At 38.2% G+C, this 144,179-nt stretch overlaps 4 protein-coding genes and 2 pseudogenes across 4 annotated transcripts; 3 read left to right on the top strand and 3 right to left on the bottom strand.

Annotated features, from left to right (window-relative positions):
• Window positions 1–6,906: 6,906 nt before the first annotated feature.
• Window positions 6,907–9,664, bottom strand: LOC122330447. Its single transcript, XM_043227466.1, has 4 exons — window positions 9,534–9,664; window positions 9,284–9,439; window positions 8,519–8,611; window positions 6,907–7,998 (listed from the first exon to the last, which is right to left on the bottom strand). Exons 1-4 carry the CDS (start codon window positions 9,633–9,635, stop codon window positions 7,702–7,704), a joined length of 648 nt encoding a protein of 215 aa, XP_043083401.1. The 5' UTR covers window positions 9,636–9,664; the 3' UTR covers window positions 6,907–7,701.
• On the bottom strand, window positions 9,652–14,839 carry LOC122331303. Its single transcript, XM_043228868.1, has 3 exons — window positions 14,442–14,839; window positions 13,538–13,584; window positions 9,652–10,577 (listed from the first exon to the last, which is right to left on the bottom strand). The coding sequence occupies exons 2-3, from the start codon at window positions 13,551–13,553 to the stop codon at window positions 9,652–9,654; spliced, it is 942 nt and encodes a 313-aa protein (XP_043084803.1). The 5' UTR covers window positions 13,554–13,584; window positions 14,442–14,839.
• A 1,726-nt stretch (window positions 14,840–16,565) lies between these two features.
• LOC122331302 (harmonin-like) lies at window positions 16,566–30,808 on the top strand. Its single transcript, XM_043228867.1, is given in 22 exon segments — window positions 16,566–16,569; window positions 17,855–17,864; window positions 20,574–20,595; window positions 22,986–23,053; window positions 24,683–24,826; window positions 25,218–25,356; window positions 25,761–25,869; window positions 26,377–26,401; window positions 26,493–26,550; window positions 26,640–26,743; window positions 26,870–26,954; window positions 27,057–27,116; window positions 27,210–27,266; window positions 27,614–27,750; window positions 28,025–28,090; window positions 28,805–28,880; window positions 28,882–28,948; window positions 29,449–29,498; window positions 29,613–29,777; window positions 29,977–30,093; window positions 30,186–30,543; window positions 30,546–30,808. Coding segments are annotated over 22 exon segments (2,184 nt in total).
• A 6,454-nt stretch (window positions 30,809–37,262) lies between these two features.
• Window positions 37,263–40,162, bottom strand: LOC122330445 (annotated as a pseudogene).
• Window positions 40,163–55,620: 15,458 nt separating this feature from the next.
• LOC122330446 lies at window positions 55,621–56,637 on the top strand. Its single transcript, XM_043227465.1, has 3 exons — window positions 55,621–55,942; window positions 56,025–56,227; window positions 56,305–56,637. Exons 1-3 carry the CDS (start codon window positions 55,669–55,671, stop codon window positions 56,479–56,481), a joined length of 654 nt encoding a protein of 217 aa, XP_043083400.1. The 5' UTR covers window positions 55,621–55,668; the 3' UTR covers window positions 56,482–56,637.
• A 12,804-nt stretch (window positions 56,638–69,441) lies between these two features.
• On the top strand, window positions 69,442–96,784 carry LOC122331301 (annotated as a pseudogene).
• Window positions 96,785–144,179: the final 47,395 nt, after the last annotated feature.

Genomic DNA, 144,179 nt, shown 5'->3' with positions numbered 1-144,179 from the left:
AGGAATTATAATACTATTGTTTCATTTTTATTTTCTTATATAAATATTTATAACTACCATTAAACTTAGTAACTATATGACTTGCTCAGTATGCTTCCAGCTTTTTTGAGGGAATGCAGCATCATTATTTTTATTGTGTAAAAATTGAATGAAATTTAAGTTATATACTAATTGGTCGTTTAATTTAATAACATCTCCCCCTCATAAAGCTATCACATGGCTTCTGAATTCTCAAAACAGAACCCCACTTTGTATGATATGCAAGATCTTCTTTTAAATGAGGAAGATCTGGACAGAAGAGGTTGGATGAGTTTGGATGAGTACTTTGAAGTACCGCCTTTCAACGGTGGCATCAAGCATGGCATGGGGCTCAACATTTTCTCTGCTTCTATCATAGACGCGAATCATTTTAACACAGAGAATATATTGATTTCCACAGGAAGACGTTAAACCCCTTTGAAAATTGTGTAGGTAACTCGAGCCCTTGCAGCAGAGCGGAGGGATTTCTGCAGCACTGAAAGACTTTTGTGTGCACATGTTGCTCCTTCGCACATGAAATCTGCGTGCCGTGGCAATCGTGTGGTCCTTTACCAGTTACTCTCTCTCCACTGATGTCGAGCCATGAGTTAGCGTGATGAATGCTGCCTGGTTCTTTAGCGACAGCTGCAGCAGGTGAATGCCAAAGTTGATTCCACCTTGCCTCCGATGCTCCGTTTCAGATTGACTCTATGAGACACCAGTGTTTCTAATCAGGCTGACAAAGTCGACATGTTGCAGAATGAATGCACTCAAAAATGAAACGGTTCTCATGTTGTAGTGATTTATTCATTCTCATGTTAGTTTAATCAGAATTGGTTTCTCCCGTAGAACACAAGAGAAGATCATGTGCATATTTACATACAGTAATTATATACTATATGTTAGATGTTAACACCATTTACAAAAACAGTTTTTAGAGCCCGGTAGACCTCGGAAGTAACTGAGGACTTTCCTTACGGTAATACACCTAGAACAGGGATTGCTGTAAAAACTCATCTTTGACAGGGAACCTAATTGACATTAAAAATGTCATGGGTCTGAACTTCCCTATGATCAAGAGGAAGAGAATTCCATTGGCCAGGACAATAGGAAGAGAAAGTCTTGTCAGCCATACAGTCTTAAAGGGGTCGTGAACTGATTTAGTTTGTTTTTATACTTTGTACCAGGAGCCAATGCAAAGATTCTAAACGTAGAGTAATATGGTTGCATACCCTGGACCCAGTTAAGATTATGTATAAAAGTTTTTAAATATGTTCTCACCACAGTTGAGATTTTGAGCTCATGCGCTCAACGCTCTTCAACAGTACTCTAAACAATAGAATTAAATGACAGATTAGCATTAAAAATAACTCCAATATTACTTACTCTATTCTGGATTTCCAAAACAGAGCCATTAAGAATCAAAGACAGAGAAGCAGAAATATGAAGATACTGTTCAGGCACAGGAAATTATTACTTGTCTATGTCTTTATGTTAGTAGTAAAGTCAGAAAGAAAAGCATTGTCAGGGTGCTTATCGCGTTTTGAATGTATATAAATCTCAAGAGATGACCAACTGACAGATAAATATTAAAATGTAAAGAGCCCAAGACTGACCCCTGAGCTACAACATTACTAGCTAATGTTGTTGTTTTGACCTAGCTGAGCTTGTTGATCCCATGAAGAACCATCCAGTCAAAGGTTCTTGAAAGAAGAATCTCTTTCTTAACTTTTTATAATTTGTGAAACAGAGAGGATCTTCAGATGTTAAAGGTTCTTTATAGAACCATTTAGACAAAAATGTTCTTCTAAGGCATTGTGAAGCACCTTTATCTTTAAGAGTGCGGGCAGCATTTATTTTTTAGGTTTAACAGAAGCAATCTTTAATGCTGCTGGAACAACCCCAGTCTGCGAAGAGTCATTTATAATAATGAGAATTTTTAGGTAACAACCCAGTATTGTGCAAGAAACTGCATGACAATAAATCTATTATTCGACAATCTCCAGTTTGATCATGATTTGCTTCCTTGTTTCAACAGGAATTAAAGTAGTAGGTGTTTTTACTGCCTCTAATGTTCATTTCAGCTGAAAACTGCAGTAAATTCTATGTTAAATACATTTTGGGGTTTTGCAAAAAAATATCAGGTAAATATCAATACAATAAATATCAGGTCACATTTATTGTTGCTCTGGGAATTTTCATGGGCAAAATCCAGCCATTTCAACAGAACCACCTTTTTAAAACTAAAGGTTCCAAAAGAAGGTGATGCCACAGATAAACAGTTATTAGTTCCCCAAAGAACCTTTCAGTGAACAGTTTATAAAAGAACCATTTTTTTCGTAGTGCAAATCACATTTTAATGATCTAAAGAACATTTTCCACTATAAAGTTATGTGGATTGGAAAGTTGATGATTCTTCATTAAACCACTGATGCCACTAAAGAACCCTTATTCGTAAAATATTTCATGCAATCTGTTTCTTAACTTAAGGAAAGGTTTCACCACATGTTGTGAAATGTTTCGAGTTGGTCTCATAGACCTTCTTTTGCTTGTTGTATATGTATATATATATATAAGAAAGACAGCCTTACCAAACCAGATTTCATCATCCAGCACTCAGTCAACAGGAACCCCAGGACACCATGTCATTGCTTCTGTACGCTCATTTGGCTTACATTTCTAGATATTGCTAAGACCGTAAGAATTCGGTTTCTACCTATTGTAAAAGCACAAAGGTCAGTTTGTCAGAAAGCAGGAGTGAACAGATTGACTCCATGTGTTCTGCGGTCTGTTCTTACCTCAGATTTGACCATGAAATCCCATGTGGCCTGATGAGTAAGACGTACTTTCAGTTGTAGTTATAAATCCAAGGCCACAAGGACTTTGTTTACAACGTTTGAGCAATTATTTTGAAAGTAAAAAAAATCTGTTTTCAAAGATTCTATTTTTTTATGGGATTGTTAAGACTTTGTAGTGATCTTATGAAATTAATTCCCCTGCTTTGGCAACGTTTGTGCTGGATTCTGCTGCATTAGCATTAGCATTTACAAGAGACTACAGCTTGAACAGTGTGAAACTGTACACCAGAGCCCTTATATTTAAAGGTAAATGAAACTTGTGTATATCTTCACACTGCGTTGTACAAGTGTAGGCTATATACGCGTGTGTTAAACCTGAATCACCTCAATGAGTAGAAAACCATCTGGGAGAAGCTGCTGTTGTCTCTTTGTAGGTCCAAGTTGAGGCTAACGGTCGACTTTACTAGATGTTTTATTGTCGCGGTAAGTGACAGTGTCCTGACTGACACGTGGGAGGCTTTATTAGTGGCCACACATGTAGGCCGCTCAACAAAGCTTATTTGACATCCAACATTATTATTTTGGGCAGCTTACTAGCTAATGTTGTTGTTTTGACATAGCTAAGCTTGCTAAATGTGCTAATCTGGTTTCATGTGCTGGCTACAGAACTACAAGAGAACTATAAATCTCAAGAGATGACCAACTGGTGACAGATAAATATTAAAATAGTTAAATAGTTTGAAGTTAATTTCTGTCAAAGGTGTTCGACCGACAAAAGCATCACTTCGTCTTTCAAGGTTTCAGAAATAAGTAAAAATATTTCTATTTTGCGACCTGCCCCGTTTAAAGACGTCGCTGACGGGTCTGCAGAGATCAGATGGAGACACAGAAGTGCAGCGAAAGCAAACATTTCCTAGCAAAGGATTTCCACAAGGGAATTCAGGCCCAGCGGCAGCTGCAGAAACAAGAGCCCCGTACCTGCGGATGTACTGGAGTCCAGTCCAAGAGAGAGTGAGCCTTTAATCCACAAATGTTCTTCAGAAAGCGCTGCAGCCGTTCATACTGCTTGTGGAAGCCAAAATGTCTGTGAATGAGCATGGAAGTCTGAGTAATATTTTACACTGTAGTATCTGTATTGTATGTAAACGCACATACAGCCGGATAGCGGAAGTACACGGAATATTATCAACCAAACAACTGCGTATCAAGCATATATTTCTTTTTAATGATCAATTAAAATGACTGAAAGTACACTGTCGAGTTTTGAAGTAGAAAAATTTAAATGGTATTTTTTTTTAAAATAGACCAATAATCTTTCAAATGTAAAGCTATTTTTTACAGTGTATAAACATGAAGGAAAATATAATTACTGAATGACATATTCTGTATGAAATATATGTGAGGCAAAACAGTTCAGAGTAATATTTTATATTGTGTGTATTACCTACACATATGTTAATTATTATTAATGATACATTTATTATAAATAAACGAACACAAGACAAATGTGCCATTTGAAAGATTCACGAAGATTGTATGTTTTTAAAGAAATGCTCATCAAGGCTGTATTTTTTTGGATGAAAATATTCGGTAAAATATTACTAATAATTAAATAATTTAACAATAAAAATGTTTTGATCAGAAGAAAGTTTAAAACAGCAGTTTTAACTTTAGAACAGCATTTATTTGTGATAATAGAATTTTTTTTACCATAAAAAATTTCACTTTTGAATGCATTCCCAGAGAATATCTTTTTAATATAAATTCATAAGGAGAATTGAGAGTCATATATCAACTAAAAACTGAATAAATGAGTGGAATCCATTGATATATGGGAGAAAATAGCCTTTAAAGTTATTTTTATGCATATTACTAATCAAAATTAAAGTTTTGATATATTTACAGTAGCGCATTTACAAAGTATCTTAATGGAATATGATATTTACTTAATACCATAATGATTTTGTCTACCATTTTGACGTATTGAATGTATCTTTGGCTATCGCTAAAAAATATACCCCAGTGACTTAAGACTGGTCTTTGTGCTCCAGGGTCACATGTTATATTATATGTTTAAAGTACGCGTTAAAGCAAGAGAAAAAAAAGTTTTCATTTAAATAAAGTGAATACATTTTTCTGTTTTGGACAAGTGGCTTGTCATTCCTGCTTTCGGGGCAGCTCGTGTAAGTATCTGTGAATGTTTGACCTTCTGTCACAGCGGGTTCGGGCTCTTCAGATAGGGGCCCTACAAAGAGGCCCATCGGTGGAGGAGGGGTGGAGCGTGCCAGCGAGAGGGCCGCGGTAGCCGTGGGGACGGCAGAAGTGACAGCTGCAGGTGTCGACACGGGCCGGGGGGGAGCAGCAACTGTTAGCCTAATGCCGGGAGGATAAATAATAAAACAACTGTTAGATAAGAACTCCCATTCAAGAAAAAAAGAGAAAGAGGAGGGGGACGTAAATGCATAACTTGTGGCGGAGCTCTAAATCTACAAACTTTGGCACGGGAGATTATGTCCAGGGCTTTAATTAAACAGATGTTGCGATGAATATTTCAACTTTTGAGAAACGGGATAGTGCCGTGTGCTGATGTAATGCGTGGAGGGATCAGTAAATAAGGCACGGAGCAAATGTGTTTGGCGTAATGGAGCTGTATTGGTGGCACACTCCTCAAATACGTGTGTGTGTGTGTGTGTGTGTGTGTAGTCCATTCAGAGTCAATCAAGGTATGCACACACTTTTATTAACACATTATACACTGGTAACTAGCCAAACTGTAACTAGCAACTTGTTCTCTTTATTCCATTAAGTACAAAAATAATTAAGTTGCTAACGTACACCTTTTTAATATAGTCTATATTATAAAGTGTGTTTGTGTATTAAAGTATATATTAAAAAAGTATATAATAGAAATGTATTATTGTATAATGTAAGTGATTGATTGGTTGATTGGATTGTAATATATCACTAATAAAATAATATTACAATTTTTAAACTTGAATATATTGTAAACTGTCATTTACGTCAGTGATAAAAAGCTGAATTTTCAGCTTCATTAGTCCAGATATCAGTGTCACGTGATCCTTTAGAAATAATTCTAATATGATATTTCTTATTATCAATGCTGAAAACTGTGGATGGAAACTTTTTCAGTATTTGTTGATCAGTAGGAAGTTTAAAAGAACAGTAAAAAAATCGCTTTGAATGCATTCGTACAGAATAATTATTAAAATATATAAATGTGACCCTGGACCAGGGTAAGGGTCAGGTTTTCAAAACTGAGAGTTATACATCATTTAAAATCTGAATAAATGGGTGGGATCCATTGACGTATGGTTTGTTGTGACGGGACAATGTTTGGCTGAGATATAACTATTTGAAAATCTGGAGTCTGAGGTAATGTAACTAGCAACTTGTTCTCATTATTACAATAAATACAATAACAATAGAGTTGCTAATATATACTTGTTTGCGAATCTTCCATCAAATCATATCCCAGTATTGTTTACTTTTGTGCGTTTTTACATTGGATTCATTGTAATGTTTCAGATTGTTTTGCTATTGTTTTTAATTTGCATTATTCTCATTGAACAGTCATACTGACATTTGTTGAATGTTTTTATCATAATGAAATTATATGCATATTATATGCATTTTTTATACGTATTAATCCATTAATTCACATGTATATATATATCTTTTTTTATAAATATCTTTCCGTTCAATTTTTCTTGAGGTTCTGCACTGAAAAAATAACTTGTAAAATTTACTTAATAAAATCCTCGTAACAATTTGCACTAACACCGTTTAAGTAAAATTTACTGCTATAATTTTAAATAAAACACATTTACCAGAATCAAGTAAAATCTATGTATTACTATGACATAAAATAGGTTAAAATATTAAGTAAATATTACTTAATATTTTTAATGTAGGAACTATATTTATTCTAAGCATTTAGATAAAGTCTATATATTCTTTTTAATATAAACCCACAGCTGTCCTTAAAATATTAAGTAGATTTTATTTACTGATATAAGGTAAGTTTTATTTAATATTTCAATTAATTTATTAAATATATCTAATTAAATATTTCAAAAAAATATAGTAATTTTGTCTTCATTTAAATAAACCCACACACGGCTTAGACAATTAACATTTGTTTTGTTCAACATTAAACAATGACTCACACAAATGTCTGGTTTTAAAGTTACATAAAACAAAACCTCAGTTTTTTGCATGACAACCATTTCCCTAGGGATTGGAGTTCTGAAAACAACTAAATTTGTCAAGATCAGAAAGTGTTTTAACCCCAAGAGGAATACAAAAACATGGGATGAGTCTTAAACAATCATGGATATAATCCATGGATGCAACATTTTTTTACTATTTCAATAAAAGTAACAATCCTCTCGAATAGTGCAGTTTCAACATTCAACACAGCACTCTGGACATGTGCTCTAAACATTACAACATTATATGCATAAAATATAAAACAATGCATAAAATGCATAAAAACATTTGGTGAACAGTTAAAGATGTGCTTTTATGAATTCAGTTAAACTTAAAATTGTCTAAAACAATCCAGTTTCAACAATTAAACATGGCACTTTAGACTAGTGCTCTAAACACGTCAAAGAAAAAAAAACAAAAAACAGATGCCTTAGTCGGCACAAAGCTGAAAACAGTTCTAATATGCAAGTGTCTTCCCTCCACTTTTCACAATGGTGAAATTAAATTCAAAAGCAAAACTGTTAATTATCTACACAAGTGATCCGAAAAACATTTTGTCTGTCCAAACGGTCCAATACAACCTGGAAGATTTAAAATTTAGTTGGGGAGTATACTGGCATCCAAAAATGTGCAGTACTTGCAATAGCAAGTGCATTTAAGAAAGCAACTTCGACTTTAAAGCTTGTACTTTTGGAGACAGCTTAATTCCATCCAATTCTAGAAAAAGTTTCTGAAACACCTCGAAAGTGTAACGCAGTGCTCTGGGGTATGCGAGGTTGAGGGCATAAATGAGTCCCATAAGCAGTGCACAAGCTTTCGCAGTATTTTGACATCCTGGCAAGATCTCCTTTCCTTCAAGTATAATGGATACATATACTGGATCCTTTCCATCAGCTCCATGGACAACCAGAATCTTGAGGGTGTGTAGCGTTGTGTCGCTGTGGTTGTCCTCCTGCACAATTTAGACAAAATAAATTACTTGGATTTTACTGAAAAATTTAAACTGAAGTAATACAGTATAGTTTACGCTAAACTGAGTCAAGCCTATTTTACAGCGAGCCAGGTTTAGTAAAATATTAGTTGAACATGACATAAGAGCCACTACAGCCAAATAATGTTACCCTTAGCCATAAATGTACTACTTGACTGTGGTGCGCTGAGGCCAGTTGGAGCTAAACTCTGCATAACAGTGGCCCTCCAGAACAGAATTTGGACACCCCAGCTTTAAGGTTATCCTTTACATCAGGGGTGGGGAACCCTGGTCCTGGAGGGTCAGTGTCCTGCAGAGGTTAGCCCCAACAAACATGCTTTGAAGTTTCTAGTAGACCTTGATTACCTGGATCAGGTGTATTTGATTAAGGTTGGATCTAACCTCAGCGGGACACAGACCCCCCAGAAGCATAGGTTCCCCACCCCTGGTGTATGTTATGGTAATACAATTTTAACATGACATTGAACAAAAAACACTTTACCTGGCAATCTTCAAACAGTTCCTCTTCCTTCTCGCCAAGGTACAGTATGAGGCTCCGGATAACAGCTTCACGCCTCATCTCAATGTTTTGGTTCTGTGAACAGATTATTATTTTCAATACATAACCAATATCCACAGAAAACAAACTACCAAGTGATAGTACAATGGTATACGAGCAGTGATTTGAGCGAAGACCACAAGAGAAAAGTCTGGAAAGATGGAGTCTGTCTGGTGGTTTGTTACCATTCTTTGCTGTTTAAACTGCTAAATATATCTACACTACATTATATTACACATTATGTAGCAATTAAGAAATGTCTGGATATTTCAGATCACTAGGTTTAAATCTAAGACTTAAAGTGTTTTCAGCAAACAGATAGAAGTAACATTTATGCTGCAATAATTTAACAGACTGTAATGGAAACCGCAAAATGAAATATCCCATGTACTCTGTTAAAAGTCGCTAAAGGTGACTGGTGCTAACATTAATAGTTGCCTTTAACTGTTTCGCTTTCTTACCTTTAGGTTTACCCCAGGTTTCTGATAGGCTGATCAAGTCTGGATAAGACCCAATAATTGACCTCTACAATAACAGACCTCATCTGTGCTGTGTAAAGTACTATATAAATAAAAGTGATTAAAACGGACTATTGAGTGAGGATTGATACTGTATGTGTGTTGTGTGTGTGTGTGTGTGTGTATAGTGTGTGAGAGACAGACCACATTGCTGAAAAAAGTGAACAAGCAAAATTTTAAATAAACACACCTGACTCAGTATGTCCATGTACGGCCTCAGCTTGGTGCCCACGACACCTCCCTTGAGCTTCATTAGGGTAATCATTTTTGGTGTGTATGTGTCAAGCCTGTTCATGAAGCTCTGTTCCAGGGAAATTGCAGTTAATCTCCTAAATTCTTCTTTTATCTGAAATGACAAGAGATCAATATTAAAATAATACTTTTAAATTATTGTTTCTGGCCAAACAAGTGGGCTTAATAAAGGGAATACTTTTACATACCTCAGCTTCACAAAATAAGGCAGGCCATCTCTCCTTGAAGTCTTCAGCAGCTGGACTACCACTGACAACCTCAAGCCTTCGATAGGAGAAAGTTTTTGCCATTTTTTCTTTAATCACTTTATGGTTGTTCTTTTTTTACCTCGTCGTCGAGAAGCTCCTGCCTCTCCATTTCAAGGCTATCAACATTTTCTCCATTTGGATGTGGGGGTAGGAAGTTTACTTCCGCTCTCTTCGGTCTTTTGCAGTTCTTTGCAGGAGTTTGCTCACCAGGTAATTTCCTTTTTAAGGAGTTAATGTCAAGCTCGGGACAAGGTACTTCACGCTTTCTCAACTTAGAACGATAATTGGCCATCTTATACTTAAGACGCTGCTGCCACCCATACATTCCTGAACATGAGGTACCAGGCTCCCTCAGACAAGGATGCTTCTTCAACAGAGCTTCTACAACCACCTCAATTTGAAGCCCAGTAGGATAGGCAGTGTAGCGGAATATTTCTTCTGCAAGCTTCTCAAGCACACCAGAGGTAATACTTGGATTATTAAGAAGTGTTCCATCACTTCTAAAAACCTCATTTGCTTTCTGAAGGAGAATTTCGACATTATACGAAAAGCCGGGTATCACAAAATTAGTTGGCCAAGCTTCTGATCGATACTCTGGAGGCTGTTGCAAAATAATGGTGTCCGATGAACTAGCTGAGGAACTGTCATCCTGGAAAGACTGACTGAGTGACACTGAAGGTGATGAATCAGCAGCTTCATTGACAGGAGTCAATGTGAGAATAACAGAAGGTTCTATTTTAACTAGTTTGATTGTGTCTTTGTCCTTTAACAGGTCTGTTGATGTAAGAGTGAAGAACTGATGATCAAAATCTTTGTCCATATACATGACAGTGAAATCTCCCTGGAGTTGAAAACAATCCAGTGTAGCTGCCAAAAGTTCATCTACAGTTCCAGGGAATCCATGTGGAAGGGTTAATTTATGAACTGTAGTCTCATCAATGATGACACGTAGTTGAGTGCAGTCAGACATTATCAGAGACTTAGCTGCAAGAAAAATAAAGAAAAAGACCTGATTAAATAAGACAAGATCAAATACAATTTCGGCTCAAAACTATTACGTTAATTGCTAATTTTACATTTTTAAAATATATTTTTCAAATCTGAAGCCAAAATTCTCAAACCAATTTTATGCCTCTTACTGCATATTATATTATTTGGCAAGTTATTACCCATCACATTTTTAATGTTGTGCGGTCTTCAAATACACAAATGTTTTGACAACTGACAAGGTGTCACACAAGAAAGCACAAGCCCTTCTGAAATTACCTAGTTTGATCAGCAGATGTAGTGTTTCAGAGAAACCATCCGTTCACCTTTTACTGCATAAGCAGACAGTGGGTATGTGTCATTAAGTTGCGACTGCTCAATTACCTTGACTATGCCTGTGGACTCTAACTTGAAACATCGAAAATGCTCACAGTACCATGCACTTTGCAGTTTCACAACAAACACTAAATGGTCCTGAACAACAACAATTTGTAGTATTTCGGCAAAGTCAGGTAACCCACTGGTAGACCCATATACCAACATCATGCCTACAGCATAGCTGGTGCCTTGAAATTCTGCAGTTTTAGTCAAATTAACAACAGCCTCCTTGGGAAATCTCTGAGCTAGAAAATCTTGCACACTCTCATTTACAACCTCAACTGGAAGTCTTGTCATCTTCGACACAGTGACAGCTGATTTCTTGACATTTGAACTGTGCAGATGATATGCGATCATCGACTGGTGTTTTTTTGCCATAGACATTAAAATGTTACGGAAACTGCTGGTTTGTCTCACTATCTTCTTGAAGAAATGGTGTTTGGCCTCAAACCTCATTGTCCATAAAGACACTAGTGGGCCAAATGCTTTGATGAGCTGTGGATAATGTTCCACAAAATGGTGTTTCGGAATCAATTTCTCATGTTGAAAAACACACTTAAATCTCCGTCTATGCTCTGCAATCAGGCTGTCCAGGTAACCAATGCTTTCCTCATTGAAGGTAGGTGACATTACCAACTCAACAACATCTTTGAGTGTCATCAGTAACTGCCATGCCTGTTCCTCTTCTGGTACTTTGTCCCCAATCATAAGTGGAAGCAGCCTCAGCAAGCACCAATTCTCGTGGGCATTACCTCCAATGGTTTTACGGGAAACAAATGTTTGTGGTACTCCTTGGGGACAATTAGTCTTGTCTTTCCACTTGTAAGGGAAGTTTTTGATGATTCTGTTGAGCTCTTCTAGAGAGAAATATTTCTTCTTTATCAAGAGAGCAAAACACAATGCCAGTTCTCCTGGTACAATACCTTCAAGTAAATCATGGAGTACATCAGGTGGATAACCAGTTGTCACATGAAAATGACTTAAACTTTGAGTAAGTACACAGTGTGTTTTAACTCCATGGCTGTGGGTGTTACTAGCCAATGCCACTTCAACATCCAACTGATATTGCAGTTTTGTTCTGCTAGGGAACGCTCCTGTTCTTACTTCAAGTTCTTGAAACTGCGATCGTTCTCCAACACAAAATCTGCAAGCATGTGACCCACTGAAACTTTCAACAAAACCTCCAAGTGAGTGAGCACCAAGATTATCAGCAATCACAGAAAATACTGTGCCTTTTACAACTTTTCCCAAATGAGGCACAAAAATTCCATCTTCTTCAAGGCTTTTCAAATCCTTTAACAATGGCTCCAGCACTGCAGAATAGCCAAATTTTTTAACATCATCAGCCTTGGCCAAAACAGCTAAGTAAATGAATGATAATGCAGATCTCAATACAGAAGGAATATCAGCCAACACCCAGTAGACCCCAGTTATCTTATGTTTTTTGCGCGAGGTTCCTAAAGGATTGCAAATTTCAAAATCATCACAGTACAGTAAAAGTGAAAGTCTTAACTCCTCTTCGGACAGAAATTTACTCTCCTTGAAGTTGGAACCATCACGAAAACTTGCATACTGACATGGTCTGTGGTGTCTTGAACTCTTGAACAGCTTATCCTGAACGTCCACATTCTTTAGAATTTCTGACAAGGACCGCAAAATTGGTACATACTGGAACGTCCGTCCCTCTTTTTCTTCAAGTATATACTCCAGTGGCTCAACAATGGAGAAATTTTTCTGTAGGTACTTATTCCGCTGGAATGCTGTGCCAAGAGGACCTTTCTCATTTAAGGCTGCACTAAGGGGATTTAACTGGCTAATGTTATTTACCAATTCAGTGATTACCAATTCTTCAAGATTGCAGTTATGTTTTTTTAACGTATTGTGGACAATGTTTTTGATTACTGGTTCAGATGCTGTACAAGTAATAAACCGAAGCTCATCTACAATTTCATCAATGCATTTACTAGGCACATTAAAAATGCAGCCTAATTTAAGCAATAAGGAAGCAAGTTGATCAACGATGACTTCACACAAATCTTCACTCTCTTTTACAAGAGTTTCTTCAGAAGCAACAATTTCACTTTCTTCTACAAAACTATCTTCAGTTGGCTGATCTGAATACGTCTGGAATACAGTATTCTTAAAATCTTCAAGGCAGTGAGGAGTGTGCTTCCTGCTTCTATGTGAAGCAAAAGTTGAATATATATTGCTACTGTAGTCACAGTCTTTAAAAACACAATGAACAGTTTCGTTCTTTTTCAGATGAACTCCAATGTGTTCAAAAAATTGCCTCTCTGTATGACAATTAAATGAATTGCACACAAGGCATGAAAAGGAAACAGTTTGACTTAACTGTTGTGGTTGTGCATGGTCTCTAGACAAATGTGCTCTAAGAGCCCCCCATCCTTTAAATGAACAAGGACAATTTAAGTGCAAGCAAGGCACTGACCAGCCCTGACCAGTATGCGGATGTTTCAATCTGTAATGCTTTAAAAGCTCTAAACGTTTTGATGTCTCAAATTTGCAATACTTGCATGGCCAAGACATAAGAAGTGTATTGTTTATCCTTGATGACACACCAGGGTTGAATACCATGCATCTGGGAGATTTCCGAAGTGCAGTCAACCTGCAAATGAACAAACACAATTAGTTATAGTAAAACAACAGAGTTAGTAAAAATACATTATATTAAAGATAGAAAAAAAATGTGAGAACTAATTATTAAACAGAAGCTGAAATACAAGCAGGAGTTTTATTCTGATATGATGCTTGTTAACAATCATAACGTCTAGGGTAACAATTAAATACATTCATTTAAACACATAAGTCAATGTCAGAGCTTTTCAGACACTTTCTGGACTGAGAAAAAAAACTGATCTACCTATTGCAATATTTGATGATAGAGTACAAAAAATCTCCAGTTACGTAGATTCTAAACTTTACATGGCTTATTATGAGTAAAATTATGCTGCTAAATTTCTTAGTATTTGTTCTACACAGTACTATTAATATCTGTAATGATATCACCAATATTTTTAACATTGTTTAACCAAATCTTTTGTCCTTTTTATTCTCAGTTTAGTAATATATCTCAGAAGAAACGTTTGTGCAATCCACAAAGATTAACGTAAACTGTAGAAGGTATAAACATTTATAAGGTATAATTTTTTTCGTATCAAACGATTTATGTTATGTAATGCTTTGAAAGTCGTGGTACGTGTAACCTGATCGCACTTAAATAAGGAGGGTGGCAAATTTACGCAGGTCTGAACCTTTCCTAATGGAAATTTCGAATCAGAGTTTTAAACAAATTCACTAGCACACATTTCTTTGGTTTTAATCTGACTTCTGTATGAGTGTGCTTCATGGACTGCAGTGGAAAACGCGGGCCTACTAGAGTAATACAACAAAGTCAATCGGACTTTTAAAATTGTCATGGACCTATACATTGTCATAAATTACTACAAAAAGGCAATAACTTACCTTACACACTAACTTTGCATCCTCGTGTGACAATCCCAACCGCACGTGTGGCAATCGCATTCGCAACCGTCCGTCTCCGTTCAAAAACGCGGGCATGTGAGTCACACGGAACCGCGGATCTTCTCCTTCTTTCCGGTTAGTGACGCGGATGTGAAGGTGCTAAGATTTTAGATTAAAATTACTCAGTATTTTTAGCTTTATGTGCAATGACTTTAAAACAGTTAAATTATATGAGAAAATATCTAATAAAATTTACTGTTCCCACTCAGTTCATTCTATACATGAATTAATTGTGTATTTATTTAAAATTTTACTTAGAAATTCTAATTCTCAATGAATTGTAATATTGTAATGTAAAAATTATGACAGTAAATCAAGTATATTTTACTATACCTCAAAGTTTGTTTCGACGTTATTTACTTGATAATAATGGCTGGTGAATCCCGCTGTAAAAAAGCATTTGCTGTTTGTGACTTTCTCTAAAAACGCAGGTAACTGAGCTCCTCAGAGGGGGCAGCGTCTCTGACCCTCGTCCCATCTCCTTACTCCAGTATGTCAGGCATCCGGCGCGGTCAGCAGCGAAACTCTATCTGCTCTGTGCCGCAGGAGTTTGGCCTTGGGTGCAACTTTGCCATTAACTAAAACAAATGCGGCCGTATTTTTAGCTTCAGTAATTGGCCTGTCTCAGCATCCAGCTCTTGGAAGAAGAACAGATACACCCCAAACCCCACTGAAACATGAACTCAGGTTAAGACTGTTAAGAGGCGCTGATGGCCCCGGGACGGAGGTGTGATTTTTCCATTTCGACCAATTGAGAAATTCTACATCGGACGGCAACTTAGATCCTATACTGTGCAATTCTGCTCGAATTTCAGCACGTCCTTAATCAAGTTACTCACGGTATATGCAAGAAGTAAGGTAAAGCCACAGCTTATATATGTATAATTGATAGATTTATAATTATAATCGTTTATATCACTTATAATGGTGTCCCCAAAAGCCATTGAAAATAGTGTTTAATATAGATGTCCCACTATTTCCTGATGGTTTTGGAAGTATGAATTCGTTTGTCAAAATATTATGCGCATTTTTACAAGATGCACTATAAATCTGTCCCCAGAATGCATCTGTGATGTCTCGCTCAAAGTCCCCTCATATATTTTTGAAAATGTCTATTTTGAGCGGTAGCATAAACGCGCTGCTTTCGTGCATGTCTCTTTAAATGCAAATGAGCAATGTTTTCTATGTTGGTAGATGCACCAGTGACCAGATTATCGCACTGAACGCAGAAAGAGTCAGATTTTCACGATATGTCACCTTTAATGTTTCAGACCAGCATCTTAGTCTGTGTGCGATTAAAGGCCCTCTCATCCCCAGCAGGCGTTAGGCTTTGACAAAAGCTGTCATTTCTCTGTGAGGTGGGAGTGTGCCAGCAGACAGCTGCAGGGCTCAAGCCTTTACCAGCAGCCCTGCCGCCCGTACGCCCGACCATTAGTGCAAGCCCCCGGCCGCTGGAGGGACGGCCAGAGCTCTGCGGAGCCCGTGTCCCATCAACACAGCCATTGTTCCCTCAGACCCAACCACGGCCGATGATCACGGAGATCAATGGAATAACGCAGGAGGTGTAACACGATATTCGTTTAACGCATTTATCCAACATGCTGCAAAGACTTGGCCCGTACCGTGCATCATGTTAGGTCATGAAAAATGTGCCGGCTTCAAAAGCCCAATATCACGTGACAGAAGACAGGTGACACTAAACTAGAAGACAAGAAACCAACAACAAATATGTTAAAGGTTTAAACGAACAGACTAATAAATGAAAAGTAAATAAATAAATAAATGATTGCTTGAAAAATAACAAAAATGCTAAATATATATAAATAGAAAAAACCTCTTCTGATGATAAACGATAATTTACTAAAATAAAATAACTCTAACCCCAAGTAAAAAAGTACATAATAAAAAATAAGTTAAGCAAACAAACAATTAAAAATGTATTTTTTTGTAAAACAAAAACAATCAAATGTATGGCTGGTTATAAAAAATGTTGAATTATTCATTAAATAATAATAATAAATAATAAAAGCCTTTCTTTGTGAAGTTGTTGTCAGATATACCAACATGGGTGACAAAAAACGTATTTATATTGTACATTATTGTCAGCAAATTGTATGGCTGGCTTTAAAAGATTTTGATTAAACCAGACATGGGGTAAAAAAATAAAAATAATAATAATAATAATAAAAGAAGAAGGGCTTATTTAAAATATCTCGCTTGTTGCATGTGCTACTAGAATATCCATTTTTAATTGTCCTGGCATGAGCAAATGAAGAAGATGTCATATTGTACTGCACAACGTAAACAGAATATAATAGAGACATACATAGACACTAAGGTGCCCAGTCACTGCAGCTGAGTAACTGTTACATAAAGATATGTCTATAAAAAGATTTGCTTTAATATCCCAAATTACAGTGATTTGATTTTGCTAAGATTTGATTTGCTCGCCACAAGCATGGAGTTTTGCTGTTCAGTAGCACAGTGGTAGCAGGCAGCTCATAGTTTGTCCCACAGCGAGATGGATGGAGGAAGTGGGCTTGGACCGCCACGTACAGGAACCCGATATCCAGGCCACCACGGGTTACTGTGAATACTGTACCGCACTTCTCTTCAGCAGGTTTCCAGGACACGCGTCTCCCGGCGTCCCTCACACACTACCTGCAGCTCACGGAACAACTAAATATAACCCCGCATGTGAAAACATATTAGAGCTATATTTATGTATAGACTGCGGAGCTGATTTGGCATGTGAATAAAACTGGCATAGGATAAAATGTACGGATAAATCTTTTAGACACGTGAAGTATGTTTTGATCTTGTCTTTGAGTTAAAATGTTTTGTTTTATTCGGGGCATATGGCTTGTTTGTTTTGTTGAAGGACCGTGAGGGAATTTTAAAAATCATACTGTGTTTTGTTTTGTGGGTTTTTTTTTTGAAGGACCTTGAAAATTGTTTTAAAATCATACTGTGTTTGTTTGTTTTTTTTTGTTTTTTGTTTTGTGTTGTTTTGTTGAAGGACCCTGAGGAATTGTTTTAAAACCATTCTGTGTTTTGTTTTTGTTTTTTTGAAGGACCTTGAGAAATTGTTTTGTTTTGTGTTTTTTGTTTTGTTTAAGGACCCTGAATCATTCTGTGTTTTGTTTTGTTTTTGTTTTTTTGAAGGACCTTGAAAATTGTTTTAAAATCATACTGTGTTTTTTTGTTTGTTTTGTGTTGTTTTGTTTTGTTGAAGGACCCTGAGGAATTGTTTTAAAATCCTTCTGTGTTTTGTTTTGTTTGGGTTTTTTTTTTTTTGAAGGACCTTGAGAAATTGTTTTAAAATCATGCTGTGTTTTGTTTTGTCTGTTTAGGACCCACAGGGTAATAGTATGTATGATAAAATGTAATAACACTCACATATGTACATTATTACAGTAATGAAAACCAATAATAATTAAAAATATGTAAATAGTATCATGAATCACTCAGATAACCTTTTTAGTTAACCTCTCTATCTCACTTACACTACTCTAGAGCTTAGCTTTTCTTTAGAAAGATTCAGATTGGAGTTTTTACACAAACACTGTGGATGCTTTAGTGGTGTATTGTAGTCAGCCACACGTTTCTGGAGTCACACACCTTGCTTGAACCACACACACACACACACACACACACAAACACACACACACACATTTTTGTAGGTGCAAGAGCATTTAGCCCAAGTGCTAGACTAACACATTTGCCTGTTCCCTTTCAACACCTTCACAACGTGACTCTTCCTGTGAGCTTGAAACACGAGTGCGACCGAAAAAAAGCCTGTGAGTCACATCAAAATGAAACGTTGTCAATAACTCGCCCTCATGCCATTCCAAACATATTAAAAAATGTTGTTATTGGTCAGTAATGATGACTAGGTAACTGTAGGAGTGTTCTACATTTTTGAAATATCCATTTAATTGGTTGAGTAAAGCTTGATGTAGAATATGAGCATGCGTATAGAAATCCGTCCAGTCATCGTAAGCGTGCATTATGATCCATGAGTGTCATAACTTACTGTAAGAGTGGGTTGATGCGTGACTGTCGCCAATGGGGCATCAAGACCTGCTTTCCCATACTGCCACCTAGAGGACAGTGATCATAGTACATCTTGCATGAATAGATGTGAAGCATGTTTTGATCTTGTTATCAAATGAAGTGTGCTTTGATTTGATTTGGTGTTTTGTGTGACATCTGGGGAATTTATATAAATCGATTTCGTATTATTGCATATCTTTTAACAAACGCAAGGTTATTCCATAAACGAAAATCATCAGTATTAGTCAGAATAATGCACATATTACAGTGAAACAATGGGATGCGAATGTAAAAATGTCTTCTTTTTTATTTTCATTTTAAATACAATACAATGTCAAATCTCTCATTTTTGTAGCATTTGTTTTAACCCTCGAAAGCAAAAGAAAAAAATCTAGGTATCTTTGATTTCACATCAAAAATGTCTTTTATCAACCCACGCTAAACTCTAATATAGTGAATGAAATCGCGTGCCTGAAGGTGTTTTAAAATCAGTATATGCTTAATTCAGTCTGAGGAGTTATTCTGTTGTGGCCCTCTAAGGTTTTGTCCGTCCGTGTGTTTTGATGGTGGGTTGATGAGATAGTATTACAGGCCGTAATCCCTCTCTGTAAGCCTTTGGGTCAGCGCAGGGGCTCGAACCCCCCAAGAGCACCACACTGCCAACAGCTGAACCAGCAGGGGCCAACCTGACTGCTTCCCCTGAAAATGAGCACTTCACACACACACACACACACACACACGGACACTAATGTACACACCCACATGCACTGTCTCCCACACACACACACACACAAGAATATGGCGGCACATAGGAGCACACAGATAACGTGTGTGGTCTCGGGCCTAATGTTTTGTCATGGTGATAAATAATGATAATTACAAAGACCCTCGAAACATGGCTGTAGAACACACACAGGGTAAAAAATTGCGCACAAATACACACTGTGTGATTAAAACACTACTGGGAGGAGTTGATAGGAACTGTAAGCAGTTGCTGTCCTGTTTTGTCTAGTCCAGCCATAACTGCTCATGTTAAACAGTACACTACATTTTTCTTTTCTTTACATGTAAACTATACCAAGATGGTTCCTTGCCACCGTCGTCTCATGCTTGTTTAGCTGGGGACACTTCATTTCAAGCTATACTGTCGACTTGAAGATGTTAGCATGTTATCATTATAATAGTACACTGTTAGTGCTGCCTGATGTAAACTGCTGTATGACAGCAGGATGACAGTTACTTATGTATGTCATATATCCATAAAACTACAAATGTACACACTACTGTATGTACAGATTGAAAGAGACTGTCATCCTTTGATTTTATATGCTATATACAGGAGATTCAGGAGATGCACCCACTATTTCAGAGAACTGGTTTATAGCTTTCACTCTTTTTTAGTGAAAGTCAAGAGTCGCATGCCCAAAAACATCTAATAGAACTGTGTAGAAACGAGGACAAGAACGTTTATGACAAGAAGATCAATTATTTTGCATTTACCGACGACTATTGCACACAGACATTACGAGCAATGGTCAAAACAACGAGAAACTGCTTGTATGATGATGTGGAGGCTGAACAAGCAGTCCTGAAAATGTCATTTCTGATCTGAGAAATGCACCGAAGCGACTGAGAAAAGCTGTCAACTGAAAATTGAGTTTAATTTTGTGATTTTAAATAATTTAGAGATGGATAGGTAGTTTTTGAAATGCATGCATGAGTTGCTTTTACTACTACTACTACATACTATTATTTTATACAAATGTTTCAATATATTGTTATGCCTGTGTCTTGTTCAGGCTTATGTCAAGTAGTCAGTGCAGAAGAAACAATGTGAAGGATCGGTGGCGCCTTGAATCCAGAAGCACGTGTAATAAAGCTAACAGCAGTATTACAGACTCGACCTATGACCGGCGCTGATGCTCCACCGTCCTCTCCCTGACTGACACACACACACACACACACACACACACACACACACCGGAAAACACCCGCCGTTCATCATGGAGCGAAAAGTGGCGAGGAATTTCGGCATAAGGTGGGTTTCTGCTACTGTATAAGGTAATCTATGCTAATAGTTTTGTTTGCGTTATTGGTTATCAACAGTCAGGTTATTTCGCTCTCTCTGCTCAGGAACGGTTATACAAAATACCCCTAAAGTAACATTCGCCCGGCTTTCGACACGAAAAGGTTTCCCGTATCCATAGAAACCGTCGCTATTCGATCGGCTAAGTTTGTTTTGCAGTGAAAATGTGTCCACACCTAGCGTCGTGTGCCAGTTTTTGCTCTGTGGTGTTTTTAGACGTTTCTGCCGCTGCATTTAACGCGTTAGTAGCTTAACAACGTCGACTTAATGACATATTTATACTTTTTTCCTTTGCTTTATTAAAGTGTCATTTACCGGTGGAAAGGTACGCTGCGTGACGTCACGCTACATACGCGTCCTGATTGGCTGAGCGGGTGACAGGTGTAATGAAATGGTTGTACCATAGGTATTGATTACTTTTTATCCGCTAAACGTTAAAGGTAAAACTTTGCTGCGGTTACATGTTTGATATTTGTTTTTTTTTTTTAATCCTGGTACCTATTTAGGTGCTTACCCTTATTTTAGGACACTGTGTGAGCCCTGTGTGTGTAACTGTAGAGTTGCACCATCTGTTGTGTGCTGCATGGAGTTACACAATGGACCGTTTTTCACAGCATTAGCTGAAGTGGCAGAGATGTGTGGTCGGGCGGAAATGATTGTGCCATTTATTATTCAGCCTGTTTTTTTATTGCCCGGAGATGGGGGTGGGAAAGCTGTGCCACTTTGTAAACGATAAAGGTTTGCGTTTGATTTTAGCTCTAACCCCTGCATTGTGCTGTCATGACCTTTCTGTTCACTTGTCTCTTTTAAATCACTTTAAAATAGGATATGAAGCTGATTTCTGCTTTCAGCATCCGTATGCATTTATTTATGGTGTTAAAGTCCAAAGGTGGACTGTCGTTTTGGCTTATTAAAATGTTTATGACGCTTTAAATGGCCTTTGAGCTGACAGTCACTGTTTTATTACATGTAGCCTGACGCTGGAGTTGATATGGAGCTATTCGGAAATGCTGTTTTTATTTCCCCACATTGTTACCTAATGTTTAGTTTATTATGAATATTTGTTATTTTTTAATAAGTAAAATGTTTACATCATAGGTAATTATTGTTGAATTCAAATACAAAAATAAAAGCGTTACTTTAATAAAAACAAACTTTTGCTTGCATTTGCATTTTGCTTGTTTAATGTATTTGAACAATTAAACGCTGTTCTTGTTATTTAGTTGTAAAGTATGTTAATCCGTTCAACCATTTCTTTCATTTATAAAGGGCATTTTATTTACTTTGTTTGTTTGTTTGTAGGCCTTTTTTGTTTGTTTGTTTCGTTCATCCATCTGTTCTCTATTACATTTATTTATTTGTTGATTTTTGTTTGTTTGTTTGTTTGAAAGCCATTTTATTTGTTTGCGTTGTTCGTTCATTCATTTTCGTTTGTTCATGTTATTTATCTTTTCGCGATTTACTTTATTATTGGATTTTCCGGCCTTCGTATTAATTAGTTTGTTTTTGTTTTATTCATTTTTTTGTTTTCAAGCCATTTTATTTGTTCGTTTGTTTGGTTTTGTGTGTTCATTCGGTCCATTAAATGTATCTGTTTGTTTTCGAGTCATTTTAAGTTTGCTTCGTTCATCCATTCATTTTAATTTGAATTAAATTTGATTCATTTATTTATCTTGTTCATTTGTTTATCCAGCCATTTATTTATTCGTCTCTTTGTTTGTTTCAGTTTATTCAATTTGTTAGTTTATTCGTTTTTGCGTGTTCATTTCTTTATCCAAGCATTGTTTATTCGGTTCATTCATCATGCAGACGTTTGTTTGATCGTTCAGTTTTGTTGATCCGTTTATTATTATTATAGTCAGAAAGCTTGGTTTTCAGTTTAGCATGCTAACCTCCCATTACATGAACTTCATTAACATTCTTATGATAATAATACACGGACGCTTTTTTGTAAGGTGACACTGCTAGCATGATAAACGTCTTTATCTGAGCTCAGGGACATTAACGGGTCCAGCGGAGCAGATCTGAACTAATGATACTCACAACACAAGAAAAGATCCGCCTGACCTATTCAGCTAAAAACAACAGCCAATCTGAGTCTCACAGACACACAATGGTTCCTCCGTCTCAGCCTCTCCTCCTCACTCCACCTTCTCTTGACCTTCTGTCTCAGTCTCTCGCTCAGTGAGAGAGACATGTGTTACATCATTGACTGGCCAAAACGCTTCCTCAAAACATTTCTACAGCAGATAAGCCGTCATCAGGTAAACGGTGGGCATGCGACTGGTTTTCTGATCGTTACCGGTGCTCTGATCAGAGGTTTTGTGTTTTGTGTTGTTCAGGTGGAGCTGCTGATTGATAATGAAGCAGAGAAGGACTATCTGTACGATGTTCTCCGCATGTACCACCAGTAAGTACACGTTTGTTTCGTTCGTGCGCTCGTTTTAGTTCAATTCAGTCAATATTATTTATTTATTCCTTTGTTTGTTTCGTCACTTTGTTTTCAAGCCATTTTATTGATCTTTTTGTTTTTGTTTTGTTTGTTTATTTGTTTCCAAGCCGTTTTATTTGTTCGCTTTGTTTAATCTGTCTGTTTTTGTGTGTTCATCCGGCCATCAAATGTATTTGCTTGTTTGTTTTCAAGCCGTTTTATTAGTTTGCATTGTTCGTCCATTCATTTTTGTTTGTTCATTCATTCCATATTTTCCAAAAATATTTAACAAACAACAATAATAATAGTTTTTTATTGTTAATATTGTTGTTATCTATCTATCTATCTATCTATCTATCTATCTATCTATCTATCTATCTATCTATCTATCTATCTATCTATCTGCATAGGCCAAAACAAAAAGCTTAATGGTTTTCAAATCATCATAGCAATTTAAACACATACCTACAAACCAGTAGAACAGGAAAACATCCAGGAAATAACTAAACTATAACTTTTATAGTTATTGCACACTTCTTCATTAAAAGGAATATTTTTGTGCAATATATGAATAGAATATAAACGTAGTTCAAACCTCTCAGTAGCGGTAGTGTTTACTGGGGTTTTAGAGGCTGATGAATAATGTAATTTTCCATCAGTGGTCCTGGTAATCTGTTGATCGATTGAAAACGGCATGGCACATTCAAAAGTATTCAGTGTCGAACAGGAAATGCTGAATGCGTTCCCTCCGCTCTTTATTTGTGATCTTGTGTGTAAATCTACACGTCATTGCTCCGCTGCACTGGAACAGGAGGCTTAATCCGATGGAAAAGTAACTTGGATCAGATCATTTCCACTGTCCTCGCTGCATTCAAGGGCAGCCATTCTCTCACGTCCCTTTGTCCCTGATATCTGAGTCAGGAGTGAAATATCAATGATTCATAGAGCAACTGCCTCCAAATTCATAAGCTGACTTTATGTGGGTATAAAGTGTCATTTTCCACAACAAGTAACGTCTGAGTATTTTTTTGAAATAATTAATATAAGGTCTTACAAAATCACAGCAAAAATTGTACACATGTGTACAATAATTTCAAAAGCCATTGATGCCATTTATTTTAGAATGTGTGTGTGTGTGTGTGTGTGGAATTGACAAATATAAGATGAATATAACATCAGATCAGTTTTGATTACAAAAGGAAAAGCCAGTTTTTTTCTTGAAGCATATAAAATCCTAAGAAATTATTTATTTATTTAAATGTATTTTTTCATTCCTTTGTTTGTTAATCCAGCTATTTATTTGTTAATTATTTTATTTTATTTTATTTAGTTTTACCTGTTTGATAACAGCCATTGTTTCTTCAATTCAGCTTGGTGATGCAGACACTTCCCCATTAAACCTAACCTTATTCTATGAACTATTGCTGTACGTTTAATATTCATGGAATATAAAAAACAGTGATTGAATCACAGAGATTCAGTATCAAGCATGTCGAATCAGTGTAGTCTAAGAAAAGTTCTTTTAATCCACAAACTGTTTTAATGTAGCCCCCTGCTTGCATGTGCTCAATCAGTTCCTGTTTAAAACACTGTCTTCTGCCTTTATAGATCCATGGACATTCCTGTCCTGGTCGGCGACCTGAAGCTGGTGATAAATGAGCCCAAACGCCTTCCTCTGTTCGATGCCATCAGACCCCTGATTCCTCTGAAGCACCAGGTGCAGTACGACCAGCTCACTCCAAAGAGATCCAGGTGAGAGAAGAACCCAGGAGCACAGACGGCAATGAGGCGATTATAAGGGCTTAATGGGTTTTGATGCTTCTGAGAAGTATGGAAATGTTTCCGTGCATGAATAGCAGAGCAATGAGAAGAGGAGGTAGCATGACAACACAGCGCTCATCTCCAAAGAGAGTCATTGTTTTCTCTCATGCTCAGTCAGACGTGGCAAAGAAACAGCGTTGTGAGCACAGAAAGACGGCGCTGTTCACCCGTGTCTAATGAAAGAGCTAACAGGGCCACAACGAACTGGATTCTGTTCTGAGGAAAAAGAATTAAATATATTGTATTACATATATATATATATACATACATCTGGGTCATTATAGTCAACGAAGTAATGAAATAATTATTTTGTCGTGGGCAGGAAGTTGAAGGAAGTCCGTCTGGATCGCACACATCCTGAGGGTCTGGGTTTGAGCGTTCGAGGTGGGCTGGAGTTCGACTGCGGCCTCTTCATATCACAGATAGTCAAAGATGGACAGGCAGGAAATGTCGGCCTACAGGTAAACAAAAATCTACTCATGTGTGTACTGTTTCAGCAAATAATGTTGCATGCATCACATTCGCTGTTGATGAAAGCGTCGTCACAAAGTACACACTACCTTGTTTAATATTAAATATGTGACAGTAGATTAGTGTTATTTGCAAGAGCTGCTCAAAAACAATGACCAGTGCGTTTTCTCTCCTCTAGGGGGCTCTGGAAGCCTTCTTAAATTCTTCCTGTCATCTGATTTCAAACCTTTACTGTGATCTTCACGATTAATGTTTGTCCTGCAGATAAAGTCGAAGAATTCAAATGCAGCCCTTGCGCAAAATGTGGCTATTCTGGCTATAATTAAACTGTTACCGGTAGTAATAAAAAGGCAAAATTACATATTTTACTAATTTTATGCGCTGTTTTCTTCAGGTTGGTGATGAGATTGTGCGTATCAATGGCTACTCCATCTCCTCCTGCATTCACGAGGAGGTCATCAATCTCATTAAAACCAAGAAGATTGTGTCTCTCAAAGTCCGCCGTAAGATTTTACAGTTTCATCTTGTCATTTGCAGAGCTGAAGTTATTAATTGCAGCAGAAAATGATTTAGAGTTCCTAATTCGACATATTTTGTTGATCCTGAAACATTTTAATCCAAGAAATATAGTCTTGACCGTATCACTACACCTAAACTTAACCTTAGCCATGAGTACTCTCTAAATCAGATTTAATAATAGATGAATGACACTGATGTACAGGCACCAAACACTGACTGTAAGCCTAAACTTCACCTAAAACTATAAACTGGTTTATCAAATCTGATTGGTTAATCAACAGTGCTGCACAAAATCAGGTTCTCTCATTGGGCTTTGATCAATTGATTTAGCTCTTAGTTGCAGTGATTTATTCACAGTTGAGCAGTTCATTAGAAAACTGTGTCTACCTTCAGAGAACTAATTATTGGGTTTCCTGTTAGCGAAATATATAAATTTATTTATTGTTTACTTCTGTTTTTTAATTATTCCTGTTGTGACACTCTCTTCACAGACGTGGGAATGATTCCTGTCAAGAGGTAATTTAGTTTTATGGGTATTGATATGATTTTATTAATGCTCTCTCTTTCGATGATGATATTTGATAAATGATACATCTGCCCCAATCAGCTCCTCTGAAGACCCTCTGAAGTGGCAGTTTGTGGATCAGTTTGTGTCTGAATCAGGGGTAAAAGAGTTTCCTTTTTTGTTTAGGCCAGTCTATTAAAATTTGATTTAGTCTATAAAAGTAATTTTGTTTTTATTGTTATGTCTCAGGAGAAAAAGACCAGCGTGGCTGGTTTGGCTTCAGTTGGAGGGAAAGAAATCAAGGAAAAGAAAGTTTTTCTTAGTTTGGTGGGAACTAAAGGCATGGGAATCAGGTAAGAGAGAGATTAGTTGTGCACTACAGCACACGGGTTAACTCCATTGAAAATATGAAAAATGTTGTTTTCACAAACGCTACTTTGGTTCGTTTAAGAATGCTTTCCTTAACATGTCTTTTATAGCATATCTAGTGGACCGACACAGAAACCAGGCATCTATGTGAGCAATGTGAAGCCAGGTTCAGTCTCATCTGAAGTGGGCTTACAGGTCATTTCATTTAATTCCCAGAATGAACTGCATTAACAGACCATTACTGTTTGATTTGTAGTGTAGTAACACACTTAAATGCGTGTGTTTGTGGGGTTGTAGGTTGGCGACCAGATTGTGGAGGTCAATGGGGTGGATTTCACCAACCTGAGCCATCAAGAAGTGAGCAGGATCTTGCTGGAAATGTCAGACAGTTAATTGTAAACCTTTCTGCATAGTTAACTGGTAACTGTGGGATAATGTGTGTGTTTTCAGGCAGTGCGGGTGTTAAAGAGCAGCAGGAGTCTAACCATCACTGTCCTCACTGGAGCTGTAAGTTCACTTCAAGAACATCTTAAAAACCCACCACAATGCTTTTATCTCTCCTTGAGGGGCTGTATGGAAAAGAAAGCCATTTGCTTAATATGAATCTGTTTTAACTGACAGCTGTAGATGAGGGCAATGCATTACGGAGATGTTGTTTGTATTGTATTGGAAACATCTTTGTTATTTTTGTTGGTGTGTTTGCCTTTAGAAATGGTAATAATGTAGGAGTCTCACAAATTAAGCTCGTTTTGCTTCAAGTATGTGATCTGTAGAGGATATAATTGATCGTGCTGGTGCGTTTGTGCACGTATTTCCATGAAAGTATTGATTTGTCTACTGTATGTTTCAGGAAGCGAGCTTTTATGACGGATGAGGAGCGGCTGGCAGTTGAAGCTCGCCGTGAGCTTGAAAGACAAGAGCTAATGCATCAGAAGAGGGTGGCATTAGAGACCAATAAAATCGTCAAAGAACAACAGGAGAAAGAACGCCAGTCAGTGGTTAAAAAAGCCCTGAAAAACATACACAAGCTGTTAAACCTACTCTACAATGATGCATGTTTTCTTAAAATATACCTTTTATTATATTGTATTATATATTATAAGTATTGGTTACTGTTCTCATGTGGGTGAAATTAAAATAAATATTCACCTTATAATAGTTTTCATTACCAATCAAATATATCTTTACATTTCATAATGTTCCTATGTTCCTCTATTTCGTAATTGATTGTAATCGTTGATAACAGGGTGACAAATATTTTGCAGGAGGAAGATGGAGATATCACAGAAGACTGCGGAGGAAGAAGAACGCTATCGCAGAGAGATGGAGAGGTAACGTATAATGCTGCCAAGCAAGAACATCTTCAAAGTAAATAGATCTCAGAAGGCAGAGTGGAGCGAATTGATGTTGATGAAAGCAGAGCTGTGAGAAATGGAAGGACAGATAGGTCTAGTTTCTCAGTCTATTGGTTTTTGTCCAGTGGAAACGTGTTAAAATTTGTATAATAAGGATGACACTGAGAAAATTGAATTCAACAATTTTAATTTATTGTTAAATGCAAAAGAGAACATTTTTAAAGATGTTTCTTATGTTCATCAAAGCTGTGTTTATTTGATAAAAAAGTGCAGGAAAAATTTTATATTGTGAAATGTGATTTAATGTGATTTATTTTAATATACATTAAAATCTTATTTATTCCTGTGATGCAAAGCTGAATTTTCAGCATCATTACTCCAATCTCACACGATCCTTCAGAAATCATTGTGTGACACTGGAGTAATGACTGATGGAAATTCAGCTCTGCATCACAGAAATAAATTATATTTTAAAGTATATTAAAAGTTTATTAAATTAAAAACCCATTATTTTAAATCGTAAAAATATTTCACAATATTACTTTTTTTTCTGTATTTTTGACCAAATAAATACAGCCTTGATGAACATAAGAAACATTTTTAAAAATATTACAAATCGTTTGACTCAGAAATTGTTTAGCAGGCATGTCAGGATAGATGTCCTTTAAATTTATGTGTTGTGTGTCTCAGAATCGAAGCGGCGGAAAAAAAGCACCACAAAGAGTGGGAAGAAGATTGGGCTTCCAAAGAGAAATCCAAATCACGTTCCCCCTCCCTTCCCCCCACCTCCACCACCTGCACGTAATGCACCTTCACCCAAACCCAAAACCTCCAGTAAGTTGACAATACCTACAAAACTACTCCAGTGCATGAACTTTGAGCACCTCTGTAGAACTACATTATCCTCTTAAGTAACAAACAACACATTACCCTTTCCCAAAAGGTACCCATAATGCACGTTGCATTAATGTTACTCCTTTCTCCTCTGCATGAACAGATGGGCATTTATATTGGGAATGCATCATCTCTTTGTGTGATCTTTCTCTCTGTTTGATCTTTTGCCTTCTTGTTGTGCCTTGTATATCAATTCCTGGTTCCATCAGCTGCAGAGTCAGATGAAGAAGAGATGGGAGAAGTAAGTAAAGAATTCAGATGAAGACTCCCTTTGACAAACGTACCTTTTTTCGAGACACTTCCATTGCATGTAGACTACTTCTTTCTTGTTTTGTTTGGTTGGATCTTTTGGTAGCTTTTAGATGGATGAATCTGCAGAATACTCCACATCATGGTTACGTTTTTGCATGGGACTTAATGTATCATTCTTGCTCTCTTAGCGTTCGGTTGGTTCTACCGTTATGAAGGAAAGTTGCCTACACTCAAAAAGGTACACTGTGTGTGCAAGCATATTGTGCTGGTTTGGTTTGCTAGAGCTATCGAATATATTATTCATCTTGGAGATACGGATTGCATGTAAGTTGGATTGACTTTGAATATTTAGAAAGGAAAAGAGACTAAAAAGAAGAAGAAGATGTCCAAGACTGACACTCTCCCAGCTGAGAAAAAGAACAAGAAAGAGATGGAGTTTGAGCTGAAACTTGCAAAGGAGAAGGAAGAGATACTTGAGCGGGAGAAGCAGATGAAAATCAGCAGACTTCTACAAGAGGTATCAGACTTTTTTCAGTGGGGTTACAGTAGGGTTTTTACTCAGGTTGTGCTCTTTGTTAGTTGTGTGTAATTGATTCAGTCTCCTTGCAACTTGACCTTTTTTTGGCTGTATGTTCCCTTTCCAGTGGCAGTCCAACAAGTTCTCATTGATATATCAACAATTTTATGTTTGGGTGTGGCTTTGCTAATTCAACCAGGTGTCAGAAACTGAGAGGGAAGATCTGGAAGAGTCTGAGAAAGTGCAGCATTGGGTGGAGAGGCTCTGTCAAACCAGATTAGAGCAAATCTCCTCTGTTGAAAACGATTCCCCAGAGGTAAAATCGATCCAGTTCCAATCCAAAATCCTGACGTGTGTTGGTATTCCAGTCTACAGTTTAAGTTCTAAGCGATTAAAATGTACCTTCAGATGTCTCCAACCCGTTCCCCTACGTCAACTGGTCCCACCAATCGGAGGTTTCCTGGAGGCTTGACCTTGGCCACTACTGACCTTGATGACATCAACTTAGATGATGTAGACCAGAGTCTTAGGCAACCTTTGAAAAGACTCGCCCCAACCCCACCTACATCAAACCAACCTCCTCCTCCCTTACCTCTCCCTCCACCCTCACCACGTCTTTACCACACATCCAGCCATCGCCCTCCATCTCCAAGAGCACAGCTCCCAATGCAACCCAGTCCCAGACCAGGCCCTCAACGCCCACCTTCTCCACCGGCCACAAGGGTACCCCCCTCCACAATAGGTCGTAGCCGACAACCTCCTGCTCCCCCGCTATTCTCTTCCAGGGGTCTGTCCTCATCTCAGCCACCTCCCCGCCACCACCTCCTCCCCCTCCACCACCACCGCCTCCCCTCCACCACCTCCACCCCTGCACATGGAGGACAAGTACCACGTCACGGTCACCCAGCTATCCCGCTCCTCAAGCTTATCCGAACAGGGAAGCAGGTTTGGGGACAATGGTTACCGCCAGAGAGGAGGCTTCCACTCCGCCATTCCCAGTGATCTTTCACGCCCGCCCAGCCCAAAACTGACCACAACTTGACGGTTAGCATAGCTTATGCGTTTGGCAGTGTGAGAATTGATTATGTATATCATATAGGGGTGGGAATCTTTAGAACATTACAATTCAATCCAGTTCGATTCCAAAATGTATTCAATGACACACAAGTGTTGCTGTCGTCACTGAAGGTAGCACTGCAATCTGTCTGATTTTTTTTACCCACCTCTTATGTTGTACATACATTCATGCATGTCTTGAGTGTGGTGTTTTGCAGATGAGATTAACCAGTTATTTGTCAGGAAACAGATAATAATTTTTGGGGAAAAAAGCATGCTGTCATTTGGTTTGATGATTTTGAAGTGGTAGTGATTCCTATGACTATTAGACTGTTGAATACTTTATCCTTGTGGCACAGGTGATGAGAAACACATCTCATGCTAGCAGGATATCCACCTCTAATAATCCACTGGTGAGTCCTCAGTAGGTAAATAGTCATGCCGCTCTGGGTCTTCTGCTTCATTTTTAGCACAAATCAGACTTGCCATGCTTGTGTAACATATGTAATGTCAGCTTAATGCAAACTAGCCTCTTATTGAAGAGGAAATATTTTCCGGCGGCTCTCCGTACCTATATTAGGAGTCACAACTTACAGGAAGTGCATTTCTAATTAAATATAGTTTGAATTGAATGAGAGCATTTCTAATTGGTCCATGTCTTATAAGCTCTCAAAAAATAGGGCACTGTCACAGTACCATTTCATAAAGTACCAATGTGTGCACTTCAGGTACTAATATGTTCATTTAAGGTACTAATATGCGCCATTTATGGGTAAATAAAGTATACATGTGTACCTTTTTACCTGTTTTTACTCTTAGAACAGTTATATAGATATGCATAGCATTTACTTGGGAAGTAATGGAATTTCAAAAGCCATTTTGCAGAACAGTCATCATTACTAGAAAGATAAAGACTGATATTTTGCATTAAAATCACCTTTTGTTGAACACGAAAGCTGCAATTCAGTATTTGTGCTGTATGAAAGGTATGAAAGTCTTGTGCTGTGTGGTTTGGTTGCATCACTCCTGAAGGTAGATCATGCCCTGACCTTAAGTTTGTGTCCCTTACTGCTAACCTCTACATAGCAAATTGCTCCAAGCCCTCCTAACCAGCGGAGACAGATCAACCCTGTCATGTCCAAACCCGTCATGCTACCAAGTCAGACCTTACATAGACCCACACTTCACTCTCAGACCATGGTAAGAGTACCTGTGTGTGTACATGTGATGATGGTGATGCATGCATTGGATACTCATTGTTTGGATTGCTGTTTGACTCACTGATTATAATTAGTTTTTCAAACTCAAGAGGAAAAATAGATGTTGCTTTTACTGATTGCATTGATTAGGAAGGACAGAAGGGACGAGAGGTGAAATGGAGATTTTTTTAATGACGCTTTCAGCATTAAAATCTCTTTGATTGATCAACCTGAGAGACCTAGACCTGCTGTCCCCTTCCTCCTCCAGAAAGCCAGTCCTGCTCCATCACATCACAAAAGAAGCTAATCGCTTTGCCCTGTCCTTGTGCCTTGTTAATTAAATAAATGAGTGCTTGGCAATTATGTGGTTGTTTTAGAGGGGTAACAAGAAGGGCAAGAAAGGACAAGACCTTGTTGCCTTTAGGTGTCTCTTCAGCCTTTATGTAGTATTAATATAGGGCCCTATGAAATCCGTTTTATTTATTTCTGAAATTCCATTTTATTTTTTTCCAAGTTCCATTGAAATTAGTTTATTAATCAAAAAGCATGTCTTATTATTTAAAACCATGAAACGTATACATTTTACATGAATTTATTAGGTTTAACATAAATTACATGTTTTAATTTTTTTATTTTTTATCACCATATTTGTATTTTTTATTGTTACCAAATTCTGTGTTTTAGCATTAAAATTCTTTCAGCGTCCGACTATTTTAATGCATAAAAACTTAATTTATTAAAGTTTGCATTAAAGTAGTCTTGTGATTTTTTTTCCTTAGAAATTCTATGTTGTGTATTTAAATGAAGGCATGAATATTCATTTCATGTATCTTTTAATTATTGTAAATTAACTATTTTTGGCAAAGGCGAATTACTACTAAAATTAAAACATGGAAGAAATGTTGCGTGATTATTCCTCAAATAAATTCTGTCTGTTTAATTTTAGTAAGCTAGTAATAGTAGTGGGGGATATGTACACTCTACTGAAAAATAGTAATAGGCAAAATGACTGCAAATAAAACCGGACTTTTATTTTGACGGGTTGCCGTGAATACCTTTCCAGTTCTATGTATGTGATATGTGATACGACGCTTTCAAGTTTTACTCAAATCAAACGGTAATATGCTCATGAAATGACTGAGATGTTGTTCGTGTGTTTATGTCCTCGTTTAGTGAGATGTCAGCATCTTTTAGTGTGTAAACGTGTTATTGTGCTACTATTAAGAGTCCGTCGTAATTATTTGTGTTCCAGCCCCCAGAGATGCTCAAACGGATGGTCACGTACAACACATCCTTTAAATCCGGCAAGAAACAAGTAACCGCCATCATTACTTAGTATTACATCCTCTTCTCTCTCTCTCAACAATCTGGCCTTTGAGTGAAGTCTCAGTGTTTACTTGCGCATGTGAAGCTTACACTACATTTCTAACAGTATTTCCCAATATTGGTAAAAATGTGTCCTTGGCGTAATCTAACACATTTTAATTGCAATACTCGCACTGGGTCAGTTTTATCTGAAACATTGAAGCTCAACTGAATGTTCATTGAACAAACGGCTTTTCAGGCCACCGAAAGTGAGAGGTGAAGTCGTTCATCAGTGTGAAGATCATCTCCTTGTTCCAAAGATGAATAGGAATAAGAGATAATTATAAAAGAGCCCCGACAGCAGATAATGGCTGAATACTGGACGCAGTGCGAGTGAACTTTATTGAAAGGGAAACCAGATTACTTTAGTAACCGAACAGTGTAGATTTGATTCTGTTCTGTTCTGGTAAAAGTCTGCTTCAATTCTTATGTTTTATATCTCTCTTTAAATACTCAAGGGAAATAGGTGTATGATTGCAATATTGTACATATTTCGTTTTTTTTTTTTTTTATGTTTCAATGATTCCGAACTGGTCTCGCTTATATCTTCTCATGCAATCATACTTGTTTGCTGCAATCATACAACTTGTTTGCTTTGAAAGCAGCCTTTGAGTGAATCTCATATGCACTTCAGTTCTTCGAGTGTTAAATCTGTGTTTATTATTTGTCTCGATGAAAGCCTGTGGTTTTGGTTTTGAGTGTGCAGTGAATGTGGAAAAAGCCTATATTGTACGTGAACATGACTGCAGATCCAGAACCAACTGGAAAGCTACCAATGGATCCAACGAAGCAAATACGTTTCTCAGTATTAATATGTTTACCATGTAGTACAGTAGTGTAGAAAAAATTATGCTACGTTATATTGTTTATAGACTTCATACAGTATATTGTTTCGTTTTGTATTTACAAAGAAATTTGGTCACTTATGCCTTATATAAACATTTTGGAAAAAACTGAATGAACCTATAATGATCAGATGCTTTTATAGAAAGGTGTGTTTTTTTATACACAGATCTGACTTTGCATTGAATAGTTTATAAAGAAAGCTGCCACTGATTGGATTAGAGGACAATTATATAATGTTCATTTGTCTTTTCTTTGAAAATAACGAGCACTTATTTGTTTCAGCTCAGTCCTTACTCCTCAGATTGCCTTTTTTTGCAGAGTATACCCAACACTATCTGTTTGTGCTTTTCTGTTTTACAGGGATTTCAGAAATATGTGGATGATTTTGATCCATATTCCATGGTACTCTAACTCTTCACACTAACAGTTTCGCTCTTTACCCATTTGCCATTTTTATGTTGTATTGCATATATATTCCATTCGCTAAACGTTCCTCTGGAGAATTTCTTTCACCACATTTTCTCAAACTTTTAACAGTTCACGGCTGAGCAGATAGCTGGCAGAGATGTGAGACTTTTGAAAATTAAGAAGGTAATTTAGGAAGAACAGAAATGTGAAGAACATATGTCATTGGACAATAATATTTATATATTCATATATACGCGCATTCTTTAGGAAGGAAGCTTGATCTGGCCATAGAGGAGGAATCGACTCCCCATTGGGAAAAATTGTGGTCTCATCCATCTATGAGGGAGGTGCAGCAGATAAACATGGTGAGTAATAACATATAATAGAGATTTAGTGCTTGGTTCACCCCAAAACCACAGCAACAGCCCAGAAAGACTGAAAATAGTTTAGCTTTCTGCATACGTTAGAGGTATTATTTAGTGTTTTAGATACGACCTGCTTTGCTACGGTTTGTAAACCGTTATTTTGTGTATATATGTTATCTCAGGTGGTGTTGTGTCTGGGGATGAGATCATGGCTGTGAATGGCAAGATCTTGACGGATGTGACTTTAGCTGAAGGACAAACCTCATTGGCTCAGGCCTGGAACAGCGGAGGGTATGATCGGCATTACAATAAATAAATAAAACAGTATGCATTTTACCCTCTTCACTAACAAAGCCGCACAAGAGTCTTATTATTGTTATTAGCGTTGACCTAGAAAGGAATCGTTTCGGAGTACAGTGTCACGAATAGCACAGTGTAACACAATTAGAGAAATTGCCATGAATTCGACAGGACGAATTCTACAGAATTATGTTCATTTTCATTTGTTTAGCAAGCGTAATCAAATGTACAGTGATCCAGCAGAATGTTTCGAGAACATTGAGCCATTGCGCCTATTAAACATTAAAATCTTCATATGACGTTTTTCCTGCATGCTCTGGCAGGACTGGATTGACCTGATCATCGCAGTGTCTCCACCGAAGGAATATGAAGATGAAGTGTACGTATTGTATAACACACAATATGTGACCGCACAACAACGACAGCTCCCGTACCCCCCAAATTCAATTCATTTTCAATGCGTTATGCTGCTTGTCTCCTAACGCCCAATGAAGTAGTGTAAATGGCTCTCAGTAGTGAACCTGTCATCTGCTGTATGTCTTCAGCCCTAAAGCAGCATCAGTCAGACCCACTGCAAACAAAAAGGTTTTCCAAGGCAGTGCCCCTGTGTACAGACAGGGCTACGTCCTTCAGATGAGGAGCCCCCATCCCTCAACCTGATCGCCACTTAGCCCAGTGGTAAAAGCCATCCAAACCATTCTGCAGTGTGCATCATGTACATGTGACAATCTCTTTGTCAATCTAGAAACCCACCCAGATGTTTTGAGTTGGGGAGTTCCTGGGCTAATGATACAGTTATGCAATAGTCAGTACTTTGTTGACAAGGCTGTGCAGTCGTTCTGATTGATGTTGTTCAAAGGGACTGTTACATGTCATGTGCATTGATTATTGCTGCTTTGATTGGTTTTGCTACTGCATGTTACTGTAAATGTCTGTAGCACGACTGCGTATGGATTTCTTAAAATATACTGCCATTGGTTCAGCAGTATTTGTGTTTTGTAGATGAATGAAAGTTTTATGGATTTAAAATGATACGAGAGTGAATATGATGACAAATTATTCTTTCAAGCATTTTTTTCAAATTCTCTGAACCAATAAAGTGACATATTCTTAAATATATATATATATATATATATATATATATATATATATATATATATATAGGTTTTATAGACAGCGACCTATTTATTTAAGTTTGTTTCCATACTATGTGTGCAACCTTGTTTTCTTTCCCGCTTGTGTGGATGTGCAATACCAACCCTCTCTAAAACATATTCCTGATTAATCTAATTATTATATTGGTCACTCTTTTTACAGGACATTTTTTTAAAAACCCACCACTGCATCAATACGACGGACAACAGGGAGAATCAATAGCCATTCCTTAGTAGTCATTTAGCAAAAGGCTAATAATTTAGTACTTGTGTTGTACATTAAGCAAATGCAGTTATTCTCCATATATGATTTATAAAAGATTCATCTGTGTTTTGGAAATTCTGTCTTAAAGCTGTATACTTGTAACTTGCAAAATAATAAACAGGCATTAATAACAAGGTGTTTTGCTTTGTTTTTAAGCGTTCAAATAGCTTATCAAATAATTTTCAATCTCCAAATGATTAGCTGTGACGACAACTTTCGTGATCGTGAAACTTGTGAGTTGATGTCGAGACTGAAAGGAAATTATAACATAAATAGCATAATGTATAGCATAGTGTAAAGCTCAATTTGATACAGCCTAAATTAGTATTTATCTCTGTGGAAAGCCTTCTTGTGTTGAGCTTTTAATTTTTGTATTAAATTATTAAAATTCACATTCTCACTCATTCTCATATTTTAATGAGATTTGCGTCTTCAAACTATGCAAAGTAACAAACTGCTATACTTTTGAGTCCTTGGTCTTGTTTATTGGTTTGCCTAGGTTTGTCCACAGACACACACAGATCATATTTTTTCTCAAAAATAAAGATTTTATTGAAATAGGCATTTTGAGATGTCCACGTCATTTGGAAGCAGCAGTGTGCATAGAAAGCGACATATACATAAAAATGTCATGTATATTTATGCCCTCATGTGTCTGTTGTTCATGTTCTGTAATTGCAAATCGTGCATGACTGACATTTCTTTTGTAGACTGAATCTCTCCACCCAGTGTATCAGAAAATGTTGTATATTTTGTGCTAACAAAAAAAAAATATATAATTTTGAATTCCAAAGCAATTTAATCACAGAAAAAACCAGATATGGTATAAGAGAAATGAAAATCCCCAACGACTTAGCTCACATAAAGATTTTTAAACCCCATAAGATATAACAAATGTGTTATTCAGAGCAGTTATGCTGAAACGGTATAGGTATGTATAGACTTCTTAAGCTTGTACATTAGCCAGTAATGGCTTTGGGAGTAAAAGGATCGGGACTTATTTTGTTCAGCTCCTCAATGACAGCATTATACCGTTTTTGCCATTCATTTGGTGACAGTGAAGATGGGCTGATCTCCAGGAACAAATACGAATTCTTTTTCTGCAAACTAAAGATGTCCCTGGCCTGCAGGCAGGATTCACCAAAGTCCTTCCAATGCTGAAAGAGTCAAGTTGAAAAATGAACCGCAATGCAATCAAGATGAAATGAACTTCTGTAAAGCTGTAGCTGAAGAAGTTACCTGTTGTGCTTCGGTGATAGAGGTCAGAAAGAACTCCTTCATGTCACTATCCACGACGAAGTGTTCATTGGCAAACGTCTCTTTTTTTAGAGCCCCCAGCATTTCACTCACCGTTTCCCAGAAAGTCCTAATCTGAATCAGAATTTGCTGGATTCGACTGAGGCAGATTTGGACATCATTCAGATGGACAGGGTCGGGTATCGACTCTTTAGAAACAATACAAAGCAGATATCAGTTGTGCTCATTAACTATACTTCTGACCATTTGTATGTGAGTGGAGATCTATTACGTGAAAACATCTCACCGTATTTCATTATCATGTTCACCAGCTTCAGCTGCAAATCGGTCAAACTGACATGCATTTTCCACTCCTGGTTCCTCAGGTTTGATTTCTCATTGGAGAGTCGAGACAACTCATTGGATATCACCTGTATTCTTGCAGCCAGATCACCGCTAATGTTAGAACTAAAAATCGCATTGACTAAGGGTCCAACAAATGGTACTAGGGCAGTGAAGAAACCCAGACGATTACGTTTTCTAGAAGCTTCTCTGATGCAATCCTGAAGTTCTTGGTTTTTCTGTGCCATCGTTTCATCAATTTTATTCATTTCTCCAGTGATTTTCTTCAGTTTCTCCTGAAGTTCAGTGACTTCCCCCCTCAGGTTTTTTATCTCCTGAATGTTTTTTTCTATTTTTTTTTCGGTGTCATCTTTTACGGCAATCACATCGCTGGTGCATGCAGCCACCTTACCATTGTGTGTGTCGTATCTGATGATGAGATTTCAGAATGATCATTAGCTTAAACATAACAAACATTTTTTTGTAATGCACTGAAACATGGGGTGTTATATGTTGGCATGCACAGAGAAGACTTTTGCCAGTAGCCATAATGTAAGTAATCCAGATATGTTCAACAAATCTTACAAGCATGAAAATATTTAGCAACAATTTTCAACATTTTACCTCTCTACCATTTCTTTCACTTTGTCAATAATTTCAGTCATCCATTCTTTTGCTTTTTCCAGGGACTTAATGGCCAGATTGCTTTTATCCTTCTCAACAGCAACCTTCAGACCGGGCAAAAGTCTGGAAACTCAGGTTTCTACTTGTGGCAGCACACTGAAAGACAGCAAAAACACTTTATTACTCCACATGTTTCATACACGAAACCGACACAAAATTATTTTAGTAGATGCCAGACCAATCCACCACACAGATACACTGAAAACAGAGAAGAAGACTCCAACCCTAAACGGTGTTGCGACCCAATGTGCCTACTTTTACTACTTTCCTGAAGTATGTTACTCTTTCGGTGAAGAAAAAGTACACACTTTTGAGTAGGCAAGCTTTGGGACAACCTATCATGTCACACGACTTGTCTTTAACAGAGCACTTAGTCGCAGGTTACTCGGACCTTGTCACAGGTAGCATCCTTCACATTTCATTTAGCTTCCTACCATATTGGAGAGAAAAGAAGCGGGTGAGTTTTTATCAGATCTGAAGAATTAATAACCAGGACCAATATCGGCCATCTCTGTTTTAAAACATAAAAGTAATTAAAACCAATTTAGTCCATTAGACTAAATTCCACAAGCTTTAAATGTTCTTCACAGTTCTTTCACTAAAAGGTTTTTGAGGAACCAGAAAAGGTTCTGTTTTTTTTTGGAAAATATTGGATTTGGGTTGCAGTTACAGAGATATCTTTAAAACACATGCTTTACCTTCAGCAGAAGAACTTCAGAGGACCCAAAGAGAAGCTGGGTTTCAATAGCGTTTGCTCTGATTTTCCTCTCCAACTCGGGGAACTTTGCCAAACACAGGTAAGAAAGGTGGTAGAGCAAAGCCGTACGCCGAGCAGATGGAATAAGCTCCATAGCAAAGTCGGGCCTACTTGCGATCATAAGCTCTGTAGAAATACAAGCGCTATAGTTACTACGTTATGGTTTTGTGCAGAAATGTTTTAGTTATCAGTTAACGTATTAATAATGTATTAATAATGGATTTTACCAGTAAAAATAACTTCAGAAATGTTCGCTCACCTTTGCTTGATGACATTTTTTCTGTCTGTGATGGATTATCCTCCAAGACTTGTTAAAAAAGATGGATGGGAGAAGCCAGTAAAAGTTACCTGTATGTTGAATCTTTGTGTAATGTAACTAACTGTATCAGCGCAGGGAATTTATACTCTATGGCACCTCCTTAAAATTGTGTCATCAAGTTACTTAACTAAATGTTAAACAACTTCTGAACTGAATTTGTACTGTATCCTTTGGGTATTCTTGCGTTTGGGCTGCAGGCTGAGACTTGTATTTGTGTAATCCCTCTTATGATAATTGATATTATTCATGCTGTACAAACCCTCTGAAATTGTACTTTTTACTTCCTTAAAGTGTGATTAACTGTTCTTTTTGTTCAAGGTTGTTTTTTCTATTATGATTCATGCATAGAGGGTCTGTCCATTTATGGTTTAATTGTGTAATACAATCCTAAGGTAATCATGTTTCAGTGTTGGCTAATATACTATACTGTTCAACAGTACTAAAAACACCTCTGGAAAAGTACAGGAAAATATATAGAAAAAAATAAGTTACATTTTTGAAGATACCGTATAATTTATAATTTACCAGTACATTTCTGTCTTAAGTACATTTTTATTTCAGTTTTATTTGTTCATCTTGTTTTTTTAATCTTATTTTAATGTAGAGTAGGTCTGCATGATATCTCGCTTTCGATACTTCGCATCCCGCCAGTAAAGCCGTTTCTTTGATTAATGAATCTCCATCACCTCTCAATAAAGCAGCTTTACTGATGAGATACAGTGCTGGTCATGTAATTAGAATATTATCAAAAAGTTGATTTCACTAATTCTATTCAAAAAAGTGAAACTTGTATATTATATTCATTCATTACACCCAGACTGATATATTTTGAAATGTTTATTTCTTTTCATTTTGATGATTATAACTGACAACTAAATGAAAATCCCAAATTCAGCATCTCAGAAAATTTGAATATCATTTAAGACCAATACAAAGAAAGGATTTTTAGAAATCTTGGCCAACTGAAAAATATGAACATGAAAAGTATGAGCATGTACAGCACTCAATACTTTTGCCTGAATGCGGAGTGGAGTCGGTCAGTCTGTGGCACTGCTCAGGTGTTAAGAGAGCCCAGGTTGCTCTGATAGTGGCCTTCAGCTCTTCTTCATTGTTAGGTCTGGCATATCGCATCTTCCTCTTCACAATAATAACAACATTTTCTGAGATACTGAATATGGGATTTTGATTAGTTGTCAGTTTTTTGATGATATTCTAATTATATGACCAGCACCTGTGTATCGTACATTTACAATATAGAGGAAAAGGAGCATATCTCTGTTTTTTCATCCACATTGTTTCGTGTATCGTGCTGGGTTAAATCAAGAAAAAAACATACACAAATAAAAAAAAAAAAGTTTTCAAATGACTAGAGACAGGACTCTTCTGGTAACTGATATTATTCATCCTGTACCAACTCTCTAATCACACTTTGCATTTCCTTAACTTTACTGTTACTCATTGCATTACAATTTACAGGTGTATTCATCGATCCATTTATGGTCTGTATTAAAATTCAAAATACTATATTGTACTTTTACTTTTTGTGGATTTTGCCCAAAGCTAATTGTGAAATTGTAGAATTACAGTTTACGTCAAGAGATGAACAAATCAAAAGTGAGGCAATAACACGTTGCTGAAATGTCTGGCAGAAGTCCTGAAGCTCACCCAAATAACATTAGTCCGTTTGCCATGGAGTCATAGCTCAACCCGTTGTTTCTTCACGTGGGGCTTTATAGCCCTAACTTGATGATTTGCAGGTGTGACCGATCTCTGGTGATTAGTGCAGCCAGGTGTCCTGCATTGGTTGCCAGGGCGACGCTGGTCAACGACGTCTCCTCCCGGGACACTCCTCTGGAGTGTGAGGAACCATCGGGTCACCCTGGGATTGATGTCCTTAGCCCGGACCATCCATTGTAGCGGAGCATGGTCGGCTCACCTCCCGGATGCCGAACAACACATAGGGGAGCATGAGGTCCCAATCTATTCTATATTCAGCCGCTACTGCGCAGTAACCTCCCATTTAGTGTTTTGTTGAAACGTTTGACGAGTCCATCAGTTTGTGGGTGGTATATCGTGGTCAAGAGTTGCTTCATCCCCAGCAGCTGGCAGAGGTCAGCCCTTAGCCGGGACCCTGAAGGGGGTACCCTGATCGGTCAATATCTCCCTGGGGATGCCGACTCAGCTGAAGAGCAAGAAGAGTTCGTGGGGCGATGGACTTGGCCGTGGCTTTACGCAGAAGGACTGCTTCAGGGTACCGTGTGGCGTAGTCGACAACCACCAGGATGAGTTCATATCCCCGGGCAGACTTTGGCAGCGGCCCCACAAGGTCCATCCCGATGCGCTCAAAGGGCACCTCGATGATGGGTAGTGGGACTAGCGGACTGGGGGGAAGAGTCCTGGGCGACGTGCGCTGGCAGGTGGGACAAGCTTGGCAGAACCGCTTGACCTCGGGGTCCAGGCCTGGCCAGTGAAACCGGTCCCGGATCTGTGGGATGGTGTTGACAGCGCTAAGGTGACCTGCCATCGGGTGTGAATGGGCCAGCTCCAGAATAGTCTTCGTCTTGTAGCGGGGCACGACTAACAGTTTCTTCTCCTCCCCCCTTCTCTCGGCGACGCAGTAAAGCAGGCCATTTTCCACAACAAAGAGCGGGAGAGGATGGGGCCCAGGCTGCACATCCTTTCCTTCCAAAATCTTCACTTGTGGCCAGCAGTGTTTCAAGCAGTCATCTTCTTTTTGGCCCGGGCAAAGGAGCCCCTTCCTGTTGGAAAATATCCAGAAAAGGGTTAGAATTTTGGGAAGGGGACTCACCATCTCTCCCACTGTCTGAGGCTTGAAGGGCTGGTTGACGGCGTGGTTCTCGGATCAGATTCTGCCTTCGACGGCTCCCTCGGGGGCTGGCAGGCTGGGTTACGGTTACCAGTAGGCGATCGAACCTCGGCCAGTCTCGGCCAATGAGCACAGAAACCGGCAGATCCTTCAGTATCCCCACCTCCACTGTCCAGGAGCACTGAACAGGGATTTGTCGAGTAGAGTCGAGAAGTTCCCGTTAGGGCCGTCCATTTACTTTGACATCTGCCACCGGGCTCCAGTTGGAGGACCAGCATGTAGAATGCAGCCTGCCAGCCACGTCAGTGCTGGGGCCACGCCATCCTTGGTGGGCATGGGTTCATTACGGTGCGAGGAGAATTTTGATGACAAATTATTCTTTTAAGCGTGTTTTTTAATTCTCTGAACCAATAAAGTGACATATTCTTATATATATATAAATAATAACATAAATAACAAAAATTTATATATATATATAAATTATAACATAATTATAACATAAATAGCATAATGTATAGCATAGTGTAAAAGCTCAATTTGATACAGCCTAAATTAGCATTTATCTCTATTAAATTATTAAAATTCACATTCTCACTCATTCTCATATTTTAATGAGATTTGCGTCTTCAAACTATGCAAAGTAACAAACTGCTAAAGTTTTGAGTCCTTGGTCTTGTTTATTGGTTTGCCTAGGTTTGTCCACAGACACACACAGATCATATTTTTTTCTCAAAAATAAAGATTTTATTGAAATAGGCATTTTGAGATGTCCACGTCATTTGGAAGCAGCAGTGTGCATAGAAAGCGACATATGCATAAAAATGTCATGTTTATTTATGCCCTCATGTGTCTGTTGTTCATGTTCTGTAATTGCAAATCGTGCATGACTGACATTTCTTTTGTAGACTGAATCTCTCCACCCAGTGTATCAGAAAATGTTGTATATTTTGTGCTAACAAAAAAAATATAATTTTGAATTCCAAAGCAATTTAATCACAGAAAAAAACAGATATGGTATAAGAGAAATGAAAATCCCCAACGACTTAGCTCACATAAAGATTTTTAAAACCCCATAAGATATAACAAATGTGTTATTCAGAGCAGTTATGCTGAAACGGTATAGGTATGTATAGACTTCTTAAGCTTGTACATTAGCCAGTAATGGCTTTGGGAGTAAAAGGATCGGGACTTATTTTGTTCAGCTCCTCAATGACAGCATTATACCGTTTTGCCATTCATTTGGTGACAGTGAAGATGGGCTGATCTCCAGGAACAAATACGAATTCTTTTTCTGCAAACTAAAGATGTCCCTGGCCTGCAGGCAGGATTCACCAAAGTCCTTCCAATGCTGAAAGAGTCAAGTTGAAAAATGAACCGCAATGCAATCAAGATGAAATGAACTTCTGTAAAGCTGTAGCTGAAGAAGTTACCTGTTGTGCTTCGGTGATAGAGGTCAGAAAGAACTCCTTCATGTCACTATCCACGACCAAGTGTTCATTGGCAAACGTCTCTTTTTTAGAGCCCCAGCATTTCACTCACCGTTTCCCAGAAAGTCCTAATCTGAATCAGAATTTGCTGGATTCGACTGAGGCAGATTTGGACATCATTCAGATGGACAGGGTCGGGTATCGACTCTTTAGAAACAATACAAAGCAGATATCAGTTGTGCTCATTAACTATACTTCTGACCATTTGTATGTGAGTGGAGATCTATTACGTGAAAACATCTCACCGTATTTCATTATCATGTTCACCAGCTTCAGCTGCGAATCGGTCAAACTGACATGCATTTTCCACTCCTGGTTCCTCAGGTTTGATTTCTCATTGGAGAGTCGAGACAACTCATTGGATATCACCTGTATTCTTGCAGCCAGATCACCGCTAATGTTAGAACTAAAAATCGCATTGACTAAGGGTCCAACAAATGGTACTAGGGCAGTGAAGAAACCCAGACGATTACGTTTTCTAGAAGCTTCTCTGATGCAATCCTGAAGTTCTTGGTTTTTCTGTGCCATCGTTTCATCAATTTTATTCATTTCTCCAGTGATTTTCTTCAGTTTCTCCTGAAGTTCAGTGACTTCCCCCCTCAGGTTTTTTATCTCCTGAATGTTTTTTCTATTTTTTTTTAGGTGTCATCTTTTACGGCAATCACATCGCTGGTGCATGCAGCCACCTTACCATTGTGTGTGTCGTATCTGATGATGAGATTTCAGAATGATCATTAGCTTAAACATAACAAACATTTTTTGTAATGCACTGAAACATGGTGGTGTTATATGTTGGCATGCACAGAGAAGACTTTTGCCAGTAGCCATAATGTAAGTAATCCAGATATGTTCAACAAATCTTACAAGCATGAAAATATTTAGCAACAATTTTCAACATTTTACCTCTCTACCATTTCTTTCACTTTGTCAATAATTTCAGTCATCCATTCTTTTGCTTTTTCCAGGGACTTAATGGCCAGATTGCTTTTATCCTTCTCAACAGCAACCTTCAGACCGGGCAAAAGTGCGGAAACCAGGTTTCTACTTGTGGCAGCACACTGAAAGACAGCAAAAACACTTTATTACTCCACATGTTTCATACACGAAACCGACACAAAATTATTTTAGTAGATGCCAGACCAATCCACCACACAGATACACTGAAAAGAGAAGAAGACTCAAACCTAAACGGTGTTGCGACCCAGTGTGCCTACTTTTACTACTTTCCTGAAGTATGTTACTCTTTCGGTGAAGAAAAAGTACACACTTTTGAGTAGGCAAGCTTTGGGACAACCTATCATGTCACACGACTTGTCTTTAACAGAGCACTTAGTCGCAGGTTACTCGGACCTTGTCACAGGTAGCATCCTTCACATTTCATTTAGCTTCCTACCATATTGGAGAGAAAAGAAGCGGGTGAGTTTTTATCAGATCTGAAGAATTAATAACCAGGACCAATATCGGCCATCTCTGTTTTAAAACATAAAAGTAATTAAAACCAATTTAGTCCATTAGACTAAATTCCACAAGCTTTTAAATGTTCTTCACAGTTCTTTCACTAAAAGGTTTTTTGAGGAACCAGAAAAGGTTCTGTTTTTTTTTTTTGGAAAATATTGGATTTGGGTTGCAGTTACAGAGATATCTTTAAAACACATGCTTTACCTTCAGCAGAAGAACTTCAGAGGACCCAAAGAGAAGCTGGGTTTCAATAGCGTTTGCTCTGATTTTCCTCTCCAACTCGGGGAACTTTGCCAAACACAGGTAAGAAAGGTGGTAGAGCAAAGCCGTACGCCGAGCAGATGGAATAAGCTCCATAGCAAAGTCGGGCCTACTTGCGATCATAAGCTCTGTAGAAATACAAGCGCTATAGTTACTACGTTATGGTTTTGTGCAGAAATGTTTTAGTTATCAGTTAACGGTATTAATAATGTATTAATAATGGATTTTACCAGTAAAAATAACTTCAGAAATGTTCGCTCACCTTTGCTTGATGACATTTTTTCTGTCTGTGATGGATTATCCTCCAAGACTCTGAAAAATACTGAGAAAAACACTATTAGAAAGAATTGTTAAAAAAGATGGATGGGAGAAGCCAGTAAAAGTTACCTGTATGTTGAATCTTTGTGTAATATAACTAACTGTATCAGCGCAGGGAATTTATACTCTATGGCACCTCCTTAAAATTGTTTGTGATCAAGTTACTTAACCAAATTACTTAACCAAATTACTTAACCAAATTACTTAACCAAATTACTTAACCAAATTACTTAACCAAATGTTAAACAACTTCTGAACTGAATTTGTACTGTATCCTTTGGGTATTCTTGCGTTTGGGCTGCAGGCTGAGACTTGTATTTGTGTAATCCCTCTTATGATAATTGATATTATTCATGCTGTACAAACCCTCTGAAATTGTACTTTTTACTTCCTTAAAGTGTGATTAACTGTTCTTTTTGTTCAAGGTTGTTTTTTCTATTATGATTCATGCATAGAGGGTCTGTCCATTTATGGTTTAATTGTGTAATACAATCCTAAGGTAATCATGTTTCAGTGTTGGCTAATATACTATACTGTTCAACAGTACTAAAAACACCTCTGGAAAAGTACAGGAAAATATATAGAAAAAAATAAGTTACATTTTTGAAGATACCGTATAATTTATAATTTACCAGTACATTTCTGTCTGAAGTAAAATTTTTATTTCAGTTTTGTTTATCTTGTTTTTTTAATCTTATTTTAATGTAGAGTAGGTCTGCATGATATCTCGCTTTCAAATTTCGCATCCCGCCAGTAAAGCCGCTTTCACGAGTTCGCACTTACATATAATTAATCATAGTAACGGTAAAAAGTAAGCGTGTTTGGCGTCCTGTCAGGAGAGGGCTCGAACTTGGTGGACTACCGAGTCAGAGTTTTTCCTCTTGTCCGTGAAAGCGGACAGGGCTCGGTGTCCGACCCGATCCCTGAGTGCCCCCCAAAAAAGCCAATTAAGACAGCAGCCAAAAACACGTGTAAGCGGCCCCCAAAAAAACCTACTGGCTTAGCTAAAAGGAGGATGAGCATGGATATGTTAGTTGAAATTGGAATGGTATTAGGATGATATTATGTGGGTGTAGGAGAATGGGCATGAAAATGTTGTGAGTTAAGATGAGCGTCTCTAGCGGGAGTGGTCCACGGCGGTGGGTGCAGTACTCGGCTAGAGCGGTCCACTGTATTAGCAGCATGTGTGAACGACCGTCTCCGGCAGGAGCTGTCCACGGCGGTGGGTGCAAAGCTCCGGCTTTTGCGGTCTGCTGCTAAAAGCAGTGGGTGCGAGTGTGTGCGTCTCTAGCGGGAGCGGTCCACGGCGGTGGGTGCAGTGCTCGGCTTAGAGCGGTCCACTGTAATAGCAGCATGTGAACGACCGTCTCTGGCGGGAGCTGTCCACGGGCGGTGGGTGCAAAGCTCCGGCTTTGCGGTCTGCTGCTAGAAGCAGTGGAGTGCGAGTGTGCGTCTCTAGCGGGAGCGGTCCACGGCGGTGGGTGCAGAGCTCCGGCTTAGAGCAGTCCACTGTAATAGCAGCATGTGTGAACGACCGTCGCTGGCGGGAGCTGTCCACGGCGGTGGGTGCAAAGCTCCGGCTTTTGCGATCTGCTGCTAGAAGCAGTGGGTGCGAGTGTGTCTCTGGCGGGAGCGGTCCACGGCGGTGGGTGCAATGCTCCTGCCTGTGTTGGCCACTGCGGTGGCAGGTTTTGTATACTGTCATCTACAGCGGAGCGGTCCACGGCGGTGGGTGCAATGCTCCTGCCTGTGTTGGCCACTGCGGTGGCAGGTTTTGTATACTGTCATCTACAGCGGGAGCGGTCCACGGCGGTGAGTGCAATGCTCCTGCCTGTGTTGGCCACTGCGGTGGCGGGTTTGTATATTGTCGTGTACGGCGGGAGCGGTCCACGGCGGTGGGTGCAATGCTCCTGCCTGTGTTGGCCACTGCGGTGGCGGGTTTGTATATTGTCATGTACGGCGGGAGCGGTCCATGGCGGTGGGTGCAATGCTCCTGCCTGTGTTGGCCACTGTGGTGGCAGGTTTTGTATGCTATCGTGTACGGCGGGAGCGGTCCACGGCGGTGGGTGCAATGCTCCTGCCTCTGTTGGCCACTGCGGTGGCAGGTTTTGTATACTATTATCTACTGCGGGAGCGGTCCACGGCGGTGGGTGCAATGCTCCTGCCTGTGTTGGCCACTGCGGTGGCAGGTTTTGTATACTGTCATGTACAGCGGGAGCGGTCCACGGCGGTGGGTGCAATGCTCCTGCTTTGCAGTCCGCTGCTAAAAGCAGTAGGTGCATGGCAGGAGTGATCCACGGCGGTGGGTGCAGTACTCTAGCTAGAGTGGTCCGCTGTTAAGGCAGTGGGAGTGTATTAGCATCTACGGCGGGAGCGGTCCACGGCGGTGGGTGCAGTGCTCCTGCTTGTGTTGGCCACTGCGGTGGCAGGTTTGTATAGGGTCATCTACGGCGGGAGTGGTCCACGGCGGTGGGTACGATGCTCCTGCTTGAGCTGGCCACTGCAGTGGCGAATTTTGTATATGGTCATCTGCTGCGGGAGCGGTCCACGGCGGTGCATGCGATGCTCCTGCTTGGCATTGCCACTGCTGTGGCAGATTTTGTATACAAACGTCTATAGCGGGAGCTGTCCAGGGCGGTGGGTGCAATGTTCCTGCTTGGTATGTCCACTGTGGTGGCAGATTTTGAATATGGCTGTTTATAGCGGGAGCGGTCCAGGGCGGTGGGTGCGATGTTCCTGCTTGGTGTGGCCGCTGCAGTGGCGGATTTTGTATTTGGTCGTATACAGCGAGAGCTGGCCGTTGTAGAAGGAGTGATGCCGTGCCTTGGGTGATCCCCTGAGGGGGTGGTAGGTTTGGAGCTCTGTTGGGACTGGTTAGGGTCTGGAGGGCTTTTTTGATGAGTGATTGGTCTGAGCAGAATGTAGCTTTGTATGCGTTAGAAGACCAGCGGCCGAGGTTTGGATTTGCTGTTGGGAGAGACCTTTCTCTGCTGCAGTGGTGGCTGCCCCTATTCTGAAGGAATGTGTGGAGAAATTTTTTGATGGGATTCCGGAGTAAAATAGGACTGATTTGAGGACTGATTTTGAGGAACCAGAATCTAGATACGGGGTGGTTGGAATCATCTGTGAACAGAGGGTCTAGTGGAGTTTTAGTTTGGGATTTCCTGTATTGGAGGAAAGCTAGAAGTGTTTGAAGGGAAAAGTAGGAGTTTGGAGGTTAAAAATATATATGAAATGCCCATTTTTGGTCTGGTCCGTTTTACTTTGTTTGATGAAAAAGGATACGGTTTCGTGGTCTACGATAGATAGGTCGGAAATAGTGGGGTGAATATTTGGGTCAAATCTGGAGTTGACTGTAAATTCTGAACATCTGAGGAAACCGAAAAAGGCCAGAATGAACATTGCATCGAGTCACGAGCAGTATGGATAGAAGAGTAGCCTCTGCGGAGGGTGGATATGCATTTGAGAGAATTTCGAGGTGATGGGCATCCTTGAGTCGGATCGGGAGGGATGCCTTCTTTGGATGCCCTTGATTAAAAGTGAAGTCTGAGCATTGGTTATTTGAGGTGAGGCAATGCCGTGGATGAGTTTATGGAAAAATTGGATACCACTCAAGTAGCCCTTAATAGAACTGACTTGCAGGTTTTTTGAGGTGTTAAGAAAGGAGATGAAAGAAGTGATGGATAGCAGGGAAAAATCAGGGAATTGGAGGTTATACCTTGCCTGGAAAGATTTAAAGCATTTCCAAGCGGTCAGGTAAGATTGCAGGGTTCTGTGAGAAACTGCTTGTAGGATTGAGTCGAGGGAGGCTTCGAGGAGGAACCTTAAAAGGATGGTTCACTGGAATATTAGTTGTGAAAAGAGAAGCACCAGGGTTGCATAGGGTTCCGCTTCTGGCGCCAGCATCCTGGATTTCTGCAAGGATCTGTGCTTTGATGGAATTGGAGACAGGGGTGGGGTCCGGCGCGGCGGCATTTGAGGGCATAGGAAGGGGGTTAGCAGTGGATACTGAGAAAGGGTGGTGGGCAAGGGGAGAGATGGCAGGGGGGTAACTCATGGGAGCTACTTGTGGGGGTGGGTTGGAGCTCACGGCGGCTATGGCAGGGGATCTAGGGAAAAGAGTGGAAAAGATAGGGAGGTAAAGAAGAATAGGTGTGTAAAGATGATGGGGGGGGGGGTCTTGAACCTGGGTTCAGACTGGTAGCAGAAAAATAGGGGAGGGGAGGAGGAATAGGAGGTGGTACGGCTGGGATTGTCAGTGGAGGCATCTGTGTGCCTGTGCTGGCACCTATGGCTGGCTGGGCTGTGGGAACAGAATTGGACGAGTTAGGTCCTGGAGGAATAGGAGAAACTTGAGGCTGGTAAATAACGGACAGTGGATTGGGGGGGCTGGTTGCCAGGCATGGTCGGGAAAGACTTGGGCAGAGTACTGTTGGTGTGGGTTCAACTGATCCAATGAACAGAGTGGGTACAGGCTAGGCTGATGGCTTGTGGGGGCTGGAGCCGTGGTGCCTGCTGTGTGGGTTGTTTGCTGGAAACTGGAGGAAGAGCTGCTGGTGTTTGGGTCCTGGGCTTTGCTAGCACTAGCTGGGGGCCTTCTGCCGCCTCCTGGTGGGCGGAGGCTTAATACGGGTGCAGATGCTGACTTCTCGGGTCTTTCCCTGGGAGAATTACGGCTTCTTCTAGTTGTTTCCTTTCTTTTGGCTGGAGGAGAAATGTTTGGCGAAGCTGCGCCTGTTTGATAAGTCGAGTACAGCGAGAGAAGCTCGGCCTTGTTAACGCGGCGGGAGAATGGAATGTTCGCGTTTGCGAGTGCTTGACGCAAAGCCGGAATTGTCCATTTTGTTGCGGATGGAGCGGAAGAAAAAGCTGCACGGTAGGGAGAAGCTGGGCGTTAGCGTGCTTGCTCAGCGGAGTCGTGGAGGGCTCGGCGTCCTCGATTTCGTAGGTTTCTGGCGATTGGTCTTGTTCGGACATGCTGAATACCATGCTCGGAAACGAGATATCGAGGTAAGAGGCTTGTGCGAATTTATAGTAGGCTTCTCTTGCTCTGGTTGGATAATTGCGTGATTAGGAAACGAGAAGCCAGCCGCGTTAATTATCAGTGCGTGCTCCTCCCGAAATTTGTTTATAGCTAAACATCATTTCTTTGATTAATGAATCTCCATCACCTCTCAATAAAGCAGCTTTACTGATGAGATACAGTGCTGGTCATGTAATTAGAATATCATCAAAAAGTAGATTTCACTAATTCCATTCAAAAAAGTGAAACTTGTATATTATATTCATTCATTACACCCAGACTGATATATTTTGAAATGTTTATTTCTTTTCATTTTGATGATTATAACTGACAACTAAATGAAAATCCCAAATTCAGCATCTCAGAAAATTTGAATATCATTTAAGACCAATACAAAGAAAGGATTTTTAGAAATCTTGGCCAACTGAAAAATATGAACATGAATAGTATGAGCATGTACAGCACTCAATACTTTTGCCTGAATGCGGAGTGGAGTCGGTCAGTCTGTGGCACTGCTCAGGTGTTAAGAGAGCCCAGGTTGCTCTGATAGTGGCCTTCAGCTCTTCTTCATTGTTAGGTCTGGCATATCGCATCTTCCTCTTCACAATAATAACAAAATTTTCTGAGATACTGAATATGGGATTTTGATTAGTTGTCAGTTATAATCATCAAAATCAAAAGAAATAAACGTTTGAAATATATCAGTCTGTGTCTAATGAATAAATATAATATACATGTTTCGCTTTTTGAATGGAATAAGTAAAATAAATCAACTTTTTGATGATATTCTAATTATATGACCAGCACCTGTATATCGTACATTTATAATATAGAGGAAATGGAGCATATCTCTGTTTTTTCATCTATATGTCCACATTGTTTTTGTTTTTTTTTTCATTACAGATGATACAATGTATCGTGCTGGGTTAAATCAAGAAAAAAAAACATATACAAATATTAAAAAAAAAGTTTTTCAAAGGACTAGAGACAGGACTCTTCTGGTAACTGATATTATTCATCCTGTACCAACTCTCTAATCACACTTTGCATTTCCTTAACTTTACTGTTACTCTTTGCATTACAATTTACAGGTGTATTCATCGATCCATTTATGGTCTGTATTAAAATTCAAAATACTATATTGTACTTTTACTTTTTGTGGATTTTGCCCAAAGCTAATTGTGAAATTGTAGACTTACGGTTTACATCAAGAGATGAACAAATCAAAAATGAGTCAATAACAGGCAATAACACGTTGCTGAAATGCCTGGCAGAAGTCCTGAAGCTTACCCAAGTCAGTTTGATTCACAGTTAAAGAAAAACTTGATGATTTTATATTTTAAAGTTTGAAAGTCACAGATGGAGAGGCAGAAAGGCAGATAGATAAATAGATGGTTTCTCCATTAACCTCTTGATGGTCTAATGGTGCAACAAAAAACAAAGTTTTCTTGAAACATGTCCAGCAACTGCTATGAGGCTTAAATGAAAAAATGTTTAAATTATAAATATTATGATTTCGAATGCTTGCAAAATAAGTGATAGCAAGGTAAAAATCATGTTTTCATTAAAAAAAGAAGAAAGTTGGGAGGATAAATCAAAGCATGGTTCAGTAGCTTTTTTTTTTAAAACTTCACAACACTTCACAACAGTCATTGATATTTCAGTGTACTAATGTACTAAAAGCACTACCCATGAAAAATCACATGAGAATTGCCTAGATGATAATTTCTGCCAAGATTAACATTTTTTGGTGAATTTTGCAAAAGTATGGACTTTGAAAGTGGAATTAGCCCAAGGGATTGATTTGTGTTATATTATTTTAGTGAATTATCTCGAGATACTGTAACAGAAAGTGAGATTATCTTAATATTATTCGTCAATAACCCAATCTGGACCAGTGCCTCACGCAGGCCTTGTGCAACGACCCAAGCGTTGCGTTATAGGAACTGACCACTTATGCAAGCTTCAACATCTCTAGCTCTTCCCAAACTGCTGCTGTACCTTGGACTTGGTCCAAAACAAGGCAGGTTTGTGCAGTTCGTACAAAGCATGAAATGAAATCTGAGTCATCAACAAGCCCATACAGAAACCACTAGATGTTCCCTTTTATATGTTTTGTTGAAAATGAACATGGCACCTACTTGTCAACTAACTCTCATTAGATTATCAGTCGACTGCCTGATTAATATCTGCACACTCTTTTTTGTGATTGTCTCCAAACTGTCAACTTTACAAGTCTGTATTACTTAAATATAAGAGAATGGAATAACTTTACTTATAGTCGGCAGAATGTGTTTTCTGTGAAATAAAAATGACTGAATTATTAAAAAAAAACGAACAAATCATTGAACGATCCCTTTAGAGACGCCTCCTTAAACAACCCAAAGACAACACCCAGTTTTCTGTCACGCTCAGGTTTAGGTCTCTACTCTATGACATGAGGCTTCATAGAGTATAAAAGTGCTGATAACATCTGTTACGCTTTTGTTTTTTTCCCCCAGATACTTGAGTCACATTTTTACAGACCAGGAAGAACGGTTTGAAGAAGAGACATGGCCAATAGCAAAGGTGAGTAAAAGTTAGTGAACTGTTTTTCAATACTGAGTTAGTATCGTGGCTAAATGGAAAATCAATACATTTTTGACCAAGGTTTATGACAGAGGTCTGTGTTTTTCTGTCATTAAAATGGCTGCATCTGAGTCAGCAAGTGATTGATGATTATTTACATTTTCATAAAAAGCAACCAAGTAACGTAATTAGTTACTTTTTTATGCAATGTTGTAATGCATTTTCCCAACACTGCTTGGCTAAAGTCACATTATATCTATAAAGCGTAACAGTGACTTAACAAAACTTTGTTTTTGACCAATAAAATTTTCAGGTGCATATGTGCTAAATGTTGTTGTATTTGACTCAGGTTTGTGCAGAAGTGCCATGTAGTAATTGTGACATTTGTTATTCCACAGACATGATGGTAGAAAATGACCTTAACTTAATACACGAGCTTCATTCGTCTGCTGATCACACGGCTTTGCTCTACCATCTCTCTTACCTGTATTTGGCCAAGTTCCCCAAGTTGCAAACGACTCTCAGGCAGTGTGCTGCTGAAACACAGCAACTGTTTGTCTTCTCTGAGGTTATTCTTATGAAGGTAAAGCCAGTCTTTTTCAAGCAATTCTAATACTGAAGTCCAACCAAAGAAGAGAGTAAAACAAGCAGATATCATCAAAGAAAGCGAGACAGATTTAGGTAATATGTGACCCTGGACCACAAAACCTTAAGTCGCTGGGGTATATTTGTAGACAAAATACATTGCATGGGTCAAACTTATTGATTTTTCTTTCATGACAAAAAGTCATTAGGATATTCATGAACACAATAAGTAAATTGTGCTTAATTTTTGTGTGTAAGTACGGCCACCTGATATAAAGTGTGTTCCTACTGTAAATATATAAAAGCATTTGAACAACTTTAAAGGTGATTTTCTCAATCTGGTCTCATAAAAACACCATTGTGATGGTTCAGAATTCAGATATCTGGGGTTTTCTCAGTATTTTCGACCAAAATAGACCAAAAATAGTCCTATCCTAACAAACCATAAATCAATGGAAAGCTTATTTATTCAGCTATTATATTACATGTATGACTGGTTTTGTGGTCCAGGGCCACATATGTGTCTTCAAGGCACAACTATTTACCTTTATATTAGCTTTTTTTGTAACTTAGGTCCCAGTGTAATTGTGCGACTTAATTATGTTTTATAAAAATGTACTTTTTTGTCTTTTGGAAGTTGCCGTTAACGTGATGCATCTGCTTGCAGACAAATCATTTTTTTGAAATTGTCTTTCAGTGTGTGGACACAAGTAAACAAATGGTTTCTTGGCTGTTACCGAGCTGAAACTCGCAGTCGAAACAAATGACACCGATTTGACTGAGCTGATGTTGAAAGAAGCGAAAGAATGTATCGCAGAAGTTGTGGGCAAAGTGAAAGAGATTGTGGACAGGTAAAGTGTTGAGAAATTGTTACGCTGTTGAAAGCATTCAGAACGGAGTTTGCTGTGATTACCTGAAATTATAACTATCTAAAATCATTCATCATCAGGTATGAGAAACACGCTCGGGCGTGGGTTCATGCGCTAGTGATGTGATTAAAGAAAAGGCTGAGGCGGGAATAAAACTACGGAGATAGAGACTCTGGAGAAGGTGGTGAATGATCTTCTGATGGAACTGAGGAAAACCTTAGAGGAAATTGGACGGATTGAGACGCAGATCGCACAGAGACACCATTTTCGTCTTTCCAAAGAAGCTTCTAGCAGAATGCTTGATTTGTCGCTCCTGCTGTTTGTCGGAGTCATTAAACCGTTTTCTAGACCTTTTTTCAATCAAAGAGCTGAACTCCTCGATCAGTGGTCAATCCTGAAAAGCCAGCAGCACAACATCCAAGCGAGGCTGACTGATGCTCAGCTAAATTTGACAAACATGAAGGCACAGAATGGTGAGATTCTTTCACTTAAAAGATCTCATTGGTCAGAAGCCGATCTCTCGCGATTACTGTATGCTTCTTATCGTTTTTCAAGGTTTGAAAAATATAACCCATCTGAGTGAAGTCCACAAGTGGCTTTATCAAATCCAACAATCTCTAATTCAGCATAATGTGTTCTGGAAATCAGTACAAGTAATTCTGGAGGCTATCAATGACGAGACCTTTGCCAAAGAGCACTTCATTGGGGATAGTGAATTAAAGGAGATTTTTCTGACGAATATTGATTCAGCACAAGAGGTAACTTGCTCTCTGAGTAAACGGATTGCATTTGGGAGTGGTTCTGTTGCGATTAATTTTCTCCTTACATCTTTCAGCACTGGAAAGCTTTTGGTGAATCCTGCCTGAAGGCACTGAACATCTACAGCTTGCAGGATAAGGATGCATATAAGTTCCTGGACAGGAGCTCATCTTTTCTGCCTGACACTATCGATGAGGAGATAAACATATTAGATCCTCGCGTCCCTCTCCATCCACGTTTTTATAATCTATAATAATCAGGCTTTGTCCTACATTGGAACACGCGTGTCTTATAATAATTCTGGTTCGCCAAAAAAATGTTTTAGTTAAAACATTACAGTAAATAAAGTTGGCAAAATGTATAATGCATACAAATTAGTGCTGTCAAATGCTTAATAAAATAAAATAAACGTTGTTTGCTTAATATGTGTGTGTGCTCTATGTGCAACTAGTGTGTATATATATAATTACACATACATTCAGTATATATTTTGAGAATATTTACATTTCTGTATTTATTTAGTATAATAAATATATTTAATAAACAACATATTTTTATATATATACATATACATTAAATATACACAGCACATACACATATATTATGCAAATAAAACCTTTTATTTTGGATGTGATCGTTTGCGAATAATTGTTTGACAGCACTAATATTTGCTAATGTATATCGATTTTTCCAGCCAACCTTTTTATTTATTTATTTTTTTGCTTTTATTTCACGTAGCGTGTAACACATCTCTAAGTGAATGAAAATATCCTGCAAAGATTTTACATCTGAAAGCTTACCTTGTATTATAGTCGACCAAACACCGAATAATCACTGAACAAATTGTTTGGGAGTGGTTGAACAAATAATGTAAAAATAAATCCATAGTATAATGAAAAGTGTTTTTTTGACCTTGTATGCATGTCATTCCTTTGTTTGTGATTCCCAAAACCAAAATATGAACCTTTCATAAGGGCACTGTGAATATTTTTGCAGTCTCAATGGTGGCAAAGCCCCTTTAAAGTGTAAGTAGTAGTCCGCTCTCCTGCCTTATATCAAATACTGATAATGGAGAACTTTAAACTTTAAAAACATGGTAAACGGTCATGATCAGTGCATCTCGTCTCCACTAGGAGGCACATTAATCCTTCTTACATTCTGCTCATCCTCTGATTCTAAACATATTTGTCCTTTGCACTTCACTGGACGCTGGACATTTCAGGTTGGCTAATGTGTGTCACCGGAGCTAATACAATTAATTGCTATGCTTTTATCTCTCTAAATAGCTTTGTTTTTCATCTGTGTGGAAAAGAAAGCTATTTGCTTAGTATGAATCAGTTTTAAATTACACATAAATGCCAAAGACCTAGATACTAGCATCATAAATGTGTAAAAAGCTACATCTAAATCAGGAAATTTCCTCACGTTCTCGTTTAAAACAGTTAGGGCCGTAGACATAACAATGCACAAAACGTCAAAGCTAGACATAACAATGCACAAAACAAATGATACAGGCAAATGTCTTAACTAAAAAGCATTGAAACATTGCAAAACATTTACGCAGCTTTTTTTGAACCATTTGTTATTCAATATTTATTATAAAAAAATTATTTTTAATATCAATTTTATTTTTAATATCTATTGTTCACTAATCCTCTATTTGAAAACGTTTACTTTTATTTTAATTATGCAGATATAAACGTCCTAATATGATCAATGCAATTTTATTTTTTACAAAAGCATGCGATTACAGTCGGGTTTTGTTGGCTATTTTTTTATCTGTTATCTGTTTTGCAAATGAACACTTCGTATATAAAACGTAACATTTAGTCAGAACCGTTGTTAATTACTTTCTAAAGATAATTGTTAGCTTAAAAAAAGATTAATTTAGGAAGAAAAGCGTGCTATTTTTTGGTTTGGTTTTTGCAGTGCTGATGATCGCTATTGGAAACTTTATCCCTTTGGTTCAGGTGATAAGAAACGCATCTCATGCTAGCAGGACCACAAAGCTTATCGTTTTAATGAAGTTTATGCTTACAGTCGGTGTTTGGTGCATTGTGCATCATTCGTCTATCATTTCCTCCGATTTTAGGCATTACTCGTAAGGTTAGGTTTAGGCGTAGAGATATGGTCAAGATTAATATTTTGTATTGAAATGTTGTTCCAGGGTCAACAGCCACCCTTCATACTTCATGTGATGATGATAATGATGATGATGATGATGCAGAAGCTACTGAATCTTTACAACTCATTGCTTTGATTGTTGCTGATTATAATAAGTTTTTCAAACTCAAGGACCAAACAGATGCTGCTTTTACTGATTGCATTGATCAGGGAGGCGGAAAGAGAAGGACGGAGGGGGACAGGGGTGTAAAGAGAGACGGTTTTCACACAATGAGACTAAAATGATCAGCCTGACAGATCTAGACCTGCTCTATGAGACAATCGGCCCTGCTCCGTCTGATCACAAAGGATGTCCTTGTGCCTCCTTAATTCAATGAACGGCCGCTTGCCAAATCTGTGGTTATTTTAGGAGTGTAAGAAGAAGGACAGGAGAGTAGAGCTTGAGTAGAGCCTTGAGATGCTTCTTCGGCCTTTATTATTGTTAAAGGGTCAGGGTTAGCGACACCCTGGCAAGTTTAAATCATTCGAAGAAATTAAAATAAAGAAACTCCTACTGTTTCCGTTTTTTACAACTATTCTTATACAACTTTTTACAAACTATTTCTCACTACTTTGGTCATTTATTGAAAACTCTTCACACGAAGTTGAATTTTTCCCGCCGTGCCTCTGGAAGATGGTAACGAGAACGCTGTGAAGAGTTTAAAGGCGGCGGCGAACGCATTGAGAAACAGTTGCAAGAGCCTAATTATCAGTCTTATTTGTTCACTCTTATCTAAGGAACCATGTGTCTTTTCTTTCAGATGATCCTGTCTCTATCACCTCACCATCTTTACCACTCGGTCATAAAATATCAGAGCATTCGAGCATAATAGCAGCTAACAGTTAATAGACCTATTTGCCATAGCGAGGCAAACCTTATGTGGCGTCTAATTGGATGTGGCAAGCATTTAGTGTGCGTGTGTGTGCGCATGCCTGTGTGTTTTATTTCCAGCCCCCAGAGATGCTCGAATAGTCACGTACAACACGTCCGTTAAATCCAAGAAACAAGTGTCTGTCGTCATTACTTTGTCTTACACCCCTCCTCTCTTTCAACTCTCTGGTCCTTGAGTGAAGTCTCAGCTGTCCGAGTGTATATATCTGCATGTGAAGTGTACGCTACATTTCAAACAGTATTTCCTTGGAGGATGTAGTTTAGTTATTTTCTTTGATAATAAATAAAGGGGCAATATCATGAGGAACACCACATGTTTAGTGTATAAACCAAAAACCTGTGCGTGATTGATTTAAAAACCCGTTTTTCATTACATATGCAAAATGGTAATGTTTTTCTGTATAACTTTGTTTTTGGTTAAACGTTTGTTATAAATATCTTGTTAAATATTAAGGCGTATGACTGCAATATTGCTCTTATTTTGGCGTGCGTTATTCTTTTACCTTCCCATGACACCTCAGCTTCAGTCCCGCGTACATACAGCGGGGACGGAAAGTATTCAGACCCCCTTAAATTCTTTGTTATATTGCAGCCATGTGCTAATTTCATTTGCGTTCATTTTTTTCTTCATTAAATGTACACACAGCACCCCATATTGACAGGAAAAACACTGGATTGTTGACATTTTTGCAGATTTATTAAAAAGGAAAAACTTAAATGTCACACGGTCCTAAGTATTCAGACCCTTTGCTCAGTATTTAGCAGAAGCACCCTTTTGATCTAATACAGCCATGAGTTATTTTGGGAAAAGGTCTGAATACTTTCCGTACCCACTGTATGTCATACTTGTTTCGTGATACGTCTTGTTGATATGAAAGCAACCTTTGAGTGGATCCCATGTGCTCTGCACAAACTGAAGGTTATATAATATTAGAGTGCACCAAATGACATTCCAGTGTGCATTTTTTATGAAGGCGAGCATCACCAGATGTGTTTTTCCAGTGTATTGGTTCTGTGGGTGTTAAACATTGATAGATTATTTGTTTTGATGGAAAGGCAATGGTTTTGAGTGTAGTAAATGGGAAAGAGCCTGTATATTGCATGATATATATATATATATATATATATATATATATATATATATATATATATATATATATATAGTGGTCATGTGATCTCAAAAATGGTAGCCACCAAAAGATGATCTTCTACGATAATAGCGGACACTACTTTGTGGTTGTATGGATTTTTTATAATGTATTTCAGAACTTTATTGTACATAATTAACGAGTGCACCTTTAAAGATCAGATGTTTTTCATAAATTGATTTATTGGCCATGCCGAACTAATAAGGCACTAACAAAGCTCTGGCTTTGCCTTGAATAGTTTATTCATTGTAAGTAGAAGCTGCCATTGATTGGATTAGAGGTGACAATTATCCAGACATACAGTGTTCATTTGTCTTTTCTTGGAAATCAATGAGCACTAATTTGCTGAGTTCTCAGATTGTCAACTTACATTTTTTTTCAGAATAAACACAGCACTGTTTGTTTTTCTTTTCTGTTTTACTGAGATTTCAAAAATACGTGGATGATTTTAATCCATATTCCATGGTTCCGTAACCCTTCATAATAACAGTTACTCTCTGTACCCGTTTGTGCTTATATTAACGTTTTATCTTATATAGGATTATATTTTTTATTGTATAGGATATCATAAAAAGCTCTAGCAAACACCCCGAACCATGAAGGCGAGACAATGGATATCTTGTGTGCAACATGCAGACCTAATCAAATAAGAAAGTAACATTAGAAATGCAGAATGCTCTTAATATTGGCAATAATTGATGGCTATTGTTGATAAAAGCTTTAAAAATGCTTAAAATGTGACCAGCGACAATTTTCTTATGAGATGTGACGGTTGGAAGAAGACTGAAATGTAGTGATTTACTATGCATTTTAAAGTCATCACTAGGGTCCTGTTATTGTTATTAACGCTGTTTTAGAAAATGATATTTCAGAATACAGTAATGTGAATATGACAATGTTAATCGAACAATTACAGTAATTGTCGTAATTTCAACATGACATAAATGCTACACTAAACCAATTGAGCACAATTACATAATAATTACATTATTATCATGGCTGTGGTTATGGTTCATTTTCTATGTTTTTTATTGGAAAGTTAAAACACCCTAAGCTACTGCAAATTATTGGCTTGTTATGTTGTGCTATTTGCATTCATATATTTAAGAGGGTGAGGTTTTGCAGGCTATTGTTATTCACAGCTGATGCCTTTCGACAATGAAAATGAAAAACGGGAGGAAAAATCTGCCCATGTATTATTATATTGTGCTTTCATTCTTTTGTTCGTTCCTCCATGCAAGCTCTCGTAGACCTGGACCGACCTGGTCTCCACCGAAGGAATATGAAGATGAAGTGTACGTAATTCTCATAATATGATATACGACCGCACGCAATGACAGCTCAAAGTGTACCCTAAATTCAGTTTGCTTCATTATGTGGTCTGTCTCTATTGCCAATGAAAGAAGCAATCGGTAGTGTAAATGGCTTTCAGTAGGGACCCTGTCATCTGCTGTATGTCTTCAGCCCTAAAGCAGACCCACTGCAAACAAAAAGGGTTTCCAAGGCAGTGCCCCTGTGTACAGATGAGGAGCCCCCATCCCCCAACCGCTAGCCCAATGGTAAAAGCCCCTAAAAGCCATCCATAGACCTTAGGCTAGACTCCATAGTGAACACTGATGAAAACGAGGCTGCGAGAGACATTACAATTACAATACTCAATAAAAGCACTAGATCATGTCATCTTCTTTGTCCACTGAAAGTCTGAAAAAGAAGGGTCCATTGTCAAAAAAATTAAATATGGCGCCACCCTGATTCTGCAGCATGGACACGTGACAATCTCTTTGTCAATCTAGAAACCCGCCCAGATGTTTTGAGCTGGGGATTTGTTATGCTAATGATTCAATAATGCAATAGTCAATACTCTTCTTCACAAGGCTGTTCTGATTGATCGTGTTCAAAGTGATTGTTACAAGCCGTGACTCGTGCATTGATTATTGCTGCTTTGACCGGTTCTTTTGCTGCTGCATGTAACCGAAAGAATATACTGTGCGTGTGTTTATTCTGTTATCGGTTTACAAGAAACGAGCTAGAAATAGTATTTGCGATTAAAGGCGATTATTTTTACGCTTCCGTAAACGCCCTGCTGTCGCTGGAAATGTTGGGACATTATTTTAAATTTGGATGAAATGAAAACTAAAGGACTTTCAAATCACATGAGCCGATATTTTATTTGCAACGGAACCTAGAAAACATAACACATGTTTAAACAGAGAAATCGTACACTTTTTATACGCTAAATGTCAAATCTGACGCCTGCTACAGAGCTCTAAAAGTTGGCAACGATGGCTGAAAAAGCAAGAAATGTTGTGGGAGAATATCTAGCAACTAATTAAGTTAATTGACATCATGATTAGCTATAAAAGGGATGTTTTAGAGATGCCTGTGTTTTTGAGGCCCATTGAGGTCATTGACTTGGACCCAAACCGCTGTCGGTAAACACAATCAACCGTGCCATCGTAGAAGTTACTATTTGGGCCGTGTTGTTGTTGGCGAAAAATGCATTATAAAAAAAGTGTTTGCCTTCTGCTATGGTATGTCAGTTGAGCTCTTTGTTTTGAGCCATAAGGAGGTGATATGTTGTGCTGTATTGATTGCCTAGATTTTAATTTAAAAATATATGCGCCATATATGATTAGTGAGTCGTGTTCCTGTAGGATTGCTATCAGGCAGGGGAGTGTAGCTTTTAACCCCGGCTACTTAGTGGACGGTCCTATTGTCTGCTGAATCCAATCGGTCCGTCTAGCAGTTCCATTAGCTGCAAAGCCTTTTACTTAATTCAGTAAAACCATCCAGACAAGATTGATTGTGATGGTCAGAAGAGAAAACCAAATCAAATACCACATTAACATTGTATTGGTTAGCTTTTGACTGTTTTCCGTAAGATGTTTTCCGACTGTTTTCCAGGCTAAGATGTAGCTTTAAAAATGTACATTTGCAAATAAGTAGACCTAACAAAAAGTTGCTCTATTCGCGATCTTATCATCATCGCTGCTTTCTATTCACTTTGTATTTTTAGAGTCAAGCATGTTTTCGTCATGAAAGTTGCTGCTGATTCATTCCTTGGCTGCTTGGTCACAAGCTTTGATTCATTGTGTACCAGTTTTATGTAGTTATCACTATATTATTATGTATTATTATCATTTGTTTAAACGCACTTTATAGAATGTTTACCATTTCTATTTCTTTGATTTCCCTAACATACTAACTGTTTGGAGGGCAACATTTGCATAGCTGAAAAACCACGCATGAACTATGCGCTAAGCATTAATATATAAATATCACGTGTCTTTATCAACAGCTTCCTTTGTTTGTGCTCTGGTCTTGTCCTTGTTCTATTTTGTGAGTCTTAAGGGTGGAATACACTACAAAATCAGATTTTTGTACAAATTTACAGCTAATAAGTAATTTTACTTAAAACCCCAACAACTTCAGTTTGAGCCTACAAAATGAATTAAATTAATAATTTCTTTAAAATTCTAGTAAAACACCTCATAATGGCATAATGACATCCGACCTCCCCTCCGGAATCTAAACACATAGTTCGTCTTCATAATGGTGCCATATACTGTTTTGGGTGTTTCATATATAATTTAATAAAAGCTTCAAGTCCGGTTAATTATTTGTACGTGCGTTCAGACGACGGCGGTGTCGAAGCTCTTTTACTTGTCGTCAAACCGACCAAAAAGCCCTATATGACTGTACTGCACTTCAATAGCAGGAGTATTCCTCGTGTCTTAATTCGATTAGAGTTTACTTCGATTGTGACGTAATCAAAATCCGCGGGAGATCGTTTGATGGGCGCGACTCCTGCTAAATATCTGTAAATAAAGCATCTAAACACAAATGCATTGTTATTCATCGTTCTGTAGTCTACATAGCACGCGTTGGCAGCGTCGAGCAGCGTTGATTTCTGGAACGCTTTGGCCAATCGGAGGCGTTAGAGTGCACTCACCGTTCCTGAACAGCGCTCACCGATCCTCTCTTTATATACACGAAGCGTAGACATTATGAACGCAGGCTTAGTGACATTATGAATTAAGATTGTGCCTTGGCAGCGCTCTATGCTTGCATTTAGCGGAAAATAAAAGTGGCTTAATGTTCTTTAATAACACAAAACGTCGTTTGATTTTCGGCTTGCCAGTAAGGATAAAGTGAATAATAGTTATGTGCTTTAATGCGCTTTACTGCTGTATCTGATGCAGTTGTCCATGATATGCAACACATCTCAGTAATCTCAATAAATACTTTTTGGTCGGGTATATATATATATATATATATATATATATATATATATATATATATATATATATATATATATATATATATATATATATATATTAATACACACACACACACACATATTATATGTGTCTTCAAGGAAATAATATGTATCATTCTGCATAAAAAAGATATAAGTTGCAAAAATAAACACCAAAACGTTACGTGTGTTACATAAGCCTAATGATGACGTTGCTATAAATGTTTGTCTGCATTGTGCGTGGAATTGTGTGTGTGTGTGTTTTATATATATATATTTATAAATATATATATCTCAGAACAAACCATGATACAAAAACACTGTATCAATAATTCTTTGCACTACCAGAAATGGCCTCCTGGTAGCAGCAGATAATAATAATAATAATGATAATAATTGTGCCTTTAAGCATGTTTTCACCATGTCTTTACGCTCATTCTGTGAACCAGCGCAGTGAGGTCTTCTCTCTTTCATGTTTGTTTATATATATATATATATATATATATATATATATATATATATATATATATATATATATATATATATATATATATATACACACACACATACAACGACCTGCTAAATTAAGTGTATGCTGTGAATTTAATTTCCTTTTTAAAAAGTGAGATTTCTTCCTTCCCCTCACGTGTACGTGAGATAAAAAACCCATTTTAATCTTATTTTAAGATTTTATTCCACAACGCCATTTTACCAATACATACGTAGGCCTATGCGCTTCCCCCTTAAAGCAATTATTAATTTCGTTGTTTTCTAAGCAAAAGGCTGTTTGGTTTCAGATACAGTCTGATTTCATCTGTGCTCTTTGTTTGAGGGGTATATGTTGTGCTGTGATGACGACGTCCTCATCCGACGTCCTGATTGGCGGGTTTTCACTAGCAATATCTTCAGCACCTGTCGAATTTGGCCCATATAGCCTGCGCTTCGCGAACGATTAGTGGGTCACTTTCACGCAGCAAGGCAGCATTTTAGGTCCTCATCAGCCCGGCCTCGACGGAACTTGCATTCCAGCCGAAGCGACTCCTTTTGTTGCAAGACCGTGTTATAATTTCACGCTAATAATTCAACTGGTGCGCTGAAATCAGTCGCACTGTGTTTTCTTCTATCGCGTGATCGATCGGTCGTCGTCGCGCGGCTCTGTGGCGTCAGCGATTGATTGATCGCTCGCGTCGCGCGCGCGCGCGTGCGTGCGTACGTGACAGCTGGACGAACTGAGCGCGAGCAACTTTCGAATCGATGTTTGGGAATTCGAAACGGTCGGATTCTCTAACGGCTCTTTTCAGGACCTCGGTCAGTTCCCGGAGGAGAAAAAACGGACCCTATGGCAAAAGGCGCGGAAAAACGTCAGTCATGTTTTATCCTCAGCCTGTTCCCGCGTGAGTTAGGCGCTCGTTTTGAACGGCGAGGTCTCCGGACCGGACTGGAAATCGTCTTATGAGGTTTTGGGAACAACTGGAATTTCAAGATGATGATCACGCGCTACAGACCGGTACGCTCGTTTCTTTTTGCTTAATAGCTCACGTGAGCGTCGTTACCAGTGATGGTAACTCCACACCTGTTAGCCTTTTTATCTGTGTAGTTTTTAGCTTTTCGACTATTTCCCCATGATGAAGTTGTTAGAAAAACCACGTGAGTTTTTCAATAACACCCGCAGCTACATTAAAGAAAGACGGGACAACAGATGTAAATAGTTTCTAATGACAGATACATTAACTTGGCCACTTTTTCTCTTTTCTACATTTCCACATCGTTATCGTTTTAACGCTTTTTTGCGGGGGTAGTGACAAGATGCGATAGACTTCAGCGGCTGTCGGCGAGTGCAGGTTCTGCGCATGCGGCTGCTTCGGAAAGGGTCGCTTTTCAACGGAGCGAAGCCCAAAAACACCCCAAAAATCGATATACTACAGCCAGCTTTCCACAGAAATGAAATCTGCTTTGTTGTGCTTAGTCCTCAGTCCCTTCTTGTCTTAAGGAGCGCGTGTGTAAAAGCCCTACAAAAGAGATTATCTTATTACAAAGAACTCTTACTTGTACCAATCGATTTTAATGCAATTATCCTTAATCTTTAAATTTCATGGTGCACATATTTGCCTATATCTCGCTGATTATTAGTGAGAATGAAGTTAGGGAAAGATGACTAGTTTTCATTAAAATTACTCTACTAATATATGTTTATGAATATATTAATTTAATTTAATTTTGTTTTCACTTTTTATTCTATTTAGCTTTTATTTATGAATTTATTTTGGGCCAGAATCAAATAATGTACAGTATAATATACAGTAGTATATCTGTAACTTGATGGCTAAGCGCTTCAATCTAGGTGATTATTAAAGGATGTTTATGGGAACCACAATACAAACTACAATGCAAGTAGAATTCATTAGATATTGACTGAAATAGTATACCTCTAGGCCCTCTTTTGATTTGTCCTGCTGCGGTGCAGATTATAGGGTCATGCCAGTCATTTAATCTTCGGGAAATGCTTTTTGAGGGAAATGAAATTACTGTGTGATAAAGTGGCAGCGTTGGTCTGCTGCATCTGCTGCTCTTACAGCATTCAGTCAGGTTGCAGATGCTAACCGTATTCATTCACTTAATTGACTGTGACATCTTTGTTTTTTTCTGGATGGCAGAAAAAAAGTAGCGCATCTGTAACACCACCCGTCTGATCCTTCTTTAACACGCTCGAGTGACAGATCGGCCTTATCTTCTTCACCTCTACATCAAAAGGTTATCACGGTGTTTGTGAGGGGTTGTTTTAGTTCTGGACAGAAATAATGATGGATCGCAGGCCATACGCTCCAGGTTTAATATCAGCATGGGTCAGGTAGTAGATGTCAGTGTAATTCTTCAATCTGTACTTTTGCTTAACAACATATATTCTGATATTGCCTTAGATTTTTTTAATTAGCCTAGGCTTTAAAATAGAACAGTTTATATGTGGGTAATGCAGTAGTTGTAATAGTCTGATAGTCTGATCCAATATAAAAAAAAAAAATTTTTTATTTTACTTTATTTTATTTGCTTTTCTATTTTGTTATTATATATATATATATTTTTTTATTTTTATAAAAAAATTATTTATTTTTTTCTTGTAGGGCTGGGCAATATATTGTACAATATATTCATGCACATCTCATCAGTAAAGCCTGTTCTTTGATTAGCAGTAAATCTCCACCTGTTTTTCAAAATGTAGCAGCATATTATATTGCGTAGCTCATCAGTGATCTATGGCTCTGTGTATTAAATGCCGCTCCATTTGACAACAGGTGTTCTAGATTTACTAGTAATCAAAGAACCGGCTTGACGGACGAGATGCACATGAATATATTCTGCTCAGACCTGCTGTCTTTTATCTGCTTTTTTATTATTATTATTAAAAAAAAATTATAATAATAATAAAAATTATATATATATATATATATATATATATATATATATATATATATATATATATATATATATATAAAAATACATTATATATATTTATATATTAAATATGTTTGTGTGTGTGTATGTGGTTTTTTGTTCTTTTCAGTTTTTGTTTCATTTTCTTTTCATTTTTATTTGCTTTGTATTTCTGTTTTTTGGTTTTAATTTTTTTTCTCTATCTTTTTATTCTTCTGTTTTTTAATTAGTTCTATTTTCAGTTTGTTTTTGTTATTTCAGTTGTTCTTTTCTGTTTGATTAGTTTCCGTGATGATCAGAATCAGCTAAACAAGTCTAGGTTTCCAAAGCCTAGTCTGTTCCAAAATCTACTGACAGATCACAGATAACAAAACTTTTGCGTTCCAAATTTTAATATGAACCTCATTTATTTTCCCTAAACTGTGTTATACATGAACACTTTATCAGGCATGTTTTCTAGATATCAGCATTATCCACTGAACATGCCATGTTAGTAAACCACTATTTCTGCGTGACCTCACACAAATCCTTTCGCCCTTCAGCCGCCTCACACTGCAAGTTCGCTTTGGCTTGTGAATTTCCTGACAGCCTTACCCGATCAGTCTTTGTTTACCGTGAGTCAGTTCGGGCGCTCATGAATATGTTTGATGTCTCATGTCAGGCGTGTACCTCACTGTGACGCGTGCGTGCTGGTTTTTCAATGCCGCCCGCAATGCAATTCTCTTCACTCCTGCTATCTCCTCCCCCTTCGCTCCTCTCTCTCTCTCGCTCTCTCTCTCTGTCTTCCATCACGCTGTCTCTCTCTCCCTCCTTCTCTCTCACCTCATCACACTCTCATGCACACACTCCGCCATACAGCTATCCTCCCACAAGGTCAACTCTGAGCTCTTGATCGCACAGCACGGCACACAAAATGGAGATGCTTTTTGTTTTTGATGGCATTAAGCTGCGGTGGTTATTAAAAGCATGCCCGTGAGCCGTGGCTCTGCTGTGGAATCCAATGCAGGCGTCCCCCTGTCGGAGAGAAGCTGTTTGGATGTGCTCATCCCATGCAGAAACGGAGCCGTTATTGCGCTCTACCTGTGCAGTGATTCACTTCAGCTGATATCCTCCACCTACAGCAAGGATGTAACGGCTCCTCTGTGCCCAGATTATGCTCTGAGAGGAGTTTTTTTTACCCCTTTCTTGTCCTCTTTTTCCCCTCCTGTTTCGTCTTTCTTGTACCGGATCGCCTCAGAGACCCGATACCACCATGTCCTTGGCGGCGTTCTCGGCGGCAACGACAACAACTCGGCCGCTTACAACGTGGACGGCGTGTGTCCTCAACAACGGCTGCTTCCTGGACGCCCTCACAGTGGTGCGCACGTCTTCCTGCTCTTCATCACATTTCCTATCCTCTTCATCGGTGAGTGTCAGAGACAGGTGAGAACTGGTGCACGATTGTGTCGCAATACTGAGTGGATGGAGTGAATGAACACTCTATTAAACTATTTTACTATGTCCTGTAACTTTAATCATGATAGATAGATGGATAGATAGAAATACATGGACAGATAAACTGGATGGATGTATAGACAGACAGATGGATGAGTGAATAGACTTACGAATAGGCCGACAGTTGGATAGACAGACAAAAGGACAAATGGATAGATACATAAGCAGATAGACTGACAGAAAGATAGATGGGTGGACAGATAGGCAGATTGATATATAGACTGGTAGATAGTTGGATAGATGCAGATAGACAGATTGATAGATAGACAGATATATGGGTGGATAGACAGGCCGATGGATGGAAAGACAGATGGATACAGGCAGAAAGGCTAGCAGATATGCAGAAAGATAAATGACAGACAGAAAGACATATGTAGACATACAGTTAGATAGACAGACAGATAAATGGGTGGATAGACAGATAAACTGACAGATGGAAAGACAGGTAGATAGACAGACAGTTGGGTAGAAACAGATAGAGAGGAAGGTAGACATACAGTTGGATAGAGAGACAGATGGGTTGGTGGATAGATAGATAGATAGACAGGTGGATGGAAAGACAGGCAGATAGGCAGATGCACACAGATATATAAACTAGTAGACAGTTGGATAGACAAGCGGATAGACAGACAGATGGATAGGTAGACAGATATATGGGTGGATAGACCGATGGCTGTAAAGACAAATAGACAGATGGATACAGATAGAAAGACTAGCAGATACGCAGAAAGATAAATAACAGATAGACAGAAAGGAAGATATACAGTTAGATAGACAGACAGGTGGGCAGATAAATGGGTGGATAGACAGATAAACAGACAGATGGAAAGACAGTTGGATAGATAGATTGACACAAATAGATAGATGGGCAGATAAACAGACTGAAGGATAGATTAAATAGATACACAGGTAGACAGACAGCTGGATAGACAGATAGACACATAGAAGCATGGATAAACAGACTAAAGGTTAGACAAATAGATAGACAGACAGACAGATAAACTGAGAATCAAAAAGATTTAGGTGTACTGCACCATTTTGATTAGTGTTTTGTTTGTGAAAGGATCAGAGAAACAGACAGGAAATGATTAATGAGCTCTTTGAAATTCATTTTATGAACATTTGGCTAATTCATTATGAACATAAACACTGCATAATTGATCCGAGCTCAAGTAGTCCTTTTCCTCAAATGGGGTGTGGAGAACCACATGGAGAGACCGGGACAGAGTTTGTCAAGCCTCTGTGGGAAACATTTTTATTTTAGCCAAACCAATGTGACCTTAGTGATGGAATGTACAGCTGAAGCCATCATACTGTCAGAGAGTCGAGTTACAGGAAGAACCCGGCTCGATTCTCCCATACCACAAGAGTCAGAGTAAGCTAACCTGCACCAACCTACTGTTTATTTTACAAACCATTTGGAATCATCTTTTTTTTCTGGGAACATATATTTGATAAACAAAATCATCCTGCAGACGCCATGTTTCTGCTGATCGATGTATCACTTAATCATTTGATTCAGATCGGGATTTCAGTACCCCCTTCCCCAAACCCCAGGAAGCCGATGCTCATATCCCCAATATTCAGTTCTTCAGGTTATTACAGACAAAATCTGTCCCAGTGTTATTACAGCAACCTAGAAAGGACGGTGATTTAAGACGCTTCATCCACTGATACAGTATATTTGCTCAGATCGGAATTTCTCAGTCTGTATAAAAGCACCTGCCAAATGATCATATACAGACAAATAATTTATTCCTCAAGGATCGTTTACATCAGGTCCTGTCAGGGAGAATTATGTTGCTGTAAGCGATGTACAGATATTTAATCACTGTACCGTAGGTTGGGGGAGTCAGAGTTCCAAGGTGCACATTCATCACAGCACTTGGCTGCACTTCCCCGACACAACCTCCGCTGATCCTCACCTTCATCCTGCTCTTCATCATCGTCTGTGAAATAGCCGAGGGCATCGTATCCGACGGGTGAGATTCATCTGTCTGTGTATCTCATCAAAACAAAATCGATTTCAATAGAAATTATTAGTTTGTTTTTCTTGTCAGTTACGCACATCGCCTTTCCTTTTCTTTATGAAAATCATCATCATCTTTTTCATTTAAAGCTATGTCTGTGTGTATACATATATATTAATTAGTGATGTAACGATTAATTGCATTCAAAATAAATGTTTTTGTGTAACATTATAATGTTCTTACACTAATTTTTTATCAAAGAAAATCAATGTGGAATAAAAGTACCAATACTTAGTATGCATTCATTAATATAATTATGTATGAATTCAAATCTTGACAATGAAATAATGGAAAATCATTCATTCATTCATATTCTATTGTAAATGTTGATGTCTAACACTGTTTCTCTCTCTCTCTTCTCAGGTTTAATCAGTCGGGTCCACCTGCACCTCTATATGCCATCATGTTTGGCCTTCATGGCGCCATCACGTCAATCATCTACTACCACAACATAGAGACCTCCAACTTCCCCAAACTACTGATGAGTGCGTACCAGCCTTATAGTGTCTTTTTAAGTGTATCAAGAACAGAGTTTTCTGTTACTGTGATGCGAAATGCCCATTTAATTCATAACTTTCTAAAGTGTGATGCAAAGCCTCATTAACTGTAATTACTGCAGAAGCTTGCTTCTTTTGAAACAATTGAACTCAGTCATCTGCATTCACACAGATCCCATTTTACTAAAAAACGGCTGCATTGCGGTGCTACAGATTAATGGTCCTTGTTTGTTCAGTGCTGTTTTCCAACTGCTGTTTCGTTTCCAGGCTAAAAGAGTTTTTCCACAATGACTTCAAATCATCCGAACGTTGTCTAGACGAGAGATTGAAGTCACAGCCCTGTAATCACATACCTCGACTGCAATATTTTTGCGGACGGCAGGACATTTTAAAGAGACTAACCGTATTTATCATCCTGTCTCTGAACATCTGGAGTGAGAAGCCATTTTAGCTGTGCGGAACCAGCGGAGGCCGATGCTTTTGGTGCTGAGGTGTATAGAGAATGTGATGTTATTTATCATTATATGTATTTTTTTCTTCTTCTCAGCTCTGCTCATTTACTGGGTTCTGGCGTTTGTCTCTAAAACGATCAAGTTTGCCAAGTACACAGAGCACGGCATCGGCCTGAGACAGCTGCGCTTTCGCATCACAGGTTTACTGACGCTGCTGTACGGCCTGCTGTTGGCCGTGGAGATCAACGCCATCCTGAGGAGGGTAAATGATTGTGTGTCTGTCATTTGTATTCCCGCCATCGATTCTCCATTCTCCATTTTGATTTCTCTTATTCTTCAGCCTCTAGCTGTGATTTTCTCGCTATATATTGCAGCCTCGGAAAATACAAAAGTCTGATCGCGTCTCCGACAGATGAGACCTGAATCCTATCCCGTCTTTAATCTGGATTGTGAAGTTTTCTCTGTCGGAAAATAGTATTTTTCTCTCCCACTTGTTGTTTCAAACCCCGATGACGTTTCCCTTCTGTAAAACATGAAAGGAGATATTCAGTCGAGTGTCCAGGCTGCTCTTTTCCATGCAGTGAAAATATATTTGTGCTTCTGAACTCCAGAAATGACAAAATGCGGTTTTGAATTGAAAATAAATACGACTGGTTTAATTATAGCCATGCATCTCATTATAAATGCGGTGTTAGCTATGAAATGAAATGGATCACATGTTCCACCAGAGGATGTTTGTGTGCAATATCTTTGTACTAATGTAATTAATTTTGAGATATCATGGGCCAGTTATTAAAAAGGGGGAAAAAAGATTAATTGAAATTCTTAGTTAGTTAGTTAGTTATTACACTGTTTGCCTTTGCACGTGAAGCATATCAGTTGGTTTTATGATTTAAAAACCTTTTTTAAGATACCAATATTTTCAGAAATATGTATATAGTTTTTCATTTTTATAATATATGTTAATAATCCTAATGTAATATCATTAATAGTATAATATTATAATTTTGCATTTTGTAAATGGCAATATATATAATATTTTGTGTAATATAATGTAATATAATAGTTTGAATTTGCAATAATTTTAAAGTCTTTTTTAAATTAAATTTGATATTTATTATATTTATAGAATGCCTGAAGCGAGTCCAGACACAGTTTGCCTTTGTGTTTTTCACAAACTATATGACACTGTGAGAATTATGAAAGGAAAATCACTGTTTTTAAATGCTGCTCTTCAATGCAGAGAGTAGAAACATCGCTTTTTCTTTCGTTTGTGCAACTGGAAGACTTTTCGACAGTGTTTTCTCTATTTTTCCACAGCGATATATGTGTTTCAGACACCCCCACCAAGTGAAGCCCCTCGGAGGACCTACAGGACCTGGGGGTTCGATTCCTGCAGCCGTTCGTGAACCTGCTGTCCAAAAAGCACATACTGGTGGATGAACACCTTCATCACCGCAGCACACAGACGTCCCATCGATCTGAAGGTCATCGGCAAGCTACCAATCGCTATGAGAGCTCTAACTAACTACCTGAAAGCTCCGCGAGGCCTTTGAAGCTCAGAAGGTACGTTATAAGAATATATATAGTCATATATTCTTTCATTACATTTTACCTTTTACAAAAAGGGACTTTAAAGAGTGCATTGCTAGGACGTGTTACTAATGAGCAAAAGAAGATTTTTATGGGGTTCTAGACCTAAATACAATCAACAAAAATCAAAACAGGTGGGTTGACAGGGTATGATTAGGTCTTCAAAAGTATGGAAATGTTAACACCAGAAATAAAAATTGTAATCTGTTTGAGGATTTTGGCCTGCAAATATACAGATAGGCTAAAAGCAGAAGCAAAATAAGCAAAAATATGGGAATGACTGGAACCAGAACTGCTACAACGACTACAAGACATGCTAAAATTTTACTAAATTACTGCTAATATAATATTTCATAAGTAATCCTCTGAAGTCTGGCTGTAAAATGATGTCACACACACAAAAAACATCTGCGTGTCTGTTCTCTCTGGGTTTGATGATGAAGATGAAAAGTCACATACGTCACAAACCACAGGAAGACAGATGTGGAAAACCTCTTCAGTTTCATGTCTAGAGCGTACGTGTCTTCAGAACACTCTTGTTTTTTATTCTCTGTGAATGCAATGACCTTTGACCTCAGCGGGGTGAAGGACTTCAGCCTCTGTTCTCGTGGGAGTAAAGAGCATGCTGTGTGTGTGCTTACGTGCCTGTGCGCTCATTTCCAGGTAAACGGATATCGTGAGAGTTCAAATCGTGAGAGTTTTCACGAGCGCAGTGTGACACCGGTCACGTCTCGTGGTGAACTCCGTTAGTAATAAATGCTAGATATGATGGATTCTGTTCTTTAGTGCAGCAGTTCGGGATTCGTGTCACATCTCGTGGGCAACACCCATCTAATCAATTCCCAAATGATAAAATCAATCCCTGTCGACGCTTTTTCTTCACTTAATAAAAAGAAATGCACCAATGTGCTCACAGGGAATGTTCTGGCAAGGTTGTCTCAAAGTTATACACAAACATTCATCACAGTTTTTTTATCTAAAACGCTTTAGTCGGACTTTGGAATTTTCCTTTAACGCTGAGATAAAAACTGAATATTTTGACTTCCTTCTTTGAATACGTAGGGTACATTCATGAAAATCTTGGTTCTATTCACATCTGCCTTTACTTTTCTGTTACTTATTCAGAGGCCTCAAGGCATTCAGCCGCAAGGGCCCAAGTGGATCTGGACGGCTTTGAGACAGGCTTTCGGAAAACCTCTTCTCCTCAGCATCACCTACCGCTTCATGGCAGACCTTCTCGGCTTCTGCTGGGCCGCTTTCTGCATCTCCGGCATCGTGCATCATCTCAGTAAAGAGAACTACACCATTCAGCCACCGGTAACAACATTCAATGTCCTTTATGCGACATCTGAGTCATAGAACATATAGAAAACAAACAAGAATAAAGGCAGATTTTCGGTCGGCCCGAAAGTAAAAGATGCTGGAATTGTATTTTTGTGGTTGTCTTTTGTTCTCTGAGGTATTTTGAGCGAGAGTTAGAAAAGTGTTGGAGTGGGAGACTCGCTTCTGGCCATGGCTGCATCTTTCATGTAACATTTTCATCTTGTGTTACAAAGCGCTTTATCGTCATGCCGCTCATCAATTATTGAAAAGTTTAACAGCGTAACTGTCTGGCTCTCGGATGTCAGATGTTGGCCTGTTTGGATGTCTTTGTGTGATGTAATCCACTTCACCACATGTAGTTAGCGATGGCGAGACACTGTTATGAGGCATCGACAATCCACATTTTTTTTATTATTTATGGTTATGGCATTTCCAAAGGTGGCTTTTAAAGGAGAAAACAAATAGCTGCGATATCGTTCAGGCTCTGTACAATCTGTATTGACTTGTCAGTGACAAACTTTTGTATAGTGGTGATTAAATTTGCTTTATTATTTCATAAATTAAAAAAATGCAGTGAGAAGAGTTATTGTTTCTTTTTCATTGGTTTAATTAGATGAAATTGTGGATTGGTGACAGGATAGTACCATAGTAAGGAAAGACTTAGTTAGTAGCATTAACTGAGTAACAGTGTGGTCAAAACCTCTCACTAGAGGAAGTCTTGGCTAACACTAAATGTGTATTTCAGGTGAAGCACCTCGAATCTACTTCATCTCCTCCCAGGAGTTTCTCGCTAACGCCTACGCCCTCGCTGTTCTCCTGTTCTTCGCTCTGCTCCTCCAGAGGACTTTCCTCCAGGCCTCCTACTACGCTGCTATCGAGACTGGAATCAATCTGAGGGGGAGCCATTCAGGTCAGCGCCAGTGACCGTGTTATAAATTGAATGCATTGCTTCACTAGTTCCTTGAAAAGGTAATCTGATTACGCTACCCCAACGCTGTAAATAATATGATGTCGGGTTTCACTTCCAGACAAAGATCTTCAATAAAAATAATGCGTCTCTGCACCTCCAACATGTCCATGGGGGAAATGACAGTGGGCAGATCTGTAACCTCATCGCTGTGGACACCAATCAGCTGATGTGGTTCTTCTTCCTGTGTCCCAACCTGTTCGCGATGCCAGTTCAGGTAAATCCTCTCACGAGGTCCCTTCCTCCATAGGGGAAACGCTTTGGGAATATTGGTGGAGTTTGTGAATGGGCTGTGAGTCACATGTTTCAGTCGCTTTGCCTTGTTTGGCTCTAGAGAAGCTGTTTTAACCTAGATATTCCCTCATATGGGTTTATCTGGGATGTTATCTGTGCTTGACCCACTTAGGAAGAAATGTTGCTTTCAAGTCCAACATGTCCAGTCCCAGCAAGAGTCAAAGTAATTTGAATTAAAAATCTGATCTTAACTTAGATTTAGACTTATTAATCTGCTTTCTCATAGGGTGTGTAATGTTTTTAATTTAGATGAGTGACTGCAAGTAGATCACAAACCTTACACTGGAAATGGAGGGAAATGCAGCAAAACTGGTTAATGTAATAGACACCCTCTCTCCCCTTTACTTTGTTTTCCTTTTATTTCAGTTTACTTTTCAATGCATTGTGTTTTTGTTTTTCATTTTACTGTTTTTTACTTTTGGGTTTTTGGTTCTGTTTTTTTGGCTCATTGTCTTGTTTTGTCTTCTTTCGTTTGCTGCTTTTGTTTTATTTCGTTTAGTTTTATTGTATGTCTTCTGTTGTTTCCAATTTTTCTCTTGTTTACACCGTATTGTTTTATTCTTGTATTTCTATTTTATTGTTTTTAGTTTGTCTTGTTTGTCTTTTATTTGATTGTACTTTGTGTTGTTGTTTTCTTTATTTATTTTATATTATGCTGTCATTTATGTACATATTTTTATTTAGGCTGTCTTCAATAGATTTTTACTGTGATTCATCTTTTTATTTTTAACTATTAAAGTTACTAGGTGCAAAACAATACATCCAATTTTTATTATAAGTGTTGTCAAGTAGTCAGTCAAATACGCAATTACTCAATATTGAAAGCATTACCTGTTGTTGTTGGATGTAATCCGCAAATGTAAAATAAATGACCAGTATATCAATTAAAAATTTCAACAAGATTCCTCAGACCAGCTCTTATCGGCTGGATGGCGCGGTACACGAGTTCAGTTACCAATGTAAAACGTTTACAGTATTCTTCACACTCCTGCTGCTTTGAACCATGTTTCTGCTCCTGAGAGCAGTGATTAATGAAATATCAGATACCTCTTCTGCAAGATCTATTTTTAGTCTTTGTATAACAGTATTTTTGTCCTCAAAAGCCTGTCATGCAAATGGGTGTCACTTGTAAATGTTTTATTTGTCAGTGAGATAACCCGAATGATAAGTGTTTCACTGCTAAATAAAAGCGCACATTCATTGATGGCGGAGTAATTCAATAAGCTATAATTAAGTCATTTGGAAGTATCTTAGTAATGGCGGTCCTAAAATCTTTGTTGTGAAACACATTGTTCCCATACTACGAACATTAATTTCACAAACAGGAAGTCTTCAGACACTAGGAAGTTGAAGTCCTGTCGTTTGTAGCGTGCTCCCACTCTTGGGGTTGACTCGTGGACTACCTTTGTGCAAATCTTCAGTTAGTTCCTAGGCACCTTCTTTATTTTCAATGAACAACAATTTCTTCTTTCTCATACTGCACATTTAGTAATCTTATGCTCCAGATTGCTCCATTATAATATTATTATTACATTTTGTTATGTTTGTTCATTTTCATGTTGCTTTAAACAATACTTGCCAGTTGAACACATTGCAGAGAATACTTTATAATAATATACATTTTAAAGTTATATTTTTGATCAAAATTATAATCATATAATAATTAGTGGTAGTTATATATGTAATATATATATATATATATATATATATATATGTATATATATATATATATATATATATATATGTACTATCTTAACATATAAATAAACAATTTCAGGTATTATTTTAATCATTTTAATGCTTTAAAACATAATCATACAAAATGTATACAGCAATACAGCTTCTTTTGGTATTTTGTGAAGAGAAAATCATCACTGTGGGTCCTTGGCATCAAAAATAAATTATCACAAACCACCACTGAGCATACGGTCATAAAAATGCCAGGCAGTCTTCCATAAAGCTTATCTTCAATCATACTGTGACAAATGTCCTACAGATAAAGGGTACATTTTTCCTCTGGGTTTTCAGATCATGGCCAGAATCATCACTCCTCTACCTCCTGGGAATAAGTGCGATGGGGCCACGGTCATCACCTCCTGGCTCCGGTGCAGTATACCAATAGTGACCAAGTTATCAGAATGCAAAGCACGATTGTTAGTGATCCTTTGCTTTGTTTAATGTCTTAACTTAAATGACATTCGTGCAGGAAAAGCCAGAGCCATTGCAACCTGTCCAAATATCGAGCTTAAATAAGACCAGGAATTTTAAGACCTTACTCTAGCATTGTTCTAACAATGTATCATTTATGTGAATATTCCAGCCAGCGGCTGAAGAAGACTAATGAGCTCCTGCCGGGGTATCAAGCTCGTGAAGCTGTTATGCCTGGGGCACATCTTTGTTGCTCGGCGTGGGAGAGACCGGGCAAGAAGCTCTCGCCAGCCTGCAGACTGCTTTATCTACATCTGTATCCAGTAAGATCTTCATTCACAGATTATCGAATATGTAGACCTTTTCAGTCAATATTAGTTCAGAAGCGCGAGGCAACCAACAGAATTCCAGCGAGAACATAATGCGAATCTCCCAGCTGGCAAAATTCCACCCTGATTATCTGCTCTACAGGCATCATGCAAATAGTCTCAATGTAACGAATTTGACAAATCGAGTGTAAACTTCCATAGAAAATCAGTAGTGTTGATGTTATGATACCAATATTCATCTCTGTAATGTAAGTGATTTGTAATTATATCTGTTCAGTTTCCCAAAATAGCTGTTTTCTATGCGAAATACATTATAAGTCATAACATCAGTAATCACAAAGTTTAGCACATTAAAAGGAGTGTTATAGCGTCTGCTTAAGGTTTCTAGAGAATAAAAATTTGGTTTGAAAAATAGCGTTACATTGTCATTCAATCAGTTGCAGTACAATGGTATGTACAAATATAAACAACATGCTTAATTATGACTTGAAGAAGCATGTTATATGTTAATTGTAGGTTGCAAAATTACATATTTGTGTGTATAAGTGATTTTATTGCAAATATGCCTGACGATTGACATTTTAGTAAATCAAAAGCAAAACAAAAATTGCAATTATTTTTTTAAGCAATTTATATGTTATATATTATATCGGATATATTATATCCAATATTTAAAAAGAAAAAAAAAAAAAAACTACATATTTTGCCAAATGAGGAATTAAGATATGCAATCTTTATGAACATGAATAAATCTCTTTAAAGCACTGATTAAGTCAAGGTTACTGAGTATAGTCTCTCTCATCTCTTGTCACTGCATTTTTGCACGCCATTAGCAGTAGCTAGAAGAACTAGTGATGCTCAGCAGGAACTTCGGGGTTCACTGCTTTCTTCTACTGGTGATCCCTGCAAGGGATCAATGATAAGTGTTTCCTTGCAGAAGATCCACAGGTTTTCAATTGCTGACTGCCAGGCTGAGCTCAAAAGCATATAATCAGTCGGATGATACTTTATCTCGTCTCTGGGAAGGCACAAATGCGACTGGAATGAAATGGTGTAAATCGTTTCTGGCAGAGTAATGCTCATGTCAGCAGGTGACCGCGGGGTGGTTTCTCCCTGAGCAGGCTGAAATCTGCTCGAGGATGGTGATAGTTACTACTGGTACTGGTTAAATGTCAGGGGCGCTTAGGTCAATTACAGAACAACTCCGCACAAATATTGATTTTTATATTCATTTTAAGCGTTCAGACAGAAAGATCATGGTCAGATGTTATTGTGGCGTTGTTGATCGCCCGCTCGAGCTTTGTGAAATGATTGATTGAATCAAGGCGCACTGGAACTTTAAATGTTCTGTGTGGTCATTTTATGTAGCTAATATATTTATTCATTGACCACTAATTTCTGGTATTTGTTTTCATAGTGTTTCAAATTGATTTAAAAGTAGTAAAGACAGTCAGGGTTTTGAGGCCATTATTTTGAAACCACGTGAATCAGATATTGATAGGTTTGCTATAGGCTGTTTCCCAGATGTCAGGATTATGCGTGCTGTGAGAATAAGCTTTTATAACCGTTATTTAATAAAGACACTGATTTATCACACGTATTGATGTTTTCCCCACTGAAGATAGGAGCTGAACTTGGATGCCCGGGTTTCAAGATGGCGCCGAGGCGACATGAGATATTGAAGACTGAGACATAGTTTTTACTGATCCCACGCGCAGCGGTAGTGTATATTGTTCAATCAAGCCATTATATTATAAATAAATGTATGTTTTTAGTATTTTATTGATCAAACAATCGCAGACAAAATGTTAACATTGATAATAAATATTGAGAGCCAATTTTTCATACAGAAAAATTAAGCTTTAATCATAGGAATTAATTCCGTTTTATAATGTATTCATAAAACAGCTCTTTTTAAATCTAATAATATTTCACAATATTACATTCTTGCTAAATTTTTGATCAAAACAAATGTGACCTTGATCAGCATAAATGTTTTATAAAGCCATTAAAGTCTTGCTGATTCAAGCTTTTTAGAGAGCAGTGTGTGCATACACACACACATAGTCTCTTCATGTCCTTCAAAAAGTGCAAATAGTTTCGTATGAGCGTGTAGTATATATATAAGTATATCACGTGCACCTATTGACTAGTAGCCACCGTTCTGTCAGTAAATCTAGATAGAACTGGGTCAACAACACGTGTCAATGCCAAAGCATCTCTGAATCGAGAATGTGTTGCTTGTCAACGTGCGTTATCTGTGTGAAAATACCTCTGGTTGTAGTTTATCAGCATGATTGCAGGGAATGTGTGAGTTTAAGCGGTCACGGGGTGCTGAGTAAAATCTGAACGAGCATTCATGAGTTGTAGGCATAGTCAAGTCTCGTTTGCCCTTCGTTTTATTGGAGCATTGAAGGAGCCAGATTTGGTGGCGCGATAGCGCTAACTGTCAGATCACGTTCCTGCTGCCAATGAGGATTTGATATCGGCAATTGTAATAACGTGAACTGATATCTTAACTGGTTACTTTCGACCAGCATATTTCATTAATTAAGCGAGACTGGGGCATGTAGTGGGTCAGCGGCTCCTTCTCAGTAGTGCTGAAGTCTCTTACTCTGAATGTGATCATACCAACTCAAATTTCTGATTTCTGAGGGCATTAATGATATTGCACTTTCCACTCTCTGTAGTTTAGGCTAGAAAGCTAGTTTTCAGGGCTCCCTACTGCCACATTCATTGATTTGATTTGATTGATGAGCGTACTTATTGAATTATTTATTTATTTGTTGCAAACGGATCATTTACTCAGTTATTTAGTATCTTTTATTTTCTGTATTTGGCTGACATATTTCAAATGCTCAATTTAAATTATTGTAATATATTTTGTATATTTTCTATTTTATACATTATATTTATATATCTTTAATGTTAGTTAATTTTATTTACTGTAAATAATTACATTTATATTTTGAAAAATTGTTTGTCTAGGTGGAACTTGATAAATGTTAGTAATAATAGTAATTATTCATATAATACTGCAAGTTCAATCGTGATCATTTCCAATTTTAGTACGCACTATCAGTTAATTAATTTTATTTAATTCCTATTATCTTTTACATAATACATTTAGAAATATATACGTGTTTCTTAAATTTTTGTATAAAATAGATGGTGAGGGAAATAAAATTCATGACAAGGTAGAAAAAGATGAAAATATACATATAATATGTGTCATAATAGGTGTCATACGGTATATGTTAAAACAGATAAAACATGAATTTCAGTACATTTTACTACAAGTAAAACATTTTTCTCTGTTTGAAATGAGTTTCTCCACAACAACATTGAACAAGTATGTTAAAAGTCCTCTGACTTTGTATCAAGTTGAGCAAAAAATATATCACATGTTTATTCAATTGTCTTAGCTGAGTACATAAACCTTGGCTTATAATACTGCTGCACATCATTGTCAGTGTTATAACAACTTGTAATGGTCGCACTCACCTGGACGCAGAGGATGCGAGAGCAGCTCTACTACATCTCCAATAGTATTGACTACAGTGAGCATATATGCATTGTACTGGGACGCTGTTACTACTGCTGCTATTCTATCGAAGTGACAGCACATGGACCTTGCGTGGATGAGCGAAGGCACGATTGGTGCAACGTCTTCATTTTGTTTTGTCTTCCTGTATTCATCAGACACAGCTATTATCGGCGAGCGGTTCTCGTTGTGAAAGTATGAACCATACTTCCAGGTCTGTTTTATTATTACGACTATAAGCCATGCAAGTCAGAAGCCCCGTGTGTTTGTTCCAGGCAGTTCGTGGCTCACGCATTCACCTGTCGGACGTAGTCTTAGTGCTCCTGCCGTGTATGCCTCTCTCGCTCTTCCACATCCTGGTCTCACTCCTCTCTTCCTGCTGTCGCGATCGTCCATCCGTCAAAGCCCTGGTCAGGTCGGTGTAGTTATGCCTGAATATTAAGACTTATGTCATAATATGACAGCTTTATGATCAGATTCTTTAAAAAATACCAATAATTTAATATTTACATATATATTCTAACTTATGCATGTATATAAAATATGTTTATATAATAAACACAATTTTAAATATAATATCAAATATAAAGAAAAATAATATGTAAATAGTTTCAAAATATGTATGACAATATTATTATTGTTTTAATATATATGAGTAATAAACTTAATTTTCAAATATATAATGTAAAAATATATATATATATATTTTGGGCCTTGATTAGTATAATTTTAATTTATTTTAAAAGCGTTTTTGCATGTTTATTTTTCCCTACTTGGGTGATAAAAAGGATACGGATAAAGTTAAGTTTATTAAGGATATAATGCAATACTCAGTATTCCTTAATGCCATTGTTATACATTATATCTTTTCATAAATAATTAATTATAATAATTTAGAATTGCGTAGTGTAACGATCGACTGATAGCGTTGTGAAGTGTTGACTTTAAGTCTCAATCACAATTTTAAAAGGCATCTCCAGGGTGAGAGAGATTGATGAGTATCTTTTTTAGTAAGTGTAGAAAAAGATATTCCATAGCAACTACCTTTATAACATTACAATTACATAAATGACTTGATAAAAGTATCAATCAAATGAAAAGAAAAATGTAATATAGCAAAAGTTTGCATAAAAGCATGCATGAAAACTTTGAGATACAATGAGTTTATAGGCTTGCATTTAACTCATGTTTTTCCTTTATATCGTCTTCTGTAATTCTGTGTTGGTATAATTCACTGATCCAAATCTGTGTGTTTTCCGAGATAACAGTAGCTCTTCATATGAAAGTGATTCACATTATAAGGCTAGTTCAGAGTTTAGATCTAGTGTACCCATGTAATGAATGAATTCCATGTGTTTGTCGTGTCAATGTGAGATAAATCACGTCACATCAGCAATGTAGCCCTTCTCATAGAAATGTGTCGGGTTCAGACTCGTCAGCAGCCGCGTGGAACACATTTAGAGAGGGAAGGCTGTATTTATGAAGCGCAAGCGATCGTAGGTCAGGCTGTCATGGAAAACACGCCATGTGCACGGATCCGCAATATATGACACCGACGGCTGCTGGCGATAGACATTCTCATGATAGCATCAGCGCTGTTCCGAGTGACTTTACAACATCATATGCTTGCAACAAAGCTTTCTAGACTGAAGATAATATACGAACTATAAGTCTCTGCGAAAACTCGGCATCGGTTGTTACCTTCACGTTAGTCCAGCGGTTTGTACACTTCAGACTGATTCGGGTTGAAGTGCGGTGAGACTGAATACCGGCTGTGACATACTGCTGTTTCTTCTGGCCCGGCGGCGTTCGCAGAAGCTCAGCGATTTTTCCTGTGATGGGTGAAGTGCGAACAGGAGCCTGAAGTGACTGTCCCCTGCTAGTCGACCAATCATAACAAGTATCAAGCCCTGGTGGTCAGAATCGCTTCCACTATAATGGCAGATGAAATATCAACAATGTGACTAAAGGAAAATAAAGTATTTGTTAATAAAAACTTTATTATGAATGACCTTTAAATCTTAATAAGTAGATAAATTATTATTCCAAAATTAATCAAATAATTAATCCAAATAATACATTTTATTATTATAAATAGGTGTTTTCATTTTGACTAGTAAATATGTGCGTGAAAAAGAAATTGACCTTCTATCTGGAGTTGATGTGAATGAATGGAATGTAAAATAATGGCAAAATATATAATGAACTACTACATTATTTACACATAAAAGATTTCAATAATTCATATTGTGTCAATTTATTCAATAAATACTTATGTGATGTCTCGAAGTTCCCAATGCCAATGTGAATAAGACAAATTTAATTAATGAACATATGTCACTTAATTTATTACTTAATGTATTAAATCATTAATTAGAATTAATAGGATGGTGAAATGTGTAACTGAAATTTGTTTCAGAAATAAATAAATAAATAGTGACCATCTGACTGAAATTATTTCAGGTAGCTACTTAAATTATATTTTCATTTCTTCTGTAATTTTTCTAATTTCAGTTTATCTGTATGTGAAACTGATTAAATGTCCATCTGTAATTTTTTGGTGATATTAATAAGCCTTAATTATTATTTTCAACCAATCCAGCCATAGAATCTCAATATTGTATTTATTTTTATTCATGGCTAATGACTATACATCATTTGTATGTTTGTAGTATCACAGCACTGGTCGCTTACGGAGAGGCTAGCTCTGTTAGCTTCATCAGATGTGTTGTTTTTCTCTATCCACCTCTGATAAAGCCTCTCTGAAGGTGAGAGTGGTGTGTGACCATCAGAAGACTGGGCACAACCGCGTCCAGGCCGAGTGGGAGGATGGAGCCGCTGGCCAGTGGAAAATGAATATCTTTCCATCAGGTGAGACCAATACCAGTTATTTTCTGTACTCGCCAGTAAACAGGAGCTACCAGCCTAGGTATGAATGAGGATAACAGTGGAGTCTCGCTTTGTCAATCTATTCCAGATACGCGAATGGATATTTCAGCTGGACTGATGAACCTAACCTTGTCCAATGTTGTGAATATTAAGATTCCTTTTGGTAAGTCTGTCGAAAAATGCGCATCTCACCATTGCTGTGGTGGCGCTCGTGCCTCAATCACAGCGTGGTGTTCCGGTCCATCTATGCCAGTTTAAAACATATGAGGACAGTTTTACTAAAGCGCGCAAATTAGCGAAGGCCAATCCAAAAATGGTGCCGATGGGCATGGGCATTTCATTAGGAACAATAATGGCGCAAAGATCTTGTCTTCGCGATCCAACATAATTTACAGAGTCTTGGCGCCAAATAAGAATATAGAAATAGAGTACAGAAGCGTGTCGTTTGGTGATTCTTTAATATTCTCCCCGTTAACTTTAGTTATAATGGAAATAATAGCATGTTGAAAAAGCTTAGTGGTCACTGGCACAAATAAACCATTTAAGACAGTTCGCGCTGGCACCGCAAATAGTTACCCATAAATTAAAAATCTCACGACATTGACCCGTGGAACACAATAGGCTGCTCTTTTCTATACAATAAAAACACAGATGGTTGCATATGTACCAATCAGTATAAAAAGGTTCATACGGCGACATTGACCTTATATATTCGAGGCCAAAAGTAATTTGTGTGTAGAAACGATTGAAATTTAAATCATTATTTGGCCGAAAAACACAAATTATAATTTAGGTGACATGTTATTTGAACATACTATGGTTTTGTTGCTCGTGAAACCATTTTATCTTGATTCTTTCATTGGGTTGTCTTTCTGGTCAGTTAGCATGATAGTGGTCAGGTGGGTTGTGAAATCGTCTCTGTTGTTGCGCTACTGGATGAAATGCAGAAAAGGTCTCGACACCGTGATGTGGGTGGTGAGAATACCAGAAGTCACCAAGCTCAGTACCACAACAATGCCGTGTAGGGCAATATTGCTGGGAGTCACTTTCAGTGATTTTTATCATACAATTATCATTACTATGATCAGTGAGTGATAAAACAGTCTGGTCGATTTTTTGTTTGGAAATACTTGAGGTGAAGTAAATTATAGAATAAATATAATATATGAATATTTCTTTAAGATTTGAGGAAGATATTCGTGTAATCATTAAATAATTGCAAGTCAGAAGTTCAGCATTAAGTGAAGATTAAATAAACTTATTACCATGCTGACCTTCTTAAATCTTGCCATTTGCAGGAGTTTCCTTTGAGATAAATGTGCAGAATAAGTATCAAAATAATCAGCTATGTGTTTGTCGTTTGCTCTTCCAAATTAATCGTATTTGTATTACATTATTTCACACGCTTCTGTACTTTGTGTCAGCAGGTGGTAATTTGTGCGTCTTGTGGTAGAAAATGGTCTGGTTTACTGCAAATCCATGCACATAATGTTTCCTTTCCATCTGCTCTTTTATGGAATAGAGCTCTAATGCTAATTGCCTATTTATTAATGTATTTAAATGTTTAGCTGTGTTAGCTATCATTATCGATAAATTTCCAAGTGTGCTTATCGTTTAAAAGTCTGTAAACTCTGGTAGTAGCAACTTTACATAGTGATGCATAAAATCTTTACGATGCATCCGTCCCCATTAATCTGAATGACCAGCATGTGTCACAAGATGATTATCTTCACTCTTCAAATGTTCATTTCCCTGCCTGTATTTCCTGGTTAATATGGGTTTATTGCGGAGGGCGAAATAGGAATTTGTAATGGTAAGAAAGAACTCTAAATCGAGCGAAGCGGTCACCTAATTATACGAGCCTGGATTCGAAATGATTGATGTGTTGGCCGGGACTGAATCACCATCCAGTCGTGAGCTCGTCTGAGCAATGGCGTTTTCGTAAGAACTTGGGAAGGTAGCTTTAATGATACTGTGTATGGATGTTTCAGGAGGTAAATTCTCAAGTCGCTATTATATAAAGAGCAAAATTGGCAAGAGGGTCCAAGTTAAGTGAGGCTCTGTTTTTGTTTTCGAACTTATATGAACTAATACATTTCAGGTCTCTAGGTAATATAAGTTGTATAGCTGGGTACCAGCTTTTGTTAATATTTCAAAGATCTGAGGCATTGAAACTGTGGGACTATGTAAGTAATTGGACTGCCATACAAAGTATTGATTCCCAATTTTGTGTGAGCCGTTGGTTGACTAGAAAAATCCGAATTGATTTTGGGGGGGAAAAGCTAATTTTAGGCTGCAGGATTCATTGGTCATAATGAAGAATCCAGATTTTTTCAGTTTATACTTTCAGAGCTCAACGTTCCATTGCTTGGAAAAGCATTTATTAAAAAGTATGTTTGTTTTCTTGCTTTTAGGTGTGGTTTCTTTCATTTTTGTACCAGTTCTGGTGTACTAATATCATTTAATCAACATCATGCCTTTACTATAATTTCATTATGCAATATTTTTAAATAATTTAATTCCTGTTTTCAAATCTTTCGACCATATTTATTTCTTATTAACTTAAATAATCTTACATTAGTAGTTCTTTATTTTTTAGGAACTCTCATTTCCCGGTGATATAAATTAATTAATAGTGTATGCAAATAAATGACTGGTTACAACATGAAAGTGTCGTAATTTTCTACTCACGTTGTTCCAAACCCATAAGACCCTTCGTTACATATATTACCAATTGGCAATGCTGAAATTCATATGACGCTAACGAAACGATATGTATGAATCAAGTCATTTAACTAAAATGAGGTCTTATATTAAATACACAATTGCGTGAAATCGAATGGACCTGTCATCTTCAGAACATGAATTAAGATATTTTGATGAAAACCACTCCATGAGCAACAACACAACTGAAATGATCTGGTCTGAAACATACTAAAATGCATCAATAAACTATCAACTTCAGATTTCAATTTTCAATTACTCAGCGGTCTTCTCCAATTCGCGTCTTCCGCTTTCAACACTGATTGTGACACATACATTCTGGATGTCCGAATTTCAGTTTTGTGGGTAGATGATACGTTATGCTAGATGTGTAATATTCCACAAGTTTGTCACATGACCAGTGTCCAAAGGTTATTTGCGTCTGGCCAAGTCACGTACCAAATCCGTTTCAGCAATTGGTCGAAGTAAAAAGTGACCAGATCTGCAGCATTTAAAAAAGATCATTGCTGTCTTTGAGTCGTAATGTGCCAGCCTTCCACAATGGCTCAAATGTCCCAGCAGATCAGGGCAACAAGGCTGTTGATGTGCACCAAACCCTCTGTACGTCACACTCATCCCCTGACCTTCAGGGGTCAAAAAGAGAGCTGAGATTCCATCATATCATATCAAGTCCTCTTCACCGATTAGTCACCTGTTCGTCAACCAGTGCTCTCGTATTAGCGATCGATGTTGATTCCAGTTCTTATCGGTTCGGGGTCGGCGCTCAGTACGGAGTGGATTGTTCAAGTGTGCCAGTCCTCCCTGGCAACAACCAGCCAAACGGAGACCACGAATCAAAGCGTATGCGTAACAATGGATTGAGCAGACAATGCGGATCACTTAAGTGTTTTGGAATTCAAATATAAAGGAGATGTCGCTATCACAGTACTATAGAAGCATGATTTGGAAGCAGTCAGTGAAATGATACGCTGTCTGAATCAAATTACATCTCTTAATGCGAGCAAGGCTAACTAAATGAGTTAAACTTGAATGATGACGCGTCTAGTTTAATAGCACAGATATTTGAAAATAGAGCCTATGCAATGCAAAGGCCGTGTTTTTCATCATAGAAAGTACCTGATCTCAAAAAGGACATTTAGATCCCAAAGAATGACATGAAAGATCAATTGGTAGTGAAGATGAAGTTGTCTGTGCTCACGATAAACTCCCATTCATTTATGGGAACCGCTCTCAGTATGAAGTGTGTGTTTATGTCTAAAATAGACTGACCTTACAACTTTCACACAAAAATATTTCAAGCTTAGGTCAGTGTGGGTTTCAATGTTTATCACTAATATAGCTCAAATTTTACCATTTTAACTGAGTCTAGTCCTAATTGGAAAATGGTTTTGTTGTAATTGTTCATGTTGAGTGATGTTTTCTGGCTGATGATCAGAAAGTATCAGACATTCTCTCTTATCTCAGATCATTTATCAGAGAAATGGCCCCTCATGGGCAACTCTCCGACTTCCTGATCTCTACAAGTCATGTCAAACATTGTAAATAAACTCTACGTAATAGATAAGCTAAACTGTCCTTTGATCTCTGATGGCTGCTGTGTAAACAGTTGCTTTTCTGTTTATTTTCTTTTTTGATCTGGATGTTTTAAGGGCTCATGCACAGTTTATGCAATGTGCTATCAATTTCACGTAAATAACAGCCAGAATACATGGTTCAAATTTTCTGTATTCCTTCCAGTTTTGTTTTGCACAACAAGATGGCGAAGAACTTCTTTTCTCCACGAATTTCAAGACAGCTGTTCATGTCGGCATTAATATCTAAACAGCACAAGTTAACTGTGCTTATTTCAAGTAGTAAATATAGCGCATTATTATCATTTTTTGCAAACATTTGCTATCTGTGGCATTTAGATGCTATTGTTGCTGTAACATCACAATGTTAGTTTTAAGCAGTCCTTGGTGATGATAAATCTAAATAATTCTTTAATAAATATTCATTCTTATATAATTAGTTCTGTGTCACGTTTACGGTGGTTTGACGCAGGAGCACTGAAATAAACTTAAACAGGAAAAAATAATAATCATAACGAGGAAAATAAATATATATATATGAGCAAACAGGCAGGACGCCATACTATAGAGTAATATAGTCGATCAGACCTTGTGAACTCAAAACACACAGGACTTAAATACACAAAGGGAGTTGATCAGTCAACGAGGGCGAGTGAAAACGGTATACAATTAACACGAAGGAAGAAGGTAAACCTGAGCACATGGCACGAGACAAAACAAATGAGTCAGGAACGTGACATATAATTGATAAAGTATTTCATATATTGGTGTGTGTTTAATATTTAATGTAAAATCTAAATATGAAGTACATTTAAATGTTTATTGTATTTAAATTTAAGTGTATTTTAGAGTTCCAGTTAAAATTATAATTTCATAAATAAATAATACTATAGCAATTATGATTCATCTTCTAAGTTTTTATTAATCTGTGTTGGTAAACATACGTAGTAACATATTGTTAAGCCTTAACACCTCTCTACAAATATCAGTCATCTTTAATAACCACATGGTGGTTAGTACTTCGCAGTATGGTGTCTAAAAATCACCTTCCTAGAACACTTTGTCGTCATCTGCTCTATTATTAATGGATCTGAGTGGGTGCTACACATTCCTAATAAAAACAGGTCCTAAGAAGGGATAGCAGATAATGGTCAATGTTTCTGATTCTTCTCTTTCCAAGTTCAGACACAAAAGCTTTGCAGAGACTACTGTAGAAAATAATTTATGTCCTGTTGACCTTTCAAGGGCTTTTATTGTTTTTGTTTGCTGATGATTTCAATTCTGTCAGTGGCACGTTGCGGACTTATCTTGTGCTTTCAGAATCGTCCAGCATACAGATTGTACCGATTTTAACTCAGTTTGTGTTTAGATCAGAATCTGTGCACATAAATGTCTTTGTCATGTTAATTTCTCTTCCTTGTTCAGGTTCTTATTTTTCGCGTGTTCTTGTACGAACTGCCCACTCTGGATTATTGTAGTTGGTTCTTTGTCTTGCAGAGCTGCAACACCAACAAGCATTTAGCGCGTCCTGCCGAAGTGTCACCAATATGCCGTGTGCAGCTGAGGGTTTACGTGAACATGTCTTGTCATGCTGTACGTGATGCTGCTCTGTATGTGTTTATTTGCCATTAATCACTCAGCTTTGTAATGTACTGCGAATACAAATACATTTCTATTCAGACATCACTAATATTGTTTTAGATATCTGCCATTACTGTAACTTTATTGCTGAATATGCTGGGATTTACTGATTGTATTAAATGCCCATATAGACAACGTGAAAAATCATAAGTTCAAGTTAGTTATATAATTATGTTTACTTCGGCAGAGAGAGCAAGTGTTCACCATCTAAGACACCTTGTTTTCCTTAAAATTCTTAGCTAATATTTAATGCATTTTCCTTACAAGTAAGAAGATACGTGGAGTCAAGCAGTTTGCATGAAAAGAACATGAATATATTCAAATTGATAAACATTCAGGGTTCTTTCATTTGAGCATACTAAATAATATAAAAGCATGATGATTGGATCATATATGGTGCATTCTGTGCCATAATTTTTAAAATCAACTAGAAAAGCATCTGTTTCTGTAAAATGAAATAAACAAAGAAAATAAAGTATTGGTGAGGATTAGGTGTAGGGAGGTTTATTGTCTATTAATAATTTGAATTAAAGCGAACATTTACACTCAATAAGTTTGCATACTGTTATACTCAGTACTTTAGTGCTAAAAAGTGCAGATAATTGCCACTGCAATAAATTCAACATAAATACCAAATGCTATCTGCATAAATAATGCTGGCAGATATCGTTTATGGACTCGAATCAAATGTAATGTCAGTAATTTTTCAGATTTACTTAAAAAATAGTTCCTTCCTTCTTCAGGGAGTAGCCGCCAGTATTAGTAATGCATTGCACTGATACTTTTCCCGAACACTGGTCAGACAAGCTTGTCTCAAATTGTTAAAAACACCCATCTGCAGTACTTGTTTGAAGTGCGTCTGGTCTGGCTGCTTCTAGGTTTGACACAATTGCTGTTTCTCCAGTGAGCTTTTATTAGTGGGAGAAGGGACGGGGAAATGACACCTGGATTTGTGAAAGCCAGCTTTGTCATGTCTTGTGACATGTTAGCATTCCCCACCACTGGCAGCTAAGCCAGCCTCCAGCAGAGACAATACTGTCAGTTATATTAGCTTTCTTGTCTGCTGTAATGGAGTGGGCTCATTTGGTTCGTCTGTTAAATACACATAAACTCTGAGGGAACAGCTCAGGTATTAGCTCTCTTTGGAGGACCATTAAAAAGCGGGCGACAGTTGGTGCTGGTTATAAAAATATGTCTCGTCCCCCTCCGTCATCAATAAAACAGCGGCAGTGTGTGAGTGAGTCTCACGTGGAAGGTGTGTGAGGTGTCTGTCCTCTTCTTGGCACTTAGGCTGGAGATGTGGCCAGAATAGACATCTCTTGTACTGTCAGCGGCCATCCATTCATGTCATACATTACAAAGCCAAGGTGTGTTATTACGGACATAGTAAAGCATCTGTTCATTCAAAAAGCTATTTGAGTCTTCCAGCAACTATGTGTTATCTAAATTGTGTGATTTTCTTACTACTAGTTTTGTGTGGGCAGTTTTACTCAATAAAGCTCGACGACAATCACGATCGTTCTCATCATCAGGCAGGGAAATGGTGTTTGTTGTAGGGATGCCTGGAGAATATACATAATTATGCATCATATATGTTTTAGTTTGAAAGTATGTATGCAATATCTCTTTCATCGTTATGCAATGAAATGATACAAGCTGTCCCTGCATGGTAGTGATGTTAGCGATCAGTTATTTAATCATGTATTTATAAGTAATGTAATTCATTAAAATGTATGCTATTCTAAGCCTGTGTAAATTGTTTCATAATCTCTCATTGCTCATCTCCAAATCTTTCTATGCCTTGTTTATCAGGTCAGCATGATATGTCCAAATACCAATAGATAAATCCATAAAGGCTTCGTTCTCACTGCACTCAGCTATATAAACTTCAGTAGTTTCAACTGCACTGCATTGTGATTGAGCCATCATAGATTACAGCACTTCCTCTCAGCCTCTATTACATGGCATCAGCAGCGCTTCGGGTTTTGTGTGGGCGAGAGATGCACTACAGGAATCACACTTGTCTGCTGTGTAAATATTTTATATGATTCTTCAGAACGCACACCCAACATTGATATTTACATGTATTTGGCGCTCTTCCCCACAGATACGGCTGCAGTGGAAATGTCGGTGTGTATCACACACACCGCTCACACACACATACTGGCGCGCCAGTTGATTCACTGATTCAATAACGAATTTGTTTTAAAGCAGTTTCTGAATACTAATCAGAAAAGGTCAATTCTTACCATGTTCACTGACATCAGATACTGTTGAAGCACGCGTAGAACTGGCGCAAACAGTATACTAAATGATCATCCTGTCAATCATGTCATACTCATTCATGTCTTTCCAAGCTGACACTGTAATGCAGCGCACCAGTATTAATGTATAAAGAGAGAAAACAAGCAAATAAAGTCTAAAATGATTTTTAAAATAGGTCCTTAAAAACTTTGTCTCTGACTTTCAGAATTAAAGTCTATTTTGCTGCAATATCTTCATAAATGTAAATGATATCCATTATTTACTATTAATCTTCACATAAATTACACTGTTGTCATCTTATTCCCAATGTTTTTTTGGCTCATGATTAATGATTGGTCTGCCTTAATGTAGCCCCCTACAAAAACATCATCATTGGTCAACAAACTAGGTCAAAACTTTCTTTTAATACGTGCAAGTTGTGTACATACCAAATTCTTAAATTAGTGAAAACAAATGTTTTAAATAAACATTGTTGTAAAAACCTCTTTAGGGTTGCATTATACGTGCCAATAGTGTGTATCACTGCAGTTTCAACAGAAATGAACACTATTTAAAACATCAAGCACATCATTTTGCACACATTTGTGATTACAGCTCCATATGTTTGCTCATTTGATGTAACAAGCTAATAGGATGGATAGAATTTTCAAGTCCATCAGGTATAATGCAGGTCAAATTTTATTTCGAGGTGTAAGCGAAAAATTCGGGTTTTGGAATGACATGAGGGTAAACAAATGGTGACATGATTCATCATTTGCTACTGATGCATGTAGTATTATTCTCAGTGTGGTCAGATAAAAAAATAATTAGTAAACTAACCTCTTTTATATTAGAGCAGCATTGGTGGTGAAGTGTGGGGGTCTGCCTGATGTTATGGCAGCCACTCTGACAGGAAGAGGTGCTGTGGCATGCAGAAGCCCTGGCTCCTAGCAGCCTGTGGAAGGGTTCATCGCCTTTCGAGATGCCTTTAATAAGAAAAAGCAAAGGTATTGACCTATTCATTTCTCACTTTCTCTAGATGCATTATCTGATATCTCAGTGGTTCATAACACATTTATATACAGTACATAAGCCCACCATATGGCATCTGGGTCCAATGTTTGTGTCTAATGGGCGTGCAATGCGTCTTTCCATCAGTGCCCCTGGTGATGTGCAGAAGTCAAGTGTTCTCACTTCTTCTTTCTTTCCAGTCTCATTTGTGCGATAAGCGTGCTCTATCCCCATCTGACGTTCAGTCATTGCGCCTCTTCATCCAGTGACGGTCATTAGACAGATGTGGCCGCTCGGTAATTACTCTGTGAGTCACGCTTCTCTGTCGGTTCCTGGCTGCCTCAGCGGTTGACCACGTGTCCAGCGGTGTCCGTATCAAAATGCACATTGATCTATTTATTTGCCTGATCCGCTTGTCACAGTAGCAAATTCTTTGTGGCAAATGTCCATTGTCAGTGGTATAAAATGTATGAAGCTTACAAGAACCCACCAGGCACCGGACGTCTATATAGCGAATGGCTGTTGTGTATTGTCGAACGGAGCGTTACGTTTCGGCGAATATGAAGTTCGGTTGACATAGTAATTGGCGTGACTTAACGTTGACTACACAGTACAAAAGCAATAAATATCAACATCAGCTGGCGTCGGTGATTGGATATCAATTGCAACATTGAAATTAGACAATGAATTTTAATTTGTTCACCTGTGTAAACTCAACCAAATGTCAACTGTTATAGTCAATTGTTAATTAAAGAGACTTCCAGCAGTCACACAACTACTATAAGCAGCTTTCTGTTTAGTGAAACATTCGTTATAGCCCAGGATGGTTTCTGATTGGCTTCCATTCATCAGTTCAGAAAAAGCTGTTCTGGCTTGATTCCAACAAGGTTGTTTTATATCGATTTGTGGTTTGCACTCATTTGTTCTTTAATATTGAGAGATGATTACTAGAACAATGTGTCTATCGTTATCTTCATAGTTAATTGTGAACATGAGCCTTTACAGACTTGAATGAACTCTGTATGATCAGCTAATCTCTCACTATTATCTCTTGTAATTACACCCTCAATTTATTGGTAAAACTGTAGTTACAGTGGGCTCTGCCAGTTCGTGTTTTAGATGAGGTGTAACAGTCATTTTCGAGTAAAATTTCATTTCTCCATTAGGAAATTAGTCAAAACTAATTTAAAACAGAAACAATATGTAAACCACGTGCAGACAAACCATCGTCAATATGACACTGATAATTAATGTTATTTTGTTCCTGTGAATCCGTCAATTCATGCAGGATTCTTTTCGTTCATTAAAGATAGTTCACCTAAAAGCAAATTCTGTTAATTACTGTATGAGAAAAAAGTACTTCAGAACCAGTGCTACTTACTGGAGCAATAATGCGTCAATACTCACAAAAGTCTCATTGGTCAACAGTCACATGTTTCCAACATATTGCACATTTCGGTTGTTCTGATTGGCGCAGTAGATGTGCCTGTGCTGTATTTTTTATATTATTATGGACATACCACATTCTTCAAACACTGATAGTTTCGACAAATGATATTTGGAAAGAGATAATAATTTTTGATCTCATTTTCAAGTGAAGCTAATTTCTGGTATTTGTCTGTCATTTTATCTTTAATTTGAATTGGTAATGCTAAAATATACGTTATATCAGAGATCATGCAGAAAATCATTCATTTGTGTAATCATAATTTTATTTTCAACAGATATTTCAAAGAACTATCAAAACTGGGTGCCACATGGTATTGCAGTGTCTTAGCAGCTGCTCTTCAGTCTTATATCTTCTGTTGTTCCAGGTACACTGAAACTGATGGTGGAGCATATCTCTCCGGCGGACGTTGACATCCTGCCCCAGGGGACCAGACGGAGATCGGAGGGTCAGTGTGCCGCCATGTGACTTTGGTGGCGCGTTTCATTACCAGCCATCTGGAATGGCTTTAGTATCAGATGACAGGATTTCGGTTATGATGGGTCATGTCCAATTCCGCTGATAAACGTACATATTCTCAGGTTTTGAAGTATCCAGGCAGCCGTTCGGAAATGGCACAGTATCTTTTGTTTACTCTCAGGTTTTCAGTTCAGGTCTGTTTAATAATGATCTCAGGTTGTTCTAAAAGCAGCCTTCCACCTCATTCAAAGCTTCATCGAGTCAAAAACAAACAATACACATACCACGTGTGTGTGTGTGTGTGTGTGGTACAGTTACCTCAGCACTTCTGCCCCATTCTAATGAGGTGTTTTATCAGCCAACCTGGTGACCTTCATTTTCCTATTCTTCCGCTCTTCTCGGGGCATTCATTCTTTCGGTAGAGGCAGGCGCATGCGATCGCTGACTCTTATCAGACTACCAATGTTCGACCAATTTCCTGGTAGGGTCGAATCCATCGTTCATGCAATCAGTCGTGAACTCGATCAGTTCATTTTTCTTTTATCGTCAAGCGATCCATTCTCGCTGGACATTCACCTGAAGCGATCGCATGCGGGAGGGGCATTCTGAAACTGTTGAGGAGGAAAAAGAGGACGGTGGTGCTGGTGACACAAACTACATTACTCCATGCGCGGATTGGGTACTTCATGCATAAATATGCGTTTTTAAGATTTTATTCCCATAGAAAGTTATTTAAATAATGGCAATTTTGAGGTTTTAAAACTGCTCTCCAAGTACCCAACAGACTGGACTAAAAGGTAAGTCTAATTTAAGAAGTCAAATTTATCAAAAAGTACAGGCAATACTTATGAATTCAATACCTTCATTCATCACTGGTCGTTTTAATACACTTGGTATCTATAGAAAAAATATCTGAGAGCTAGAAATGATTTCCTCAAGATAAGATAACTACACAATACAATTACAATTTATAACAATACAAGCTTGTTGGAAAGGATGAATTCATTGGTTTCTGTCACGTTTCATGTTTCATTATAAATCGTGTTGGGTAAATTAGACCATCTGGTCTACAGTAATCTAATTAAATTCCCCATTCAATTGAAGTGCTTTCAATGAAATCAAATGGTGAAACCAAACTGTTCCAGCAAAAATAAGGTCAGTGCAGGTTTAGAATAAATGTTCAGCTATTGTATAACCTGATTGTTTCATTCATTCAGACACAAATTAACAGGCACAAATGCTCTACTCAGGTATGTCTCTCGGAAACACTTCTTGCAGTCCACTCAAACACCTAGATTTTAAGCTCATTAGTAGGAAAGAGTAAAGTGAGACATTGCATTTTGAATATTTCTTCTCCTTTACAAATGCCAATATGTTTGAATTCACAGATTTGACTGTATATTGCAGGTTTCAGTTAGTTAATCTAGGTGATTATAGGTGGTTTGCCACTTCCTGGTGCACATGAACATTTATGAATAGCTCAGTTAGTGGAGCATTGTGTTTATCTTGGTTCGTCTCAGGGGAGCAGTATGCTCAGAAAATGTATATGTACTATAAATTACAATTGGGTGAGAGCCAGATTTATGGGTGGGTTAAGTGTGGTCAGTGCCACCTGGTAAAATGATAGCAAGCATTTTCATTGGTAAAGACGGTCATATATATTTCATGATGGCAGACACAAGCATGTATAATGTAAGTGTTTACTGTCATTGTTTCGCCACTAAGTGTTGCGTCAAAAGGTGATTGCGCAAGTACATGTAGGGCCATTCATTTTGATTACCAGGCTGGAGTGCAGTCTTTGTAATTTGCTGTGTAGTACCTGGAGTACCTTTTGTTCCAAATAAATATTAACCTTATAAAGCTTACAAACTGATGTATCATAAAATGTCCCTATGAGTGGCTTATTTTCCTTCTCTCAATGTGTATGTAACTTACAGGTGTGTACAATAGAAAGATGTTTTGTTTAAGGTGGTTCAGGCATGTTTACTAGAAACAAAGAATTACATTTATGAAGTATATGGTTATTTTTATATAGTTGCCTGCAACTTAATTTCTTTAGTTAATTAAAAGTAAATGCTTCCAATTTACACACAACATATCTATTTAAGAAACATACAATTCTCAAGCCTGATTTATTGCCATCATCAATCTTAATTAAAATAAATAAGACCACGTCTCTCTCACACTGGCTATAGGTGATGGGTAACTGTTAAGTCGTCCTTCTTCTGGCACTCAATAAATCACCAGTAATCAGATTTTTTTAACTCGCATTTTTACACACACATAACTTCCACTTTAAGATGATAAATTAAAGGGTTAAGCTTATTGGTTAAATATTTATTTCTCAAGGAGCATTAAATGTCACTAACTTGTTTCATTCAGCAAATGAAGTAATAATTGAATAATTTGTTCATTTGTAGATCATTGCAATGAGGATGGCGTATACAGACAGAAGGGACGTTGAAAGACATCCAAAATTCTCAACCTGAAGCTCTTCAGTGATGAAGACTCGTGATGCACAGACAAGACAAAATTTGAGGAAGGTAGTGTGCATTCAGAAAATTAATGAGATACTGAGGAATACGATTTCAAGGGCAAAAATATGTTTCTAGCACTGCTGCAATGACAAATACTCACTTATTCCTTTTCATTGACATTTTGTTTTGTATTGTTTGAGAGATTGAGTAAACTAATCTCTGGGTTTATATGACTAAATACCAAATCAAGACAGGATAAACAAATGCAGAAGCATGTTAAGTGGAACTTCTGACAAAAACAAACAAATGAACTCAAGTCTCTAAGCAAGTGTCTAATATACTGCATCTATTGTATATACCCCATCAGAATATCAAACTGTATTTTGTGTTCAAAATACATTTTAAATGAGTTGATGTGCTAGGAACTGTGCTGGGCCTTCATATTCATCTTCTGCAATATTTGAGTCCAAATTTATCTGCAGTTTCTCCCAGGTTTCTCATTTGACCCTTCAGTGGGATGAACAGGTCATCTCATGACACACATGTCACTTTCAGAAACCAATCTCCAGCAAGAATTATATAAGAGTGAAGTGACATTTATTAATGCTGAACAGAATACCCATCTCGGTATTCTGTGTTCCAGAACAGTAGGTGAAAATATGACTGTGCTAGAAGAAAAAGCAGTGAGCCATGTGCTCCAGAGGGCTTTGAAGACTGAGGGTGAGGTAGAGTGAACAAACGTACGTGAACACTATTAGGGATGTTTGCAGAGTTTGTGTGCATATACCTGATACAATAAAAGATTTACTTTCTATAGCTCCTTGCAATTAAGATGGGTTGTTGCATTGTTAACTTATGCAAATGTATTAGGAATCCTCATAAATCTTCATTAAGATCTGGTGATAAGGAGAATAGTACTACTACTTGTTCTTTATAGTTTTCTTTGGCTGTAACATTGGAATTATCAAATTCTAACACCAATACGATTCTGATGTAACAGATGTTCGGATGCCCACCTCCTCTCACCACCTGTCAGGATGCACTGACAGATGGCTGAGTCTCTAGTCTTGGTAGTAAGCCTAGATTGAACTCATTGTAATGAATCTGTAATTGAAAATGATCCTTCTGGTGGGCAGGGCAACATATTATCATCCAAGGTCTCTGAAACTCGCAAACCGTGCATTTGGCAAGCAAATCAGCCAACCTGCCTCTGGAGAACTTCTTCTGCAGGTAAAAAATTAGCTGGTTAGGTTACTCTGAATACAGATGGAGCTAAACTCTTTAAAGCGTTGGATAGTATAGAGTATAGGACCATTGTTGTTTTTAAGCTTTTATGGTTTTTATTGTGTTTCTGTTTCTGTTATATACACGGGATAATTTGGTGAACATTTTCCAACGATTGGATTTGTATGCCTCACTGTTCTTGCTGATTTCTTCATGTTCATCTTCCCAATGCTCCTTACTGGGTGTGGTCAGTTGCTGCCTCATATGGTCTGGAGGGCCACTGTCCTTTGGAGTTGTAGTCACAATTTAAACACATCTGAACTAGTCAGGTCTTCAGACCTCAGCTAGAAAACTTTCACTCAAGTTGTTGAGCGGGTTGGCGATATGCTCTGCTAGGCAGCATCCCATGTGGAAACCAACATCAAAGCAGGAACTTATTTTTAGGCTGATTCTTTTGACAAAGTCTAAAGCTATCTGTAGTCTATTGTGTTTTAATAGACTCTCTGGAAGTCATAGGTTATTTGACTTTACACACAGCCTCGTGGTAATCCACTTAACTAAAGCATTTAAAGACTACAGAAAATCAACAAACTAGTCTCTAAAGATAGCAGTTACTACAAATGACAAGCAAAGAAAACTAAAGCCGTGAAACATTCACATCTCAGTAATCTCGTATCTACTGAACACTCTAGATATTTTAATGATTGAAGTTGATGCCATCATGTTCACATCCAGACATCCCGACATATAATGTACTTTACCCTAGTTTCTTTAATGTGATGTTTCATTGGATGAGGATCAGGCAAACAGATGATTAAGTGCAGCCACCCTCCAGGGCAACACTGGACACCACTGCCTTACAGCATCAATTACACATGGCACGTTATAAGTTTGGTTGATCATTGCAGTCAGGAACTTCCTGGAGACTTGGGCGCATATCAAACTGTAATTCATGGGTGTCCAGACCTGATCCTGGAGGCGTATCCAACAGAGTTTAGCTCAGCACTAATCAGCCTACTTGAACCAGCTATTTAGGTCTTCAGGATTACTAGAAACCAGGCAGGTGCCATAGCTAAAATCTTCAGGAAGAGTGGCCTCAGGGCAAGTTGAACCTATTTGAAAAAGCATTGAGTCTTGAGAATAATGCTGATTCCAGTGCATCAAAGAGAGTTCTGTGTTCATGGGCTGGAAATAATGGTTCTACAATTAAGTATTCTCTAGACAGCAGATATAGGCTGAGCTCCAGTCATGTGGCAGCTGCTTCATTCAATATCCAGTATCACTGAATCTATATTGAAAGGATGGCCTTCTGAGTGCAGTGACTTACAAAACAATGGAGCTCATGATTTGTGAGTGACTAGAAACTCTTCCAGAGTCACTGCACACCTGTAGTGTTAGTGTTAGTGCGCCATTTTATTATCCTCCTAACAAACAATGGTACAGGGTTTCAGTCCAGTTTAACTGCTAAGTAAAACAGATAATTTTCTCCAGGCATGACACCAGTACCTTCTAAACAATTGCTGGTCCTTGTGAGTAGCATGGGAAGGCCGAGAGCATTTGTCATCACTGGCAGACCGAATATGCTGGAATGAATGAATAATGAATGTGGGCGTAGTTCCGGTCTCCTCAACATTGAGGTGTGCTCGAGTTCTTCTACATAGTGAGTTTGTAGCACGTTTTCTCTTCATCCATGGCTAATGTGCTTAATGTGTTAAGTATATCAAAGGGTATTCCTGGCATCAATTCCAAGTGTTACCATGTAGGCTTTGCAGCATTTTCGTGTTTATTCCTTTTCTATATCTCTCCCCTCTGCGCCATCCACATGTGGTTTAAAATGCCGATGACGCTGAGTTTTAAATTTAGAGCAGCAATTTGAGAACACTGTACTTCAAGTTTGCACTTATCAAAAGATTGTTTATTGGATATTTTATACCAATGTCCAGAAAGGACCAGTTGTCACACATCATCTCTCTGTCTATCTGGGAAGCTGTCTAATATCTATCATCGATATATATTTCTGTTTCTTTCTATATTTAGAACAGTCTGTGGAAGTGATGAAGATAACCTGTCTCAGTAGTGAGACACAGAGCCACTATCATGGAGATCCTGTGGAGGGCGTGCCTGAGCTCTCTGCAGGCCTCTGCTTCTCCTGTCATGCTGTCCCAGCTCATCAAACATATCTTTTGGTGTATCTGACACTGGCTGCTCAAGCCTCACTGGGCGATCCCAGTCATGCTGCCATCGTGCAGCTGCACACCCTTTGCTCCCTAGTGCGGGTAGATAGCCAATATTGTAATATCAAACAAATGTGGGTGGTTTCAGAGTGTTGGCCTGATATGTAAATTAATTCAAAAAGGCGACATGAAACGTGTAATTGCAGTCAAATTCAGGCCAAATCAAGTTCTTTTGTAGTTCGAAACAACTCACCAAAGAATAACTTTACTTTGGAGACTTTGTAAACTATAACACCTTTGAGCTTCACTAGTGGTCAAGGTAGTTCTGTAATCAGTGGATGTGTTAATTTAATTTTTTTATCATTCAGCTGAGTTCAGCAGGGCGTACATCTTCAGAATCTGCTAACCATAGCAAACTGAGTACAGATATATCCTCATACTGCTGCTCTTCTTTCAGCGAATTTAAGGTATACAATAAACAATGCATAAAGCTCATGCCGGTCTACTTGGAGTATGCACTCTTGAATGATTTGAGCTTAAGTACAAGATTTACCATAATTTATGGTTGCACCTGCTAAAGAGTGGCGTTCCTCAACCTCGGACAGCAGTTGGCTGCTGGTGGTATTGAAAGTCTCCATGATAAATATGCCATTTGGTAATGCCTACCTGGTATTTTGTATGTCCATGAGGCATAAAGCTGATCGCATACAGGAAAAAGATAGAAAGGTGTTGGGAACAGTGTATCACTTTGTTATTAATAGACCATTTGCTGTGTCACTGAGGAAAGAAATATGTCGTGGTGGGCTCAGCCTGGGCTAGCATGTGCTCTGACGGCTCGAATAACACCAGTAAGGCTAGACTCCAGTTGTTAAGGGTTAGAGGCGAGGGCGTTTATCTAATAAACCTCAGCTCAGCTCAGTCAGATGGTTAAACCTCAGTTGCCCGCAGCAGCGGCCGGTGGTCCATCAAGTTCTGCCTTTTGGTACACAGGTGCAGCAAAAGGGTTTGCATAAATACAGTCATGGGATTCACACACAGCTGCTCTGTGCGATATGGCCTTAAAAAGTCCCAGTATTTCCACTCCATGCTCTCGGAGACCCTGCAGGTCATCTTATCAACCTATTTATTTCTTTTTGTGTAACAGAAGCAGAGATCAATACTCAGCTCTCCATCACTGCTTAAATTGCTCAGCGAATTTTAAACAGCCGTTAAGTATAAGTAGACTTAACCCTGATTTCAGATCCACTTTTCACTAATTAGATATTTTCTTTCAGATTAATTCTCATTATTGATGATTCTCTCTTTCAGGTTCTGCAGTAATAAAATATGCTCACAGTCGTTTTGATTGCCCGGTGATTTTCTCAGTTTGTTATTTCAACATCTGGCGTGTTGGAGATGTGGTGCGTCAGTCAGAAAATCGCCCAATGTCTTGATGTGTAATTTAAAGTCAGCTTTTTATGGTAGATATACTCAAGGCCTTTTAAATTCAGAAATAATAACTAATCAATAAACAAACCAAAATATTAAGCATGACTTATCCCATAACAATAGCACCTAAATTTGAGGTTTTTAGCGTAGCGCATTTATATGCTGCCTCATGTTTTTGAAATGTCTTGCTGTTGTTCTCCTCTCGCAGGACTGAGTTTCAGTCACTCGTCATACTGCTGAGGTGTTCAGTCTGCTGCTGTCTGGGTATAGTGCCATCAAATGCACAGCCACATCAATTGGCTGTGGAGTGGACAGGCCTGCGTGTTAGAACTCACATACAATCTGCCTTTCAATAATATTATTCTTGCTCAATAAATTTTTATTTTAACGTTTATATTTCCATTGGGCGTTTGTGAATAGTACTGTATAGTGTGTGTAATTTGTCGTAATAGGTCACGGTGTGTGTGGGTATGTGGACGAGAGGACATGAGGTGGGTGGCTAGGAGTCTTGTTTTATAGCTCTTTGCCTGTGGCCACCTCTCCTATATGGCTCATTTAACCAAAGCAAGCAACGTTGATGGGAGTTAGCGACTTTCTGTGCTCTGGTGCTCATGGGAGGACATATGGAAAAAGCAGGGAGTGATATGCTGGTTGTAACTAGCTGTTTTCTTTGAAGCTCTCGAACTGGCGAGTTGGTGAAAAGCTAGCTGAATAGATGAATAATAAAGAGTTATAATATAATAATAAAAATAGTAATATTGCACACATTTAATAATCAAATTATTTAACATACATAAGAGAAATATATTTGAATACATATATAATGTATATATATATAGTGATATGTAGTATTATCTTAATAATATATAAATATACACCTTATGTTTTTTCAATGTGAATTAATATATATATATATATATATATATATATATATATATATATATATATATATATATATATATATTAATATAATTTGTCATATTATATTATATATAATATATAAACAACATATTTTCTTAATATATGTGTATTGTATATAAATATACACAACACAAACATTATATACCACAAGCAAATTTGGATATGATTAATGAAGATAGATGTTTGCTTGATAAAAAATTTACTTTAATATTGCTAAATAATTTATTATTTTTGTTTAATCTTTATAATTATATGTTGATACAGCAGAAGCATGGTTTTATACAGAAAGTAATTGTACATAAATGTAGTGATATTCTATGTGAAACACCCAAATTCTGTATTTTATCCAGAAATGTCTAACTACTCTTTTATACAGTGAATGTTGATGGGATTACAGCTCTTAAGCCAACTCTTCTGAGCAACAAACAGTACACGTCTAACCATGAAGAATGACCTTACAGTTTTGGACTGGTGCTTGTACAGAGCTATAGTTAGAATATCTGGAATATCATCAGGTGTGTATTAAAGCTGACCTTTAGCTAAATTGATTTAAGTGTTCTCATCTTTCTTTCAGATCTTTGAAACAACTCCTTTAGTAAGTATATTAAACACGTTCTCTTCGGCACCAATACAATAAGAATCAGGTATGATGTTCCATGATATTTATGCATTGAGCATCGTCTTCCCTTGTGGTTGACTGTTAGAACAATATTGTGATAGCTTTTAAGCAACTGCGTATTAATATTTGTGTCTCTTCATGTTTCAACTTCCATTCCCTCCTCTGGAGTGTTTGAGTAAGCTCACTTCCTTTCAGCTGCTGTGTATCAGCTCTGGGTGTGATCTCATGGGTGGGTTTTCACTCTTAAATGATCTGCTGACCATAGCCTGCTATCATCAAATATGAGTAGCATCAAAGTAACTTGATCTGAGTTGTTTCATCCTGTGCATGAGAATTTTAAACTCTTCATTCTCCAATAACATCATTGATTCCCATTGTGTAAATAATCATAAACAACAAAATATTGTGACAGTCATATTGGCTCCTTTGTATTTCATGCATTTTTAATTTAAGATAGGTCTGTAAATTTAGAGTGTCTAAATTTGATGTCCAGTGCCATTCCATTCAGCTGATCCTGAATCTAGTGATGTTGATACCAGCTGCAGCTTAGCATAGATCATTGAATCTGATAAGGACCATTAACATCTCAAAAACTGACCAAGAGAGTTCTGTATTTTCTGAAACTATAACTTTATAGACATTTTCTTTTGGTCTTTTGGTAGCCACAATGTGACACAGAAAAGCCAGTAGTAAATAGAAAAATATTGCATAATAATAAACTCTTCATTATTTGAAGCGAGATGCTAATGAATGTCATCAAACTACAATAGTCTGCTCTTAAAACCACAACTGGTGCTCCACCAGACCATTGTTCCGAAAGTGGTAAGCTCAGCTGTTTAATTGTAGGGGAGTTCAGAAAAAATAATAAAACAGTGGATGTTCTTTAGGGAATTATATAAAATGAAATTCTATTGTGCATTTACTCTTTGCTTTCATGCCAACTCATGAGCAACGTAATGTTTGTTATCGTATACCATATAAATGAGTTTTTGAGAATCGGTCTATAATGATGCAATATTAGTTTGTTAAAAGTTGCAAGATGCTCAAAAAAGCACATACAATCATCATGGGTAATTCATGTAACCTAAGTGTAAATCCAGTGTCTTTACCAGTATATAAATATAGAGAATATTTTAAAACACACATTAATCTATAAACAAGCAACTCATCATACATGAATTAAAAATACAGAATCATGCTACATTGTAAAAAGTTTGTAGCCAAATGCATGTATATTAGTTCGGATAGACAAAGGTTTCATAGTTGCAAACTATAAACTATTACGGTTCTATGATCATTTTCCTGAGTAAGACCGAGTTTTAGCAGCATAATGTTGCATGTGGTAAGTATGAATTATACGAATTATTGGTATATAGTGTAAAGTGGTGATGAAGTTTAACTGAAACTAACATCCACGTTGACTCTCTCATGAACACTTTGTACGACAGTAAACAGGAGCAGTGACTTGTGGTTGAACAGAGTGACTTCAGTGCTGTAAGGGTATGATGTAAGAGCCTGGTGAAGTGTGTATAAAGAAAAGCTACATATATAGGCTCATGCGAGAACTGATGTGGAGGCTTCTTTCGGCGACTTCAATGCAAACAGTCAGCGTGAAGCCTGATGCTATTCTCGCCCGAGCAGCACTTGCAGTAGGTTTATTTTGATTCGTGATTCATCCACTGGGGTTGTATGGATTACTGTCCAGGAGGTTATATGCCTTGTACGGACTATATTACGGGTTATATACTCACAGAGATTGCCTTTTAGTTTTTATTAGTGTCTTCTGCAGAGGCCTTTATATCTACGTTCATATTCGTCATATTCGTAGTTCAAATCTGTATTACCTTTGCTAATCTTAATATTGTTAGAATATTTTTGATGAAGAAACCAGAGCTTTCTGATCCTGGAGACAATAACACAACTTAACGCATTAGAACCAAGTCAATAAATTTGTTAAAATAGTCCATGTGACATCAGTGGTTCAGCTCTAATTTTTGTGAAGCTAAGAATAAATTTCTTCTCTTTACGTGTCCAGAAAAAAAGCTTTCCAGAAATAACAGTAAGAGTACAGTTGGACAAATGTCCTTATTCTTTATACGGATCTGATTCTTGTCTATGGAGGTTCTCGGTTTCATCAAAAATATGTGGTACGTTCTGTATCAGATTAACAAGGTCTTTCGGGATTGGAAACGACATAACAGTAATATTAAATGACAGACTTTTAGAGTAGTGTGCTTTAAGATGTTTAGCTGGGTGGCAGTATGCGTGTCGTGAGATCTCCAGCAGCTTGAAGGCAGCACTCAGCTTTCCTCTGCTCTCACACTTCTCTGGGAGACAGTGAGGGCTCTGGCTCATCAGAGCGTTCAGGTGTAGAGAGTCTTCTGTATTGTGTCAAATATTTCTGGACAAAATATTAAGCAGATTCCTTGCAGTGCTCATTTCTTAAGTATGAGCCTAGATTCAGACAGAGACTTCTGGCGTTTACAGATCAACATAATGCTGTGGCCTCTCTCTTCCTACAGCATTATGCTTCAATGTGGAGGTTAGAATGGTGGTTATCGGCCAAGTTTGTTGTCAATGCGTGAGCGCAGTTTCTCTTTTTGACGTTAAATAAATGCTGCCAAAATAGGCTGCAGGGAGTGGCATTTATACTGTTAGTTATCTCCTGCAGGGTACATGGGAGCTTCTATTGTTTTAATAGCAGCCTGTGGCGTGTCTTTGTCACAGCACAATCATCTGTCCAGGTGGTGAGAATGGGACTCCTATACGCCCTCTCATGGTAGACACCACCTACATATTTCAACAGCTGATCATCAGTGTAGTTGGATAACTTCTGTATGTGTGTCTCCTCAGGTGTGCCAACTGTCTGAACTGGATGATGCTTTCGTGGCTCTGTGAGCATGGAGGTGGACAGGGCTGTGAAGACAAGCTGCTGCAAGCGACCTATGAAAACTGCGAGGTCTCTTTGTGACGTCGCTGAGCTTGGGATATACAAGCGCTATACGATCGATATATCTGTCTCCATTTCTCATTTCTCATGCCATAACTTCGTCTCCACCAATATAACTAGTTCAGATCTTTACTCTCTCGCGCGGCGTCTCGGTCCGCGGTTCCTTTACAGCAGAGGTGAGATTCAGATCCGAGATCTGGCGTGGTGTTAGTGCCAAGCAGATTATAAATACGTCAATGCACCCTATCCAGCCCCAGGACAGAAAGGCCTCAGCAGCTGCCGCCTGCAAAGAAGACAGAAGATCACTGTACACATTAGCAACTGTCAAATGTATATTATTTTTGTGCCTTCATAAATAAAATAAAAATACCAGCAAACACAAGTTTGTTGTGTCGATCTATGTTAAAGGTTGGTGTCTGTGGTGAACAGGAAGTGGCAAGTGGGTCTTTCATTAACTTTCCGGATGGTGGACATTTGAAGGTGACCGTTTTCAAGCTAATGTCATTTAAATTATTACATAGGCTATGTATAATATAGTTATAAATCTGTATAATTTAACAGGACATAGATAATCGTATTATTATCGATATATAAACTTCTCTTCTACAGACGCTACTGAGTCGCGCTTCTCTGTCATTCTGCAGATCCCTTTATTGTTAAATTGTGAACCGTCCGGTGCGCGTCTCCATAATCAAACATGAATAGTCATTACATTTGAACAATACGATCAGATAGGGCGGATACGCATGAGATATGATTTCTAAACTCTCATTGTTATAGTTGACCAGATAAGTATAAAGCAGCATTCTGTGTTAATGCATTGTTTCTCTCTCAAGGTACCAGAGCAACTGTGAGTGACTCAATTTTTGTCTCGTTCAGTGTTTTAAAAGCCTCAACACTGTAAGTTTCTGGTGTAAGCTGAATTTTAATGAGCAATATCAGTGGCTAACAAGTTTCCCAATCTAGACCGGAGATGAAGGCTCCAGGGCAGCATGCTGCGGGAGCGTTAAATCGCCAGTCAAGCGGTAGTTAAAACCATGGGAGGACTAATTGAGCGATGACACACCAGATACTGATAGAAGGACATGTTAAAGATTGTTCACTTAAAGCCTGGACATCTTGTCATTAGTGAATAATTCATGTCTGATTAAGTTCAGGCTCAAATAATAAAATATAATCAGAATACGGAGGAGTAGCTTCTCTATTTACATCAAAAGCCAGAAAATATACAGTGTGAGTTGCAGATGTGATATTTCTATGGAAAAATATTCTTGATGATAAGTCACACTTTATTTTTAAGGTATGATTATCAGTAATGCAAACCGTATTTCCATATATATAACTGTTGCATGTATTAATTGTTAGTAAGGTTTTTACATTTATCAATAAGTATTAAGGATGTGAGGATAGTATGATTGTGCACAATGTGTGTCTTAATAAATTACTAATAAATAGTGTCTCGATTAGTACAGGCTATGCTAATAAGCAACTATATATAATAGTGAAATCGGTCCCTGCAATTATGATGGCATCTGGGCTGGTACCAGATTTTAATCTCTGCTGCTTCTGTCTTTCATGATCGGATATCGTTTGATTTCGCGATGATCTCCAGGTCGTGTCGAGCAGATTCAGTCCTGCGACCACACCACCGAAATCTGATGAATAATCTTAACCACCAGATATCCGGGACATTACTGAAATCCCAGTACATGACTACAGAGAAGTTGGTTTGGTAAATGGCTTTGTTGTTTTAAGTCAGAATGATATTTGAATAAAATCAATAGCAAATATGAGAAAAATTATCCCATGCTTGTGGTGATTAACGCTGTGTGACAAGTGGAATAGAAATAAAAAAGTTTAGTTTAAATGCGTAGAATATGACTTGTGTTTCATAAAACAACTATGGAAAATGGCGCAATCAGTAAAACACATGTAAAGAACTTCTGCTGTGTGTCCTGATATTCTACCCAATGTTTTATCATGGTGATAGGCGAAAGCTGCCGTTTTCTGTTTTAACTCAATATTATTCACTAGTTTTATATAATCATTTAATTATTATAACATTATTACTACCTTGACTTTTGAGAGTGATTACCTTTGCTTTTCTTATTATTATTTCTGAGCATTATATGTAATAGGACAATTTAGTAAAGTGTGGTTAATGTTTTCGGATCTTTTCCCCAAAGGTCCCCTTCGCCTGTCTGTAACATAATATAGCTCTGCACCAACCACCCACCCCAGAAGGGTAAGCACCAATATTGTTGTATACATACTGAAGATGCCACCGGGAACTAGGTGTTACTTCAAGTGGGACCAAAGTATTTTCTTCAGGTTAATAATGAAAGTTCATGTTGTTGTTGACTGCGATAATAAACTAATTGGAATTTGGCAAATCATTGTAGGGTTCGAGGGTAAGATTTTATGAATGAATGACCTGGTGTACCCCTCTCGACAGCATTAGGTAATGCTGGGTCGCTGAGTAATCATATCCACTGCCGGAACGTTAAGCCAACACTAACATTTCACTCTGAACACATAAAACCTATTTAGACTGTGAATCTAAATGTCCGATTTCAGGTCTTTCTCCTTGCGTTTCCCAGATATAATGGCGCTGAAGGTGGGAGAACTTCCAGCCAGGGGGCAGCGTCAGCTCTTCTGTCGCTTTCCAGCGTTAAATGGAAAAACATTGTTGATAATGGGCAGGCCACTGCTTCCATAGACATGACTTTCCCGGGTGTGTGCGTGTGTGTGTGTTTAGAAGTCACGAGAGATAATTAGGAACGCCAGAAGCCAAGACCTCGATTCACACTTTCGATGCTCAGCACTCTTCTCCTCTGCCTTCATCTCTCTGAATAAATGAAGCGTGGCTCTGTAGCATGTGACAGCTTTAACAGAGGAGTGGACACACATTGATGATCCGAACTGACTGATTCATGTACGGAAGCGTCTGTGTGAAGTGCTGTGTTTTATGCATCACCTACGAATGATATCAAAAATTCAGCGAAAAATGCATGTGCTAGCTTAGGTGTTATAAACCGTCATTAAGCACCTAATATGTAAAATAATAATATATACTAAGTTAACTCCAAGTAATCTTCATAAATGGTAGTAATAATAATTAATAATGTCCTATATTGGAAATACAATTAAAAAGATATATATTATTACTGCTCACAATATATTTACAGTGGTATTTTTGTTTAACGTTAGAAATTATTTTAAAAATATCAACAAAGGTCATAAGAATATTATACATATATTATAATGTTTTTATAGTAGGTTGGGTAAGAAATATATACTGCTTTTTTTAATGTTAGTGGTCTAGGTTAGAAAGGTTAAATTATTTAAAAAATAATATTAGTGCTCTTTTTTAAATGTTAAGGTTAAAGGTTAAATATAAAATAAAAATGAGAAAATAGTATAATATATTTTTATGTTATATAAGCATTCTAAATAAATATAATAATTACTAATATGCTTTTAATAGGTTGTATTGTTATAAAAATGTTCAAGTATATAAAGGTTAGGTTAGTTCTAAGGAAATTATGAAAGTATTTTTTAAATCATATATTACATTGCTATATTATTGCAATGATTATATATTATAATAATGTGTTTATTAATAGAGAGCATTCTGCAGAAGTAGTGATGAAGTTCTTCAGCATTGTACGACAGGGACTGTGGTCACCATTGTATGCGTTTGCTACTCAGTTTTAACTCTTACAGTCTCAACCTTGTTGTCAAGAATCGAATGCTTTTAGTGGCGAGAGGTGGTTTGCTCATGTTGTGTGTGTTTTCGCAGCACCGCGTGCACACCATCCTGAAGCATGAACCTGGTGATTGTGATGAAGGCGTCATTCTGAGTTTGATAAACCAGAGGCTCTCCTCAATCGAGGACAGTGTGTTTCGTCGTTGTTGAGTGACAAATAAACCGCGACCTCCGCAGTGCAATTGCCATACGAATAATGAATAATTTATTATGATTATCATCACATTTACAACCAAGTAAAATGTTAATCATTTATTAATAAAAATATATAAACAACTTGTATGCTCATGACTCCCCCTTGTGTCAGCTAGTTTATAGTACTGGGTAAGTGCATTAGAATTTGTATACATCCTGATTTGTGTACAATCCAGAGTAAATTAGCACAGTAAAAGAGATTGTTGTCTATAATAATTCTGATTATATAATAATAAATTTTTAATTATCAGCCAAAAGATAAAACTTATTGCAAACTTATAGTATGTTTTTATTGTGTCAATAGGTTCAGGTTGAAATGTCATTAATATAATATGTTATTGGATAATGGTTATAATATACTTTTGTAAATAGAGAATAGGTTAAAGTTGAAAAATTAAAATATACTTTTTGTCAAATGTGTTTAAATTGTTAAAATCTAATAAATTAAATAAATAAAACATTGTATATATATATATATATATATATATATATATATATATATACACACATATATACACACACACTAACACATAATACTTCTTTTTTAGAGAAAATTACAAAAAACATGTAATAATAGTAATATAACAAAATATTATCTTCCACCTTTAGAAATAGTTTTGGCTTTTATAAACACCTGAGTAAATGGTTTTTTTAAGAAGCTGATATAATGTGATTAGAGACTGGTTAAGTTCCAGGTGATATCGATTAATTTTTAAGACTAGATATAAAGTTAATAATAAATAAATCTATAATGCTGTATTATATTAATAATTCTCTTATGATGAAGTTAAAGTAGCATTTAATGTAGTTCAAATCTGTCCAACACATGATTGTTGAAATTTGTTGGCAATTAATAATGATGTCGTTTAATTGATAATATAGAGCGGTTTCTAACTGTGCTAAAGTTCGCATTAACATGCTATTAACGAACGAGTCATCTTTCTGTCCGGCTTAAAGTCACATCTGAGGATGTGCGAGAAAATATCAGACTCAGTGACAGGCAGCAGGCCGGTAGCACTAAAGCGGCGTCTTCCGCAGGACCTCACCTCACCTCCGCGAGCGCGCGCGCGCAAGTAAGAAAACTACGAGCACGTTGCGGCTTATGCTTACGCGGCGCCGTTAGTAAGCGAAGTCGTTCTCGCATGGACCAATATATTTGTCCGAAAGCGAGACTCATTCGAGGATTGCTGACCGTTTGGCGGGATGTGCGGCCAAATTCAAGACTAAAACGCGAGCGCTCGTGTGAAACAGGACATTTAACGTCGCGCCACACAGGCGCATCCAGGACGCTCTCCGGATAATCTTCGCTCTCTGATGGATGAGAAATAGCTTCACGCTGCTGATCTTCATGTCGTTCCACTGTGCAGCGGCGCTGCTTGTTCGGGATGATCTGGTGGCTCGTCGCGTTGTTCGCGCACGAGGATCTGGACGCGAGGGCGACTTCGCGTGCGTAACGGACATCCTCGTTCTCCTCCGCGCTGTTCTCCATCGAAGTGGGTGACCATCGGCTTCGGGGCGGATGGAGGAGGTGCGTGTCGTCGAAACCAAATCGTGATACTGATCCTCCAAGAAGAAGCTGTCGTCCGAAACCGTGATCAGCATATCATGCTGGGATGCATCTTCATGAAAACGGCGCGAGCGAACCGGCGCGCGGGGCGCTCATCTTCGCGCAGCTTTATGGTCTCGTCTCATGGCGTCAGAACGACAAGCTGCTAGCCATGTTCACCTCGAGGACCTGAGGAAGAGCATGATGTCAACTTACGGTGTGCAGGTGGTGCAAAACCGTCTGTGAAGGAGAGATCACAGTGCCTTTGGTTCGAATCGACATCCAGATGGTTCAGCTCCGGTAGGCCTCAACAGCATCTTCCTGGTGTCTCCCATCATCATCCAGCCCGCGTTATCGATAAAAGCGCAGCCCTCTGTATGATCCCCTTCGGCCCGGATCTGTACGAGGACATCGAGGTGATTGTCGTCCTGGAGAAGTGGTGGGATACCACGTATACCACCTGGCAGCGGACTACTCCCTACCTGTCCGAGGAGATCTGTCAGGGGCAGAGGTCCGTTACCGGCGGTGTCCGGTGAGATATCACGCTGTAGACTACTCAGTTTAGGAGTGTACGGTGAAAGGTGGCGGCGCCGAGCTGTTATGTGCTGATGCTTCAGATGAGCGGGAGGGATGAGCTTCAGACGCTAGAGGGGGCCAGCAGCGCTGTCAGTGAGAAAATCGAACACCGGGCACCAAGGGCTTTGTTGAGGCTCTGTAAGTTGTTACTCCTGAAGACCAAACAAAGTGGTGTGTGTATATATATCATGTCAGGACGCCCCCTTCTAATAGGAGCAGGTTTGACTTCTTTGGTAGTTCATGGCTCAAATGTGACCTGAACTGACAAAACCAGTCACCAGAGGCTCAGTTTTGTCAATCCTGCATCAGCAGCTAAGATACAGTAAGCTTTCCATCGGTGGGGATCTGTTGGGACAATATAAGATACTGTTGGCCTGAGAATGACTGTTTGAAATCTTGAATCTGCAGAAAAATGTGAAATGTTGAAATCGCCAGCAGATGAGATTTACTCATAATGCCACTTTATATACCATGTTGCATGATGAAGCATATCTTTATCATTTATCTTCTTATCTAACGGTAACCATGTTCTGGACAATCTTCATAATTTCACTTAAGACAGTTTCTATTCTCTGCATTACAAAGCGGAGTGAGTCGAGTCAGCGTGAGAACGCGGCGTCGTGAAACGCCTCTGGGTGTTAACCCATGGACTATGGACAAACACATTGAGATTCATTGTTCAAAACAGAAAGGCACTTCTGGCTCTGGCAACAAAGATGACGAATTCTGAAATGTTGTTTAAAGTGCGTTTCCAGCCATGTTTGGGCCGTGTCTGAAAGTGGTGGCTCCCGGTGATGGTGGGCGTTCAGCTGGCTTTTCTGCAGACCAGGCAGTTCTTCACCCTGGCTGAGCGGTTTCTCTGTTTCTGCCTTGCTGCCTCCTGCTCATGGGAATTACTGGAAGTATTCAAACTTGTTGGTTGGGCGAGGGCAACACATACGGCGCGGTGTAATTATTGTTGTATGTACTACACCCCACACATAGTGGTCTCCAAAGTTTCAAGTTTGTCTGCAGACTGCGAAAATATGGACCTTTTTGTTATTAAAAACATGATTTCAGTTCATAGCGCTCATGAAACCTGCAGATGGTTGTTCTCAACTGAGGAAAAAATCTGATGAAGATGCTGTTTTATCCTACTTTTAATGCTAACTTTTGGTATGTCCAGCCTTTTACAACGCCCAACGATATCTTCTGCAACTCAAGCCAAAGCTTTTTTTTCTTTGGTCTGTGAATCGGTTCGGTTTCCCAGTACCAGTTTGCAGCGGGGTTGAGGAATGTCCATCATTTTCATGCTTCAGTAATTCCTCCCGTGTAGGTTAGTTTTCACAGGAACTGGTCATTTTTCAAAGTTTTCTTGTGCCCAATTCATTACATCCTTTCATTAAGTGATCATAATTGTATCATGCAGTACATTACATTTAATTTATACATAAGTAGTAATATTTATGTCATTTAATATTTATTTACTTAAATATTTTTCTTTGATATTTTTTTATATGCCTTGTGCTTTAACAATTTATTGTTATATGTCTTGCATCATTTCATTATCATTTAGTAATTTCAGAAATAAATATAAATATTATTACAATTAAATAAAAAATATATAAAAGAGTAACATGTATCACAAATATTTCGAATATTATTATATTTTTTACGCTCTCTCTGCCATAGTGCTCAATACTGGTTGCTATTTGTTAATATTTTAATAACGTTTTAATAATCGAAATGTCTTTACGCTGGCGTATGCCTCTAAACTAGCTAAGTCACTTTGTAGTCTCAGGAGGTTGTGCTGCACTGCGTTGTATTTACGGGTGTCTGAGCAATATTCTATGTGATGTATATTTAGTGAGATAAGAAATACGGAGCTTCCTTTCGTTTTCTCCTCTCTAAAGCCTCTCTCATGATCCCAGAAGACACTTTTTCATCTGAATAAGCTCTCAGGGGTTGAGCGGCTGCTGCGATGCGTCGAGCGAGCATGACGTCTCACGTATATGAGCGTACCTGTTTATAGTAATACCTGCTACTCCGTTATAAAGGAAATAAACCAACCTGTTCAAATTTCCTAAACACCTGTTTTCCGTTCAACATTCTGCTCAAACCTTGTTCTCCGCAGTGCAGTCATCATATGGATGTTAATTCAAACGACTCGCTACCATAGATATGATATCCTGATGTTTGTATGCAACCGTCCTGACCCTCAGGTGCGCTTACGCTTAATCAATATTCTGAAACTATACTAATACTCGAGTTTTTATACCAGGCAACATAATTAATGTTGCTATGGTGTAGCCAGTATTACGCGCGAAGTTGTTAGTTATTATGTATTAATTGTTTGATTTGAGTTTTATTCAGTTTTAATAGCACTGTTGTTCGTTTCTGTTTTTGAGACGGTTTGTGGGAAAAATTGTCTTGCCCGACAAAGCCGCTCCTCGGCTCCCAAGTAGAAAACTTGATTCATCCTCGAGGAGTTCGTGGCGTGGTCTTTGCCAGGCGCACTACTCGTGATGACGCGTCTAAGGGCGAGGGCCAATCAGCGCGAGTTCTCCGTGACGCCGGAGAAAGAAACGTTTGTTTTAAATTTAGCGCAAAGGCACGCGCGCCAGTTATATGACGCACCCCAAACACTTTCGTTGTTTAATGCGGTTCCGGTGTGGCTTCATTATAGAAGCTGTTGCAGTAACCTGATAAAATAATAGTGATTAAGAATTCCAGGGTATAGAAATTTCAATTCTGAAGAGAAAATTCTAAACGTTCTAGGGCTACTACAAATCACTCAGAAAATAACAAACTGTGAAATAAGCTCACAAATGTTGTTACAGGAGTGAGGAAAACAACAGCTAACATATATATATATATATATCATGTATATATATGTATTAATATATGTAATATAGCAGCATTATGTATATATGTATACACACTCTTTTTAGAGGTAATTCCCAAATTAAGAATAAATTAAAAATTTCGAGCAAAATTGTGGCGATCTGAGTCTGAATAAAAGTTGTTATATGTTTTATTTTTCATATCGCGGTTGAAATGGGACTTCAGCCTGCATTCAAACGATCATTACTGAAGCAACATTTCCTGATGTGTGACGTCCTCAGTCGAGAAATAACTCAACATACCGAAGTCATGTGGCTATGTTTTTATTGATTATATTTCATGAGCAATGTTAAAGTGGCACTATTAAATGGTCAAATGCAAAAAGCAGGGCAAAAGAGAACTCTGCAAATAAGTTTTTCAAAAAGGTAAAAATAAATAAAAAATAGGAGATTGCTCTCTAAGCTAAAGCAATTACTGTGATTTCTTAATTTCTATATAGTTATATATATATATATATATATATATATATATATATATATATATATATATATAGTTTTTAATCTGTTTAGTTTCAACTTGTGTAGAGCTCTCACTGCACGTGAGCTATTATTCATGACCTCTGATAGCAAAAAGTAAATCAAAAAAAATAATGAAGTGCGTGGCGGCTGGAGGGAATGTGTCATCATTACCATTCCTGGCGACCATCGGTCGCGGATGCCAGCTGATAATCGCCTTAAGCTGACCTGCACCACCTTCCACCTGCGTCATGTGAAGTGAAGGTACGACTAGTACGCCGAAATGATTAGAAAACACAAAAACACGCTGATTATGGCGGCTCAGGATATGAAAAGTTCTGCACTAGTCACGCTTTACAGTTTTTAGCGATAGGTGGGAGGACGAAGAGTCGGCGCAGGACATCTCGCTCCTCCTGAGGAGCAGGTCATCGTCGTTATTGTTGCATATAAGCCGACAATACGCCAGCTGCAAATCTAAGAGCGCATGCGAGCAAACGCCATTCCCTAAAGACGAAAACCTCGAGCGCATGCGCGGGCAGCCGCCGCTGGTAAATGCAAGGGTTCCTGTATGGCGAGAACGGGACGGATGGTTTCGTCCATGGGAAGCATTCACGCGATCTGTGCGCAATTCACGAACTCCGGGCCTTGTCGAAGGAAAATGCTGCTGAGGCTGTCTGGTCGCGTGGTGATGTGTTTGCAGCCCGAGGCGCTGCTCCGACCAGGTAGTCCATGATGCAGGTCTCCGCCCGATGATCAGGTTGATTATCACGAACACCATGATAATGCGACAGTAGTGTTAGTGTCCTGCAGCTCAGAAGCCACCGACTCTTTGAAGTGAGCCAATCAGATGTGAGCCAGGCGTCAGAGCAGATGCCGGCTACCTTCTTCACCAGAACTCGAGCGAGTTGGGAAGTCTTTGCCTGAAAGCAAACACAGGTGTCGTCTGCATGTGGCTGAACAACAATAATAATAATATGATGTTTATTCCATTAATTGTTTTATTGTTAAACCAAAATGTAAAAATAATCAGCAATATCATATATAGTTATTATGTATATATTATATATATATATATATATATATATATATATATATATATATATATATATATATAAGTATCTATATTTAAATTAAATGCTCAATTTTGTTTGTTCCAATTTTCTGAGCAAAATAAAATCATCACACATTTTCTGATTTCATGAAAATGTGCCCATTAAACATAATTTAATGCTTAACAATCATGTCAGCAAATCAACTTATGACACATTAAGATGGTTACTTTCACTCAAGTACTAGTGGTTGGTATTTTATTATTTTTAATTTGCCCACCACAAGTTATTATCAGTCGATAAGGTGTTTAGACATTTAAAAACACAATAAATTAATATGCTCATATTCACTATGTTTTTATGTACAAGTCGAATAAGCATGTTTGTTTGATTATAAATACGCGTTTACAATGTAACAATACTTCAACAATTTTGACATTTTATTTTGCCAAAAATTGATAAATCCTAAAAGTGACACCTCCATTACATTTTAAAGTGCTTTCTATTGGCATAAATATACTTATTGAATTTATATCGTCTTCTGACCGTGTGTGTATTCTTTTTATTTTATATTCACTTTAAAATGATCTTTTAATAATAAAATTATTTATTACGGCGCGGCTATTCTCTGCGAGCCTTTTTCAAACACTTACGACAAATGTGCGATGCTTAACTGTTATAATTGCGTTGCATTTTATAAAAATAATCACAGCTAATAAGCCACGACCAAGCATAAATGCAGAAACTGAAAAATCGTGAAGAAGCGCTTTACAATGTTGCGTTATGCGTTATTACTATTTAAACTTTTAATGCAACCAGGTCCAACAAATGTAATGCGTTTTATTTCATTGTACAATTCGTTTTTAAGCTTTTAATTTTCATTAAAACAAAATATTCAATCTCAGCATTAGTCAAACAATATGATTAAATTTTCGTTATCGGTGCTCTGTTTCATTTCATCACCAAAGACGTGTTTGTATTTTCTGGGATCAGACATTCCATTCCTCTCAACAAACGTGAGGCGCCTTCTAACAGACTCCAGCGGGCGCTATACTCTTGGCCGCTGGAGGAGAAGTTTTCACTCCACCTGCACCATTATTTCGTGGAAAGATCTCGCTCTCGTCCGTCACTAACTTCTGCCCGAACGTCGCGGCGAGGTCGACGTACTGCCGGCTCGCCGTGCACTTCGTCTCTTCCTCTCGTCGTACCAGTGGTATATCCTGTGAGAAAAGAAGGGCGAAGAGTTAATCCGGTCAGGACAAGTGAGCGCTCTGCGGAGTTAAGCGTGCTGATGGCGGCAAGCAGCGAGGAACTGCTGAATACAAGGACCTCAGGAGAAGGGACTGATCGCAGGACTGACCGCAAACCATCGGACGCGAGCGGTCAGCAAAGATGTGAAATGACATGATACAAAAATATTGTGAAATGTAGGAGCAAGACAGGCAAAAGAAGCAATAACTAGGAAAATAAGTGTGATTCTCTCTCTATATATATATAATATGTATGTATGTGTGTATATATATATATATATAATAATATATATATATATATATATATATATTTTTAATTATATGTACTTTTTTTATGTATTTATATATTTATATATTTATTATATATTATTTATTTTGTATGTATACACATTTATATATATATATATATATATATAAATATAAAATACAGTAATACATGTGTGTGTATTTATATATAAATATTAATATATATATTAAGTAAGCAAAAAAATGTGATGTTTATTTTATTTTTTTAAATAAAATAAATATTTTAAATAAAATGCCTCATTTTAGATTCTAAATGTTGCAATGTTCACAGCACGTTCTAAATGATCAATTTCATACAATATTCATCTTAAATCAAAAGCATTTTCTTAAATTTTAAGCCTATATCGTAATGATATACTTGATTATATGTATCGTATGCGTTTCAAAACAAGTAGCATGAATATTTGTTTTTATTCATTCATTGTTTCAGTATTCTATTAATTCATAACAAAAAAATTAATAAGTTGTCCCTCCCTCTTTTCCTCAATCGACTCCTCAGTGGTCAGGCGGTGTTTGATGATCATGCCTGAGAGGTATATGGTGGCGTGTAATAATATAGTCCAATGCATTGTGCGCGATCGCTAAGGATGAGATAGTCATGCATCTGGTTCTACAGGGTCGGTCTTCTAGAGATTTACACCCAGGCGCGATCACTCCGACCCGACGGGCGAGCGGGATCCGAGCCATATTAAAAGTCAACCTACGGCTGTCGGCTCCAGGAGCGTTGGAGATGGAGGCATCTCCGTTAGCTTCTATCGCGAGATTCTACAATTCACGTGAAAACCTCCTTCGAACTGTTTCGTTTTAAGCGGTAAGACCTTAATGATCGAATATACTGGCGCTTTGACAATAAAACTGCTCATCATAAATAAGTATTAATAATAATAAAATCTTAAAATAATGACATACTTACATAACATTTATAAATACTCATCATAAATCAAGTTTATGGAAGTCAGTTTTCTAAGCTTTGTATGATATGTGTGACTACGTTTTAGAAGATAACAAATAAGCTTCTAAAATGACTGACATAATCTAAATAATTAAATATTATTACATATTAAAAATATTATATATATATATATATATATATATTATAAATAAATATCATGTTTGCATATGTATTACTATATCAATAAAAATGTTTAATAATGCATATTGTTTTCCCCATTTATATTTGTTTCGTTTTTACGTGCATATATTTATGTGCATAGTGATTTAAATTACTACAATATTGTATTATTATTAATAATTACAACTTTATATGTTATAAATAATATTATTATTATAATTATTGTTTATTTGTACTAATACTAAATGCTCTATGTTTAAGATTACATTATTTTCAAATGTAGTCGCATAAAGTAATAATAGTGGATGTAATGTGCACTGAACTGATCGGGAGCTAAACACAGAGTAAGTGTTGCTAACTTTATTAACTGTACTAAGTGATCTCTTTTTGTATCAGGTCTGGGCCTGACAGGTCAGCAACTATAATGAACTATTAACTATAGGCCTTTAGGTCATTTAATTGGTTCCTCCAAAGCTACAAAACGGGTTCTGAGAACGGTCATATATCTTTCGTTTCAAACACATCCCAAGAAAGCCAGGCCGGCGCTGGCCTCGGTGGATGTGTGTCAGCTTTTTCATTCCAGTCTGTATAACTTAGTGGACCCTATTTAGATTACACAAGCTGCCGATCTACAGAATCGGTCTTCAAGTAAATATCTGATACGGCAGCTTCATTTCTCGTAAGGGCTCTGGTTGTCGCCCAGGACACGTCTGGAAGGAAGCAAGAAGAGACTCACGTGTTGCAGGCCGTCATGGCTTGACGCATGTGTCCCAGTGCAGTCTGAATTGTGCTGTTACTGTAGATTAATGAATTGAAGAAAGGTCGTTGCGTGCGAAGGACAGAAAAAGCAGTTTTTTTAAAGGACATCCGAGAAAGTTTTCCTTGACATTTAATCTGTGTATTCTCGAATCAGTTATAAATAGCTCAATTTTTTCTGAATCGGAATCTGAGAATACTGCAGACAAGCTGCGAAATAAATCAAGATGGTGAAGTCGATTATAAATGTTGATTACAACGATTAAATCATAGATAATTCGCCTAGGTATCAGATGCAGCTGAGCTGGTAACAAATTTGCTGTAGTAAGAAGTGAGAAATAAATTCATGATATATTGTCTAATGATTTTGATATGGCTCACACACACCACACACACACATATATGTATATAATTTCTTTATTTATTTATTTTTTCATACCAAATCATTTAGCAAGAAGTTAGTAACCATTTGAAATAACATTTCAGTTCATAGCGATAAAATGTTACTATCCTCATAAGTATATACATTATGTGTGGGGTTTGTTAAATCACTAACCTGAAGACAGGTATTAGTAGCAACGCATCATTTTATCGTAAACCGTTTGCACATTTTGCGCACAGTTTGCTTTATTTAAAAAGTTCACGCTCTACTTTATGCTCAAGCATTTGAGCTCATACACAAAATGTGACTGTTTTCTAAAACGCTCTGACAGAAGCGAGGTATTTGAACAAGACTCTAACCTCAAAACACAGGCAAACTACTCATTGAGAACATGCGTTTGTAGAGAACTCGCTGTTGCTGTGAGCCATTGGGTTGAGAGTCGATCTTTGGTGAGACTTGACACCAAAATCTTTCAGGTCAGTCATGACCGCGCTAAGTGCTCTGGCTCCATGTAATTACTTTATTCTCCTCGCCGGGTGCTTTCCCGTCCCAGGCTTCGTTTGGATTTCCTGCCAGGGCGCGTTAGGGCGATGGTAGTAAGTCGTTTTCATTGCTGTTGTATGCACAAGTGTTTGTAATTTATGTTAAAAATGTAATAATAAGTGTCACCTAGTGCAATTATCGGGTAAAATAATAATAGTGTACAAGCAAAGCGTATTGAAATATAATTTAAACTCATTTATTGAGTCTCTTACAAATCATGACCACTATCATTCAGTTTCTTTGATTTGCACCACATGACATTCATTTGAAATTAACTAACCTACAGCCTTATGCACAAATGTATCTGAAATAAATAATAATTCATTCAATTTGTAATGATCTCTCATGATGTCATTTCTGTTTATGATTTTTTTTACCTGTATTAAATCGCTATATGATCTGTGAGCAGTCAGTGACATATTTTAATATTTTCTAACAAAAAATAGCAAAATGCTGGTTTGTAAGTTCCACTCCATACACTTTGCTGTATATATGATTTACATTTTGAAAATAAAAACGATGTCGAGTTTCTGCTAGTTATTGTGAATTGTTTTTTAGATTGAATCTGAATAAGTTAATAGATCGAATGACGATTTTTAAACTGTTTCCTAGTCCTAGTTTCTAATCTCTTCTTAGTCTTCTTTTCGGGTAACACATTTCTCGTCGATGTATCAAACTCAGATCAAAACAATTATTGCTTCAATGCGAGTTTTACATGATGTCAGAATAGCATTCTTGGCCAACCGAATCCATGGCTATGGCTGGGACAAAGGATTTACAGGGGCATTAAACAATATTAACAAGAGTACAGGCAAGAACAGGTTGCGAAAATGCATCCCTTCCCTTGCACTCCCTGCTGGGTTTATTAATGTTTATCTTTTGAATAAACAAGGCACTACGGAGGACATAACTTTACGCTTTCGCTCCTTCCTTCCAGCTTTAAGAAGTGTTTCTTTCCCTTTGTCATAAAAGATACTCCCTAAATTTATAGCTCATCCACCCAGCTACGGTTCCTGTTCACTTTACGTGTCCATACTATGTGACTCATTCCCAACTTCTCCAATTTCTAACCAACTACAGTTCACTCTTTTCATATGTGATCCATCCCTGGGACCAGGAAGAGGCTCATCTCGGAGACCAAAGTCCATAAACATTGTTCAATTGAAGCAAGGTGAGCGGTTTGGGTTTATAGGATTCTGGATTGCTTCCGGCGGGTAGTCTTATCATCCATCCGAGGTCTTAGAATTGACTGCCGTGTCAAAGGTCTAAAGGGTTAATCCGCGGGCGGCGGTCGATCCGCTATCGTCCGGTGTGGGGAAGTCTGGTAACCTGCTGTTTTGGGCGTCGTTTAGTTTTAACTATCGTAGTGTTCCTTATGTAAAACGAGAAGAGGCGGGGAGTAAATCACTACGAAATCACACTATAGGCAAGTTACTGCTGTAATGTGGTCCAGGCAGTAAAAAAAAAAAAAAAAGAGGATATTCTGGTCACTCTTTCAACAATGACATAGATCCCCAAACAATTAGCCAGCTCATTATTAAATAGAACAATAAACGTTACAGAACTCTTGCACCTGTGTTTCAGACATAAAATAGCTGAATAGTGAGAAGCAGCACATTGAATAAGCGTGTCCAGTGAAGCGGAATCTAAAAATGGACCCAGTATCTAGAAACCAGAATAATGGGTGGGATCTTTGAATTGTCCCAATCAAGTAGCAGCCAGAGAACACGTTTCCATTTTACTTTGGAGAATTGTTGGAGTAAATTATACAAATTCCTCATTTGCATGTTCAAGTACAATCCTCTTACATGCTACCACAGTGAACCTTGGGCATGTTTTCAAATAATTGGTAGTAGCACCTTCAGAAACCCTCTGCCTTCCCAGCTCACACCTTTATATAAATCATGCTATAGGGCGATTAGTGTTACTTTATATATGGGAGTTGTTAATGTTACATGTCTCAGCAGCGTGGCCCTCACCATGCTGCAGCAGCCTGTCACTGTGGAATATGTTGCAGCAGTGTAGCAGATCTGGTCTTCAGGAATAAAGAAACACCTCCCAGCATTGTATATGCGTTATCATGCTAAGCTCTCAGAGGGGTTGTCTGATATAAATGTGATCAAATATGGCACAACCGCTCGGGATAAGCTAAAGATGAAGCTGAAGAAGGATCAGCGTGTCCAGTGAAAGTGATGCCCAGCAACAGGCAGCCTATCAGGTCAACTGGTAGAATATGAACGCGAGGAGCCAGGCCAGCGTACAGATCTGAACATCTCCCAGATCCTTTGATGGATCGGCATGGCTGACTCAAATACTCAGCTTCATGAAACCCATCCTCTTCTAATAAAAGAACACATATTTTAATATCCTAATTCTGAAGACAATACAATTTTCTTAAAAAGGTTACATCTGTACCAAAAAAAATTTCTTGGTGACCTCTAAATAAGTGTAGGAGTTACTTTCGCTTCAAACGCTGCCAATGTTATTAGAGTCAACGTTTAAACTCTCACAGCTTATTATTTATGCGTATTTATACGCTTGTTTTCTAAAATAAATCCAAAGCGCATACCTAAAGTGCAGTGATACCAGATTAGAAGCTCAAGTGTGAAAAGAAACGCTACCAGAGTGAAGCCAAAACTGTACAATCTCTGTAAGAAAACTGGGTTGGCATTGATTTTTAAATTATATGATATTTTAAACACAGATGGGTTTTAGAGAGTGGATGATACAGGTCTTTGGTCTGCTGGCTGGCCTGAGTCTGGAAACCTGGCCCTTTTATGCAAGATATCTCTGTAAACATACTGTATGGTGGTATGGAATGTTGTGTTGATGATATTATTGTGTTGTGTGTGTTGTCGTGTGTGTGGGAGAGATAGCTGTCAGCTAGAAAGTTTGCTCACTCCCTAAATAAACTAGCTAATGGCAGAAATTTTGCCTCCATAATTCACTGACGGTGCTTCCATGAAAATTAAGCCACAATAAGCTAAAAATATCAAAACAATGCTGCGTTCAGGTGGACTGCTGGCTATTTCATGTAAGCATTTATGTTGGGGTACTGACATAACATTGCGTTTCTGGATCCCTTAAATACTCTCATAACTTTTCTATTGTTTTTTTAGTTTTATCAGAATCAAGCGGGAGAATCGTGAACCTGATGTGTCATATTGTGACTAAGTAAAGAAACGATAAGCAGTGTTTTGTCTTAGCATGTGGCGTTCATTGGTTTGGTGTGAAACGATTCTACGATACGGAACTTCAGCAATTAAAAAAAATTAAGCAATGCCAGGTAAACACCTGGTCAGCGTTATTAGCGCGGCTTTCATGCTGTTCAGAACCTCAAAGATGAATACTGAGGTCTTGACGTTCATACCTACTGTGCACATTGTCATCCAGCATCTGCAATGGGCTACAAAACATCTGGCATCCTAAATCACTTTTGGCTCAGCAGAACAGAGACTCGACTTCAAAAAGCATAATATGGATACCAAGTGTACGATCTGGAAATCAGTAAGCGGCGATCAAACAATCCAGCACCTAGGGGCTTTTGCTCTTTAGGAGCGTTATTCATGATAAATGGAAATGTAGTGTAGTTTCTGCAATTACTTATGGGTTCGTTATCATCATATAAAGGATAAGTTACTACACAGCTCATTGATCCAATAAATAAAGAAACCAGCCTTTCTATTGGTGGAGAGATCAAGTTTGGGTACAAAAAGTATCATCATTAAAGTTGGTTTTCTAATTGTTGGAATTAAAACATTCAGTAAAGCGTGATTATCGACGTGGCTTTTACTAACTAATAATTACTAAGTGACTCAAAACTGTAAGACAATTCATCAGTGTTTCTTTATCATTTCGGACATTGACCATCATATATAGGTATTATTAAAATTCAGCATTCATACAGTAGCTAATCAAAACGACATTTATATTGGGCGTTTACGGTTTTCGGGTAAACGGTGACCTTCAGCATTGATGCTAAAGGTACTTGCTGGTGTTTAGTTTGGTGCGTCCAGCCATGTTTATACTTCCCTGGTTATAAATGGGCTGCATCGGGGTGGTTGAAGAGCCACTGAGATGACGAGCCGTAATTAAGCAGCCGCAGCCTGTAGGACGTCAGCATCACAACAAGGGGCTTCAAGAAGCTCTATGCAAATAAGTCACTCAAGCACAAACTTTGCAAATTCATTTTCCAAACGTTACATTTTGTAGATATAAAGACAAACTTCTTGTCACAATAATTTAATAATTTACGAATTACATTTACAGTACTCTTCTTCTTTCACGTTCTGTACAAAAGTAAATCAGTTGATAGTGTTTTCCCACTAATCACTCAATATCTAAATATCTGTTATATGTAACTAAGTTTTCAAACAATTTAAATCAAGTAGGTTGTGCAAGCCTTTCATCTTCTGTAATGATTATGCATCAAACTTGTATATATGTCTAGACCAATGGATAATGGCAATCTGAATACCATTATCATCTGCGCTATGACACAATAACCATTGCATTAGTCAGCTTAATGTTTCGTGAGTTCATAGTGTTAAACCTTGTGTGAACCATTTTCAGTAATTAAGTAAATATTTATTCACCTTTCGATGAAGTGTTTCGCGTACGACATGGTTTCTATTACTAGATGCTTTATTTATATAGAGTTTCTTAATAATGCATTCTATAATCACCGTCTGTATGTAAAATCTTAAGTGTGGACTAATAATTTTTAAATGATTAAACTGCGTTAAAGTGCATTTTCGCTGTGTATATGTCTGCTCTCAAGCGTGTATAAATCTAGCACGCATCTATATTTATGAACGTAATATTGTTGCTTTATTCATGATCGCCCTCTTAGGCTTACATGCGGCTGTTACCAGACATAAGCCAGCGATTTATAAACCTTAAAGCCACGTTGCCTTAAACCTGCCGAGCAGTACGAAGAACCATCTTGCAGCCCAGTACTTCTGGGAGTTTTTCTGCCAGCGGTGCATGTCAAAGTGCTGGCGCCGGCGAGACGGACGAGTCCGAGCGTTTTGAACTGACCGGTCTTTCCTTTTCCTCGTGGATGTTTCAGACTAGGCCAGAGAATATAAGTTCTTGCAAAGTTCTCGTTCTGCAAACAGCCGTAATCGGAACGCTCGGCGGGCGGGCATGTTGGCATGAGACGGCCAATATGATATGCGCGGCATGGGCGGGCGTGCTGCGGTTGACGTGCAGTTTGGAGTTCTCTCTCGGTCAGATTGTGTTTTATTATTCCGGCCAATGTGGTGTGCGAAACAGCTTCCAAATAAAAGGACCTCTTCACGGTTACGCTTAAGAGGAAGCGCAAACGTAATTACAAGGAGGTGACATGACGGTGTGCAACTTGTTTTCTCCTCCTTTGTTGTGGTGGTTTTGAAAAACCTTCACAAAAGCGACAATATCATTCAAAACGGCACGTTAAGCTCTAAAAGCCTTCTTGTCAGAGACAAAAATGAACTCCCACTACCCACGGAAATCTTTGTTTAATGATGTTTTCAAATTCCAAGCCCAACTCCCAGCAAATAAAAGATAATACACAGATAAAAAAAAATGTATTTTTACCTCATTAAACATAGTCATAACTTAGTTGTTGCAAAGCTATTGGTAAACTGGCTTCTTGTTTGTCTTTCAGTGAAAACGTACAACCAAGAAGCCAGTGCTTGACTTAGTCTGACGTACTCTGACGACAGACGGCAAGTAAAATTACGACATTTACGAATTTTCTCAATGTAAAAATAGCATGTTATCTCAATGTTACGCAAGTGGCTCTTTTGGAAAAATGCACGGGGGACTGGAGGTGCGTAGTGAAATGGTATCTGTCAGCTGAGGCCCAGCCAAAACCTCTGTCTGATCCCACACACTTCACGAGATGTTTACTCACCACCTGATTCACGGCAACTGAAACAACATACCAGCCGCATCTGCCGTGTCTGATAACACAATTAAGTCACTGATTTACAGGGCGCGCTTCCTCTTCAGTCTTTATTTTCAATCTTAAGCATTAAGTCATGTTCTTATGTGTCCAACTACCAATTATAGAACAAAACATGTCTCGGTAAGACCAGACATCATGTTTGAGACGGTGACATCAGGTTAGTGTGAGTAACAGCTATTACCAAAGTCGTTCAATAAGAGAAGGCTGGGGAAATAAAAATAATAAAAGTAGTAGGTCCAGTAAAATAAAATAAAATACATTTTTTTGTTGAATTTACAATTTGTGCCATTGTTTTTTTTTTTTTCAAAAGGTTGATCATACGATTGGTCACATGGCTCGCTTCACTGTTCGGTAAGAAAGTCAACGAACATTCCTCTTACACAAAGCAAACAGAAAAAAAAATCCCCTCAGACACAGTACATTGGGCCTGGAGCTAAAGCATCCAGCAGATGAGTAATCCAGCCCCGCTGAAATGCCGAGGGCGACGCGAGATGAACAAGATAGATAAGGACCTACCCACAATCCTGTCGCAGTGGGAGAAAAGACGTTAAACTCTGCGAGAACTTCCACTGTGATTGCTAATGTCATTTCAAGTAGCTGAAGAGTAGAGAAGTTGATCCTTCATTAATCAGTGTTGATGATCTAGTGCATTTAAAATAATCGTTCCAAGCATTGTAAGAACACGCCTGATCACACAAGCAATGCTTTCCAAACTTGCTTTATTTTTGTTCTGAATGTTAAAATAATTTCAAGAGAGGTGGGGGTTTTTTTGGTACAAACTGACCATTTAGCAAGTTATTGCAACACCATAAGCTGTCTTTCTACTCATCCCCCCCGCTGTCCTGAAGAGATTTTGGATGATGGCCATTATTAACATGGTCCTGCATCCTTTCGCGCATTCCTGCTGCGAAGCGACTGCATGCACCAACATGCTCTGCTCTCGCCAAGAAAACACATGGCGGGAGCAGTGAAAGCGAGAGAGAGAGACGGATGGATGAGGAAGAAAACCTTTCAGGAAACGTATCTGTTTTTTTGTTTTGTTTTTTTTTAGTGCAAACATGCAATAAATCTCGCTCGAGAGATTGCGTTTCATTTTTGGCCAATGCGTACGCTAATTCGGGAATGTGTAAAAATCGGATTTTGAAACCGATTGTGCAAGCGTGACAATTATTATACCCATTTACAACCCTGAAAATGACATATAGAGCTTTCCGGTACTATAAAACAGAAAACGGTCCTGCGAACGTGAAGCGAAAAAGCAAAAAATGGGAAAGCGAGCGAAGAGAAAATGAAGGAAACGCGATCCGAAGCAAGAAGCTGGAAGCGTGTTGTGGCGTGTTCAAAAGGCTTCACCACACCACAGCATTCCAGCGGGTTGGAGGTTCAGGTTCGGTTTGGAAATCTTGATACGGGCAAACAAATCTACAAACAAACCCTGGAGTCTCAACAGATTAATCAAAATCTCTAAATAGCTCGTAGCTGCAGTTCTGACTTCTAAAGAAACTGTGCAGCAATTGTCCAATAAAACCCCTCGAATCCTTACAGAGTAATATGGAAGTTCCTTTTTGCCACCGAATAAAAATAAATAAATTTCGTGAATGAAAAATGCAAAAAGAAAGTTTAAACTGATGAACTGTACAATAGCTTGTTCAGAATTGTGTGATGTAAACCCAAAATTGTAGGAAAGTTTTGATCTTAATTTGGAGAAAAGTAGTCAAATCACAAAATCACAGTTCTAAAATAAAAACTAAAATTATATAAACTACCAATTATGACAAAAGCCAGAATTGCTAGTTTTTGTCAATTCGGCTTTATTTTTGTGTCATTAAGTAGATTTATGACTTTATAATACGCTTATACTTCGCAATTCTACAAAAAGTCAGAATTAGAAAAGTTACAATGACCTCGCTTTATTTATTTTTTTTTTTCAGTTTCAGATACATGCTTCTATATTACAGTGATCATTTATAACTAGTCAACCAATGAACAAAAGAAGCCGCTTAATCAGTTAATTTAAACGCTCATTTAAATTGATCATTGTTTGTTCATTAGCAACAGTTATTTAATAACACTGTTAAAAGCTTTAGCACATCTCAAAATGGAATATTGTTTGATTTGATGCCAAAATTCTCTTCAGCAGTTTTAAAGTTTTATTTTTAGCATATTAACATAGAATTTTAAGATTGGCCATTTATTAGTCACTGGTTATAAAACGATTATCACATAACAGCAAAAATTTTAATAATGCATGCTAGCAATACTGGTCATTAAAAAAATGGGCTTAATCATGCGTTTTGTCACCTTCGGTTACAGTGATTTAAATAAACACAGTCATTAGGATTTCAAGTGGATTAGGATTATAGTATTAAAGATGGGATACGGATGTTAATCCATATCAATTGAGACTAGGAAATAAAAGCAGTAGAAAAAAATCTTCATTCAGCTTGTAAAGAGCCACTGAATATTGGTAATTACGGAGGCAGAGCCTTTGATCCCTGGATTCAGGAGGTGGGAAAAGCTAATCAAGGTCTTTGTTCGAAGCACAAAAAGATGAAAGATGATGAGACAAGCTTCATCAGTGTAGACAACCATTATGTAAAGTAATGAGGTATACATGAAAAGTCACAAACGTGCACAGGCACACACCAATGCTTCTTCTAAAATGGATGGCATAGGTTCCAGGAAGGATTTTAGAAGATTGAGAAGAAAAATAGCTGTGGGCTAGGAAACAAAAACAGTAAAAAAAAAAAAAAAAGAAAAAAGAAGAGACAAAAAGACCATGTGATGCTAAATTGCTCTGGTTAAACCACAAGCTCCATCTGAAAGCACAAAGAGATACAAACAGTGAATGCGAGTCTTGTTTTTACTTTAAGTTCACTGCCTCCTGAGAGATACAGAAGTACATCAACCAAAGTTGCTGGTTAGCATGGTCCATTTAGCGCCTGCTGGTAAATACAGTAACTACACCAACTGACTACAAAAAAGCATTTTTTCCTCAATTTCCAGCCATTCAAAACTTGCTGAGGGTTTAGACCATCAAGAAAGGCTAATAGTCAAAACTGGGCCGATATTTTGCTAATATTTTCTAAACCGAATAACAGAAGGACCAAGACAGAAGTTCGTATGTTAGGGTCTAAATAAATAAACTGTGGTGTTTCTGCCATGTTTGTACAAGAAACATTTTTGAGAAAAGCGGCCATATGATTGTTTGTGCTACACAGCACAAGACCTTCAGGGTCTCTCAGACAGCAACTTTCATGAGTATTGACCTCGAGGGGTTAAGCATCAGAACAAGCACTCCAAATGTTTTTTGATGCTATCACGAATCACTTTGCTGTTAGTTTCACTCTAGTCCCAACTCCTTTTTTGGCAAGTCATTTTCTAAAACCACCCAGGAGCTGTAATTCAGCCCTTAAGTGATGATTTCCTGATTCTGCTCAAGCAGGTCTTTCACTATCATAGACAGTTTTCCGGTGTTTACGCCAACATCTCCACTTAGCCTCACAGAGACAAACTGGCAACCAAAGATTCATTCAGTGCTTTCCAATTCCGCAGACACACCTTATACTCTTCATTTTTTTAAATCCTAATTTAATAAGTCCCTCATCGCTGTGGTACGTGCTCAGCTAAAATATACATATAGTCACGTGAAGGGCTCAGCCTCATGTTTTTATTGGCTGTAGAAATGTAAACAGCAGCCCAGCTCAGGTGTGAGGCTCATGGAAACTTTTAAGCAGCTTAGATGCCTTTGGGAAGGAGGCCGTTTCGTAGAAACCCATCCAGCCAGACCTCAGTAGAGCCCTCTGGTATCATCCCCGAGGATGTTGAGTCCACAACAACAGAATGCTGCGGTTCAGAGCTTCACGTCACATTAAAATAGCTTTCCTGAACATGTCTTGCTAACCATTTTCAAGTTGCCCTTCTTGAGACTCTAGCCAGCCGTGCTTTCCAGCAGAAGTACAGATGGCACAGCTACAAATTGGTGAGAGATAAAACAGATGAAGTTATTATGCCACTGAAAGTCAATGCTGGCTGCAGCAAGTCAGAACCAGTCCGCAGATTCGTGTTGACAAATTTTGTAGAAAATTGTGTGGAGTATGATGCTCAGACTTCAACTTTGCTCTATTCACAGAACATTTGGATTCAGTGTCAGTGACCAACCAAGTGTACTCAATGTATCTTGCCACTATTTGAAGCCATGACCCTTACACTGAAAACAATGATGGTGGTTGCAATAATTATGTTAAAAACCTAAACTTGTTTATTTAAATGTAGCTTAAATGATTTGATTGCGACCACTTACCTTAAAAACATTTAGTAAATTCTGTGATGTTTTTTGTTTTAGTTTAAAATTTTTTGTGATTATATCTCTGTTAGAACAGTTTCCTGACAGAGTGATAAAAACTACATTGGCTCACAAACTTTATAAACCACATCCAATTAAACTGGAACTGGTGGTTTCATCCATTTCATGACCATTTGTGTTCTGTAAATGGTCCATAGGCACGCCTTTGAGATTAAAAATATTCAGAAAGGGGTAGGATAGTCTATTTCCATAAGTACTTGGCCTAACAACAGACGGCTAAACCACTTCCAGTAAAACCTCCTACATTAAAAGAAATGAAGCTCTTTCGAAAAAATAAATAATTAAAAAGAGAAATACAATAGGCCAACTTAACCAAACAATGAAAGGACCATCAATCTCTTCATTGCTAACTTCTCTTCAAAATATGTAACTCTCACACAACTGATTCCTTGATTTCAAGACGAGCTAACCTTTAAAACTTGGCGCATGATGTGACCTTGATACGCAAAAGCAGCTGAATGCGTCTGTGCGAATGCAACTGCACCTGAATGAGGCATTTCCAGCCGGACGACGTCACAGCTGCGACCTCTGGATGTTACGTAATAGGAACCTGCTGTGATGAGCAATACTGCGTTCCTCCTTGTAATTCTCCTCCAACAAGAAGCTCCTTTCAGCTAAATATAGAAAGGCTTAACACTGCAAAAAACCCATCACTCCCGTTATGAGATGCGAATGCTATCAAGCCAAGGGAGTGGCGAGGACTTCCGTGGCGATGGTCTTGTGGTAACCTCCCTCCATTTCAACACAATTAATCAAAGATAATCACAAAAGAGATGAAAGGGGCACATCTGTCAAGAACGAACAACATCTCTAGAGTAATTAAACGGGTACTGGGAGGGGTGGACATGCGGTTTGCGGAGTACTGCCAAAACAGATTATGCCCTACACCGCTTAAGCATTCATTTATCCTTTGCTGATGTGATTAAGTGTCAAACGGCTGGATGTGTGCAGAGTCTCCAGTTGAGGTAGAAACGAATGAAGTGACCTTGGGCGATGACGCTGAGCAAGCATTATCAGGTGCTCGGGATGCTGAGGCAGAACGAGAGAGCGAGGCATCACTGCAAGCACATCTATTGCAGTGGGAGGAGGCGCTTACGTAATTTTCACACGAGAGACGGAAGGGGGCAAGACAGGGGGGAATAGGAGGTCTGAGGTGGCTACAGATCATTTGAATACATTCCTCAGTGACAACAAACTATGGAATAAATTACTGGCAGACGTGCAATTTTATTGGAGAAAAACAAAAATAAAAAGGCAATTCGAATGCAATTTTTATGCCTGAAAGTAAAACTCTATATAGATTAATCATTCAAGTAGCATTTAGACACTCTTAAAGATAAAGGTTCCAAAAAAGAACCTTTTTTAAAAAAAAGAAAGAGATGGTTCCTAAAAGAACCTTTGACTAAATGGTTTTTTGTGGAACCAAAATGGTTCTTCTATGGCACCGCTGTGCAGAACCTTTTAAGCACCTTTATTTTTTTACGAGTGTATAGCATCTAGAATTGTGCGTTTAATCGAGATCACCAAATAAAATGGGTTTAGTAGATGTTATCTAGAAACTTGGTATAAGAATATGGTACAAAACATGACAGCCTTCAAGAACTTGGTACACATAAGCTTATCAGTGTTCAAAAATCAAAGCTACTACTTAAACTGCTACTAATAATTAAAAAAAAACTAATGCAGTTTGAATGTAAATAAGACATACAGTAGCGTTGAAGTGCAATCTTGTATCTCCTACCTAGTCTTTATTTTTATGGTCGAAAGACACAACAACAAACTTTCTAGACAACACAAATATGCCTACCAATACATTAACACAATACCAACAACCAAAATTTCCAAATTCAAAATTAAACTTACTTTATAGCACATGAATTACTCTTCACAGTGCCAATTTTATTTGTAAGGAAACCTCAAAGACCATGAACTCGGACCTTAGATTTTTCAAGTCTGGCCTTTCTACCCCAAGACACGATCGTCCCAGGAGATTGGCCCAAAGCTAGAGAAGAATGCAGACAGTAAGGAACCGCTGGCTGACACAGGGCAATTAAAGCACATGAGATTAAATAGACGCCCCTGTCAGATGGCTTAGCAGATAACGGCATGCTCCAAAACCAGAGAGTGGCGGAATATTTTTAAACTTACACTCCCATAACAAATCACTTCCATGCAAAAATCCTACGCCACCTATGAGAAAAAGCTAAATGGAAAACTACAGTATAACTCAAAACTGTTTACACAATCCCAAACAGGATGTGATTACGGATTTTGGGAGTCGGACTTCGCCTAAACAAGTTTAGCAACACTATATTTGATACAGCTTGTACTTTGCAAGGATGCATTTTCCATTCATCCAAGTCCTGGCGTGGTCACGTACAACAATTTCCGTCAACACACAGCCAACTTATCAGTGCTGTTATTGCAATTGAGTATAGCTTTGGTTATACACAAGCTGCTATCTAAACATCTGACACTACGGAGGCTAAACAGTTTTTTTTTTTGCAGAAAGCAGGTGTGTCTAAAACCAACATCCCTGAGGACACTTACGACTGGCAACGTAAATTTTAAAGACTAAACAACACCACCTGACGGCAGCGTTATAAAACAAAACATTGAACTACAAAGACGTGAACTCCTTCCACACCCGCCAACCAATAACATCTCAGCCACAGCAGACAACATACACGTCCAAATCAGGCATGGCTTGATGGTTTTCTTGCTTGCCAAACGTAAATACCGACTGTAAATCAACACAAGAGTCTAAAAGGAGACGGAAACGGTGAAGAGGCCAGAACAAAGGACAGAGAGATCAGCAAAAACCAATCTCAGCTTATTTAATCAAATACATCTGGGATTTTTTCACATTGACGAGCAACCTTGAAAAACCCTGGAACTTTTTGTTATATATAGCAGCACCGCAGTAAAATAAAACTACAACCATATGTAAAGGAAAAAAAGGAAACAGCACCTCTCGAGCCATCCACGTGAATAGCAAGCATTGGTCTGTTAGCATTCACTAACTTTTGAACAGCCCGCTTGCTTTACTTTCCAATTCGAGGTAGAGGTCGAAACTAACGTTGGAGAGGGCAAAGTCTGCCCTTAGCAGTTGGGAAAAAGCAAGCTGGGAACACAGTGTCCCAACCAACATTGGTCTGCAACCCCCACACACTACAAAAAAAAAATCTCGAGCTGCATTGATTTTGAACTTCAGATAATGGCTCTTTCTCTCACAGAGAGTTCTAGCTGTCATCTTAGGACCGATCGCCCCAACATAAACAAAGCTTCGATAACATCCTCAACTCCAAGGCACTTCTGAGAACAAATATGCGGAGTAGAGGAAGATTAAACATCCCAAAAACCGGTACCTGTAAAAGAAGCAGTCACAACACACTAGAACCCCCATGCAGCTTGTGAAGTCAGCGATCAGATCGTCCCGTCCTCTGTTGCGCCGGCTTTAAGACGTACTACAGGTAAGCGGCATCCGTCAGAGCGTGAACTCTTGGCATTGCATCTTCGCAGATCTGCAGTGGAGCCCCAAACTGTTTCTCCTCTCACTTTCTGACTCGCTCTCCTGTTTCCAGTCGCTGGACCGCACACAGTCGGAGCTTTGTTAGGTGGCGATTTCCCTTGGCGCGGTGCAGACAGAACAACACTTCAGTCAGCAAACAAACACAAGCGTCCGCAGCAGGCGAGCACAACGCGTACAGTTGCTCAGCACTTGTGTGTTCCTCTCTGCTGATACCCTCAGATTCCCCCTCCCATCTCGTCTTTCTCTCTCTCTTATTCTACCGCTGTCTCTCTCTTCCCTTTCCTCCCTGTCTCACTCTCCCGTTGGCTCTGACTTTGAGGCGGGAGCGCTGGGTTAACAAATAGACTCGCTGCAAACCGATGACGGCCCACTGCAGGAATATTCTGAGCCAGGAAATTTTTAAGGGCCCAAACAGCCCCTGCAAACGGTGCCTTTAGGGAAATTTTCTTCCCGTTCTGCGCTCTTAAAGAAAAATGTCAATAAAAACACACTCGCCATGGGTCGGTACATGGAGATAAGTGACCAATTTAAAGGAAAAATACAACTCTGGGGGAAGCTATTAAAAATTAAATAGATAATCTTCTGGCATAAGGAGTTACAGGAAACAACAGAAGAATGACGTAAACTCTTATAAATATAAAACAAATCAAAGAAAGTAGTTTCTGGTCTTCTAGCATATAATAATGTTTTACTCTAAGCTCAATCCCAAACATTTCCCCTTCAGACAAACAATTAGTCCTAAACTCAAAGCATTGGTTGAGGCTGGCAGAGAGCCACATCCTGATTGGCTAGCATGTACAGTCTTGCTTTGTTTTTTCTCATTTGCAGAGCCTAGACTAGTCACAAATGCGTGGTTATTTCTCAAGAGAACTAATGATTAGTTCACCCCAAAAGTCAGGGACAGGAACAATGTCAGTCGAGCTTCAAATAGGCCAAACATCACAATAAACGGAATTCTCTCTGGTTCTCAGAAACGAACACATTGGTTCTCATGCATCAACCAATCACTTTTGAACTTCTGTTAAGTATTTTAACTCCAACGGTACTCGCGTGCATCATTAAATGACATCAAACTGCAACATACCTGACATAAGTTAAATCGGTCAGAAAATTACTTCAATGTTTCTTTAGAATACCTTTTCTAGACAAGTAAAAACTGCCTAAATAATAGCGCACTAAATAACCTGCCAGTGGGGTAAAAAAAATAATTGTGTTTTCTGTTTGAAATAAGATCATTTTGCTTACTCCGTTAGTAGATAATTTTGCTTGTTCTAAGCAAAAAGTCACTCCATTGGTATTTTGGTTGGAAACAAGACAAAAAAAATCTAAGAAAAGCATTTTTGCAGCATACATGTAAATATGCACAAAGATGATCCATTACCTAACCACAGAAATGCATTACGTCATCCATTGTGTCAATCTAAAACCACTGAGAGGAGCTAGACCTCAAGCATCAGTTTTAAATCTTAGCTCTCTCTGCATTAACAAAGCAGCCACCACAGTGATCTTCTCTCAGACTCGATGACGTTATCCCTAGCAGCACAGACTGATTACGGAGCAGAAGCTCTGGAGACTACAGCACCCGTGTGATATGAACCTTCCCTTTGTGACGAGAAAGCTGCAGAGAGAACAACCGCTTTCTTCAAGACCTTTTCAAGAAGAAGCAACAACAAGGAAAATGTTCACCTGGCAAGAAAATAATCCTGCAGCGCTCAGCGTTTCTGAATAAAGCAATCAATTCAAACCCAGAATAAGAGTGCATGAGTGAACGACTACTGCGTTTTCTTCAAGAGCAGGGAAACGTGGTAAACAAAGAGCTGAGGGAGTGCATGCGTCTTGTGTCCTAATGATCCGAGTGTGAATGGACTGGTCACTCAAAGCCCAAATGCTGGACTCACTGAATCCAGTGAATAAAGAGTTGCGGGGAGGCAGTAGGAACGGATGATGCTATGCGTTCGTTTCGGTTTCCTCAATGGAAATGGAAGAAAAAAGTAACACCCCTCCCCGCTAAAAAAGCCAGATTTACAGGTTTACTGGTTTATTCCACAAAATCAAGCCCAACAATGCCTGGGTGCCATGGTTGGTTTAAAAAAAGCGTTTTAAACCACGCAATAAGTTAAGTCAACTAAACAAACGCCGCGAAATGAATCCGCGTGCAGATGCTAGCGTGCGTTCCGCGACGAGCCCGACTAAAAGTGAGCGTTTGTCGGGTCGCGGTCAATTTAAACGCTTTTTTTTTTAAGTGTCCTGCGGTGGAAACGCGGACTACACGAACGCCCAGCGTGACCTCGCGGAAGCGCGTAACGCATGTGGTTCTGGCGGAATGGAACGCGACAATGAATTCCGAACGGTTACAAATAAACAGAAGAATCAAACTCGACATTCAGCGAGAAAACAAACAAACTTGAAGTCGTTCGACTCAACGGACGCGCGAGCACGCCAGCCCGGCGTTTAAAGTGCTTACCTATTTAAGGTGTACGAGCCGTTCCGTTTGAACCTCATTTTGGACGATAAAAGTTTGACGATGAAATCCAGAACTGTAAAAAAAATACTGAGCTGCTAACGGAGTGTGTTACAGTAAACCGCTGAAACACAAAGAGATGGGAGTCCTGAGCACGAGACCGCCTCTAATGTCCGTTTGCCTCAGTAGGACTGGCTTAAAATCAGACAGGGGGATGAGAAGGGGATTAACAACTCTTCATTGTGTGCCCGGTAAGTTATTTATGGCGAAAAAAAACCCCGTTATGTTTAGTCTCGGATGCGTTTCTTTTGGCGAAACCGCGGCGCGGAGGACGCTTGGCTGCGCGAGGGAAACTGGCAAACAAAGAGCGAACGTTTTACCAGACAGACGTTTTTTTTTTTTTAAGAAAAAATAAGCCGCGTTTAAAGATGCTGCCAAACGCGCGTGCTTGTGCGTGTAACGCGAGAGAAAGAAAAGTGTCGGGGTTCACGCCACCAACTTCCAATCGTTTGTCTTCCCCCTCCGAAACGGTGAAAGCTCACAGGATCCTCCTGCGAGATAAGTTTTCGCCGTTTCCCAAGACATATCGGCGGAGGGCTAAAAATAGCCATAATGATATACTTTAGGTTGGTCTCAGCCGCCAGACCCCACCCGATACAGCAGCAAAGACTGGTTCCACTTAACTCAAAGTGCCAGACTAATAATAGACCCAGACCAAAAGTGAGAGCAGTAGGGCTCTGGAAGCAACCAGAAGAATGTTTTTGTATATTCAGAGGAAATGCAGAGATTGTATATGTATATAAATACACACATACATGCACGTATATAAAAGAACAGATCTGTGTGAATGTAGCATTGCATCACTTGTTCGCCAATGGATCCTCGGTCCAAAAAGCTGATTAGAAACATCCCAATGAACAAGCCACACCATTCATATCCTACCACACAGCCTATATTTTTGCAGTGCATATGTCCCTCCTCATTCAGATGACTTGTTCACTCAAAACAGCAATATTAGGAATAGATACGCTTTTGTTTCTTACAAGCCGCTTTATGTTTGAAAGGATTTGCTGGTTTCTCATCAGCTGCTCGTTCTGACGGCACCCATTCACTTGCATAAAATCCATTGGCAATGACATATTTCATCATAATCCACCTCTTTAATCCCCGAGGGTGAGCGAAGTTTCGGCACATTTTCATTTTGTTTTTGTTAAACTATTCCCTTTAAGGTTTCTATTTTACGCCTGGATCCTTGGATCTATTGTTTTTCATGACTTTTTCACTTCTGGTGTCAACAATAAGCGTGCATTTGAAATGAATTAAAATGGAATTTATTACTTAACGCCTGTTTATTAAAGAATGCGGTTCGTCTTTCGGCCTTAATCAACCCCATGCATTTATTTGATCGTGCATGTGGAGATTTGCCACGGATTTGTAATAAATGTATACGCAATTTATTACCTCAAATAAAGCAATAAAACACTGGGCCCTTGAAGTTCTCTTGCATGTGTTGCTGCGTGTAATTCGAATCGAATGCCGTTTAATGAAATCCTCTTCCCGTTCTTCCAGTTCGGTTTCCTATTTAGCATCCTGTAGGGTGTGGTGAAACTCCATTCATGAATTGAAAGGGCGCCAGGTCTTACGTGGGTGATCTTACCGACCCTGCAGTGCGTGTCTTGCGGCGGTCGCACAGAATACGACGAATGCGTTCCTCTGTAGGTGAGTCTCTTTGCGGAGAGCTTGGCTGGCTGGCGGGACCGCCGTTATAATTACAGCTAGCCGGCTGCGTCCCGAGTGATCGATCCCTGCGGCTGCAGTCTGCGAAAGAGTTATGCAATCCTCAGCGAGATCCATCAGTGCACCAGGACGGACCAGCCGTGTTTACTGTGCGGCATGGACACACACACACACACACTTAGCGGTTTCGTGAATGCAAGACACGTGGTTACTGCTAAACTGTTGGAAGATGTTTCTTGTGCTTTAATGGCAATGCATCGGGTTTCATAGCTGTGAAGATGGTTATTCTTATCGCATGTCACAGGCTGTTTGCTCTGTATCTGGGTAACAGGGCAAGTTTTTGGCTGAACCAATGCTCAGAATCATTTCAGAGACGGATTTGGGAAATTCTGTCTGCCAAACTCTTACAAAACTCAAGCGCAAGTCTCCCACAAGCACCATCCATCACTAGGGTATGAGGTAAATGTCATGTTCGAGAACAAGATGGAAGACCAAGACAAAAGCTCAGGGGAGGATGAAGTCGAATGTTCCATAACATAAAATCCAACGGCACTCAAAGTATGAACACACGCAAGAAATCCTACAGAGGGCCAGGGTTGCCAGGTCCGTTTGTTATTTTTAGTAGTCCCCATCAAAAAATGCATCTCAGGGAGATCTAAAGAACAACCTACAGCAAACACTGCGTAGTTAAAAGTTCTTTCATCACATCTGAAGTAAATCTTTATTTACTATATAGGTATGTATAAAAATGACAATTAACTTTTGAAGATGTGTGTGTGTGTGTGTGTGTGTGTGTGTGTGTGTGACCCTGGACCACAAAGCAAGTCTTTATACAGGTATATTTGTAGCAATAGCCAACAATGCATTGTACTGGATTTTTAGGATCGTAAGGAAGTAAAGTAAAGCTCCATGATGCTTTTCTGTAAATTCGATCATTTGTAAGACTTTAGTTGGACAACTTTAAAGACTAAAGTTTAGATTCCAGACCCTCAGATTCCAGATTTTCAAATCTCCAAAATGTAAAGCGTATATGATGTATACATGTCAATTTCGCAAAATTTAACCTTATGGCTGGTTTTGTTGTCCAGGGTCGCATATTTGAAGAAATACGTACGTAGAATTATATAAATATAGATTATACGTGTATAGTCTAGTCAAAGCCCCCTAGGTCTTAAAGGGATAGTTCGAACTGCTGAATACGTTTTTTTGGGCATAGTTTTGAAAAACCATGGTTGAACCACTGATGTCCCAACGCATTTAACAAAGTCTTCACTACCTTTCTGGACACTGCTTGTGTTAGGTGCCCTCGACGTATAAGAAGGGGCTCAGATTTCATCAAAAATATCTTACAATCTGCCGTTAAAACAGTCGGAAGCGTCGCTGCCCAGACTGACCGCTGCTGGACGTTCATCACACACAATCAGATCAATCCGCATCAGCCCCGGATGAACCCCAGACTCACAACAGGCCTAATTACAGCAGGAAAGATCGAGAATAATACGTCAAATGTTATTTCTATTTGTTGCCTCGTTGGCCTAATTAACGTAACAAGATTTTGGCCTCAGAGTGGACGCAATGACGAAGCGACCGATTCCGAACCCCCGACTGACCCAGCGAGCTACGAGGCGCCAGGAGGAAGCTCGCCGACTCATGTAACTCGATTTATGTTCGGATAAATAGCTGAAGAATGCGCTATTAGTTGAATGTTAACATCAGCGGGAGGCTGCGTTCATCTCACTCCTCTGGAACGTTCCACTCGAGAGAGGAGCCGTTACTTGTATTTTGCTTTGTTTCGAAACGTAGAGATGAAGCGTCAAACAAGAGAAACGGGTGACTAAAACATGCGTGGAACTTCTTTTACAGTAGCAGTAACGGAGAGAGAGAACGCAGCTATGATTGGAGGTGAAGTGCTTCCATCTGGTGTACAGAAGAGTACATAGCACTTTTGGGCAGGGAACAAACATGTTGCAAATATTGCATATTTTTATCGTATCGATTTGCTTGAAGACAAATCGTCGGATGAAGACATGAGGATGATGAAATGAACGTTTTTGGGTGAACGATCGGTTTAATATCCTTCCCAACATATACATGAATGATTACGAAACTTCGCATCAGGTGGTTTTCTTCATGTTTCTGAGCTACGGGGTTTTTGTGGGTAAATTGAGCGTAAATGTTTTGTCTCGTTGCAATATCCTGCAATCTGGAGAATCACACTTGAAGTCATTATACCGCGTATGGTTTCATTTCTGTATCATAAGCTGAAGAACATCTGACACAAGGAGTTTCGCACGGTTCTGCCAAAACACGTTTCAGACATGAGAAAGATTTTGACTGAAATGTCTGAAAATAGACTGCTTTTTTCCACCACATTTCCACCAGTGCCACGTCCATCGCTATTAAAATTATTACATGTAAAAGTTAGAATAAGAAGACTTTAAGTTCAAAAAGAAGTATCACATGTTATGATTGTATTGTAAAAATGTTTATTTTTTGTCATTATTGCTATTTTGATATAGAGTGTTTATCTGTTGTAATTATTTAGATTCATTTATTTTTATAATTTTACCATTGCGTTTTTAAATGTGCAGTACTTTCTTGCTTGCTGAAGGATGCCTTTACTTGATCGAAAATACAGTAAAAACATTCGTATTGTGAAATTTTACTACATACTAAATCTTAAAAAGTTATTTATATCAAATCATATTTTCACATTTTTCTAATACTAAAATGCAGCTAGATTAAAAAAAAGAAAATGACACAATAACCTGGTCCACGAA

The sequence above is a fragment of the Puntigrus tetrazona genome, chromosome 25, assembly GCF_018831695.1.
Source record: "Puntigrus tetrazona isolate hp1 chromosome 25, ASM1883169v1, whole genome shotgun sequence".
Taxonomy (NCBI): Eukaryota; Metazoa; Chordata; class Actinopteri; order Cypriniformes; family Cyprinidae; genus Puntigrus; species Puntigrus tetrazona.
The sequence above is the reverse complement of the archived record's forward strand: the minus strand, read 5'-3'. Positions and strand labels throughout refer to the sequence as shown.

What these genes read in the sequence shown, in the direction of transcription:
- LOC122330447 (XM_043227466.1), bottom strand. Translation starts at nt 9,635, where the DNA reads ATGGCAAAAACTTTCTCCTATCGAAGGCTTGAGGTTGTCAGTGGTAGT. An exon ending in ACATGGACATACTGAGTCAG is followed by an intron (nt 8,612 to 9,283) that starts GTGTGTTTATTT and finishes ATCTGTTCACAG; the next exon opens with AACCAAAACATTGAGATGAG. An exon ending in AACTGTTTGAAGATTGCCAG is followed by an intron (nt 7,999 to 8,518) that starts GTAAAGTGTTTT and finishes TAAATTGTGCAG; the next exon opens with GAGGACAACCACAGCGACAC.
- LOC122330446 (XM_043227465.1), top strand. Translation starts at nt 55,669, where the DNA reads ATGGAACTGAGGAAAACCTTAGAGGAAATTGGACGGATTGAGACGCAG. An exon ending in AAACATGAAGGCACAGAATG is followed by an intron (nt 55,943 to 56,024) that starts GTGAGATTCTTT and finishes TCGTTTTTCAAG; the next exon opens with GTTTGAAAAATATAACCCAT. An exon ending in ATATTGATTCAGCACAAGAG is followed by an intron (nt 56,228 to 56,304) that starts GTAACTTGCTCT and finishes TACATCTTTCAG; the next exon opens with CACTGGAAAGCTTTTGGTGA.